The following is a 139,112-nucleotide window of genomic DNA, read 5'->3' as shown; positions in this document are numbered from 1 at the left end:
GACAGAGCTTTTAATGCCTGTATCTACATAACATATAATATAGATCTAAGCGTTACTGGAGATTATATGATATTCCATGTACAATTAAAAATTATAATCCTTTATAATTTATGACATTTTCTTTTCACAGATTCAGATAAAAAAGGAGGTAATTTTTTCTTTAATAAGTAAAGGTTGTTTGCCAGATTGATACATATGTTATCAAAATTACTGTCAGTTTGACATTAACTTGTATTATAATTTTATTTCAGAAAAAGGGCAAAAGAAAGATAAAGATGACAAATCAGGTACACTTTAATATCTGCCACATTTATATATATATATATATATATATATATATATATATTTATTTACTAGCAAGAGTAAACTACAAGTGTCCATGTATACAGAAAGCCCCTCACAAGAGATATGGGGGTAAATATATCAAGCTGAGAGTTTTTCAACGGGTTTGAAGAACCAATCAGATGCTAGCTATATTTATTTAGTGCATTCTACAAAATGATAGCTAGAATCTCATTAGTTGCTATAGGCAACATCTCCACTTTTCAAACCCGACAGAAAACTCTCAGTTTGATACAATTACCCCAAGATGTAGAATGGCTATTATATTTTTTTAAGGTTAAGCATTTTGGTCTCTATGAGGTGCCATCTAATATATAAAAGCCTAGCGGCGTTTGTTAGTGTGTGTGTGTGGAAAAAACTACCGGGTGACAGAGTGCTCAAGCTGCAGCGCCACCTGCTGGGCGGAGTTATATACTACACTGAAATACTAAATTCTTAGCATTATCTAATATATAAAAGCCTAGCGGCGTGTTTGTGTGGCGATGAAGATGACAAGAACCTTTTTAACACCTTAAGTAGCTTGAGTTGACTAGAATGCATGAGTATCATGCACGGGTTAACTTGTATATAATATTTACCTACTACATACAATGCAGCTCTGCTGTAAAACAGACTTTGGTGTATGGAGGTGAAGAGAGAGTGACACACAATTCACATGGTTATGACTAGTCGAAAAACTGTCTGTGTGTGTCCAGGCTGCATTCATTTCCTGATGTGGCATTCTGACAGATGGCAGCACAAAGCAAAACAAGGAAAATATGAAGAGAGGAGAGGAAATGCTCAGTTTTCTCTTCCATATGTGCCTCTGCTCATATATTTGCTTTTGTGTTTATTCAAAAGAAATGTACTTGTGGGACTATCACATTTATTGTAAGTGCAGATTTAGTACAACAAGTGCCTCTCCTACTCCCCAACATAATTTTTGTTTTGAAATAAGGACCTTTGCTAATATTAAAATTTAAAAAAAGTTTCAATCAAAACCAGTTGAAAAATTGCTTCAGAATAAAATTATTGCTATAACATTGTATAACTTCAAATAAATGCATTTCTGGTAGTAAAAAAAACAACTATGTATTGTTTGGTGGAAATGAGAGTCACTTAGAATATGAAATGACCAGAGATTCTTGTATTAAAAGATATGACGCTGCCCAACTGCACTAGAGACTGCCAAGAACAGAAACAGGAGGGGCGTCAGTTTTCTTAAAAGTCTCCAGTGACATTCTACTGAGTTATAGCTCACACAGAAACAGGAGAGGTCCCAGTATGGTTGCAGGTTTACAGTCTATGTGCCATTGCTCCATTGATAATTGCCATTGCTGAAATAGAAATAATAGGGCTGTCAGTGTACTTCAAAATCTGCAGTCACATTGTACTGTGTTATTATAGCTCACACAGAAACAGGAGAGGTCCCAGTGTTGCTGTCAGTCGACTGTCTACGTGCCTTTGCTCCATTGCTAATTGCCATTGCTGAAATAGAAATAATAGGGCTGTCAGTGTTCTTCAAAATCTGCAGTCGCATTGTACTGTGTTATTATAGGTCACACAGAAATAGGAGAGGTGCCAGTGTTCTTGCCAGTCTACAGTCTATGTGCCACTGCTAATTGTCATTGCTGAATTAGAAATAATAGGATTGGCAGTGTTTTTAAAATCCCCCAGTCACATTCTACTGTGCCACAGCTCACCAAGAAATAGGAGAGGTGTCAGTGTTTAGTGCTGAAACAGAAATTGCAATAATAGGACTGGCAGTGTTCTTAAATGTCTCCAGTGACATTCTACTGTGCCATAGCTCATACAGAAACAGGAGGAATGGCAGTGTCATTGTCACTCTCCAGTCTCAGTCATGGTGATCCATCCCTCTACATCATGTGCTAAAACCTATGTTTAAGTGCATAGTGGTTTTAAGTCAGGGAAACAAAAATGTAAAACAAAAGCTTGCACCTTTTTAAAGAAAAAAACACCTCTCTAATAAAGGTGAAAGTTTACTGTACAAAAACATAAAATTGCCAAAATGCCATTCTACTCAAAACATTAACAAGCATACCAGCATCAGCTAGCTCCCTTCTCTCAGTTAAATCCCAGCACTTGAAATCTACACTGTCATCATCCTCACCCTCATCAGTCTGACCATCAACCTTACATAATAGTAATTCATCCCGCTATAATCCACCATTACAGAGGTCTCTGTACTTTGATGTAATTGCCAGTAATGGCCTTCCCCATGGAATTTCTAGTTCATTTTACAACAGAGCTGTCACAATTTTTGGGCAATTCTTTTACACCAGACCAAATGTTAAAATGTTGTGCTGACTCATCTGCATCACCACTGGGTGGCGTGGGAAAGCTAAGTTTTTCCAAGCAGCAGTTGCCAAAGAAACTGAGAGAGGATGAGTCGTCATGTCATGTACCACATGAGCTGTCAGCTTGCTAACCAAGAGCACATTGCAGCTCTTGAAATCTGGGTCAGCCGGAAAGAAAGAGAAGACATAGCTCTTAAACCTAGGATCATGTACAGTTCCCAAAATGTAGTGATCTGATTTCAAGATGTTGATAACTCTCGTATCCTGGCAAAGCGAATAAAGTACTTGATCTACAAGTCCTGCATAGTTAGCGTAATTGCTTAGTTTCATCTCCTCCTTTAATTTCTCTAGCTGCTATTCCAAATGTCTAATTAGAGGAATCACTTGACTCAAGCTAACAGTGTCTGAACTCACTTCACAGGTGACTACTTACAGTAGTTTCAGCACCTTGCACAACACGGAAAGTATTCTCCACTGTGCTGGACTAAAGTACATTCCCGCTCAAAATCGATTCTTCTTGCAGCAGCTGCAATCTCATGCTACATGCTGTTGCAGAATACCGAAAATGACCCAAATTATTTCTGGACACAGACAGCATTTCCTGCATGTCAATGTAATTTTTTAAAAAAGCTCAGTACCAGCAAGTTGATTGTGTGAACAAAACAGGGAATGTGATGGAATTCTCCTTGCTGTAATGCTCTCACAATATTGGTGGCATTATCACAAATGACATATCCTCAGGAGAGTCCAAGCAGGATAAAGTCATATTGCAATGACATCCCTTAGTTTTTCTAAACAGGTTGTCAGCGGTATGCCTTTTAGTGTAGTCGGTGATACACAAATGTAGGATACCACTTTGTATTTGCAACAGGATGAGGGGGATATTTGTGTAGCTGACGACAAAGGAGTTTGGTTTAATTGAAAGTGGGTCGAGTTTTGTCCAAATATGGACATTTGGTGGCGGAGTTTGGGCGGAACCGGTGAGACTTTTCTTTCCCGCTTTTGGGATTCTAAATGTTGGGAGCTATGCACATGATGCATGTTAATGACTAGTCTTACATCCATGAGTGTGACCACAGCACATTCCTGATTCCCCTTCTCCATCAAAAACTGCTTCAGACAAATTAGAAAAATGTAAATGTACCTGTAACTTTAAATAACTACTCTTCTGATCATCAAAGGCTAACTGGATATTACTGTGGGAAATGAGAGCTAGTTAGAATGTTGTGTGATCAAAGATTGTTTAATTGAAATCTAACAAAGCAAATACAAGTTTATTGTATATATTTCTTAGGAGAATGTATTACCTCTAGTCACATCAGTCTTTTTTATCATATAAAATAGGCATATTTTATGCTATATTGAAAAAAGAGAAATTACAAACTAATTTAACGCATAATAAGGATCGTAGCATTACTGTAAATGAAATAAAATTCCCATTTAAGTTTGAAAAGGATAATCTTTTTTTGTGACATCTTCTTTTCACAGATTCTAAGGAATCAAAAGGTACTTTTTCTTTAATTATTTTTACTGTCTTCATATGTGCTATCTAGGCAGCCAATTTACTTTCCATGGCATATTTTTAATTTTATGAATGAAGGTTGTTATGTTAGAGTGATGCATGTTTTAGAAGAATTGCAGACATTACGACACAAAGTTATAGTAGTACTTTATTTTAGAGAAGCGCAACATTGTAAATCAGATAGGTTTTCATGTGTTTAGAAGACTTGAATGAAAATGAAAAAAGATTATTATTGTTTCATAAAGTAAAACATGTTGGGCTCTATGATCTGCCAAGTATAATATTTAATTACTACATACAATGCAGCTGTGTTGAAAAACAGATGTTGGTTTGCAGAGGATAAGAGAGTGGTGTACACACGTCACATAGTAATGAGTAGTCTTATAACCATATGTGTGCCCAAGTTCCCTTCTGTTTCCTCCCCCTACCATCCTCACAAAGTGAACGAGAGACGGTAATTGTGGAGAAACAATATGAAAAGCACCATTTTTTCTTCCATTTTTACCTTACTACATTGACTGCTTTTCTATTTAGTCAACAGATATATATTTGCAGGACCAGCACATTTATAGCAAGTGCAGTTTTAGTACAACAGGTGCCTTCTGTACTAACCAACGCAATAGCTCTTTTGTGCTAATGACCTTTCCTCAACATTGCAATGTGTTCTAGATATGAAAAACACATTATTCTCTGTAATATCATTATAACACATTTCTAGGGGTATATTTACTAAACTGCGTGTTTGAAAAAGTGGAGATGTTGCCTATAGCAACCAATCAGATGCTAGCTAGCACTTATTTAGTACATTCTACAGAATGACAGCTAGAATTTGATTGGTTGCTATAGGCAACATCTCCACTTTTTCAAACCCGCAGATTAGTAAATATAACCCCCAGTATTCTAAATAAAGGTAGTTTGCTAGAGTTGTACATATTTCAGCGAAATTGCTGCCAGTATAACATTAGGTTGTATTATCATTTTGTTTCAGAAAAGGGGAACAAGAAGGATAAAGGCGACAAATCAGGTACACGTTAATATCTTCCTTAATTCTATTTCTTTACATTTTTTTTTAAGTTAAACATTTTAGATTTTATAAAGTGAAATAGATAATAAGTAATTGCTACATACAATGCAGCTATGCTGAAAATATGAACATTAGTAGATGCAGGAGAGGACAGCACGGCACACATGCACACCTTCTAACTGTCCTTATTCACAGCCCCCAAAGGGATTGGCTTAAGTAAAAGTGGGTGGAGTTTGCACTTTTCTAATTCCTCTCCTCCATCAAAAACTGCTTCAGACAAATTAGTCTAAATGAAAATGTACCTTTAACTTCAAAGACCTACTCTAATATCAATGGCTATCTGAATTTTTTTGCGGGAAAGGAGCGGTATATAGTTTTGTTTGATCAGAGGATCCTTTATTAAAATCTAGCACAGAATACATGAGTTTATTGTGTATATTTCATTGGACAATTTCTAAATGGATCAACGATCATGAGTGTAATAAACATAGAGCAAGTGACGTTTATGCTTAACATTCCTTTTTGAAAAATACTAGTGACTAATAAAAATACCTATTTTATTCACCACACTGTTGTTTAATTCACCACACTAAGCTCAGTGTTAAATACATTTGACAGAGCTTTTAATGCCTGTATCTACATAACATATAATATAGATCTAAGCGTTACTGGAGATTATATGATATTCCATGTACAATTAAAAATTATAATCCTTTATAATTTATGACATTTTCTTTTCACAGATTCAGATAAAAAAGGAGGTAATTTTTTCTTTAATAAGTAAAGGTTGTTTGCCAGATTGATACATATGTTATCAAAATTACTGTCAGTTTGACATTAACTTGTATTATAATTTTATTTCAGAAAAAGGGCAAAAGAAAGATAAAGATGACAAATCAGGTACACTTTAATATCTGCCACATTTATATATATATATATATATATATATATATATATATATATTTATTTACTAGCAAGAGTAAACTACAAGTGTCCATGTATACAGAAAGCCCCTCACAAGAGATATGGGGGTAAATATATCAAGCTGAGAGTTTTTCAACGGGTTTGAAGAACCAATCAGATGCTAGCTATATTTATTTAGTGCATTCTACAAAATGATAGCTAGAATCTCATTAGTTGCTATAGGCAACATCTCCACTTTTCAAACCCGACAGAAAACTCTCAGTTTGATACAATTACCCCAAGATGTAGAATGGCTATTATATTTTTTTAAGGTTAAGCATTTTGGTCTCTATGAGGTGCCATCTAATATATAAAAGCCTAGCGGCGTTTGTTAGTGTGTGTGTGTGGAAAAAACTACCGGGTGACAGAGTGCTCAAGCTGCAGCGCCACCTGCTGGGCGGAGTTATATACTACACTGAAATACTAAATTCTTAGCATTATCTAATATATAAAAGCCTAGCGGCGTGTTTGTGTGGCGATGAAGATGACAAGAACCTTTTTAACACCTTAAGTAGCTTGAGTTGACTAGAATGCATGAGTATCATGCACGGGTTAACTTGTATATAATATTTACCTACTACATACAATGCAGCTCTGCTGTAAAACAGACTTTGGTGTATGGAGGTGAAGAGAGAGTGACACACAATTCACATGGTTATGACTAGTCGAAAAACTGTCTGTGTGTGTCCAGGCTGCATTCATTTCCTGATGTGGCATTCTGACAGATGGCAGCACAAAGCAAAACAAGGAAAATATGAAGAGAGGAGAGGAAATGCTCAGTTTTCTCTTCCATATGTGCCTCTGCTCATATATTTGCTTTTGTGTTTATTCAAAAGAAATGTACTTGTGGGACTATCACATTTATTGTAAGTGCAGATTTAGTACAACAAGTGCCTCTCCTACTCCCCAACATAATTTTTGTTTTGAAATAAGGACCTTTGCTAATATTAAAATTTAAAAAAAGTTTCAATCAAAACCAGTTGAAAAATTGCTTCAGAATAAAATTATTGCTATAACATTGTATAACTTCAATTAAATGCATTTCTGGTAGTAAAAAAAACAACTATGTATTGTTTGGTGGAAATGAGAGTCACTTAGAATATGAAATGACCAGAGATTCTTGTATTAAAAGATATGACGCTGCCCAACTGCACTAGAGACTGCCAAGAACAGAAACAGGAGGGGCGTCAGTTTTCTTAAAAGTCTCCAGTGACATTCTACTGAGTTATAGCTCACACAGAAACAGGAGAGGTCCCAGTATGGTTGCAGGTTTACAGTCTATGTGCCATTGCTCCATTGATAATTGCCATTGCTGAAATAGAAATAATAGGGCTGTCAGTGTACTTCAAAATCTGCAGTCACATTGTACTGTGTTATTATAGCTCACACAGAAACAGGAGAGGTCCCAGTGTTGCTGTCAGTCGACTGTCTACGTGCCTTTGCTCCATTGCTAATTGCCATTGCTGAAATAGAAATAATAGGGCTGTCAGTGTTCTTCAAAATCTGCAGTCGCATTGTACTGTGTTATTATAGGTCACACAGAAATAGGAGAGGTGCCAGTGTTCTTGCCAGTCTACAGTCTATGTGCCACTGCTAATTGTCATTGCTGAATTAGAAATAATAGGATTGGCAGTGTTTTTAAAATCCCCCAGTCACATTCTACTGTGCCACAGCTCACCAAGAAATAGGAGAGGTGTCAGTGTTTAGTGCTGAAACAGAAATTGCAATAATAGGACTGGCAGTGTTCTTAAATGTCTCCAGTGACATTCTACTGTGCCATAGCTCATACAGAAACAGGAGGAATGGCAGTGTCATTGTCACTCTCCAGTCTCAGTCATGGTGATCCATCCCTCTACATCATGTGCTAAAACCTATGTTTAAGTGCATAGTGGTTTTAAGTCAGGGAAACAAAAATGTAAAACAAAAGCTTGCACCTTTTTAAAGAAAAAAACACCTCTCTAATAAAGGTGAAAGTTTACTGTACAAAAACATAAAATTGCCAAAATGCCATTCTACTCAAAACATTAACAAGCATACCAGCATCAGCTAGCTCCCTTCTCTCAGTTAAATCCCAGCACTTGAAATCTACACTGTCATCATCCTCACCCTCATCAGTCTGACCATCAACCTTACATAATAGTAATTCATCCCGCTATAATCCACCATTACAGAGGTCTCTGTACTTTGATGTAATTGCCAGTAATGGCCTTCCCCATGGAATTTCTAGTTCATTTTACAACAGAGCTGTCACAATTTTTGGGCAATTCTTTTACACCAGACCAAATGTTAAAATGTTGTGCTGACTCATCTGCATCACCACTGGGTGGCGTGGGAAAGCTAAGTTTTTCCAAGCAGCAGTTGCCAAAGAAACTGAGAGAGGATGAGTCGTCATGTCATGTACCACATGAGCTGTCAGCTTGCTAACCAAGAGCACATTGCAGCTCTTGAAATCTGGGTCAGCCGGAAAGAAAGAGAAGACATAGCTCTTAAACCTAGGATCATGTACAGTTCCCAAAATGTAGTGATCTGATTTCAAGATGTTGATAACTCTCGTATCCTGGCAAAGCGAATAAAGTACTTGATCTACAAGTCCTGCATAGTTAGCGTAATTGCTTAGTTTCATCTCCTCCTTTAATTTCTCTAGCTGCTATTCCAAATGTCTAATTAGAGGAATCACTTGACTCAAGCTAACAGTGTCTGAACTCACTTCACAGATGACTACTTACAGTGGTTTCAGCACCTTGCACAACACGGAAAGTATTCTCCACTGTGCTGGACTAAAGTACATTCCCGGTCAAAATCGATTCTTCTTGCAGCAGCTGCAATCTCATGCTACTATCACGGTACTCACAGCCGCCGCGGCTCGGTTCTTCCTGTGCCCTGTGGCGCCCCGGCCGTCACCTTGACGACCGGGACGTCATTTCCAGTTCCTGCCCGGCCGTTGCCAAGGCAACGGCCGGACGCTTCTCCTCTGGCGCTGCGTCCCGGCGGTACTAGTAGTCGGGTGCATGCGCGCAAATTAACACAGCCTGTGGGCTGATTAATTTAATTAGTAATAGAGGCTGTGTGAGACTCAGAGCTAGGCTCTGATTGGTGGCCTTTGGTATTTAGGGCAGTGAGGTCTGCAGCCTCACTGCCGGTTATAGCGTTCTGCCCTTAGTTCTGCTGCCTGCTTGTTCTCTCTGTTGGTTATTATTACTTTGGATTGACCTTTGCTTGTTCCTGGACCATTGAACCTTCGCTTCTGACCCTGACCTTTTTGCCTGGATTCCGGATTTTGCTTCTTTTGCCTGTGTGTCTCACCTTCCGCTTGTCCCCGGATTTTGTACCTGTGCTAGTGACCTTTGACCTTGGATCCCCTCTTCACTACAGCCCCAATCACTCCACTCCTGGGTGCTCCTTTTAGTCAGTATACGTTATTTGACCCTCGGTCGGCCCGCAGCCAAGTCTCTCCCTACCACTAGGGGCTCCAGCGAACACCGGGCCTTTAGAGTAGTCCCTGAGTTTCACTGTACTGGCTTGGGAGTTCCTAACAGCTACATGCTGTTGCAGAATACCGAAAATGACCCAAATTATTTCTGGACACAGACAGCATCTCCTGCATGTCACTGTAATTTTTTAAAAAAGCTCAGTACCAGCAAGTTGATTGTGTGAACAAAACAGGGAATGTGATGGATTTCTCCTTGCTGTAATGATCTCACAATATTGGTGGCATTATCATAAATGACAAATCCTCAGGAAAGTCCAAGCTGGATAAAGTCATATTGCAATGACATCCCTTAGTTTTTCCAAACAGGTTGTCAGCGGTATGCCTTTTAGTGTAGTCGGTGAAACACAAATGTAGGATACCACTTTGTATTTGCAACAGGATGAGGGGGATATTTGTGTAGGTGATGACAAAGGAGTTTGGTTTAATTGAAAGTGGGTCGAGTTTTGTCCAAATATGGACATTTGGTGGCGGAGTTTGGGCGGAACGGGTGAGACTTTTCTTTCCCGCTTTTGGGATTCTAAATGTTGGGAGCTATGCACATGATGCATGTTAATGACTAGTCTTACATCCATGAGTGTGACCACAGCACATTCCTGATTCCCCTCCTCCATCAAAAACTGCTTCAGACAAATTAGAAAAATGTAAATGTACCTGTAACTTTAAAGAACTACTCTTCTGATAATCAAAGGCTAACTGGATATTACTGTGGGAAATGAGAGCTAGTTAGAATGTTGTTTGATCAAAGATTGTTTAATTCAAATCTAACAAAGCAAATACAAGTTTATTGTATATATTTCTTAGGAGAATGTATTACCCCTAGTCACATCAGTCTTTTTTATCATATAAAATAGGCATATTTTATGCTATATTGAAAAAAAAGAATTACAAAAAAAATTAACGCATAATAAGGATCGTAGCATTACTGGAAATGAAATAAAATTCCCATTTAAGTTTGAAAATGATAATCTTTTTTTGTGGCATCTTCTTTTCACAGATTCTAAGGAATCAAAAGGTACTTTTTCTTTAATTATTTTTACTATCCTCATATGTGCTATCTAGGCAGCCAATTTACTTTCCATGGCATATTTTTAATTTTATGAATGAAGGTTGTTATGTTAGAGTGATGCATGTTTTAGAAGAATTGTAGACATTACGACACAAAGTTGTAGTAGTACTTTATTTTAGAGAAGCGCAACATTGTAAATCAGATAGGTGTTCATGTGTTTAGAAGGCTTGAATGAAAATGAAAAAAGATTATCATCATCATCATTTATTTATAAAGCGCCACTAATTCTGCAGCGCTGTATAGAGAACTCAATCACATAAGTCCCTGCCCCATTGGGGCTTACAGTCAAAATTCCGTAACACACACACACAGACAGAGACAGACAAACTAGGGTCAATTTGTTAGCAGTCAATTAACCTACAAGTATGTTTTTTGGAGTGTGGGAGGAAACCGGAGCACCCGGAGGAAACCCACGCAAACACCGGGAGAACATACAAACTCCTTACAGATAAGGCCATTGTCGGGAATTGAACTGATGACCCCAGTGCTGTAAGGCAGAAATGCTAACCACTACGCCACCGTGCTGCCCAGATTATTATTAAGATTATTATTGTTTCATAAAGTAAAACATGTTGGGCTCTATCATCTTCCAAGTATAATATTTAATTACTACATACAATGCAGCTGTGTTGAAAAACAGATGTTGGTTTGCGGAGGATAAGAGAGTGGTGCACACACGTCACATAGTAATGAGTAGTCTTATAACCATATGTGTGCCCAAGTTCCCTTCTGTTTCCTCCCCCTACCATCCTCACAAAGTGAACGAGAGACGATATTTGTGGAGAAACGAGATTAAAAGCACCACTTTCTCTTCCATTTTTACCTTAGTACATTGACTGCTTTTGTATTTAGATAAAAGATATATATTTGCAGGACCAGCACATTTATAGCAAGTGCAGTTTTAGTACAACAGGTTTATTCTGTACTAACTAGAGATGGGCGGGTCCAGTTCCCCGAAAACCGAACCCACCCGAAATTTGGCAATTCCGAGTAACGAGCTGAGTAGCTCGGTACTCTTCCGCCCGTTCCGAATCCAAATCGAGGCCGAACATCATCGTGACGTCGTCGGATCTCGGGGCACGGTTCTCGTGATACTTCAAGATTATAAATACACGCCTCCACAGAAATCCATCGCCATTTGACAGAGGGAGAGAGCAGGGTGTAGTCACCGGCTGATTAGAGCAGGGACAAAGAATCCAATATTCTTCTTGCAATTGCTCTAACAAAAATCGCTAGAGAAGAGAGGAGGATAGAGGTTTATTATTTTTTGTTAATATTTGGCACTCCTCAGTGCTTTTGGGGTGTCCCCCATAATTGTGCATAAATATTTCTGGCTATCAAAAGTCATATCTGTCACCAGTATCTACCAACTAATTTTTAGCACTCCCCAGTGCTTTTGGGGTGTCCTCTCTAATTGTGCATAAATATTTCTGGCTGTCAAAAGTCATATCTGTCAGCAGTATCTACCAACTAATTTTTAGTACTACAAGTGCTTTGCGCTCAGAATGGATTCAAAGCAGTCCACATATGATCAGAATGAGCAACCAGGTTCTGTCACCAGTCCTGATGTTAGTGTTCCCAGTACATCATCTGACCAAGGCGATGTCAAACAACACAGTGTTTCCAAATTAGTGCAAAAAACAAAAACCCCCCAAAAAATTACTGTATTGAAGCGAAAAAGAAGTGTTACTGAGCAAAAGTTAAGTGCCGATAAAAAAAAAATTGCTAACATGCCATTCTACACACGCAGTGGCAAAGAGAGAATGAGGCCTTCACCTTTGGCTATTAGTGGCAGATCCCAAAAAGTTACCCAGCCTACAATTGGTGCACAACTTCTGTTACGCGTCAAAGCCGAGCTGCAAGATAACAGTAAGGCATTAGAGGAGACTGTTTGCTCTGATTCACAAATGACAACAATCCCTGTGGAGAGTCCATCCCACAGTGGGATGTCTAATCGTGAGCATTCTGCTGATGTGTGCCTTAATAGCCCAAGTGTAGCCGGTGATACCCAAATTGAGGATGCCACTTTGGAATTAGAAGAGGATGAGGGGGAGATTTGTGTAGGCGACGAGGACGCTAATGAGGATGTTGATGAGGATGAGGTTGTTTGTGTAAGTCCTGCACCAGTGGCAGCAGTTCTGGCACGTGACAAGATAAAGGCCATTGTCATGCCTGGGCATAAAACAAAAAAATCCACTTCTTATGTGTGGAATTATTTCTACCCAAATCCAGACAACAATTGTATAGCCATTTGTAGTGTATGTCAAGCCACAGTCAGTCGAGGGAGGGACCTAAACCATCTTGGAACCTCATCTATGTTACGCCATTTCCCTGTTTTGCTCACACCATCAGCTTGCTGGTGCAGAGCTTCCCATTTAAGAGTTCATGGCAAAGTGTTGGGAAAAGCTGAAAGTTCTTCCCAAAAAAAATACAAGCACTCCATCATCAGCTAACACCCTCCGCTCACCGACATCCCGATGGCTACAAAATACACCCACCACACCATCCTCATCAATATCCTCAGTAGCGCTCAGAGTTAGTACGGCATCCCACTTAAGGCTGGATGACTCCTGCACTATTGTTGATTCCTCTGAAGAAAGCGTTAGTCCCACTGCTGCTACTGTTGCTGCTGCTGGGGGTGAATCGTCATCCCAGAGGCAGGTCAAGAAAATGAGCAGTCCTACATTTCAACAATTAACTGTGAAACAATCATTTGCGAGGGGAAGCAAATATGACAGCAGTCACCCAGTCGCCAAGCGAATCACAGACGCCATGGCTGCAATGTTAGTGTTAGATCTGCGTCCAATCTCCACAATAAACGCAGCTGGTTTTTCACAGTTAATTGAAGTTTTGTGTCCGCGTTACAGAATTCCATCGCGACACCATTTCTACCGTAAAGCAATTCCACAACTATACCAAAAAGTGTGTAAAAATGTAGAGATTGCGCTGAAAAATGCCATTCTGCCCACTGTCCACTTCACCACAGATATGTGGACAAGTGGAAGTGGTCAAACCAAAGACTATATGACTGTGACAGTCCACTGGGTTGGTCATTCACCTTCACCAGCAGGAACAGCAGCAGCATGTACACCACTACGTAACATTTGTAACAGGCAGGCCACTTTTTGTATCACCGGCTCCACTAACAGGCATACGGCTGACAATTTGTTACACAAACTGAGAGATGTGATTGATGCATGGCTTATACCACTCGGACTCTCCCCAGGGTATGTCATTTCTGAGAACGCCAACAATATAGTGCGAGCATTACAGCTGGGGGATTTCCAGCATATTCCCTGTTTTGCTCACACCATCAACTTGCTGGTGCAGAGCTTCCTACGAAATAACCGTGAGGTGCAGGAGATGCTTTCGGTGGCCCGTAAAATTTCAGGCCATTTCAGGCATTCAGCCACAGCATGTAGGAGGTTACAGCAGCTCCAAGAGCAGTTTAACTTGCCCTGTCACCAACTTAAGCAAGAGGTGGTAACTAGGTGGAATTCCACCCTGTACATGCTTCAGAGGATGGAGGAACAGTGCAAAGCCATCCAAGCATATTGCACAAGCCATGACATTGGGAAAGGAGGGGGGATGTATTTCACTCGTGCACAGTGGGGAATCCTTTCAGTGCTGTGCAAGGTGCTGAAACCATTTGAAGTTGTGACGTGTGAGGTAAGTGCAGACTCTGCTAGTTTGAGCCAAGTCATTCCTTTAATTAGACTATTGGAAAAGCAGCTTGAGAAAATGAAGGAGGAGCTAAAAGCAAGTAATTCAGCAAAGTATGTTGGCCTTGTCGATCAAGTACTTAATTCGCTTCACAATGATCCTCGAGTTATTAAGATCTTGAACTCGGATCAGTACGTTTTGGCCACTGTGCTTGATCCAAGGTTTAAAACCTACATTGAGTCTTTACTTGTAAATGAGCGAGATGTGAACTTTTGCAAGGAGCTATTGCTCAGCAAGTTATCCGCTGAACTGGGCCTCGGCTTGACAACATGTCCTCCTTCACTTTCTCAAGCTGCTGCTGCTCGTAAAAAAATAAATTTCCAAAAAAGAAGCAGGGAAGACGCAGGGGGCAGACCAGAAAAATTTAACATCTGGGCTGGTTTGAAGAATTTTTCAAAAAAATGTGTCACTTTGCCCATAACTCCATCCAATACGAGTATAAACATGCAAAGGATGGTGGAGGATTACTTTCAAGAGGTAGTTGATATGGAAATGTCAGACAGTCCCTTTCCTTACTGGGAAGAAAAGCAGGCCATTTGGAAACCCATGTACAAACTTGCTTTGCAATACCTAAGCTGCCCACCCTGCAGTGTGTACTCTGAACGAGTGTTCAGCAAAGCAGGGAACTTAGTGATCGCCGTAGAAGGTTACTTCCCAAAAATGTGGAGAAAATGATGTTTATAAAAATGAACTACATCTTCCACGAGGAAGGCCTTCACCATCCAAAGACATCCAAGCACTGACTGTTCTCTAATGGCGGATTCAAGCGGCGATGAATTGATAGTCTGTGATGATGACGTACACACTGATGAGGGTGAGGATGAAGCTGAAGATGACGATAACATATTTTTAAAACATTCTAGGTAAGTGTAGGGTGCAATCTACCCCCAAAGAGGAAAGAGACTTGTGGCATTTCCATATCACATACCCTCTTGAAAGGCTGCTGTTTGGGCAATTTATCCTTAAGGGTAGGGTGTCATAGACAGAGTGACCCCAAACTGCCTTTGTCCATTTCTCTTAATATTGTACAGTCTATAACGGCTGAATTTTTTGGTATTTTATACAAGTGGAGGGGAGCCTAGAGAGACAGAAACCAAACTGGCTTTCTCCATGTCAATTAATATTGTACAGTCTATAACGGCTGAATTTTTTTGTATTTTATACAAGTGGAGGGGAGTCTAGCTAGCATTTATTTAGTACATTCTACAGAATAATAGCTAGAATTTGATTGGTTGCTATAGGCAACATCTCCACTTTTTCAAACCCGCAGATTAGTAAATATAACCCCCAGTATTCTAAATAAAGGTAGTTTGCTAGAGTTGTACATATTTCAGTGAAATTGCTGCCAGTATAACATTAAGTTGTATTATCATTTTGTTTCAGAAAAGGGGAACAAGAAGGATAAAGGCGACAAATCAGGTACACGTTAATATCTTCCTTAATTCTATTTCTTCACACTGAGTGAGAATAAATCACAATTATCCATGTGTACAGAAAGACACTCACAAGACAGACAATGTCTATTATTAATGACTATCATTTTTTTTTAAGTTAAACATTTTGGATTTTATAAAGTGAAATAGATAATAAGTAATGGCTACATTCAATGCAGCTATGCTGAAAATATGGACATTAGTAGATGCAGGAGAGGACAGCACGACACACATGCACACCTTCTAACTGTCCTGATTCACAGCCCACAAAGGGATTGGCTTAATTAAAAGTGGGTGGAGTTTGCACGTTTCTAATTCCCCTCCTCCATCAAAAACTGCTTCAGACAAATTATTCTAAATCAGGCTTGTTCAACCTGCGGCCCTCCAGATGTTGTGAAACTACAAGTCCCAGCATGCCCTTCCAGCTATCAACAGGTTGTCTACTGGCAAAGCATGCTGGGGCTTGTAGTTTCCCAACACCTGGAGGGCCGCAGGTTGTACAGGCCTGGTCTAAATAAAAATGTACCTTTAACTTCAAAGACCGACTAATATCAACTATCTGAATTTTTTTGCGGGAAAGGAGCGCTATACAGTTTTGTTTGATCAGAGGATCCTTTATTAAAATCTAGCACAGAATACATGAGTTTATTGTGTATATTTTTTTTGGACAATTTCTAAACTGATCCACAATCATGAGTGTAATAAACATAGATCAAGTGACGTTTATGCTTAACATTCCTTTTTGAAAAATACTAGTGACTAATGAAAATACCTATTTTTATTCACCACACTGTTGTTTAAATCACCACACTAAACTCAGTGTTAAATACATTGGACAGAGCTTTTAATGCCTGTATCTACATAACATAGAATATAGATCTAAGCGTTACTGGAGATTATATGATATTTCAAATACAATTAGAAATTATAATCCTTTATAATTTATGACATTTTCTTTCCACGGATTCAGATGAAAAAGGAGGTAATTTGTTCTTTAATAAGTAAAGGTTGCTTGCCAGATTGATACATACGTTATCAAAATTACTGTCAGATTGACATTAACTTGCATTACAATTTTATTTCAGAAAAAGGGCAAAAGAAAGATAAAGATGACAAATCAGGTACACTTTAATATCTGCCACATTTATATATATATATATATATATATATATATATATATATATATATATATATATAGATATGTATATATATATATATATATATATATATATATATATATATATACATATACTAGTTAACCCGTGATGATACTCATGCATTATAGTCAAATCAAGCTTCTTAAGGTGTTAAAAGGGTTCTTGTCATCTTCATCGCCACAAACACACACCGCTAGGCTTTTATATATTAGATAATGCTAAGAATTTGGTAGGTCAGTGTAGTATATAACTCTGCCCAGCAGGTGGCGCTGCAGCTTGAGCACTCTGTCACCCGGTTGTTTTTTCCACACAGACACACACACAAACACGCTGCTAGGCTTTTATATATTAGATATATATATATATATATATATATTTACTAGCAAGAGTAAACCACAAATGTCCATGTATACAGAAAGCCCCTCGCAAGAGATAAGATGTAGAATGGCTATTATATTTTTTTAGGGTTAAGCATTTTGGTCTCTATGAGGTGCCATATATAATATTTACCTACTACATACAATGCAGCTCTGCTGAAAAACAGACTTTGGTGCATAGAGGTGAAGAGAGATTGTCACACAATTCACTTGGTTATGACTAGTCTAAAAACCCTCTGTGTGTGTCCATGCTGCATTCATTTCCTGATTTGGCATTCTGACAGATGGCAGCACAAAGCAATATAAGGAAAATATGAATTTTCCTTGTTTTGCACATCATTGCTTTGCACAAAAAGGAATTCACAGGCCAGGATATTGCTGCTCTTAAGATTGCACCTAAATCAACCATTTATCGGATTATCAAGAACTTCAAGGAGAGAGGTTCAATATTTGTGAAGAAGGCTTCAGAGCGCCCAAGATCATCCAGCAAGCACCAGAACCGTCTCCTAATGTTGATTCAGCTGCGGGATTGGGGCACCACCAGTGCAGAGCTTGCTCAGGAATGGCAGCAGGCAGGTGTGAGTGCATCTGCACACACAGTTAGGCGAAAAGTTTTGGAGGATGGCCTGGTGTCAATAACACCAACAAAGAATCCACTTCTCTCCAGGAAAAACATCAGCGACAGACTGACATTTTTCAAAAGGTACAGGGATTGGACTGCTGAGGACTGAGGTAAAGTCATTTTCTCTGATGAATCCCCTTTCAGATTGTTTGGGGCATCTGTAAAAAACGCTTTTCCGGAGAAGAAAATCTGAGTGGTACCATCAGTCCTGTGTCATGCCAACAGTAATGCATCCTGAGACCATTCATGTGTGGGGTTACCCCGCAGCCAAGGGAGTGGGCTCATTCCCAATTTTGTCTAATAACACAGCCATGAATAAAGAATGGTACCAAAACATCCTCCAAGAGCAACTTCTCCCAATCATCCAAGAACAGTTTGGTGACGAACAATGCCTTTTCCAGCATGATGGAGCACCTTGCTATAAGGCAAAAGTGATGACTAAGTGACTCAGGGATTAAAACATCAAAATTTTGGGTCCATGGCCAGGAAACTCCCCAGACCTTAATCCCATTGAGAACTTGTGGTCAATCCTCAAGACATAAGTGGATACACAAAAACCCACAAATTCTGAAAAACTACAAGCATTGATTAGGCAAGAATGAACGGCCATCAATCAGTATGTGGCCGAGAAGTTGATTGACAGCATGCCAGGGCGAATTGCAGAGGTCTTTAAAAAGAAGGGTCAACACTGCAAATATTGACTCTTTGCATAAACTTAATGTAATTGTCAATAAAAGTCTTTGACACTTATGAAATGCTTGTAGTTTTACTACAGTATACCATAGCAACATCTGACAAACAGGTCTAAAGATACTGAAACAGCAAATTTTGTGAAAACTAATATTTGTGTTATTCTCAAATCTTTTGGCCATGACCCTATTGCTTCAGAGAGAAATCTTAAATGGAGGAGAGGAAAATCTTTGATTTTTCCTCCAAATTCCTCCATTAATTTTTTCCATATTTACATTGTAGCATATTTTAAATTAAAACATTTTCTTTCAAGTTTAATTCAATGTAAAATCAATTGTTAATTATAATGTTTACAATTTGTCTCACATAATAAGGCTATGATTATTGATGGAGCTGGGTTAGGGTGCCATAGGTATCTTCTCTGGCTTGATTTACAGGAATCCCTTATGTGATCAGGACCCATGGGATAAGTATACTAATTAGAAGACAGGTTTCCTCTACATTGTTATGAAAGTATATAGAACACTGTTGGTTCTATAAAACTGGTCATAATTTTGTATTCCTGCTGCTTAGCCCCTAGAGTCTATTGAAAAGATTATTGTCCAGTTTGTCCAAACACATGGGTGACTGTGTTAGACCAGGCAGGTTGCTTCTAGCATTACTGGAGCTATTAATGTAGCCAGAAGGGTCCTGATTCATTAAGGATCTTAAGTTTAGAAACAGTCAGTATTTAAGTTATGTGCAAAACAGAATACTAATTTGCACCCCTTGCATTGTAACATGGTTTTGTCCAGGAGACTGAAATAAGAAGTTTCTTAAGTTTAGATTCTTAATGAATCAGGCCCAATATTATTATTTTAATTGTCATTGATTGTGAGACATCCAACAAATGAAAAACAACAAAGGTAATCCCATGCACATGTAAGAAATCTGGGGGGAGGAGGTAACATACATTTGAGCAGTATACTTTTCTGGGTGGTAAAAGCAGTTTCAAGAGATGTATACATTATTTCATTATTTAATTATACAAAATCTATTAAACTGACCATGAATTTGATTTACTAATTTTAAAGGAAATATTGTCAACAGATTAAATTGGTTGTGTGCTATATTTAAATCAGTTATCATCAGCCTTTAATACTAATACAATTATGCAAATATCCATATTTTTACTGATATGTAATAAGTTAGACATCAATAAAAACTAGATAACAGATAACATCTGCATAACATCTGCATAAAGTGCATAAAGTACTTTCATTTACATAGTGACAACTACCAGTAAACGGCAGGTGAAATCAGCATGTACCATGGCTGGAACTCAGAATGCCTGTGTTTTTATTTCTTTAGTCACACATAGTCTCTGATTTCCCCATGCAATAAACATATTTTATATTTTGTACATAAGTAAAATCATATATGTCGGCGGTTCCCAAAGTGTGCGCCGCGGCTCCCAGGGGTGCCACGGCGCTGTCACAGGGGTGCCGCGGCGCTGTCACAGGGGTGCCGTGGGCCAGCCATAGAAAAAAACAAACAACACAAAAATTTACCAATCCGTGCGGTGCCGGGACCCAGCATCCTCCTCTCTCACGCAGCTGTCACTGCGTGAGAGAGGAGGATGCTGGGTCCCGGTGCCGCGCGGATTGGTAAGATTTTGTGTTGTTTGTTTTTTCTATGGCTGGCGCGCGGCAGAAGGGGACAGCGTGACAGAGAAGGAGGACAGCGTGAGAGGGACAGAGAAGGAGGACAGCGTGAGAGGGACAGTGGAGGGGGACAAACGTGGAGGGGCAGTGGAGGAGGACACAGCATGAGTGGGGCAGTGGAGGGGGACACAGCGTGAGAGGGGCAGCGGAGGGGGACACAGCATGAGAGGGACAGTGGAGGGGGACACAGCGTGAGTCGGGCAGTGGAGGGGGACACAGCGTGAGAGGGACAGTGGAGGGGGACACAGCGTGAGAGGTGCAGTTGACACAGCATGAGAGAGGGGGGTACAGCATGAGAGAGGAGGGGGGGCAGTGGGGCAGAGGAGGGGGGACAGCGGGGCAGAGGAGGGGGACAGCGTGACAGAGGGCAGAGGAGGGGGGACAGCATGGCAGAGGAGGGGGACAGCGTGACAGAGGGCAGAGGAGAAGAGACAGTGTGGCAGAGGAAGGGGAACAGCTTGGCACAGGGCAGAGGAGGGGGGACAGCATGGCAGAGGAGGGGGGACAGCATGAGAGAGGGCAGAGGGCACAGCGTGAAGGAGGGCAGAGGAGGAAGTGACAGCATGGCAGAGGAAGGGGACAGCGTGAGAGAGGGCAGAGGGGGCAGCGTGACAGAGGGCAGATAGGGCAGAGTGTCTGGGGAAGAGTGTCTGGGGGCAGTGAGGGTAGGGTGTCTGGGGGCAGAGGGGGAATAGTGTCTGGGGCAGAGTGTCTGGATGCAGAGGGAGCATTTTTGTATACAACTAAATAAGTATTTCTGTCCTGACCTAAATACTTATTACAATTTTTTGACCCAACTAAAACAAGACTGCACAGTAATTATTTTGAAGGGGTGTCTTAAAAAAAATATGGAGACTCTAAGGGGGGTATTCAGTTGACGGCGGGATCGCCGAAAATCCCGCACTTTAAAAATATTACCGTTAATACAGTAATATCTCGCTGGATTTCAGCTCGCAGCTCCCTGACCACTGACTTAGAGTGAGGGATTAGATATAACGAAAGCACAAAGAGCTGATATTCCATTCATCTCTTACTTTTTAACTGATTAATGATGTTTTCAAAGTATTTTAGGTACATCTTAAGGACAGACATAGAATGCTAGTTGACAGTAGCCATGGTAAAACAGAACAGCACAAAACACACTAGGCACAAAGGTACAGGCAAACATAAGAAACAATAACCTTGCACCACAAGGTGGTACCAAACAGAAGGTTAATATCTGGGGGGATTCGTTCAGCACCCCACTTGCTCAAGATAATTGAATTATACCCATAATGACAGGTGGGCAGAGTCTACGTTTCAAGTAATGCCACTTTTATTAACAGAGACCTAGTTCTATTCAGAAGGAAATAGCGAGCCCAGCTATCTTTACTGTTATCTATAAAATTTGTAAATATTGAGATACTAACAGAATATTTGAATGAATCTCTCCTGCTTAGCACCCTCCAACATCAGTCACTAACAGTTATATATATTGAAAAGCACATCAGAGCTGTAGTACCATAAGTTAAAGCATTGACAAATATTCTACACAATGTAAAAGAAGCTTGTGTTGTCAGAAGAGTGCCAAATTAGGGACACAGAAGCTTGGTGGGAGATATTTCAATGAAAAAATATAAGCTTTATTGTCCGTAATAAATAACCACTTAACCACTGCTTGGTAGTAGAAGAGACTTTTTTGGAGGGAGGAAGCTAACAAATTCTGTGATTCCTTTGATAAAATGTTAGAAAATGCTACAAAAGTAAACTATGTATGTTTACTTAGAGTGAGGGATTAAATATAAAGAAAGCACAAAGCGTTGATATTGTATTCATCTCCTCCTTTTTAACTGATTAATAATGTTTTCAATGTATTTTATGTACATCTTAACAGAGCAATTTATTTAATTTCAGGAGAAACAACACCAGCAGGATCCCCCGACTATATTGGTACAATTAATTTACATAAAGAACAACCATATTACAGCAGCATTTATTTTTAAAACAGTTAAGCTATTTGGTTTTAGCATCCAACAGTAGACACTTTAGTTAGAGCCAAAGTTAAGTATACTTTCAAAGAGGGATGTTAATGCTCCAATACCACCTAAAGTATTATTCCATAGAGACTGATACCGATGTTACTATATTTGTCCTCACTATAATTGACCGAGACTTCTTTTTGTATTCTGTCCAAGGTGGGCACTTTCTTGCAATAAAAGTGGAGGAATAACCAGCATGGTCTGTGTCAAACAATTTAGCCCACAAATACAATATTTATAAGAAGGGTGGGTGGGTTTTTAGTAGCGGTGTGCACCGGCCACTTTTAGTGTTTTGTGTTTTGGGTTTTATGTTCTGGTTAGCTTGAAGTTTTGGGTTCTGATTTGTTTTGCCAAAACACCTGACGAAAGGTTTTGGTTCTAATTTATTTTTAAAAAAGCATAAAAAGTGCTAAAATCCAGTTTTTTTGTTTTTTTTCACTCCTACACTATTATTATCCTCAATAACATTCAATAACAATCATTTGCACTAATTTTCAGTCTATTCAGAACACCTCACACCTCACAATATTGTTTTTAGTCCAAAACGTTGCACCGAGGTAGCTGGATGTCTAAGCTAAGCGACACAAGTGGGCGGCACTAACACGTGGCTGTGTAGGCTTGAATGGCCTTTTTCTGCTCCTCCATCCTCTGCAGCATATAGAGGGTGGAGTTCTAGCGCGTCACTACCTCTTGTTTTCGTTGATGACAGGTCATTTTCATTCTTTTTTTATTTGGCAGGAACAGTGAACATAGTTTAATATCTGATACGAATCTTTCTGGACTGCGTAGTGGAGTGGTCCCGGTACCTAATTTGGTACCGGGGCCACAATACATCCTTCAAATTGTCTGAATTCCACTGCACAGATGGCGGACACCGGATGCACGTCTAACACCAACATAGCTGTTAAGGCTGCAGTTATCTGCTTTGCCATAGGATGACTACTGTCGTACTTCGTGCCCATGGCAAACGATTGTTGGACGTCACATAATGCCAAAAAAAGAGTTGCAAGATGGAATTGTCCTTGAGTCCTCCCACCGACCCTTATGTTGTTGAAATAGGACATGCACACTTTAACAAACCAATCATTTCAGCGACAGGACCTACCAAACAACTGTGGCTGAAATGATTGGTTTGTTTGGGCCCCCACACCAAAAAAGCTATTCATCTCTCCCTTTACAAACTAAACAGGCTCTACTGAGGCAAGATGTCATCCTCATCCTCATCCTCTGATTCCTCTCCCCCGTCAGTGTATACTTCCTCATCCTCACACATTATCAATTCGTCCCCGCTGGACTCCACAACCACAGGTCCCTCTGTAGTATCTGGAGGCCAGTGCTGTACTTGATTGAGGAATTGATAATTCATTTTTATGAACATCATTTTTTCAACGTTCTGCGGAAGCAACCTCCTTCGCCGCTCACTGAGCAGGTTCCCCGCTGCATTAAAAACTCTTTCGGAGTACACACTGGAGGGGGGACAACTCAGGTAAAATAGAGCCAGTTTGTACAGGGGCTTCCAAACTGCCTTTTTTTCCTGCTAGTAACAATATGGACTGTCTGACATGTCTATTTGGATGGTGTCAGCAAAATAATCCTCCACCATTTTTTCAATTGTGACAGCATCCAATGCAGCAACAGTAGACATGTCTGCAATGGTTGGCAGGTCATTCAGTCTGGACCAGATGTTCTCAGCATCCCCGCCAGCGGGTCTTTTAGGAAAACTGAGCTTTTTCCTCGCAGCCACAGGTGTTGAAGATTGGGCATCGCCCTTGGCAGACGACATTGATGGCATTTCATCTTCTATGTCATGATTAGTGGCAGCAGCTTCAGCATTAGGAGGAAGTGGGTCTTGATCTTTCTCTACTTTATCCTCCAAATTTTTGTACTCCATTATATGCAGCACAAGAGAGCGTACCCCTAAACCACACACACTTTGGGACTGCAGAAACAGTGAACGTAGTAATATGGATTGCAGTTTCTATTTTTTGGGACTGCAGAAACAGTGAACGTAGTAATATAGATTGCAGTTCCTATTTTTTGGGACTGCAATAATATATTGCTCTATAATATTTTTTATAATTTTTTTTAAAAAAAATTAGATTTTTTTTAAATTATTTATTTATTTTTTGTTTAATTTTTTTTAAGATTTTGGGATAATTATCAAATTACTATGGACTTAGCAGAAAAAAATACAGGACAAAAGCACCACTGGAATCAGCAGGACAGAGCACTGGCCAAAGTACTACTGGACTCAGCAGGACAGAGCACCACTTGACTAAACTAATCAGCAGGACAGAGCACAGTATCACTATTTCTCAACAACCTCCCTCTACACTACCCACAGGGAGAATGAAGATGGCGGCTGCGAGCAGGGCATTTATGACATGCGAGATCCGACGCGAGACTTGGATGTCATAGCCTCGTTTTGGATTCCTTAGGCGGCCGGAAGTATCCGAACAGTGCTCGGATCCGGTCGGATCCGCACTGTTCGGGTGGGTTCAGATTAGCGAAATCCGAGCCCGCTCATCCTTAGTTTTTAGGTGCCACTTGATACATATTTTCTGCCCACTTGTAATGCCTGACCGGTGGGTGTTTCAGATGCATGCATTAAGGACAGATATAGAATGCTAGTTGACAGTAGCCATGGTAAAACAGAACAGCACAAAACACACCAGGCTCAAAGGTACAGGTAAACATAAGAAACAATAACCTTGCACCACAAGTTGGCACCCAACAGAAGGTTAATATCTGGGGGGATTCGTTCAGATCCACACTTGCTCAAGATAATTGAATTATACCCGTAATGCCAGGTGGGCAGAGTCTACGTTTCAACTAATGCAACTTTTATTAACAGAGACCTAGTTCTATTCAGAAGGAAATAGCGAGCCCAGCTATCTTTACTGTTATCTCTAAAATTTGTAAATATTGAGATACTAATAGAATATTTGAATGAATCTCTCCTGCTTAGCACCCTCCAACATCAGTCACTAACAGTTATATATATTGAAAAGCACACCAGAGCTGTAGTACCATAAGATAAAGCATTGACAAATATTTTACACAATGTAAATCAAGCTTGTCTTGTCAGAACAGTGTCAAATTAGGGACACGCAAGCTTGGTGGGAGATATTTCAATGAAAAAATATAAGCTTTATTGTCCTTAAGAAATAACCACTGCTTGGTAGTAGAAGGGGCTTTTTTGGAGGGAGGAAGCTAACAAATTCTGTGATTCCTTTGATAAAATCTAAGAAAATGCTACAAAAGTAATCTATGTATGTTTACTTAGAGTGAGGTATTAGATATACAGAAAGCACAAAGATATGATATTGTATTTATCTCTTACTTTTTAACTGATTAATAATGTTTTCAATGTATTTTATGTACATCTTAACAGAGCAATTTATTTAATTTCAGGAGAAACAACACCAGCAGGATCCCCAGACTATATTGGTACAATTAATTTACATAAATAACAACCATATTACAGCAACATTTGTTTTTAAAACAGTTAAGCTATTTGGTTTTAGCATCCAGAAGTAGACACTTTAGTTAGAGCCAAAGTTAGGTATATTTTCAAAGAGGGATATTAATGCTGCAATACCACCTAAATTATTATTCCATAGACACTGCTACCGATGTTACTATATTTGTCCTCACTATGATTGGCCGAGACTTCTTTTTGTTATCTGTCAAAAGTGGGCACTTTCTTGCAATAAAAGTGGAGGAATAACCAGCATGGTCTGTGTCAAACAATTTAGCACACAAATACAATATTTATAAGAAGGGTGGGTGGGTATTTAGGTGCCACTTGAAACATATTTTTTGCCCACTTGTAATGCCTGACCGGCGGGTGTTTCAGATGCATGCATTAAGGACAGACATAGAATGCTGGTTGACAGTAGCCATGGTAAAACAGAACAGCACAAAACACACCAGGCACAAAGGTACAGGCAAACAAACATAAGAAACAATAAGCTTGCACCACAAGGTGGTACCAAACAGAAGGTTAATATCTGGGGGGATTCGTTCAGCACCCCACTTGCTCAAGATAATTGAATTATACCTGGAATGACAGGTGGGCAGAGTCTACATTTCAAGTAATGCCACTTTTATTAACAGAGACCTAGTTCTATTCAGAAGGAAATAGCGAGCCCAGCTATCTTTACTGTAATCTCTAAAATTTGTAAATATTGAGATACTAACAGAATATTTGAATGAATCTCTCCTCCTGAGCACCCTCCAACATCAGAGACTTTTTTTTTTCACAATGAATTACCTGTATGTTATATGTAATTAATGAAAATGTCTTTTTGATTTGTGCTATAACTATTACTTATTGTATATTTCTTATCATTCCCCATATATTAGCAACCCAAGTTCCTACTGCACATGGTAAGTACAGGTAGTATGTTTTCCATCAGTAAGGTATGTGTGTGTAAACAAAACATTTTAATATTTTATCTATTCCAATCTGCAAATTAAAAGCCCTCACGTCCTTTTGCCCCATGTACCGACCAAAACGGGCAATGTAAATATTTTTGCTGAGAGTATTATTGGGCTGGTCTGGGCTGCCGTGATCTGCCTATTGTTAAAATGATCTACTGATCCTCAGCCAGCTTCCCTTGGTTGGTAATAATAAAACACTGATAAGTTGTGGTCACTGTAATGGGGAGGTGGGGAGGCAAATGGACACAACTGAGAAATGCTAACAGAGTAAATGTGACATTTTAAATTTATTTATTTATTTTTTTTATACTTTTTATTTGCATTTTCAAACATAAAATATTAAACATTCAGCAAACAGTTCTCAGGTAAGGGATTACAGGCTGAAGGAAAAGTGTTACTGACAAAAGGGGAAAAAAAATATCTCATCAAATAATTATATGGAAATCACTTTTTATGATTTGAGAACAAACAATATTATAGATAATATCACTATTTGTTGAACACTTACATTTGTGTCAAATAAGAAAAGAAAAAAAAGAAGATTAATCAAAACCAAACAGAACCAATACATTGTAAAACAATCAGGAAGTAAAATAGTGTGCGCAACACCTCAAGCAGAAAATACTAGTGGCTCAACTATTGGTAAGTAAGGATTAAATCAAATTCACAGTTCACTTTAAAAATGAGCCATCATCAGCTTGCATCTTTCCGCACAGATGGAGTAGAAGAAAGGTAAAGTAAAGTAGCATAAGCTACACTAGACATAGGAGCCATTAGTCCTCTGTTTCCCACCACCTGTATAAGAACCAGGTGTTGAACTCAAACACCTTAAGAATGGTATCTTGTTGGGCCTCAGGAAGCGATTCTATGTAAGGTCCCCATTTAGAATAAAACTTAAGAACCCTTTTTTCAACATCTGGGATGGCCGTCTGCCAAAGAAGACAATTTCTATTAATTCTATTTTCCTACGCATTTTATGTGTCGCGGAACAGAATATTGCTGGCCATTGGGGAGGGGAGGAGATGTGGAGGCATATGAAGCAAGGCAGCTGGGGAGTAGAGTGCAAAAAGCTCTCCTTCCAATTCCAGATTGACATAGAAATCCTGACATATTAACCAACCTGAGGCATAGCGGAATAGGGCAGATCGAGCAAAGGCCCCAATGTCTGGGATGCCGATGCCTCCCTGTTTCTGTCTAGGTGTCATTTAGATTTAGCGATTCTGGGCCTACTATTTTTCCATAGACAGTTAGAAAACATTTTGGTGCATTGAGCAGCATCTGCTGTAGATAGACTGACAGGAATCATCTGCAATAGGTAGGTCAGCTTTGGGAACAATATGGTTTTAATAATAGCATTTCTGCTAAGCAGGGAGAGGTTAAGGTCCTTCCAGTTACCCAGTTTAGATGATATAGCATCAATTATGTGCGGATAGTTCAATTTATATAAATCTTTGCAGATTGGCAGGGATATACAGTGTATACTTAGATATTTAAGTTTTCCTTTCACTACTTTAAATTGGGACAAGGTATCATGAACATCGGGAGAGGAGTTGTGACCAGTAAGGAGTAGGGCCTCTGATTTATCTGCATTAATTCTATAGCTGGCAAAAAAGCCAAACATTTCAATGGTTCCCAATATGGATGGTATAGAGCGTATGGGGTCAAAGATTAATAGCAACATATCGTTGGTGTATAGAGCTACTTTACTGTCTATACTTCCAGTTGTAATGCCCTGATATGCTGTGTTTGATGTTAAAGCAATAGGCCAAGGTTTTAGTGCTAGGGCGAACAGTAGTGGTGAAAAGGGGCATCCCTAATGTGTTCTCTGTTGGATGCAGAACGCATCAGTTACATAACCATTAGTCAAGATCTGGATCAGTGGCTGTGTGTAAAGTGTTTGTAGAGTAGCCACAAACTCATCAGAGAGGAGTGTAAGTGCTGTATCACAGCCAAGACTTTCCGCACGTTTGTCACGGAATGCCTGCCACAGATGAATCCTGTGTGATCGGGATGGAGAATATGAGGGACTATCAGTTTTAGACATGCCACCAATTATTTTATCAAGATTTTATAGCCTACATTAAACAATGATATAGGACGATATTGCAAGTACCACCCTGGTTTGGGTAATAATTTTTTCAGAGCCGAATTGAAATTAGTGGGAAGGAGGTTCTTTATTAATATATCATTGGAAAAGTCCTGTAAATATTCAGAAATAAAATTCACTGGACACTCCGTCCGGGCCAGAGGCCTTTATTGTTTTTAAACATGTAAAAGCTCGTTGTACTTCAGCTAATGTAAAGGTGACCGTGAGTGATGCCACCTGTTGGTCTGAAATTTGTGGTAATGTGAAATTATCCCAAAACGTTTGTTTGTTAGAAAGGTGCAGGGTGTCTTGGGCGTAGAGATCAGAGTAGAATGACCGCAATAAGTCTGTGATTCCCTTCCCATCTCATCACTTAAGGCATGGATAACATTTGGGACTCTTTTCTATTTGTAGCAAATTAGTGAGAAGATGGAGAGACTTGCTTCCAAATTTGCAAAATTTATACATGCATGTATGAAAATTGCTAATTCGTGTCAAAATATTATCAAAATTTTCTCCTATAAAGTTATCTAGTGGTAGAAGAGGGGGTGAGTTTTCAGGACCTGATAAGCAGAAGTCAGTTGAGTCTGTGCTACCAAATATAGTTAAGATCCTTATTATTTTGTCTGACATATGATATAATGTGTCCCCGAAGCACTGACTTAGCAGTCTGCCAGAATAGTTGAGGGTCGTCCCTATGTTGCTGATTGTCAGGCCGCAATCAGCATGTTAGTAAACATCAAGGAATTAGCAAGTTTGGCAAGTAATTATCATTGTATATGGGAGTCTTTTATAGTCTTGGTCCTAAGCTTGAACCAGATCAGTGAGTGATCTGCCAAACCCATGGGTATAATACCTACAGGCTCACATTTGGGGAGTAAGGAGGAAGAGATAAGAAAATAATTAATTCTGGAAAGTGTATCATGTGCCGCAGAGAGACATGTGTAATCATGCATTGTAGGGTTCAGAGTCCTCCAAATTCGATCAAAAAAGTTGGTCAGCTATTTATTGGATGCCCTGTTCAGGATAGTCACCCATTTGTGCAGATGCACCACCCCCCCCCCAGTCTAGAACATGTGAGCCAACAATATTAAAGTTTCCGAACATTTTTTTTACTTTTCTTACCATTAATTGTCTCTTTGTCCCGGGACTCCCATATTATTATTTGTGAGTCCCAGGACACAGAGACAATAAATGATAAAAAATAAAATCAGAGTGCTATAGTACAATAGAGAACATCACATTGGAGTCAAAACCAGAGTTTTCGGATTCGGAGAGGATTATTCCCCAACCGACAAGTTCACTGTTGCGCTACACAAGAAGAAGCTAACCAATGCATTCCGCAAACCTGTAATAAGCAAAAAGAAAGAAAGGGGGAAGAAGGTTGGGGAGAAAGGGGGGAGAAAGGTTAGGGCGAGCAAAGATGGGAGAGGAGACAAAGAAATGTGGGAAGGGGAGGTAGAAAGCGACTAGCAAGAAATATTGGGGGTAATGGTAGAGCAGAAGCAATGGCCAGTCATCTGTTCCCGCACTCAACAGCCATTAAAAGCATACTGGCACTCCCCGTTTCCTGTTCCAAAAGAATAGTAGTCCATAAGTCACTCAGAGGCCCTATCTGACCTGTCCATCTCCTCCTCCTTCAGAGAGTTGAGTGCGTCATCAGCAGAAAGGAAGTCTTTAAAATCAGAGCCATAAAGGACCAGCAGGGGAGCTGGTAAAGTAATGCAAATTTCCATTTTGCTTTGATGAGTTTGGTACAGAATGGAGAGAGGTCACGGTGTGCCTATGTCACTACAGCTGAGTAATCCTGAAATAGGTGCAGACAATGCGTATCCCATACAAGAGTGTCAACATTTTTAGAAGCTGTCCAGATGTCCACTTTTTGGGTGTAGTTAAGGCAGCAAAATATTATAGTTTGGGATCTTCCTGAGTCAGGATCCCTGGATGGGCCTAGACCAGTGGTTCCCAAACTTTTGCAGTTCGCGGCACCCTTAGAGTCTCCAAATTTTTTCAAGGCACCCCTCCAAAATAATTACTGAACAGTCCTGTTTTAGAGGTAGTTGGGTCAAAAAGTTGTAATAAGTATTTAGGTCACGACAGAAATACTTATTTAGTTGTATGCAAAAATGCCCCTCTGCATCCAGGCACACTGCCCCCTCTGCATCTAGGCACACTACCCCCTCTGCAACCAGGCACACTGCCCTCTCTCACATTGCCCCCTCTGTCATGCTGGCCCCCTCCTCTGCCCTCTGTCACGCTGGCCCCCTCCTCTGCCCTCTGTCACGCTGTCTCCCTCCTCTGCCCTCTCTCCCCCTCCTCTGCCCTCCTCCTCTGCCATCTGTCCTTCTCCTCTGCCATATGTTCCCCTCCTCTGCCCTCTGTCCCCCTCCTCTGCCCTCCTCCTCTGCCCTCTGTCCCCCTCCTCTGTCCTCCTGGTCTGCCCTCTGTTCCCCTCCTCTGCCCTCCTCCTCTGCTCTCTGTCCTCCTGGTCTGCCATCTGTCCTCCTCCTCTGCTCTCTGTCCTCCTCCTCCTCTGCTCTCTGCTCCCCTCCTCTGCCCTCCTCCTCTGCCATCTGTCCTCCTGGTCTGCCCTCTGTCCCCCTCCTCCTCTGCCCTCTGTCCCCCTCCTCCTCTGCCCTCTGTCCCCCTCCTCCTCTGCCCTCTGTCCTCCTCCTCTGCTCTCTGTCCCCCTCCCCTGCCCTCTGTCCTCCTGGTCTGCCATCTGTCCTCCTCCTCTGCTCTCTGTCCTCCTGGTCTGCCATCTGTCCTCCTCCTCTGCTCTCTGTCCTCCTGGTCTGCCATCTGTCCTCCTCTGCCATCTGTCCCCTCCTCCTCTGCCATCTGTCCCCCTCCTCCTCTGCCCTCTGTCCCTCTCCTCCTCTGCCCTCCTCCTCCTCTGCCCTTGGTCTGCTCTCTGTTCCCCTCCTCCTCTGCCATCTGTCCTCCTGGTCTGCCCTCTGTCCCCCTCCTCCTCTGCCCTCTGTCCCCCTCCTCCTCTGCCCTCTGTCCCCCTCCTCCTCTGCCCTCTGTCCTCCTTCCCCTCTGCACTCGGTCTGCCCTCTGTCCCCCTCCCTCTGCCCCGCGCCAGGCAAAAAAAAAAGAAAGAAAACAGAAACTTACCAATCCGCGCGGTGCCGGGACCCAGCAGCCTCCTCTCTCCCGCAGCTGTCACTGAATGACGTCAGTGACAGCTGCGGGAGAGAGGAGGCTGCTGGGTCCCGGTGCCGCGCAGATTGGTAAGTTTCTGTTTTCTTTCTTTTTTTTTTTGGCGGGCCCACGGCACCCCAGTGACAGCGCCGCGGCACCCCTGGGAGCCGCGGCGCACACTTTGGAAACCACCGGCCTAGAATGTGTGGCTGTTCTATAACAATTGAGGAATGGGCACATGGAAATTGGAGCAGAGTTGGCAGGGTGGTAGATAAGAAATGGGTTATCCTTTTACCAATTCTGGCAAACTGATAAGATTATTTCGGAGTGACCAAGGTCATCAATTCTAATCCATAATTGTTTTTGCATTTTACAAACCGCTACCAACTTTAGCTTTACTTGTGCAACATTGTGGAAATGTTCGCTGATTTGCTGTTTGTTCATTTGAACATGTTGGGAAGCTTGCAAAAGCTGGGCTTTCAAATGTTGTATTGCTGTGGTAAACTTAGAGGCCTGTTCCTGAAACATTGGTTCCATCATTTCCTTTATGGCTTTGAAAACATCCAAATATAAATCAGGAGTCGTAGGAATATCAGACATTTGAGTATTATCTGCTTGTTCGTCCGAACAAGATTTCCCTGTGGTAGCAACAGGTGGATCCTTTTTTAACCACTCACCTTTTACACGTTGCTGTTTACCAGATAGCTGTGAATTTATGTTTCTCCATTGTAACCAACATTTATAACAGTCATAGATGAAATTAAAATTTATTATTATAATTAATTTATAAGGCGCCACAAAGGGTCCGCAGCACCATAAATGACATACAAAAAACAGTGAGCAATGACACAACATAATACAGAAAGAACAAAAAATTAACAAAAATATATACACAGACACAGGTAACATGCTAATGCAAATCAAATTATTACTGGGACTATGAGTGAAAGTGATGGTAGAAATCAGCGAGAAGTAGGCCGAAGCTTAAGAAAATAGGGCTAGGGAAGCAGGCCAAGTGGTACAGAGGGTGATGGAATAGTAGAGGGAGCACACAAGGAAAGAGGGCCCTGCTCCTGAGAGCTTACATCCTAAAGATTGGCAAAGACACCAGATAAAGCTGGGTCCAGTAGGGTTCCTGGGTGTATTAGTTACCCATATTGATGAATATGTGCAAGCAAGTCAAGCAAACCCTTGTAAATGTCCATACTATCAATCTGGGTACTGGGGGACACCGACTATAAACATAGCAGGGGGGTGACCTGGGAGAGCGGACAGGAGTAGAGAATAAGATAAATCATAGAAACAGCTGTTGCATCAGCCCATTATCTCCAGGTGGCAGCAAAGTCTCTGTTACCTTGCTTGACAGGTGTGATATGCAGACAAGGCTAAATGCGGCAACAAAGCACAGGTTGCAATTATAGGATCAGCCACTAGATGGTGTCAGCAGGTATTTGGTAAAACATGAAGTTAAAACATGGCCACAAGATGGCAGCGGAGGACACCAGATAGTCAGGCTACATTAAGAAGAAACTGTGAAAGGTGCAAACTGGAAAGCCACTTTAGAGAAGTTGATGCCAGGTTAATGGAAAATCTGTCTAGCATTTTTACAAGCAATCACAAAAGGTAAAAATTACAGGATAAGCCTCTCATAAAAATCAAATGATTACTCGCCAATGTAAGGAAAGGATCCTTGAGCACCAACACTAAACTCTAGGGATCCAACCATTGATTTTAATAAGGACATAGGGGATTACTAGTGACTCAGGAAGCTGCGTTTGCCCAGTCATCATATGTGGGTATACGGCAACCTTACCAGACAAGCCAGTTCAGCAGGGGGGATGTGTGAATTCACTGCCAGGACATTAGTGATTGGAGGGGGGAGGGCCGCACTCAGGCACCCCCTGAAGGAGAGGAGTCCGTTTCTGTCCCATGTGTAGTGTGAGCACTTAGCAACGCTGTATAAAAAAATCTTGCGGCAGCCTCCAGGAGGGTGCAGCAGACGCCGCACCAGCCAGACATAGGGTAGGTCCCTGGGGTGGGAATGCTGTGCTTGTCGGAAATGCCAGGGGAGCTTCTGCAGAGAGCTATGCTTCAGCCACAAAGGGCCTAGATACTCAATATAAACTCGCATCGCTCTGGTGGACTTCTCTTCCAGCTGATGCTCTTACAGGCTGGGAACCGTGCACCCCACTCAGGCATAGCAGAAGCAATCTGGCCTGCCCTGATCAGGCGTTCTCTGTCTACAACAAATCCCTCACTACTGCCTTAGACGCTGTCGCCCCGGTCTCTTCTATCCGCCGCCGACGCCTTATTCCCCAACCCTGGCACTCCAAACTTACCCGTTTCCTTCAAAAATGCTCTCGCACAGCTGAACGCCTCTGGAGGAAATTTCATTCCATGGCTGACTTCCTCCACTTTAAATTTATGCTCTCCTCTTTCTGCTCTGCCCTGTCCCTTGCTAAACAATCCTTCTTCAAGTCCCTCATTTCTTCTCAGTCCTCCAATCCCCGTCGCCTCTTTGCCACCTTCAAATCCATCCTCTCTCCCCCCCTCCCCCTCTCCCACCTTCCCTCTCCGGCTCTGACTTCTCCACCTTTTTCTCTTCCAAAATTGAAGCCATCAGACTGAACATTTCCTCCTCCAATCCCTCTCCCGCCACCACCATCGCTTCACCGCCCTCTATTAATCAGCTCTGGTGCTCCTTCACCCCTACATCTGGTGATGAAGTTCACTCCCTTATTCTTTCCTCTCCACCCTCTACCTGTCCTCTTGATCCAATCCCCTCTCACCTCCTTCGCTCTCTTACTCTTACTGTTTGCTCTCACCTGGCTCACTTTTTCAACTTATCACTCTCCTCTGGCATAGTCTCTCCTATCCTCAAGAAAGCCAATCTTGACCCCACCTCCCTTGCGAATTATCGCCTTATCTATCTTCTCCCATACGCATCCAAATTACTCGAGCGGATTGTCTGCAGCCGCCTCACCACACACCTCTTGGTCAACTCCCTCCTTGACCCCCTCCAATCTGGCTATCGCCCCCTCCACTGAAACTGCCTTGGCCAAAGTTACCAATGATCTCCTATCAGCCAAAGCCAAGGGTCACTTCTCCCTACTCATCCTCTTCGATCTCTCTGCGGCCTTTGACACTATAGACCACCCCCTCCTGCTGCAAACTCTTCTCTCTCTTGGCCTTTCCAGTTCTGTCCATGCCTGGTTCACCTCATACCTTGCTAACCGCTCTTTCTCTGTATCCATGTCTGGTTCTTCCTCCACCCCCTCCTCTCTCCCTATTGGAGTCCCTCAAGGCTCTGTTCTGGGCCCTCTACTCTTTTCGCTCTACACTTCCTCCCTTGGCGCTCTCATCTCCTCTTTCGGTCTTCAGTATCACCTCTATGCTGATGACATTCAACTCTACATATCTTCTCCTGATCTTTCCTCCTCCCTCCTCTCTCGTGTATCTCACTGCCTCTCAGCCATCACCTCCTGGATGTCCTCGTGCTTTGTCAAAATTAACATCTCTAAAACTGAACTCATTGTATTTCCCCCGCCTCGACTCCCTTCCCACCATGACCTCTCTATCGTTGTTAACAACTCCACCATCTCCTCTGTCAGCCAACTCCGCTGCCTTGGGGTCACTCTTGACTCCTCTCTCTCTTTTGCCCCCCACATTCAATCCCTCGCCCAAGCATGTCGCTTCCAACTCCGCAACATTGCCCACATCCGTCCCTTCCTCTCTCAGGAAGCCACCAAAACTAGCATACACGCACTCATCATCTTCCGCCTTGATTACTGCAACCTCCTCCTTACTGGCCTCCCCCACTCCCACCTCGCACCCCTCCGCTATATACTCAATGCGGCTGCAAGACTCATCTTCCTTTCACACCGCTCCTCCTCTGCCTCACCTCATCTCCATTCACACTCCTGCCCGCTCCCTACGCTCAGCTAATGACCGCCGCCTCTCCTCCACTCTTATCACCACTTCCCACTCCAGAATCCAAGACTTCTCCCGTGCCACCCCCCTCCACTGGAACGACCTCCCTTGCTCCATCCGTCTCTCTCCTAATCTGTGCTCCTTCAAACGAGCACTCAAAACTCACCTGTTCCTCAAAGCCTACCAACCTTCTACCTAACCCCGCATCTCCTCCAAACGTTCTACCCTCTCTCCTCCCGGTCCCTCTCCCCACACTTCAACTTCCTCCAATTGTGTCTGTTTCGTTCACCCACCCTTAGGATGTAAGCTCGAATGAGCAGGGCCTTCTTCCCTCTTGTCTCCACACCTGTTCTTCTACTCCGCCTCTACTGCATTAACCTGCCTGGAGTTTCTGAAGCATTGGTATTTTGTTTATTGGTCTGTACTGTCTCACCCTGTATAGTCTACTGTTTGCTTTGTGTACGGCACTGCGGAAATCTTGTGGCGCCTAACAAATAAATGATAATAATAATAATAATAATAATAATACCGGTGATGACACCCACAGGGACAGATGTTAAGGCCTTGGGTTAGCAGAAATTGTAGTACAGGTCTGCAGTGCCTGGGGCAGTGCGTTTCACACCGATACCAGGTCATCTGCTGTGGGGAGCCTCCAGATCTGAAAATATAGGCAGAAACGGCATCAATTGAAAGCCAAGGTGGTCAACCGTCTGTGGGGGCTAGTTCACGTGTGACAGTAGGGTAACAATGAGACAGAGCTAATAAAGTCTCCATGGTGTTCAGAGCCCACAAGAACCCCCGTCCAACCATTTTGGCTACCAGGCCATGCCCTTCATTATTAGGATTTACATTTTTATTTTAGCTTAGGACATATATGAATGTGGTCGGATAGGCTCTTTATTTATACCTAGCCCTGCCTTTATATATACTTTGTCCTTCCTAAAAACAACAGTAAAACACATTTAAAAAATTCCACGTGCCATAAGTTCTTAGTTTCATAATTATTTTCATTATTTAACACATGCAAATGCCCATCTGGGTTATTTATCATATTATTTACTTTAATGAGCCTATTTGAGATTTTTAATATTTTAGCAACGATGGCGGATCACTTTTTGGGGGCAATTTACTATAAAAGTCATGTTGGGACAGCGCATCCGATAGACGGCTGTCCTGGTGATGATTCTTTTCTAATGATGACTCCGGGTTTTGACCTGGAGTCTTTACTGCGCATGCGCGACCTAGAGTTGTACAATTGAAATTTTAATTAGACAGTGCACAGGAGAAAAGCAAGGATACCGAGAGGGATCCAATGATCCATTTCCTGCGATGCTCCCCCCATAGGATTGAATGGTTAATGCTATCTTCAGATGGTGTCAGCCATCTGGTCAAGCTCCATAAAAATAGTCCCCGTTGAGTATTATGGAGATAGCTGGATTCTGCAGTGCTTTGCCTAAGGCAGGCGATATCTCCGATATCCCCTGCATTAGGCTTTTTCTTAAATAACCACTTTATTTTAAAATGCCTAAACCATGTAGAAAAAGCCATTTCAGCATGATTTAGGGCTTCATAAATAGGCCCCTAAGTACGTTACTTATGTTAAAGTGAAATGAAACAGAAAAAAATAAAGAAACCAATGTAATAGGCACATAGTTGTTAATTAAAAGTGATAAATGGGTAATATATAAAAGCATTTTTTAATATATATAATTAATTTCCTTATTATAGAGATATGTTCTGACATCCAAGTATCAGTAAAAAATGCATTTCACTCTCTACCACCTAAAAATATACCCATTCCATTGGACAGTGTGAATCATAATCCATATTTCACCAACATGTCAAGTTAAAATAGACAGAGGTTTTAAAGAGATAGAAAAACCTTTTTTTAAAAAATCATATCCTCAAATCATAATACGATAAAATGCAACTTATTATCTTTTCTGCAGTCTTTTGGTAGTATAATAATGATATACATAATTTGTCTCTAACCTACATATTAGTGTCCTGTAGACTTCAGCTGATTCACAAATTCTGATTGAAAATTATTCGCCGGAACTTTTTCACTTTGCCTCTCTTTCCTATATTATATTCTGTTGATGTTGCAGCAATATTGCTGCTCCCTGTAAAACAGCTAGCCCTTAGCACTGCAGAGAAGCTGATGAGCTTAGAGAATCATTAAACCTCATAATTTAATTTCATACATGAAATATGAAGGTGAAATAAATTTATTGTTACCCTGATATTTTAATGCAACTTTAAAATGTAAAGTATTATATCAACACTCCCTCGCAGAAACATCTAATAGATCAAATACAGGTATAAACCATTAGTAAAAAAGGACAGATTGCGCCTACATTGTTTGCCTGTCACGCAATGATTTGGTGACCTGTCCTACGTCAGCTGGACCGATGTGTTATCTACAGCGACTTTACATTCGACCGAAGGTCCGATCGCTCGGACGATTAATGCGTACACACTAGTCCCGTTTTAGGCGAATAACGAAAGACCGACCATCCAAGTAGCAACTTTTCACAGCCATAGATTCTGTTGGACCAAAGAGTGGTTCAAAAGGAGAGACTCATTCTCTCATATGCCTCTGCTAGAGGAGATATGGAACAACAACCCCGATGACTTCAGGAATTTCCTGAGAATGAATGAATCCACATTCCAGGAACTGTTCCAACTAGTCACCCCCATCATTCACAAGGAGGACAGCCGTTTAGGGAGACACATATCTGCAGAGCAGAGACTTGTTGCTACCCTAAGATCTTTGGCAACAGGGGAACACTGGACACATATAAACGAGTAATATACAAAAATGTATATAATTATGCAGGCAGACAAATGTAAGAGACATATTTTGCATTATTATTCAGTATTCAGTGTACAATAATGTGACAAATAGGCATAATTATGAAGGCAGACATAAGCAATACACATACTGTATAAATAAAACATTGTTTTTTTTATAACACTGCAGTGACAAAGGTTTATAATTAAACTAGCAGACATATGTTGTGCGCATAAATGCAATAGACACCTGCTGTTGCTTTACCGCTAGAAGCACCTAATTACCAAATGAGCAACGTGCGGACACCGCACCACAGGGGAATGGTACAGGCATCAGAAATTTACATACACACGCCCCCAAATGAGGAACTATCTGCAGTTGCTCGTGGATGGATCGGAATCCTATACACACTACATGATCATTATTTGACTGGTCGGAATATATTAAACAGTATGACCAACTAAATGAGCCACCAATCAACACTTTAAAATAACTTTTGACATTGTGTCACTATTCAGTACTACTACTAAGCCGACTTCCGACCGATCGGTCGTATCACGGCTGATTTGCTCGATTATTGGTCGAAAATGCTCCAGTGTATACCTAGCCTAAGATAAATATAAACTAAATCATTGCCTACTTCTGCACAACTAATCAAGATAACCCTGTCACCTGCTAAAGTTGTTCCTTGAATACAGTAATTCTGTGAATGATATTGTTATAAATGAACGTTACAGATATAATTATAGCGATCACCATTTTGACTTATACTTGGCCATTCCGAGAATATACAGCTCAGACATAATCAAGCACAATTGTTTCATTTCATGTTCTGTTAAAAGACATATAATTGATAACCACAATCTACAGATTGGTGAATTTTACCATTGATTATGTTTTCTTATACAGAGCATGGTAACATCAAGAAGATTATTCTAGTATGGTACATTGGGAGTGTAAAAGTGAAGGAAAACCTATAATTACTGACATTCAGCGACATTCATATTTGTTGTATTTTGCAGATTCAAAAAATTCTGTTCTGACTTGTGCTGTAACTATTACTTATTGTATATTTCTTATTATTCCCCATATATTAGCAACCCATGCTCCTACTGCACACGGTAAGTACAGGTAGTATGGTTTACATCAGAAAGATGTGTGTGTAAACAAAACAGATACATTTATACTTTATATCTTCCAATGTGCCAAACCAGACAGGCCATGTGACAACTGTTGCTGAAAGTACTATTGGACTGGTCTGATGAGTTTAGAGGTTCATTAAATCTCATAATTTAATTTCATATATGAAATATGAAGTTAAAATACATTTATTGTTTCCCTGATATTTCAATGCAACTCTACTAAAAGTAAAGTATTATGTCAACACCCCCTTACCTTACAGAATGTATAAAAAAACAACCTGTAAGTTTGACATTTCTCACCTTTCTTGCTTAGTTATGTATAGTAAAAATAATACACACAGTAAGTGATTCATGTTTTTATCAAAATTAGGGATGTGCACCGGCCACTTTTGGTGTCTCGTGTTTTGTGTTTTGTGTTTCGGATTTGCTTGAGGTTTTGGGCTCGGATTTGTTTCGCAAAACACCTGACGAAAGGTTTTGGTTCGGATTTAAGGTTTTGGATTTATTTTGAAAAATAAAGCACAGCACAGCAGAGATATAGCAGGACAGAGGACCACCTAACCCAACCTCCCTCTACCCTGATCAATGCCCGAGTGAAGATGGCGGTGGCTAGCGGGGGATTTATAGAATACGAGTATCGTGAGATCCGACAGCGGGATTATGACTCAGAGCCTCGGTTTCAGTTTTGCAATTGGTGGGAATACCCGGATCTGTCTCGGATCCGGCTCGGATCGGCAACGTTCGGGTGGGCTCGGATTTCAGATATCCGAGCCCGCTCATCTCTAATCAAAATGTGTCTAAAATAGAACTTTTGGTTAATCATCACTTTGGTGTGGTTGGTATTGCAGGGATAATGGAGAAATAAATGTAAAACAAGGTTCTATTATGCTGTGCCTTTATACTTTTATTTTGATTTGGCTCAGATGTGTTAATTGCAGCTAAGGCCATTATGACAGAATTAAAAATAATTGGGACAATTCAAAGGTATTCATTATTGCAATTGTTTGTCACCCAATGGTTTGGAGACCTGTCCTACATTAGTAGATTCTCTGTATTTTGAATCTTAAGATAGGTGTAACTAAACCAATGGCAAGTTATGCACAACTAATAAAGATAACCCTGTCACATGGTAAAGTTAGTCATTTTTTACAGTAAGGCTCGGTACACACTATAGTGTTTTCAGCCAACTATTGGGCCAATCACCCGATAAACGACCATCCAGCCCGATATTGCATTAGCGTGTACACTTAGACGATGAACGATAGTCGTTCTAAAGCACCGACCATTGTTTGATTTGATTGTTTAGCAGTGCTGTAAATCTCGTTCAGCTATGGTCAGGATCTCCATAGAGTTTTTTGAGTCATGATCTTTTCACACAATGGTTATAACAGATGAAGAACACAGATCTGTGGGCAAATCTTTTAAAACATGCAAAGTGTGTACGCATAAATCGACATGCTGATCGGAAGTATTTTTTTTCAGTCATTAGTAAATTCGTTAGATAACAGATTGTTCAGAAAATTCTGTTGTGTGTACATAGCCTAATTCTGTGAATGATATTGTTATAAATGAAAGTTACTGATATAATTATAATGGTCACCATACTGACTTGGCCATTCCCAGAATATACAGCTTAGACTGAGTCAAGCACACTTGTTTAAATTGATGTTCTGTTAAAACTCATGTAATTGATAACCTCTATATACAGGATGATGGGTTGTTTTTTTTACCATTGAGAATGTTTTTCTATACAGAGCATAGAACCATTAAGAAAAATATTCTAGTATGGTTCACTTGGAGTTTAAAAGTGAAGAATAGACTGACTATAATATTATATGTAGACTTGCAAGCTCAGAGACATGTATTTTATGAAGACTTACCTATAGGTATTAGGTAATTCATGAGAAGGGCATAATACAAATATGATTACTGACATTTAGTGACATTCGTATATGTTGTATTTTATAGACTCAAAAAATTCTGTCTTGTTTTGTAACTATTACTAATTCTATATTTCTTATTATTCCCCATATATTAGCCACCCACGATCATACTGGATACAGTAAGTACAGTAGTATGTTTCCATCAGAAAGATATTTGTGTGTAAGCAAAACAGTTTCATTTTATACTTTATCTCTTCCAATGTGCTGACCCAGATGGGCAATGTGGCAACTGTTGCTGAAATTATTATTGGGCTGTTCTGGACTATCAAACGTTTGATAAAATAGTCTTCTGATCAACAGTCAGCTTCGCCTGGTTTTAATAAAACACTTATAAGCTGTGGCCACTGTACTGTGGATGTGGGGAGGCAAATGGACACAATTGAGAAATGCTAACAAAGTAATAGAGGACTGGCATCACTTGGCTTTATATTTTTAATTCAACTTTGGACATATATATAGATGTGGTCTGATAGACTCTCTTTTATACCTAGCACTGCTTTTAAATGTATTTTGTCCTTACGACAAACAACAGTAAAACACATTTAAAAAATGTCACTGGCTATGAGTTCTTAGGGGCATATTCAATTGTAATGTGCTTAAAGCAATAAATAGTATGAAAAGTAACCCAGACGGACAATTGCATCTGTTAAATAATAAAAATTATTAGGACACTAAGGGGCATATTCAATTGTCCACGGGATTGCTGAAAATCCCGCGGACCGCGCAGGATTACCGTTATTACGGTAATCCTGCGCGGAAAAATTCCCTGAGCTGCGAGCTGAAATCCAGTGAGTAAATTACTGTATTAACGTTTTTTCCATGCAGGATTACCGTAATAACGGTAATCCTGCGCGGTCCATGGGATTTTAGGCAATCCCGTGGACAATTGAATATGCCCCTTAGTGTCCTAATAATTTTTATTATTTAACAGATGCAATTGTCCATCTGGGTTACTTTTAATACTATTTATTGCTTTAAGCACATTACTTATGTTAAAGTGAAATGAAGCAGAAACAAAAACAAATCTAATGTAATAGGCACTTAGTCATCTATTTAAAGGGATACATGGGTAATATATACAAGCTTTAAAATGCTGAAGTTGAAATGCATCAAAGTTTTAAGATGATTAAGATGATATGCAATTTATTAGCATTGCAGCATTTTGGTTGTAAAATAATCATATATGTAATTTGTCTCTAACCTGTTTGTGTCCTGGAGATTTCAGCTAATTTACCAATTCTGATTAAAAAAAAATCACCCACCAGAGCTTTCACTTGGCCTCTCTTTCCTATAATATATTCTTATATTGTTGCAGCAGTATTGCTGCCCTCTGCAAAGCAGATTACCCTTAGCACTGCAGAACAGCTGATAAGTTGTTTAGAGGATCACTAAACCTCATAATTTAATTTCAAATATGAAAGTAAAACACATTCATCATTACTCTTTTATTTCACTGTAAATCTATTAAAAAGTAGAGTATCTTGTCAACACTCCCTCACAGAAACCTTTAATAGATTAGATGCAGGTATAAACCATAAGTAAACAAAACAAAAACAGTTGTTGTCAGCACTTATCTGTAACACTGCATATCTGTGTGTATCTAGCAAAATGAAAACATGAGGTATTAGTTCATAGTTTGATCAAAATATTTAAGCCTGCATCTCAGCCAGCCATAGTTAGATTCAATTTCCTGTACCTGGGAGGTGAGTGCATCTGATTTTAACTGCATTTTAATAGTGGCTAAAGCTTATAGGTCAGTGTAGGACTTGCATACAATGAGGTACTCTTGACTGTGGGATGCAGGCTTAAATGTTTTGATCAAAATATGAACTAATGCCTCATGTTTTCATTTTGCTAGATACACATATATGTGTAGCATTAAGGATAAGCGCTGACAACAACCGTCTTTTTGTTTTACAAACATATATGGGCATTTATATTACCATGCAGCTGGTACCATATATAATATGGGATATACTGAGCGTGTGCGTATTTCTTCTCTGGTTTTGTTTTCAACCATAAATAAGTAAGGGCAGATTGCGTTTACATTTCTTGGTAATGAGCATGAAAGAAGCTAGTACGGTGTAACAGCTTGCTTTGTTGTAGGATGGTAGCTATCATCCATAATTCAGTCCAGTAACTACAAATTCACAGTATACCGATATGTCATGCTTAGCATTATTGAGCAATGTGGTTGATTTCAGGCTCTTCTGCCTATACATGAAATAACAAGTAAAATGTCCACTGTTTTGCAAATTCATTTTAAAATTTAAAGCCCAGAAATATATAAAAAATATCTATAGGATTGTAATTGATTGTAATTAATGACAAGGGCGAAATACAAATATGATTACTGACATTCAGATTCGTTGTATTTTAACAGTTCACAAAATTTCTTTATGACCTGTGCTATAACTTTTACTTGTCCTATGTTTCTTATTATTCCCAATATATTAGCAACCCAAGCTCCTACTTCACCTGGTAAGTACTGATAGTATATTTTCCATCAGAAATATGGTTGTGTGTGTAAACAAGACAATTATAGTTTATACTTTATCTCTTCCAATTCACAAATTAAAAGTGCTCCTATCCTCTTGCCCCCATGTACCGACCAAGATAATGCAATTGTTGCTGAGAATATTATTGGGCTGGTCTGGGCTTCCAAACTTTTGTTAAAGTGGTCTTCTGATCCTCAGTCAGCTTCGCTTGCCCGGTATTAATAGAACATTGATAAGCTGTGGCCACTGTACTGGGGAGGTGGGGATGCAAATGGACACAATTGAGTAATGGAGGACTGGCATACTTAGGCTTTACTTTTTTACTTTGGACATATATGAATGTGGTCTGATAGGCTCTTTTTTTATACATAGTCCTGCCTTTATAAGTATTTGTTGTTAATAAAAACAACAGTAAAACAAAATTTTAAAAATCCAAGTGGCCATGAGCTCTTAGGGCTAGATTTACTAAGCTACGGGTTTGAAAAGGTGGGGATGTTGCCTACGGCAACCAATCATATTCTAGCTTTCATTTATTTAGTACCTTCTACAAAATGACATCCCCACTTTTTCAAACCCGCAGCTTAGTAAATCTAGCCCTTAGTGTCATATTTTTTTCATTAACAAATGCAAATATTAATTTAGGCTAATGTATGTTTGTCACTTAAACAGATCTTTCAACAGCAGCTCAAGTTAAGATTTTTTTCAAATTTGTAGGTGGTTATATATTGGTAAAGATGTTAAGGATATGAAAACTTATTTACTTAATTACATTATATTAACATGTTTAAACGTATATATCATGTTAATCACATATGTAGTTAGAAGAAATTTCACTATTGCAACCAATAACATTTTTGTTGTTTTTTTGTATTTCACAACAGCGAGTGAATCAGATACTGAAGGTAATAATTTTTACTATTCAACAACTACTAATAACACTTAAGTATTACATATTCCTTAAAATATATATAGCATAACAAATACATTACATAACTAACATAATATACCATTAATTGAAAAAAAGATTTATCTCAGAAATAGCCATATGAACTGCAGTAAGTTCAGAAAATATTGTGAAATAAGGTCCTATAGTTGCTGTATCGTTGGCATTATAGTTCCTAGTAGACAAGATTGCGTTAGAATTTCAAGCAAATTGAGTTTTGTGGCAGAGTTTTGTGAGGCCATTTCTCAGAGGTTCAGAGTACAGCAATGCAAGCTTTGTGTTCCTAATTGGCTTGGCCGTTCTGCAGAATGACATCATGTTTACGGTATTGGATAGGTGGGGATGCAAATGACACAACTAAGAGATACTAATGGAGTAATAGAGGACTTTGAAATAATTATGCTTAATGATTTTATTTTAAATTTGGACATACTGCATATTTAAGAATATGGTTAGATAGGCCCTCTTTTATAGACTTTGCTTCCCTATATATAAATATATATATATATATTTATCCTTAAAAAGTACAGTAAAACACATTTAAAACATGCTAGTGGCTATGAGTTCTTCGTGTCATAATAATTTTCATTACTTTACAGATGCAGATGTTAATTTATGCTATTGTATGTTTTTCATTCCAATCACTGCTTACAGCTCCAACTTAGGTTAATAAATAAGATAGATATATACCATATTTTTGAAAATAAGTAAATGTAAATGAGCTTGGAAATCTATTCCATTATTTACATTATATTTAAATGTTTAAAAAAAAATAATATATATATATATATATATATATATGTATATATGTACTGAATATATATACATGTACCGTATATATATATATATATATATATATATATATATATAAATATATCTATATATATATGCTGTATGTATATATATATACATATATATATATATATGTACATCTACGATTATATATATATATATATATATATATATATATATATATATATATACATATATGCGTGTACTATATATATATATATATATATATATATATATATGCTGTATACATATATGCTGTATGTATATATGTATATATATATATATATATATATATATATGTGTGTGTGTGTGTGTGAAATACAGTATTATAGTTGCTGTGTAGGTGCATTATAGTCCACAGTAGCGATAAACAAGATTGTGGTGGAATTTCGAGCAAATTGAGTTATGTGGTGGAATAAGCCATTTTCGGGGGTGTAGAGTCCCAGTGACACAATATTCTGCTTTTGCGTTGCCATTCTGCGAAATGACATTCCACACTGTATTTAAAAATTCACATTCTATGGAATTTATAGTCCATTAAAAGAACTGGGACGATGATGATAAATTCATTGGTGGTGTGATTGGGGTCGGACTGCCAACACATAAGGCTAAATTCCACCAGAGAAGGGTGTAACATTTTGTGGTCAAATGCAAAAAAAGCTGAATATTTAATGGAACAGTTTTGAAGATATTGCTCCTCTCTAGTCCCCAGCCACACATGTAGATTTTAATTGTTCAATGTTTACAGCTGTGATCAATTTCACCACATGAATGGCGAACAAATCTATCAGCTGCAAATTATCGAAATCAATGACCTTCAATATTGACTGTCATAACTGTCCCTCCTCCCATAGTGAGGCTATCTGTAATAATACAGCCCCTCTGGACAGAGCTTTCTTGTAATTGAAGAAATCTGCTCCCCTCAAACTACTTTAGCACAATGGCTGATATCCAGGGAACAGAAGTACAAGGACTATTGTAATAGAACAAAGCACACTAAAAATGAATAAGCAGATATAGGATGGAGACACTTTGTGGCCTACAGTCAGGGGGCTCTTTCTAGACCTCTGATGGTAGTAAATGAACTTGTATACACACATTTTCTGACAAGCGCTGAGTTTGCTTTCCATTAATTTCCTGTTGCTTGAAGCATTCACAAGTGTTAATGCTCGGTACAAAATAATGGAGCTCTAGGGGGAGCTAATGCAATGCATTGTACAGTATCCTGTGGGAAGGCATTGGGAGCCACTTTCAACCCTCTGTTAATAGTAAAGACAAAATATAAGTTTGTCTATGCTTTTAACAGGCATTATTGTCCAATATCTGGTGTACCAAGCCATTAGGTCCCTCAGAGTGGTCAAACTTCTAAACTAGCAATATATGTATGAGGAAAAATATATTCAGAGCACAAGATAAAAAAGAATTAAACTGGACAAGTCCAAGCACTAACCAGTGCAAAATGAATACAATTAACCAACAATCAACAAGATACTTGGAAATCCTCAAACATTAAGAAAGATGAGAACTTGGGAACTGGTGTGAACAGTTTTAAACCTAATACTTTGCCTCAGATTTGTTTCAAGTTTTCAGCCAATCACAGTGCGGAGAGAATATATATGAGACATAACTTTGCACTCATTGACCCTTGGACTTTGACCATATTGATTTTCTTACATTTTTTCCCAGGGTATTATGTGGACTAAAGGGGAGATGTACACATCCTCATAATAGTTTTACACTTGCATTTTTAAACATTTTTCTCTGTGGGAGATGAGCAACATGACCAGTAAAATAAATGTATTTACTTACTTGAGAGCTTTTGTGTATTGACCTTTCTACAACACTTTTTTTGACCACACCAACAGACTCACCCAGGAGAGCCAGGAAGTATTGTACAGTATAAGTACTGTTTTCATGTTAATAAATAAAAATGTATAGTTCCAATATAATATTGTGTGATTAATTACTGACTGCATATTATGATTTGTACAGTACACTGTGGCACGTGGGGTTCAGGAGCTTACAAAACCCAAGGTGGTGATATCTATTATGCCAAATGTGAGAGCACAGTCGCTCTATTTTATCACTGCTCCCAGGAAGCATTGGAACTTGCTGTCCAAGTAAAGCGTAATATTGATGGATCATTTCAAACTATTTACATGAAAGTGGACAGCAGTGAAGTTGAAATCAGAACCACAGGCATCAGCGTTAACAGCCAAGTGTAAGTAGAAATAATTTTATATATTGCACAATGTTTTTGAAACAAAAAAAGTACAAGACTAAAGTAAATCGGTTATCCCCACATAAAGCTACGCCAAATAAAGATTGATCTAGTGAAATTCTTGGTATAGAGAGAAGGAAATATTTGTAAGCACCTTTTTTATCCTCTTCTTGGAAAGTGGTAAAAGGGCCCATATCTGCATCTACACTATTAGAATGTGGCAGAAAGTGATATATTTTGTTTGCATACTGTAGACACTGGCATTATGAAATCCAGTTCATCAGAAAAGGAAAGAGTTTTAAAAAAGTAATAGTATAATACAGATGCAGTTTTTATTATTTAATTTAATGAATTGTAAATTGTTCATTTTCTAAGTTAGCGAATAAGCTGCTGACATCTAGTGGATAATGTAGATGAACAGGAAACAAAATTTTGTTTTATAAAGTACTTTCTAATAGAATTGCTGGTTGTTCTAGCAAACTATAATGATCACTTATAAAGTAGCAAAAATACAGGTCCTCTGATCAAATGCTGTTTATATACTTCTATTTTGCACAAATTTGCTCTTTTGCATGGCAAACAAATTAACCAATGCATGAAATGTCAGGATCTGCAGAGGTTCAAAAGTTTACATCTTTGAAGGAATGAGCTGGTTATATTAGGATCTGCCTGAATGTGGACAAAATGCACTTATGTGCACTGTATTTTGCCCACATACAATGAGATTTATGTTGCGGTAGAAGCTATTTAACTGAAAATCATGTTATACCTTCGATGAGGTGCCTGTGTTTTAAAAGTTTGATAGCACAATGTTATGTGTACAAATCACAGTGTAATAAAATAAAGTAAGCAAATATGACAACTGAAGCAAAGGCAATCATAATGCCCCCTTTCTGTCATGACTTATTTAATTACATAAATGAAGCTCCAACTATAAGTATTTTAGAAACAAAAGTAAAAGTTTATATTAATGAAGGAGGTAGTCCTAAATAGTAGTAGTCAGGACTTTGCAGATGCATTTTCATTCTTTCCACCATGCACAGAGTGGTTTTATGGGAACAATTTCAAAAAGCGGAACGTCTGTACAATCCCATTTAGTGGATAATTAAGCACATTTGTGCATAATGAAATGCACTGTTGGTTCACATATTCTGTGCCTTTAATGAGCAATTCTGTAACTTTTTTGCTACACTAACTTAGTAACGCATTCTCCATATAATGCTCATAGAACGCACTCTGTGGGTCATTTATGAAAGATAGGTAAAGCTGTTGTAAGCCATAGCAATCAATCAGATATTTGATGGTGAGCTACCATCATAAGAACCTCTGTATCAGGATTTAAACTCAGCCAGCTGGCACTCATCCACTCTTGGAGCTCAGCTAGATTGCCATTGAGGATTGATACTCGGTTCTTCATACCCAGAGTAGAGAACAGATACATTTGAGTATCATCAGCATAGCAGTGGTAATGCAGGACAACTGATTAGTGCAGCCAGTGACATGTATACTGCAAAAAGCATGGGAGATAGGATAAAGCCCTTTTTGGGGCACTGGTGTTGATAAGTGGACTTATGAAGAAACGCTCTGTGAACTCCAATAAGAAACAATTTGAACCAACTAAGGACTGTGCCATCCAATGCAAAGAGATTCTTCAGACACTCTAATAGAATCCCATGTTTCATGGTATAAAATGAGGCAGAGAGGTCAAGGAGGATTAAGATTGAAAAATCACCTGTGACTCTTACCATCAGAAGATTATTAAGCACACACAAGAACTCTTTCTGCATTATGTTGTCACCTGAATTCTGATTGGAATGGCTCATAAATATCATGGGTTGACAAATGGGATTCCATTTGTAGTTACTTAATAATCTTCCCTAGAAATGGAAGGTTTAATACTTTTCTACAGTTAGTTATACAGTCTAGGTCTAAAGAAAGTTGTTTTTTTAAGAGGTCTGTTAACTGCTTGCATTAGTTGTTCAAGGAAAACGACTGTCCGCAAAGAGTGTTGGACTATTTTAGCAAATATTGGACCAATTACATCAGCACACCCTATTAGGAGGTTGTTGGGGCTGGGTTCAGTTCACAAGTGGTGGGACACAAAACATTGGTAATTTAAACAATGTCTTAAGTTTTCATCCATCTGGGCTTGATTTAATTTATCAGCAAAAATGTAAGTGCACTTTGATCAGGACAGGGTTGCATCAGGCTACAGATATGCTGGTCTGTTTAGACTCTCCATTGTACAGCAAAGCTGGGCTAGTCTGTTGTTTGCTGCCATAATGTCACTTAACGTGAACTCTCACTTCTTACGGATGATTGTTGACTGGTAGTCTTCAGTATGCTTGATTAATTTTAGCTTATCATCTACCATGCATGTCTTTTACCCTCATCTTTCAAGTCAGTGATGCCTCTTCTTCAGCTCCCCATTACTGTTGTGTGTCAAATCAAGGTGCATGGCTAATGTGGTATGTGTGGTTATATAAAAACAGGAACAATATTATCCATTACTGCCATTACATCCCTCTTATAGTAATGGACAAGAAAACAAGGATCCTCACATGCACCCATTACATCAAAGAGATCCAGATTTGCTGTTAGAGCTTGGGAAGCTTCATTTGATTATACCTGGTCATCTCTGTGGACGAAGATCTATTTTGAGGGGTTACAACTGATAACCAAATGGGGTGGTGATCTGACCAAGTAACTGGATTTATAATTAGGCCAGGGATTTTTAATTCAATTTGGAAAACAAGATCAAGTGTGTGACCACTTGTATGCAAAGCAGATTGAATAACTTGTGTGAGGTCTAGAGCATCCGTTGTGCAAATGAGGTCTGGGCCAAGGTGTGAGAGTTTATCATCCACCCACATGTTGAAATGCTCCAGGATTAGTCATTTGTGATGTCCCAGGTCTAGGCTACTAATGTCTGAAATTTCTACATAAATATATTCTTATCTCTAGGGGGGCTGTAGATGAGTAGGACTCTGAATCCCAAACCTGTAGAACTCCGGGAGCCGATACACAAAAAATAAGCAAGTTATTCCCACTGAATGGAACCTAAGCTTAAATGTTTTTTTAAAGCAGATTGACACTCCATGTTCCTGTGATCCTATTTTGAGCAGTGAATCGCAGAGTACTTGGGTGGAATTGCATCTGCCAAAATAGAGGCTGCATTTTTGTCTAGCCTGGTCCATTCAATACATGCTAGATCTGATAATTCAATACTGTAATCAATTGAAGCAGTCTTGTTTTTTATAGATCTGGCGTTAGAGAGGACTGTCCTGATAGAGGGCACACCAGAGGGTCTGAGGTAGTTTTCTGCTTATCCAGTAAGAGATCTCTGTGGTGGTGGTCATGCAAAGAGAACTCACATTTCAGTTGGTCCAAATACTAGGCCATCTGTTATATACCACTTCTATCTGTCTCTTCTTTAGAAATGGTGGTGAGGGAGAGGACAAGGAACTTAGAGGGTTACAAGAGACCCTAGTGACACTAGAAGAGTCAGATAACAAGAAGCTTCACATGAATGACTTAAAACTGAGCATAGGTGTGATTCTGTGCATCTGAGGTTTTCATTTACAGATTACTTTTTTCTTTTTCTACATATTCTTACAAAGTATTCAAGTTCCTGTAGCAGAAGATATATATTTTTTTTGCCACAAATAGTTAAATTACCACTTTATTATTTGATCCCTTGTTAGTCGGTGACCTCACCAAACACAGATAGTATACATTTCAACAAGCTTGATCATTTTATTTGCAAGTTAATATTGCTATCTCCATAAAACTTAAAGAAAAAAAGATTATCTTTTTATATTTAGTTAAAACATTTTTTTAATCATAAATGTTGCAGATATACCTGGGATAACCTAAAAATTATGACTTAATTTTGTAAACCACAAATTAACTTTCCATAATGCAATATCACCTAGCTTTAGTGTGTAGTAAAATAGATGACATCTGTCTCAGAAATGAATACAAAAGCATAACAATTTATAGGGAGATCTAAAAAAGGTTTTTTTTTTTTATCACATCTATGTTTCGTGATTTACATGGTGATTTGCGTTTCACATTATCTACTAATCTCTGTGTAAAGCTCTACTTTCTTAAACTTAAAAAAATAAAAAATGACCATACATCTCACAATCACAGAAATCAACGATTTCTGTATTGTGAATATAGAGGAGAGGTAATCTAGTAAAGGGTGATTGAAAAAATAACCATGAACATCTCCAAAACATAATCTCACTTGTTTTAGGCACTTGAAAACTAATGAGATTAGTGAGATGTCCCATTAATTTCAGTAGACAATGCATTTCAATTTGTACAGAAAGACCATAGCTGATTGAAATGAATTAAAAAAGGCTTGAATAAATCATACTTGCCAACTCTCCCGGAATATCCGGGAGACTCCCGAAATTCGGGTAGGTCTCCCGGGCTCCCGGGAGAGCAGGCAAATATCCCACATATGTCATCTTGCTCCTAAAAATGAAGCGATTTGCGGTGAATTGCGTCATTTTGGCCCTGTCCCCGCCACAAAAACACAATTTTTGTCGTAGGGGCCAATATGATGTGAATTACCGTGCACCGCCCCTCCCACCCTCCAATCACGCCCCCCTGCCTGGGATCTCCCGGAATTAACTTACCAAAGGTTGGTAAGTATGCAATAAATAACTACTTTTTTGTAAAAATCTTTTTTTTTTTTAAAGAAAAACAAACTGTTATTGTGGAACAACAAGTCCCATCAAGCCCAGGCAACCAGTGGCATGTTGGAACAGTTCCACAATAGTATTTAATTGCCTTGATACTAATGCCATTGTTTTCAATGGAGCTAGAGGTCAGTACCTGTTCAGACAAACATGTAATCATTGCTTGTTACTTGAAATGTTGCTATTCATTTCTATGGGCAATCCATGTAAGAGACTGTTGACTATATTTGGGCCTGTTCAACAGTGTTTGAGCTATACACGCTCAAACACATTATTTTATTGTGAATAGTGACCCTCGGAAGCGATTGGTGGACCTCGAACTGCTAAGTAATGTTGCAGGTCAATTAAAACAATGTCAAATGCTTTTTTGTTTAACATTTTGGGTAACATTTTAAAATAAATGAATGAATGGAAATAGGCAGTTTTAGAAATTGGAGAGGCCAGCATGTTTCTTTTGTATTTGATTTTGATATGAATGGAGGGCTGGATCCCAAGAGAACAGTCTGACTTAAAGGGGTAAATGTATCAAGCTGAGTTTCCGGTGGGTTTGAAAAGTGGAGATGTTGCCTATAGCACACAAGTACTTGATAGCTTATTTGTACACTGATATTTGTGTGCTACATGAAAAAACAGTCAGTATTTAACTTATGTGCAAAACAGAATACTAATTTGCACCCCTTGCATTGTAACATGGTTTTGTCCAGGAGACCTAAATAAGAAGTTTCTTAAGTTAAGATCCTTAATGAATCAGGCCCCTAGTTATCATTTATTTAGTGCATTCTACAAAACGATTTCTAGAATTTGGTTGCTATAGGCAACATCTCCACTTTCAAACTCACAGCTTATTACATTTATCCCCAGGGGTTTTTAAACATCATGTTGTGTAATTCTTACTCAGTTTAGCTCAATGGAAATCCGAGTTGGATTTCACCTTAGTAACATTCTTAAAAGCAGTATTTTATTTTATGACAAAAGAAGTATAGCACTTTTATGTCTCTGTTACAAGTTAATGTTTCAGTTTCATTTATACTGAGGTTTGACTGTACAATCATAAAATATTGACATATATATTATAACAGACATGGAGATATAATTATAAAAGAGTTAAAATGTTTAATTTGTAGGTTATGAAACTGGTACAAGCATGCAGAACAAGTGTGGGGAATGCCTTGTTTTTTGTATAATTACAGTATAAAATATTACAAAATTATTTATAAATATCATTGAATTTTATAAACACCAACATTTATAAATAGATGTAGAACATTAATCAATATGATTTAATTAGATTTTAATATCCTTTTTTTTAATACAGGGTTCCAGTGCCTTATATGAGCAAGAGTTTCCGTATTTACAAATGTGGCATGTTTACAAAACTCACTAGCTTTCTGAGTGCATTTTCCATGATTTTTGATATACATCTATCAGTTATTGTAAGTATTTGCAATTTTCATTTAATTTTTTGTCAGACGCTTAGAGCTTGATGTAGAGTTGGATTCGAAGCCTATTTCCTCTAAGTAAAAATGCATTTTGACATACTGCAAAAAAAATGCCTCCATGTGGTCCCAGCTATTGTGATGCAACATGACCCTGAAACCCCTTTTTCACCAGTTTAATAAACCGCAAAACCTTATTTCCTGAAATTGTCTAAAGGAAATCATCATCCATGATGTACCATGCAGCTGCAGATAGCGAATTTCAGAAATTTCGAGTCAATTTGCCCATCTCTATGCATATATATATATATATGGTCTACAAACTTTCAAGCGCTCTCTGAAAACCCACCTCTTCAGACAAACTTATAATATTCCTCAACCACCCTCTTAACCTCATTACCCTATTACCACCCGTTACACAATTTCACACAAGACAACTACCCCCTGACCAACATTGTTGTGTGACAGGATCATTTAGCTTATGAGTCACTTTTACCTTTGCAGTGCAAAATTTAGACTTAGCGTTAGCCTAATGTGTCAAACTCCCATTGTCCCATAAATTGTAAGCTTGCGAGCAGGGCCTTCTCACCTCTTTGTCTGTTTTACCCAATTTGTTTATTAGTTTACTATGTTTGTCCCCAATTGTAAAGCGCTACGGAATATGTTGGCGCTATATAAATAAATGATGATGATGATGATGATGATATGTAGATTCATGTAGCAGTGAATTTAGCTCTTGCCATTGTTGCAAGTCAAGAAAAACTGGTGACAATACAGCAACTATAGTTAATTATTTGCTCAAGTTCCCATGATAACTGCAGATGTTCAGAAAATGAGGAATATAATCTAATAGTATAGCTGGAAAAAAAGGCTCTATTCTGCTGGTTTAATGGAGGATGAATGTTATCTTGGTAGGGGTTTTTGTCATGTCAGGGATGATGTCTTGTAGATGGGTTAGTAGCAAACACATCGCTTTAAGGGTACGTGTTGGGTTATTGAAATGTTGGACACCTTGCTAGTTGATCCTAGATACAATTAATTCTTATTGTTTTATTGCATTCTTGCATTTGTCATGAATTGAGTAGTGCAATGCAGCTTGGCTTAGAGTAACTTTGTTTTTTGCATCTACAGTTACAAATGAAGAAGGTCTCAGAAATTTGTGGAATTTGTGGAGATTCTGAAATTATTACAGGTAAAATATATATTACATTACCTCAATATATAATATTATTACATGGAACCAATACTTTTTTATTAATCAGAATAAAGTTAGAATATTTAATATTGTGCTTTAAAAATAATTTTTGGTACATTGGTGGTCATTTATGGGAAACAACAACTGTATGGTATTATAGAACGAAAATGTCTTTGCTTGTGCACCATATAATAAATGTGAAAATCTAGCAAAAACAGAGTAATCAAGAATGTCCAAGCAGAAATACAAATGTACCAATTCTAAATATATAATAACCTCAAAACATATATGAAAGCTGAGACAAACAATGAAAGTACCGGTATGTTGTAAGTGTAATATGTGTAAATCTGCAATGTGCAATATTTTGTATCTGCTTGAGAGTCATGTCTAAATACTTCCTTCTTGCGTTCCTGTTGCTAAGCCCCTTTATTAAAAAAAACTTTCCTAAACTACTTTACCTATATGTAAGTGCTAGCTAGAATCTTGTCTAATGATTTAAGTCCTCATGGTTTTTAGGTCAGAACGGGGCTGAAAGGGTCAGAAAGGGGCTTTCTGGTAACATTGATAAGCATATATTATTAGGATACATTGTTGTGCTTTTCTAATGTGAAACTAAGGATTACACTTAAGAGAATGCCATTTTGTTTATCAAACACATTAAATATATTTTATATAATTCCATATTTTATATTTGCACCTATTTATTTATTGTGTTATTGTTATTTAGAGGAAAACTGGAAAGACTACTTTACGAAAAACATTATTGGGGAATATGGTAAAATTGAGTTTCAAACCAGTGACCCCGATGATGAAGGAACAGCTGTAAGTATGGCTCTCCAATCTCATGACCAAATAAAGATTAATCCCTTCCCCACTGAGGCTTTTTTCTTGCCCCTATGCTGAGCCTATTTTGGCACTTTGGGCTCTTTGCAGTCCGACATCGATATCAGAAATCTGATTATGCAGTACCCACACAAATTATACCTTGGATTTTTTTCAGAATCTTTGAATTTTCAGAAATTACCATTAGTTTGCTTATACCTCCAGGCACGGGACTGAAGAGGTTAAATCAAAGTATCGTATATGACGACATAATATAATAAAGTTTAGTGAAAGATCATTAGGACATCTCCCTGATAATTGTGTGCCGCTCATTTGGTTTAATTACTATGTAAAAGAAAATAACGTTGAAATTAGAAAAGTGACACCACATGACACAACACTGACTACAGGATAAATTAATTTATAGTTAACAAATGTAATATTACTATATACAAATGGTTGCATTATAATATGCAAAAAGTGATTATTGCAAAAGAGAAACGCAAAAAAAGAGCAGCATATGCAAAGTGTATAACATGTTGAATGCCAACTTGCTAACAAAATAACGTTAAACTAAAACATCATATATCAGCATAAAATTAATGTACCTAGTAAAATGTAATTAAAGTGTACTTATTTGCCTTTATTGAACACGTTGACCCAACATTCACTGTCCTGTTTTTGGAGAAAGAAGTTTAACCCTTATGAGTGAGTTTGATGATCCAAAGTGTATTTAACATGATAAACATTTTTACTAAGATATTTTTTCAAAATAATCAGCTAATTGTTTTATAAGCTTACAAGTTCAATTGATTGCTTTTCACTTTCTTCTTAGTCTAAGTCACAAGCATTTATTTGACTATACATAATTTATATTAGATAATAACATGAGAAAGTATGTGCGTATTAAGTTAAACAAAAAAAACTTAAATTAGATAATTTTGCAAGTAAGCATCTCATGTTTCTTAGTACAACAACAAACCATGAAATAAAGGAAAAAGTATTGTCCTACGTTTAAAGAAACAAGAAATGTTGCTCAACACTTTTCACTGTTTATATAGATTTTGTTTAAGTGATTTCGTGTGTATTATTGTAACTTGTGTATTATATTTCAGTATTGCAGCAAAGTTATTAAACGCAACTTTTTATCACTGGAAAATGAGGATCAGGATAAATACATTAAAATATGCGCATGTGAATACAATGGCTGTACAGAAGATGACAAGAGAACATGCGCATGTTCAACATTTACTGAATTGGCTCGGGTTTGTGGGAGCACCGGTTGTTCAGACGAGTTGAGCGCCTGGAGAAAAGATGATAGTGTTCCGTGTGGTATGTATGTTTTTGAGAAATAATACATAGTTATACAAACAGAAGTATTAGAAATATGTGTGTGTGTCTGTATATATATATATATATATATATATATATATATGTGTATATCTATATATATCTATATATATATATATATATATATATATATATACACACAACAGATATCCAAAACAAGGGGGCGCGTAACCCACTTCTATGTATAAAGTCAATATATAATAGTATTGCTTGGAAACAATACTGGTGTAAACACAAAGTCCAATTTGCAGGAGGCAGCCGGTCCCAAAAACAGATGGTGGATCTGGAATATCTAAAAAAGGAAAAAAGGAACAGGGCGCCACATGGTGTATTACCACAATAAAAACAGCAGAATTGTAAGAGTGAATGAAATGGGGTAAATAGAAAACACACAGGTAGATTGTGATTCTCACAATGCAAATAGAACCAAAAAAGTGATCAGATAAAAAACTTGTGCCAGTATACTAAAATCCCGGGTGTGATCACCAGTAATACTGATTATGCGTACCGGATAAAAAACCTTTTAGGCATATCTGTGAAGTTGCTGAAGTGTCCAACATATAGAAGTCTCCCAATCCTGCAAATCTCGTCAGTCAGTCAGGGGGGTCACTGGCAACCACTTGAACCTCAGTAGCATAATATAATAAAATAAAATAAATAGTATAATACTGTATATACCAGAATTTATTAAAAAGTAAGTAACAGACTCACATAGAATCATTCATAAAATTGCATGTAAAGGTATCTTTGATGGTACTCATCTGGACAAACATGTGTCCTCCACAAAGCAGATAATTGTCAGTCTCAATGTATCCACAACTGATAGATACCACGATATCCTCAATGAATCTCAATCCACGATCCTCAACGCGTTTCGTCCATAAAGTAAAAGGACTTCATCAGGAGGAAAATATTCAGGAATAAAGATAAAGTCGCGGGACCCGACTTTATACAGTGCAGCGCCATATTGGGACTCTCGATCTGAGGCACGCAGCGTCTACCCACGCAGACGTGATGACGTATATGGGAACACTGCATAACAGCGCCTGTGTGTTCACTCAGCGGCATTACATTAATATAAAATACAGTGACATATATATATATATATAAAGTCTTTCTACAAAAGTTATAACAATAAGAAGAGACAAGTATACCCAAAACAGTAGAAGAAAATAGTGACAATAAAGCCACTAAAAACTCATGTAATGAGTCTAAGATATATAGACATAGTACAAAAAATAGCATCTAGATTCATACTACATAACGGTAAGTATCCCAAGTGCTAGATACAAAAAAGAGAGAGAACTATACAATCATTATAGCATAATTTGAGGTATGTTTAAGATAATCACAACATGGTGAATAACCCCAACCACATATAAGATATATACATGGTACAAGTGAATGCATATTATTAAAATATGCTAAAATGAACTGATAGTGATACACCATAAATTAACCAATACTGCATATGCATTAATGGCCCTAGTAATATATATTTTAGGACTAATATTCAGTCATGTGAGAATGCACCTAAACTAATGAATAAATAATAAAGAACCCATCTCGCAAAAGTATTATGCAAGATAAGGTAGTGAATAACCTAGACCTATTAACATAAGAAACCCAAAATAGATAATGGCAACTAACAAAGTATACCAGCTAAAAGATAGAGTAACCCTACCATTATAAACAGATCTCTAACTAGCCTACTATAGAAAAGGAGCCACTTTGTAGCTATCATTAAGGCCAAATGGGATGAGAGTTTTTAATGTAAATATCCAATACATCTCTCTTTGAGACAATTTTTTATGTAAATCACCTCCTCTAGGGCCAAGTTCAACTTTTTCTATGGCCATAAATTTAAGGCATTGAGGATCTGCTTGGTGTTTTTCTACAAAGTGTCTGGAAACAGAATGACTCAATACTTTGTTCTTTATATTCCTGACATGTTCTTGTATGCGAAGTTTCAAGGCCCTTTTAGTCTTACCTATATATTTAAGGCCACACTCGCATTCAAGAAGATAAATAACTGAAGAAGATAAACAGTTCAGAAGTTCTTTGATCTGGAACTTCTGATTTCTACTAGAATTAGAAAAAGTTTTATTAATGGGAGACGAGAATTTACAAATGTTGCAATGATTGCAGCGAACACTACCTTTAGTGTTCAAAAATGAGGATGAGGAGGAAATATTAGTAGGACGCTCTCTTAGTCTACTGGGCGCTAGAATGTCTTTAAGATTACGACTTTTTTTAAAAATGATATTTGGTTTTACGGGGAGTATATCATGTAAAACCGGATCTTTCATAAGAACTTTCCAATGTTTGTTCAAGACAGCCCTAATAACCCCCTCTTTGCTGTTATAAGTGGTAATAAATGGGACAGAGAACTCCTTTTTATCAATTTGAGTATGGTGAAGAAGATTGGAGCGTTCTAAGTTTTTGGTTTTCTCTACGGCTTGCGTTAAGAGAGTTTCCGGATATCCCCTTTGTTTAAACCTCTCTGAATACAAATCCAATTGTGCATTACAGAATGTCTCTTCACTACAGTTACGTTTAATCCGATGAAACTGAGAATACGGTATATTCATTTTACATTTCTTGACGTGGGAACTATTAAAATGAAGATAGCTGTTAGTGTCTACCGACTTCATATAATTGCGAGTGGTGATACATTCTCCTTGTCCTAATAAAATCAAATCTAAATATTCAATTTGAGTTTTATCGTATTTCATAGTGAATTTGAGGTTAAAATTGTTATTGCTGATATAGATAAAAAAAAATTGGAGACAGGCCACATCTCCCTTCCAGATTAAGATAATATCGTCAATGTACCTTTTATAAAATATAATATTGTCAGAAAAGGTACTAGAAGTATAAATGAATTGCTCCTCCCACTCACCCATAAAAATGTTCGCATAATTGGGCGCAAATACAATGCCCATTGCGGTACCACATGTCTGTATGTAAAATTTATTAGAGAATTGAAAATAATTATGTGTTAATATAAAACGAATAAGAACACATATAAATTCCTGGTGTATAGAGGAGAGACTATTGTCATTTTCTAGAATATGTTTAACTGCCAAGATTCCTTTATCGTGTTCAATAGAAGTGTAAAGAGCTTGAACATCGATAGTGACCAAATAGAAGTCATCATCCCATTTAAGATTTTGAAGAGTCTGCAAAATATGTGTAGTGTCCTTAATATAGGATCTCAGAGACTGCACATGCTTGCGAAGAAAAACATCCACATACTTTGAAACATTGGAGGTCAATGAGTCGATGCCAGCGACTATTGGCCTCCCTGGTGGATCTACCAACATTTTATGGATTTTCGGCAAGTGATAAAAAATAGGCAGGACAGGGTAGTTGTTCATCATAAATTGAAACTCATCCTTGATAATGATGTCTCTATGCAGTGCATTTGTTAATATTTCTCTAAGTTCCTCAACAAAGTTACTAGTAGGATCTCTCTCCAGTGGGGAGTAAGAGGACGTATCTCCAAGTAATCTCATAGCTTCCCGTATATAATCTGATCTATTTTGTACCACAATACCTCCTCCCTTATCTGCTTGTCTAATAATAATGTCAAAGTTATTTTGTAGATTCAAAACTGCTTCATTTTCTTTGACACTAAGATTGAAAGGGACCCGTACTTTATTGGTTTGTTCACAGAGATCCCCCGTGACTAAATCCTGAAAGATCTCAATGTGTTTGCTTTTAGATTCAAGAGGGAAGTATTTCGAAGGAGGTTTTAGCCCAGACTTAGAGTTTATTTCAAAATTATTGACAAGGTTTAGGTCTTTCTTGGCAAAATGCCTTTTCAAGGTTATTTTTCTGATAAACTTGTTAATGTCTATATATAACTGAAATTTGTCAGGACCTTTAGCCGCTGCAAAAGAAAGTCCTTTTTTAAGGACAGAAACTTCAGATTTAATGAGAACATGCGATGAGAGATTGAATATCCCCTCCTTTCTTAAACTCATATTATCAATTAAACATGCCTCCTTTTTTGGTTTCTTGCATCCTCCTCATTTGCCTCTTGTTCTGAGTGCCTGCGTTTTAGAGGAGATGCCCTTATAGCTTTTTCTTTGAAGGTTTGTTTCCATTTCTCCCTTGCTGTTGGATATGGGGAAAAACAATTCTCACTATCACTATCAGCACTTTCTAGTGGTGTAAATCTATTTCTAGAAGTATGGGATTTCCACCACGGTGGTCTATTATCCTCAGATTGTATAGCCTTCGACCATCTGTTAGTTTTATTGGGAACTTTATTCCGAAATGGTATTGGTTCACTCAGTTGGTCAGATTTATTATAAGTCTTGGATGTACCAAAAGATGTTTTTTTCCAAGTTTTGATATTATTTCTTTCATAATCATGTTTGTCTCGGAAAAATTTCCTTTCCTTAACTCTAATAACTTCTGATTCAACTCTATCTAATTTTTTGTTAAGAACTACCTCATTCTCCATGAAGAGGGGATTATCTTTATGTGTTTTTAAAACAGTCTCCTTCTCGTTAATTTCACTTTCTATAATGTGAAACATTTTCTTTTTTTCTTGTATAATGATTTGAATTAAATTGCACGAACATTCATGTAAAATATTATCCCAAGCTTTGAGAAAATCAGAGTTATCAGTCCCAAAAGTTGGGGACTTATTAATTCTTAAACCTCTGGGTATACGGTTAACCTTGCTGTAATTTTCCATGCTCTTAATGTCCCACCATGTTTTAGTCTCTTTGATGAGAATTTTTTCTAGATCCCAGAACAAGCTATCTAAATCATTATCAGGTTCTACTGGAACAGTTCTATCCTCAAAGATTTTATGGCAAAGATCACATCTTTGATTCATTCTATTGCCGGATTTCCACATGTTAGATTAACACAGATAGAGTATGCAGCCAAATATCTGTAACACCTTTGGTATAAATATACACACAACAGATACCCAAAACAAGGGGGCGCGTAACCCACTTCTATGTATAAAGTCAATATATAATAGTATTGCTTATATGTGTATATATACTTTCTACCTTTCTAGGTATACCTAGATGTCCAAAAACCCAAATTTTTGACGAATGTGCTCCAATCTCTCAGCCCACATGCTCAAATCCAGCACCTATTCAAGATAAAGGAGTTATCTCTGGTTGCACCTGTCCTAAAGGTAACATAAATGTATTATCTATTGTACAATGTTTACATTCCCTTAGATTACTTACACATGTGACATGAAAGCATTTTGGTCCACTACTGTGTACCAATGTATCCCATAGAGTTATGAAGTGGAGTGCTGAAAAGCAAAGAGTGAATGATTTCAGTTATGGTTGTCTAGTGCACCTACAGAAATTTGATTTAAATCAAATGCTAACAACAGTGCCCACTGTCTCTTGTGCATTTACAAAACAATAGGCTGGGCAGAAATAATGCAGACAAAATTGCTCCAAAAGTGACCCGTGTTTATGCATAAAATTATAAAAATATTGCTGTACTTTTTTTTCTTTACTTTTCATTTGTAACACCAGGCCAAAATAATACAGGTCATACAATCCATTAAGTATACATAAAAAAAATAAAAATGTAAAGAAAAGGACTAAGCATCAAAAATTTACAACGCTAAAAGTAAAGTGAAAGCATTGGAAGCCCAGAGTGTTATAAAATGCCTGTGTTCCAGCCTTTTTACAAAAGGATAGACTATAGAAATGTGAAATAATAAGACCGTGTAGTGCTAGGAACAAATGAAAATTAAAAAAGGCTGCCAAGTTTTTTATTGGGGTAGAAGGGGAGGTATGGGACAAAGAATAAATAAGTTTCAATGAATGTGTGTTTTAACCCTAAGTGACACATTTTATATATAGTCTGCACAGTATGTTTGAGTGTAATTCTGGGTGAATGATATTCCCCCTTGGTCAGTGTCTGCTACATGCATTTATCATTCTAACACATATGAATGAATGTAATGCTGGTTATGCAGATTAGGTCTGTTTTTATTAAATTGTAAATATAATGAAATTGGCAAACCATTGTAAAACATATGTGATATCATCATATCCCATCAAAATAGTAGAGCATTTGTTCACTGATCTGGCTCTTAAACTGTCATACCAAGTTCCAACTGCCTTTCCGTCATACAATAGATATATAGCAGGTCACATTCTCATTTCTGTTAGAGCATCCATAGCACAACATTGGAAAGACCCACTCACTCCTCACCTAGCCAAAATAATAGCAAAGACATGCAGAAGAAATTTGAAATGAAAGCCATAGGGCTCAAATACTCTTCAGATCATCACCCCACGTGGCACAAGTGGCATGTTTATAGAAAAGTTGGGCGATAAAAGACAAAAACGTCTATAAACTGCTGTATAAACCAGCCTACATACATTGTTTGAGTTAAAAAGATACTCCTTAATACAACATATTGCTGTCTCTATTTATTGTTGTAATAACTTATGTTGAAACCTTGTATACACCCATCCCCAATCACTTTCTACCTCCTTTAATTTTCCATTTTTATTTTCTGTACCCCTAATATTCTTTAAATAAACAATAATAATCTAATAAGTAAAAAAATTGCCATGCTAGACAATCAGATCACAAAACATGTGTATGCTTTCTATTGGTATTAGGTCTTGTGATTGATGACATTGGAGGAACCAATGCTTGTATTGATATCATTGATTGTCCCTGTTCATTTGGTGGAAAAATCTATCAATCTGGAGATAAGCGGCAAAGCACTTGCAATTCAGAGTGGTAAATGTTGACAATATACTTGTGTTTTGTAGAAATGTAACAATACTAATTCCTTCCAGAATACTATCGCCTGCAGCCAATTAAATGTGAATGTACCTCCATGCACAGTACTTGTCTGGTCTAAGGGCTAGATTTACTAAGCTGCGAGTTTGAAAAATTGGGGATGTTGCCTATAGTAATCAATCAGATTCTAGCTTTCATTTATTTTGTACTCTCTACAAAATGACAGCTAGAATCTGATTGGTTGCTATAGGCAACATCCCCACTTTTTCAAACCCGCAGCTTAGTAAATCTAGCCCTAAGACTCCAAGAGCAAACACACACATTTCTTCGGGCATTCTTCCATCGCCTTTCATTACACACTACTACCATATATTATTATTATTATTATTATCATTTATTTGTTGGGTGCCACAAGGTTTCCGCAGCGCCGTACACAGTACAAACAGTAGTACAAAACAGGGTGACAAAGTACAGAACAATAAACACAAAGTACCAATGCTTCAGGAACTCCAGGAAGTCATATGGAGTAAAGACAGAGCATAAGAATCGGTATGGAGAACGGAGGGGAGGGGGCCCTGCTCATAAGAGCTTACATCCTAAGGGAGGGTGAAACAAAAACAGGCACAAAAGGGAGCCAGTGAAGCAGGGGGGAGAGAAGAGATGGGCCAGGGGAGAGAGGGAGAGTGAGAAGAGTGGATGAGGCGTTAGGTGGATGGTTGGTATGCTTTGAGGAACAGTTGGGTTTTAAATGCCCGTTTGAAGGAGCACAGGTTGGGAGAGAGACGGATGGAGCGAGGGAGGTCATTCCAGTGCAGGGGGGCAGCATGGGAGAAGTCCTGGATTCTAGAGTGGGAAGAGGTGATCAGAGTGGTGGAGAGGCGACGGTCATTGGCCGAGCGCAGGGAGCGGGCCGGGCTGTGAATGGTGAGGAGGTTAGAGATATAGGGGGCAGTAGACTGGGAGAGTGCTTTGTAAGTGGTGGTGAGGAGTTTGAAAAGAATCCTGTAGGGGAAGGGGAGCCAGTGTAGGGCATGGTAGAGAGGGGAGGTTGAGGAGGACCGGCGTGAGAGAAAGATGAGCCGAGGAGCCACATTGAGAACGGAGAGGAGGGGGGCAAGATGGGAGAGGGGGAGGCCAGTAAGGAGAAGGTTATAGTAGTCGAGGCGGGAGATGATGAGAGAGTGGATGATTGTTTTGGTGGCATCTTGAGAGAGGAAGGGCCGGATGCGGGCGATGTTGCGCAGTTGGTAGCGACAGGCTTGGGCAAGGGATTGGATATGGGGGGCAAAGGAGAGAGAGGAGTCAAGGGTGACACCCAGGCATCGGAGTTGGGTGACAGAGGAGATGGTGGTGTTATTGACCACAATAGAGAGGTTGTGGTGGGAAGGGAGTCTGGCGGGAGGGAAGACAATAAGTTCAGTTTTAGATATATTGATTTTGAGAAAGCGCGAGGACATCCAGGTGTTGTTTTTCAAAGTCTGTCTGTCTCTATGAGCCGTGACTCATGTGATAAATGAATAAAAGCTTGAACAGAGAATAGATAAATAGTGAAAGTAATGCCAATAATTATGTATTGATACAGGGACAAACACAGGATTTTAAGAGGGGGCGTTCCAAATATTTGTATTGGAAAGCCTATTTAGCAAGTATCGTGTTGGTAATTGTACTGCAACAATTCCTGTTTTTTTATCACCATCTCAGGATGGAGACGACAGATTAATATAATTTGAAAACAATTTATTGTTTTAATAAAGCATATTTAATTAATGAAGTTTTAATATATATATTTTTACATAAATGTTATCTATTTTGCAACTCTAATTTATTTTTCAAACATTATTGTAACTTAAAGCCCTATATAGTTAGTATAGTTTACAGCTATAAAACTCCTACTTATTGCAGGAGTAGGGACCCTATTGATAAATAGGTCCCAGTGTCTGTAATATAGTTTAAAACATACTAACAGCCACTCACCTCTCAGGAGAAATGCTGTTGTCTGTGTTGTGGGAAATGAAAAGTCCCGTCTCTGCTGTGTTACCCTCAGGCTGCGGCACGTGATGGGAATTAAATCCATAATTGCCAACCTTTAAAAAGTTAATTCCTTGAGATCTCAGGCACGGGGTGTGGTTGGAGGGCGGGAGGGGGCGGGGCACGGTCAATTGCATCATTTTGGCCCCACCCCTGCGACAAAAACGTAATTTTGTTGCGGGGGTTGCGTCATTTTGATGAGTAATTTCCAGTATGCGGGATACTTGCCTGCTCTCCTGGGAGTCCGGGAGACCTACCCGAATTTCAGGAGTCTCCCAGACATTCCGGGAGGGTTGCAAGTATGATTATATCATGCATTCACCCCTTTCTTGCCACTGAACTATCTGCAATCGCAGACAGTAATGTAATCAGAGGGATAAAGTCTTACATACAGAGGGGAGATAAATAAAAGCTCAGACACCCACAGTGTAGATATAAAGACACACCATCACAAGGGGAAGTGGGAGAGCAGAGAAACACACATGGGGAGACAAGGGGAGACACAGGCACACAAATGGAAAGAAAGAAATGGCCATAAACATACAAAGGGGGCGAACTATACACACATAAACAAAGGGGGCACACATGGGGATACAGAGGAAGAGGGAGAGAGAGAGAGAGAGAGAGAGAGAGAGAGAGGGAGGTATACAGTAGGGTCTGTGCACTGCAGTTATAGGTTGCAGTGCCCCTACATTCCCACAATGGGTCTGAGTCATTAAGGGGAGCAAAGTAAAAAAAAGGAGAACATTTTCTCCTGAACAAACCATGTTACAATGCAAGGGGTGCAAATTAGTTTATTATCTCGCACGTAAGGAAATACTGGCTGCTTTTTCATGTATCACACAAATATTTGCTAGCTTTATTTTTACACTGAAATTCAAAGTTGATCTGGGACATAACCTACCCCAACTATAAATCTGTCCCCATATTTTAAATTTATCTCCCCTCCAATGCAACATGGTTTTGCCAAGTTTTCTTTTTTTATGCTTTGCTCTCCTTAATGACTCAGGCCCAGTAAGATGAGAGGGAGGGATTCCTGGGTCAGCCCACTTTTTTAAAGTAACAAAAAAATGCTGCTTTCCGGCAGCTCCATGAAGTCAATGGGACTCAAAGACTAAGCTAAAATCTCTGATTGCAATTGGATTTGCTAGTAAAAGTGGTCTACAAGTATGAATGCACAGTGTACTATAGGAAGGGTATAGTATATAGAGATGGCATATAAAGATATATATGCGAGTCAAGACTTGTTTATTAACAATCATGTGTAGACTTTTAAAATGACACAGTAAAGTATGCAGTTCTGGCCAGAACAGTTTCACAGTACAGCAATGGTATGACACAGATATTAAAGAGATACACTATATAGTCTATGCTGCAGGTGACAACTAACCTAGAGTTGTCATATAGGTCTGCATGCTCAGCACTCGATCTACTGGCTATAGTGTTTGTCTTATGAAACTACAATATCTAAGCACATGTTGTGCTCACATGTACCTCACCTGCAGCATAGACTATATGGTGTATCTCAAATCAAATGGTGTAAATATAAATAAAAATTTATATTTTCTATACAATATTACTAAACAATATTTTTTCAAAAATGTTCAATTATTAGCTCCTGTTCAGGTGGTGAGTGGCATTGTTCAGAAGGAAAATGTCGTGGAACCTGCAAGATTGAAAATGGAATACATGTCACGACCTACGATACTAAGAAATACAATCTGCATGGCAACTGCAATTATGTCATATCACGTGTAGGTACAATTTTGATATCATTCAGCAATAAGTGAAATTTCATTAAGGAATAAACTAGAGATGAGCGGGCTCGGATTGCGCTAATCCGAGCCCACCCGAACAGTGCGGATCCGACGGGATCCGAGCACTGTTCGGGTATTTCCGGCGGCCAAAAGAAATGAAAACGAGGCTATGACGTCCAAGTCTCGCGTCGGATCTCGCGAGACTCGGATTGCATAAATTCCCCGCTTGCGGCCACCATCTTCAGTCGGGTTCAGATCATTGAAGAGGGAGGTTGTAGTTTGGTGCTCCTGTGTCCTGTGTCCTGTCACTCTGTCCTGCTTAATCCAGTGGTTAATTAGTCCTGTGCTCTGTCCTGCTGATCAGTGCAGTGGTGCTTTGTCCAGTGCTCTGTCCTGCTGAGTCCAGTGCTCTGTCCTGCTGAGTCCAGTGGTGCTGTGTCCTGTGCTCTGTCCTGCTGAGTCCAGTGGTGCTGTGTGTGTCCTGTGCTCTGTTCTGCTAAGGCCATTGTTATTTAAAAATTATTAAAAAATAAAAATTTTTTTTAAATAAATTATACTAAAATAATTAAAAAAAAATATAAAAAAAGTATATAAAAATTTCTACTGCAATATATAAATAAGTTCACTGTTCCTGCAGTCAAGAAATATTAGTACTGCAATATATAAATACGTTCACTGTTCCTGCAGTCAAGAAATATTACTACTGCAATATATAAATACGTTCACTGTTCCTGCAGTCGAGAAATATTAGTACTGCAATATATAAATACGTTCACTGTTCCTGCAGTCAAGAAATATTAGTACTGCAATATATAAATACGTTCACTGTTCCTGCAGTCAAGAAATATTAGTACTGCAATATATAAATATGTTCACTGTTCCTGCAGTCAAGAAATATTAGTACTGCAATATATAAATACGTTCACTGTTCCTGCAGTCAAGAAATATTAGTACTGCAATATATAAATACGTTCACTGTTCCTGCAGTCCAGAAATATTAGTACCGGAGATTAAACTACAATGGAGTACAAAAATTTGGAGGATAAAGTAGGGAAAGATCAAGAACCAATTCCTCCTAATGCTGAAGCTGCTGCCACTAGTCATGACATAGACAATGAAATGCCATCAACGTCGTCTGCCAAAGGTGATGCCCAATCTCCTATTAGAGGGCATGTAAAATCCAAAAAGCCAAAGTTCACTAAAATTAGCAAAAAAAGAAAATTGAAATCATCTGAGGAGAAACGTAAACTTGCCAATATGCCATTTACGACACGGAGTGGCAAGGAACGGCTTAGGCCCTGGCCCGTGTTCATGACTAGTGGTTCAGCTTCACCCAAGGATCTAAGCCCTCCTCCTCCCCCCTCTAAAAAATTTAAGAGTGTTAAGCTGTCATCAACAACACAGCAAACAACTCTGCCTTCTAAAGAAATGGCATCACAAATCCCCAAGGCGAGTCCAAGGGTGTTGGTGGTTGCGAAGCCTGACCTTCCCATCACTTTACGGGAAGAGGTGGTTCCTTCCACCATTTGCAGCACGCCCTCTGCATATGCTGGAAGGATCACCCACAGTCCAGTTACAGATTTGGATAATGAAGGTGTGAATGTTGTACACCAGGAGGAGGATATTGATGTAGCTGGCGCTGAGGAGGAACTTGACGAGGAGGATGCTGATGTGGTTATCTTAAATGAGGCACCAGGGGGGGAAACAGTTGTTGTCCATGGGAAGAAAAAGCCCATCGTCATGCCTGGCCAGAAGACCAAGAAATCCACCTCTTCGGTCCGGAATTATTTCTATCCCAATCCGGACAACAAATGTATGGCCATATGTACCTTATGTAAAGCTCAAATAAGCAGGGGTAAGGATCTTGGCCACCTAGGGACATCCTCCCTTATACGTCACCTGTAAAACCTTCATAATTCAGTGTTTAGTTCAGGACCTGTGGCTAGGACCGTCAGCAGTCCAGGGACACCTAAATCCCTTGGTCCTGTTGTATCCACACCAGCAACACCCTCCTCGTCAATTTCTTCCACGATCTCGATCAGAGATAGTCCTGCAGTCCAGAAATATTAGTACCAGAGATTAAACTACGTTCACTGTTCCTGCAGTCCAGAAATATTAGTACCAGATATTAAACTACGTTCACTGTTCCTGCAGTCCAGAAATATTAGTACCAGAGATTAAACTACGTTCACTGTTCCTGCAGTCCAGACATATTAGTATCAGAGATTAAACTACGTTCACTGTTCCTGATTGGTTTGTTAAAGTGTGCATGTCCTATTTTAACAACATCAGGGTGAGTGGGAGGGCCCAAGGACAATTCCATCTTGCACCTCTAGCAAACTCTTGCAAATTGTCATCCTGTCTGCCACTGCAGTGCCACTCCTAGATGGGCCACGTGTTTGTGCCGCCCAATTGTGTCGCTTAGCTTAGACATCCAGCTACCTCGGTGCAACCTTTTGGACTAAAAACAATATTGTGAGGTGTGAGGTGTTCAGAATAGACTGGAAATTAGTGGAAATGAATGTTATTGAGGTTAATAATAGTGTAGGAGTGAAAAATAAATAAATATGGATTTTAGCACTTTTTATGCTTTTTTTAAAAAAAAAATCAGAACCCAAAACCCAAAATCAGAACCAAAACCTTTTGTGGGGTGTTTTGGCAAAACAAATCAGAACCCAAAACCTCAAGCTAATCAGAACCCAAAACCCCAAAAGTGGCCGGTGCACACCGCTAGAATAAACTGAACATGACAGTACAAACTATATTTTAAGCTTTGGAAAATAATGTGCGTTATAAAGGGGGCATGAATGCGCTTAGTGGTCCATTTCTATGAGAAGAAGTGCTGGTGTTTGCAGTCCTATTATGCTTGCAAAATGTGTGAAACTTCTGTCCTGGTTAATCTACCCCATTTTCTAACGAAGTGTTACAGGACTACACGCGTTTGTGCTACTTTAATACATTTGAATAGATAATTAAGTAATTTATTATTGGTAAAACCTACAGAAATCAGTATATAATGATCAATTATAAATATTGCTTAATTTCATGTGAAATCGTTTGTTTAGTAGATGAACACTGGATGTAATCTGGGGGTAAATGTATGAATCTCCGGATTCTTCATCTCCGGCGTGTTCAGCCTCTTCCCTTTACAATGCAGCGCCGCTTTAAATTTAAGCGCTGAAGAGGCTGAACACGCCGGAGATGAAGAATCCGGAGATTCATACATTTACCCCCTGATGACTATGCATATTTTAGAGCCAATAAAATAGTAAAGGATTAAGTGTAATCTGTAATTTTCTAATTTACTTCATTTTTTAAGTAAAATATTTAAAAAGAAAATATATACATAAGTCAATAGATTTATTTTGATTTTACCATCATGTGTGTTATATGCAATGTATGTTTTCTATTAAGGAAAGACTTTATTTTTGTCCAATATCGTTCTAAATGTGGCTGTGTTTTCTGATTCTTAAATCCTTTTTAGGCCTCATGAAAATATACTCCCTGCTACAAATACAACAGCTATTTTGTGCTCTGTAATTAGATAGTACAATTGTCTAAAAATGCGTACAACAGAAAATGGGAGCCTTGGGCAAACAAAAGAATATCTATATTGCAATGGATTTCCTGTGTATAGCCCAGTTAAAGTAAAATAAATTGCATGTAATGAAAGCATGATAAGCAGGCATCACTATGGTGTGGTGTAATCTGTTCAACACATGCAGTACAAACATAATATATTAGTCACTGTGGGGATTTTAGAGTGAGTAGATTTACCAACAAAAATGCTAACCAGGTTGCATAAGGAATAAAATGCCATTTTTTTCTTTGCAACAGGGAGAAGACTGGCTTATTTCTGCTGAGATAACCCAGGCTATGAATGGTCAGTCAACAAGTTCCTTAGCCAGTGTCGCTCTCTTCCTTAATATGGTAAGTGGGACATAACTCACCTGTGTTGATTTGCCTAGCACTTGCTTAGTCATAATATTTTAAATAAATAATATATTTGGCTGACATACCAAGTTGAATACAAAATTCACCACTTTATTTATAACTCTGTGCAATCAAGAAGAGGTAAGGAGGACATAGTTACTAGATGTAGATAGGGAAATAGTGCGTCACAATTGCATGCACGTCAATTCAAAGGTAGGGGCATCTTTGGGCAGCTTCCAGGTAGATGTGTTTCCATTCATCGATATTAGATATGATTAGGTGTGTATACCCAATTCATTAGTCATATCTGCCAATGAAAATAAACAAATCTATATATAAGTTAAAGTTTTATGATGGTGGATTTCCCTTGTGAAGATTTGTAAATATTTTGGCTACACATTGCTAAACTTACAATCTATATATATATATATATATATATATATATATATATATGTATATATATATATATATATATATATATATATATATATATATATATATTGTGCTAGATGTCCTGCAGCTCTTATCCTTTCAGATCATGTTACAGAATACAGAAGATTTGTTTTTTATTCTGCACACAACCATAAGTATAATGCAAAAAGAAGGCTGTCATCTATCATAACTTTCCCTCTGTTTGTCTGGGGATTGTTTTTATTGTAAATATTAACAGAAGAAATGTTAGCCTTGAAACTCTTTGCTTGATAGGAAAACAACCATAGCTGACTATTTTAGGACTTTCTAAGATGAAACTCTGTCTCTGTTCAGCAGAGACTTAAAGGATAATCTGATTCCAAAATTTGAATTTGTATACATCATTTATGAAGATAAAATGCACTTACAACAATTCAGAGATTGAAAGCACCATTTACATCTATTTTGCCTATATGTTCACCTCCTGTTCCTGGGGTTTCCTACGTAATCAGGCTTATGCAAAGAATTTGGCTGTATTAAGCTGAAGGAATCCATAGAAATACAATGTAACATATCACAATCTGCCCACACATGTTACAATCTAGTTGGCCATATTGTATCCTTTAATGAAACACAGCACAGTCCTGACATCATGTGAACAATTAAAAAGTGTTGTAGGGAAGTATACCCAGTAGGGCTTTACCGATCACTCAGGTTATAAAGTACTACAGTTCTTTTTTTTTATTTTATTATTATTATTATTATTATTATGATTATTATTATTATTATTATTATTATTATACAATACACTAGAATAAAAATACATAAAAATACATATGAAAGTCACTCTCTAGCCCAAAAGACTGCAGTCACCTTTTCTCCTGGTTCCTTGAGTCCCAACCACTTGGCACAATTTTCTTCCACCATACACCAGTGTGGTAGAAAATCTGATACAAAGTCCCCAAGCTCTTGAGGGCACGCTTGAAGCCTTTGAGAACAGAGGCTAACCTGAAAGGGAGTGGGAGATCGTTCCACAGCTGGGGAGCAGCCCAGGCAATGTCCTGGAGGTAGGGGTGGGAAGAGGTGATCAATGAGGTAGTGAGGCGGTGATCATTGGCAGAGCAGAGGGGACTCGAAGGAGTATAGGCAGAGATGAGACTGGAGATGTAGGGTGGGGGGATTGATTGAGAGTTTTGAAGGTGAGGAGTTTAAATTTAATTATGTTGGCCACGGGGAGCCAATGCAGCGACTGGCACAGAGGGACAGCAGAGATAGTGTGGCGGGAGAGAAAAATTAAGTGGGCAGCAGCATTCAGGATAGAAAAAAGTGGGGCAAAGTGAGTGTCAGGTAGGCCACAGAGAAGGAGGTTACAGTAATCAAGGCGAGATTGGAAGTGAGTGAATAAGAGTTTTGGAGGCTTCCATGGGGAGAAAAGGCTGTATCTTGGAAAGATTCCGGAATTGAAAGTAACAGGATTTTGACAGGTACAGAATATGAGGTTTGAAGAAGAGGGAGGAGTCAAGGATGACCCCAAGGCATTGTACTTGAGGGACAGAAAGGAGGGTAGTATTAGTAACAGAAAGAGAGAGGGGGGAGGTGAGAGAGCACTGGCAGGGAGGGAGGAGACTATTAGTTCAGTCTTGGAAATATTGAGTTTAAGAAAGCATTGGGGGCATCCAAGATGAGATGGCTGAGAGACAGAGGGTGACACAAGAAATAAGGGAAGGGGAGAGGTCAGGAGATGAAAGATAGATATAGGTATCTTTTGGGTATAAATTTGGAGGCCAAAGCAGCGGATGAGATCACCAAGGGAGGAGATATAAAGAGAGAAGAGAAGGGGGCCAAGCACAGATTCTTGGGGGACTCTGAAAAGTAAAGGAAGGGAAGGGGGACTTGGAGTGTATAGAGACTGAAAAGGAGCGGTTGGTGAGGTAAGAGGAAAACCAGGAAAGGACAGTGTTTCAGAGGCCTATAGATTTGAGAGTTTGCAAAAGGAGCGGAGTGGTCAACAATATCGAAGGCAGCAGGAAGGTCGAAGAAGGAAGAAGAGTCCTATAGATTTAGTGAGGAGAAGGTTATTAGTGACCTTCTTTTCGCTAAATAAGGGGCTGATACAGGGCTATACCATCTCATACCAATACACCTCCTGGCCCCCTGCTAGCTTGACTCCAAGCTGTCTAGCTGACCACAACCTGAGACAAAGGGGACATACTCAGGTTAAATAAGGAGTGAGGCCAGGATGATTAACTGACACTTCCAGTATTAACCCCTTACACACTTTTTCAGCCAGAATTAGCTTCCAGCTGATCAGGGCTACCTGTAGACGGGGAAGGAATACAGCTAAAGTTCTGGAGCCAGGCCACCGTCTGACCATTTTTAAGAGAACATATATACATTAAATACAATCCTGACATAAACATTCAAAAACATTATCGAAAACATTTCCCAGCACAAATATATAAAAGTTTCCCACTATTTGTGCACAGAAGTGCATGTTTAGGTTAGAATTAACATATATATATATATATATATATATATATATATATATATATATATATATATATATATAGATCAACATTGTAGCAATGTTATGGCACTAACTTAAATAGTTACCGAGTGCATCACACTTGCATAGGAAGACATTATAACCACTGAGTAAAGTTACTCTCAAGTAAAGGAACACTGCACTTGCGCTCTGGGGATCTGGGGAACAATAAAAGGACTAGAACAGTACATGTTATAGTCCACATTTTGTGAGAAACAAGGTGCAGGCTGGTTAAGTTGAAATCAACCCCTCATATCATCACACTGAACAACTCGAGAGTATCCTGAATATAGATTGTCAGCAGATGCTCAGATATAAACTAAGCAGGTACACAAGTAGTTAGTCAGATTGTAGCAGGGTTGGTACACAAGTGGGTAGCCAGTAGTAAACTGAATAGTACACCAGCAGGTAGTCAGGCATATGGAGGGTTGACATAATGTCTGATCTCCCTTCACTATATAGACAGTTAGGTCTGGAAATATTTGGACACAATTTTCATAATTTTTTTGCTCTGTCCACCACCACAATAAATTTGAAATTAAACAATGGAGATACAATTAAAGTGCAGTCTTTCAGCTTTTGCTCAAGGTGTTGAACAAAATTATCACATGAAACCATTTTTATGCCTAGTCCCCTATTTTCAGGGGCTCAAATGCAATTGGACATTTTAACATAATCATAAATAAAATGTTTATTTATAATACTTTGTTTCAAATCCTTTGCAGGCAATGTCTGCCTGAAGTCTGGAACCCATGGACATCACCATATGCTGGGTTTCCTCCTTTGTCATGCTTTGCCAGGCATCTACTACAGCTGTCTTCAGTTGTTTGTTAATGCAAATTTCAGTAATTTAAGCCACACAAATGGGTGTACATCCAACTCAGACCCATAGCGTAAATCTTATCTTGAGTGATGAGAAGAAGAGAAGTTATTTAGCTGCTGCCAATAGGTCACAAGTATGTCACTTTCCCATCCTCCACACATGCTTACTGTTCGCAATTAGCTGTAAGGGTCAGAGCCATAACTTAGAAGTCAAGCGTCTGGGGCGAGAAAGAAAAATGCTGCCCCCTAGCCCTCAATTTAACATAAAATATTCCAAAATTGCACCCCCCTTCAGTGTTGCACCCTGGGTGGTCACCCCTGTCGCACAGCCCTAGTTACGGCCCTGGTAAGGGTTTTCTATGTGTAGGCTTGCATATTAGATGCCTAGTAAGGTCAGTGATAGTGGTGTGACTTTTAGAATAATGACCTGGAATGATCTAGAAATGGGTGGAGAACCAGGCATACAGTATACATTTATAGCTAAAGACACCTAACTGCTTTTGTAATGAAAGTCAGTTGCACAGTTCTGTTAAATAGGACACTAAATATATTTTTATTGTGATGTGATACAATATCTATAATTATTATGTCAAAGTAAAATAAGTAAGAAAACTGGTGTTTATCGCTGAGGAAGTTAAAGTATCGTATGAACTCTATGGGGCAAATTCAATTGACCGCATTACTGCCGAAAGTAATGTGACCTGCGCACTATTGCCGTTAATATGGTCATTTTAACCCGGATTTCTTCTTGCGGCTTTCCCGAGCCGAAAGCAAAATCAGAATTGAAATTACCAAATGTACAGTTATAATGCGCACTATTACCGTAGTAATGCTAATAGTGTGCAGGCCGAGTTACTTTCACGAGTAATGCAACCAATTGAATTCCCCCATAGAGATGAGAAAAATATTTTTGTAAATTTTGAGGTTCTACAAATATCAATGTACTGCTGAATCTATTCTCAAAAGCCACCATGAAAATTCCTTTAAAAAGTTGTTTTAATGTTTTTGTTTAATGAATGAGCTAATGTCATAGAAACAATTAAAAAAAAACAACATATTTTTCTATGTTTGAACCGTTAAATAAAGATTGTTGTTATACAATACTAGTTTTCAATTTTCAAATAGCATATTTAATTTTAACACCAATCAAATACATTTGTTATTTTTATCTTAAGGATAATGAGGAAACCAAATTTGTCATTAGAAAAGATGGAGTCATTTCAAATGGTGGCATTACATTCCAAAAGTACTACGAATCAGGTAATAAACATAATAATAATGAAGACAATGCAAAACATTAATTTTTATCAAATATTATATCAAATAAACATTGCTGTAAATATTTTCCTTTCAGATGCAGTACAGATTAAATGCATAAACAACATTATTCATATGACGGTAAAGAATGGTTTAGAAATGTTGTTATCAATGCAGCCAACAATGCAAATGTATATCTCCGTTCCAGACACTGGATTTAAAAACACAAGAGGTAAGAATATATTATTATATGCAATGGTATAATGGGCTACAACCATTGCAGAAGACATTACCACAAATCTGCTATTGTATTCTACTGGCATGAGGCTCATAACTTTCCATACATGATGACGAGCTCATTGATAGTTTATCTATTTGTTCTGCAATAGAGGTATAACATTCATAAGAATATACAAGTGTGTTAGTGAATATTAATATCACAATCTTGCTACTTATAGTTTATACACCAGGCAACCTAGGTTGCTTACATAACAGAGCAGCACTGTTTAATAGGCTGCATACACATGTTTTTTTTTATTATTTTCATTCATGTTTCTCCTTTTACTTTTGTCTACTGGAGATTTAGCAAACATACATTGTGTGGTGTGGGATAGAGCACCCTGTTTATGTGGTTTATGTGTTTATGTGACCAACAATGCCTACGGTAGCAATAATAATAAGGCCTTGTATAACAATTCATGGAAATTTTACATAATGATGTTAACTGGTCACAAGCCAGTGAGTGAGACACTTAAGAAAGTGGTCTCTCTAAATATATATTATTAATATTATTTTAATAAATAAAATAAAGTAAAAAAACATACATTTGATTGTTGCCCAATGAAGTAACATAGATCATTTTTAACCTTGCCCTGGTTTCTGGCTATCCAATTTACTTCCCTCTGAGGTTCTGTCTATAATACATAACAGTAGACTGCATGTCTTGAATGCATGTAGATGAGCAGCAATTTAGGCTACCATTGAGTAATACTTAATAATGCTGTAACCCCCTGGGGAAGTGTGTTCCCGGGGTGTAACTAGTTGATTGAGTTTTAAATTACTGTTGGTATTTTCAGTACCTCCATTGAAGAGCTCACAGTAGGTCGTTAGCTTCACCAATTCAAATTGGTTAATTTAGCACAACTCCTGCCTATTGTGATCAGTACAGATAAACAATGCAAGTATGAAATAGTATAAGACAAATTGGCATGTTTACTTTAGTACAATTAAAAAAGAGTTATAGGTCTTTATAAAAGTCACTGTAATAGAATAAAGGTATAGATGCATGAGGTAGTATAGATAATAAAGACCATAACAATATCACCATGTAAATCACAGATTAGTAATGCAGAATAACATTAAAGGTTAATCTAATCAGCTCTTTAGTATAATACAGTGGTTCCCAAACTGTGCGCCTGGGCTCCCTTGGAGATCTCACAGGGGTGCTCGGCCAGGACCAGTGGTAAGCAAGGCGGGGGACTAATTAGTAATTATTTTGGCTTAGGGGTGCCTTGAAAAAGTTTGGAATCCACTGGTATAATAAAAAGAATGTTAACATCTCTATTAGAAAGGATCATTGTAATGACCTAAGTCTTGGGAGATTAGAGAAATGCACAGCTATACCAGTGGAAATTACTGTACAGCAGTGGTCAGGGAACAGGGGTAAATTACCCCACATGGGGTAAAAATGAAATTCCTGGGGGTAATGCTGCTGTTTCACATGCTGTAAGTTGGATTGTAGACCCCTTTATATGTTAAATTGCTGTTGTACCAGAAGAGCATTAAGGGTTGGCAGAGGCACTTCTTGAGCTTTGATGCAATAATGAAGCACGTATTGGATTTGAAAACAAAGCAGATCTGTCATATTTTTGGATGTCAATGGTAAGTATAAGGGGAAGTGGATGCGGTCGCACCAATTATGTGGAGTGAGAAATACCCTCTAAAATCATTCAATTTATATTAATCTCAGATGTCTGGTTCGTAATTAGACAAGGGGTGCATCATAGCCCATAGTCAGTAATTAAAGATAACAAAGAGACAGAAAAAGAAGGGTTTTGATATGATGCACTGTTCACATCCACATTGTGGGGTAAGGATTATGTGAAAGTATAAAATTGTTAAAACATAACTTTTATTAATTTTTATATAAGATTGCAGCGAAATATAAATGAAAAATATGATGAATAAAAACCAAATGATTAAAATAAAATGATTGTCCCTTGAATCGTCTCAAAAATGCATCATATCTGCGGGTAAAGAAATTATTCCCTGCAAGTATATATAGAGTAGCTTTATCCTTAGGTCAGATTCCGTTTGAGTCTCTAGGTTTCAGAGCCTCATATTCTACAGGAAAAGAGTTATCCCTGCTTGTATAGTATGAGTTGCTAAACACCTCTTTAGAGTCTGAAATATTAGTTCGGGGTATTCTAAATCCCGCCTCAAAGGATATTATAGTCAAAACAGCCTTTATTGTATGAATAAAGCTGCAATCTGTATTATGATAAATAAATATTACAATAATCATGAAGCCAGAGGAGACTGCCAAATCAGTCCACTATCCTCCGCAATTAGACTAATATGATTATTCCTCAAATCATCCCCATAAATCACATTAAATGTTTAATGCACTATACTCGAAAAGCGGACGAATACAAAGAGATCTTATTTGCAACAATCACACCAATTACCTAATGCACTATATTCAAAGAACAGGCGAGTATAAAGAAATAATGTTGTAATATCAGTGTATTGTCCCTGTATTAAGTATTGATCAAGATCTTATTCAGTATTACCCCGTAAATTAACTGTTAGGCTTTTTATCCCGTAAATCATGTCACTAAGGGGTCTATTTATGACCCTTCGTTTTTTTCAGTTGAAACTTTTCAATCCTTATCTCCTAGATAAGGATTGAAAAGTAACGGCTATGTATTAAAAAAAATCTCAGGGACAGCAGTGCCGATAACCTGCTGTCCCTGAGAAGTGACTCACCAGTGTATCGCAGTCTTATCTCCTTCCTGAGAGCTGCGGTGATCTTCTCTTCTGCGTGTTTTGTTTACTGCCCATGCGCAGACTTAATTGATAAAACAATCACTACACATTTCAGTGGTTAACGGCAAAGTGCACTCAAAAACAAATGAGACAGGACTCACATTATTTAATTGATAAAAAACAATATTTATGGTTAATTAAATGTAATGTTAAAGGTAAGAAAACTTTCACTTATGAAAATGTACGCCAACTTCAGATAGCGCCAGCTTCAGATAGCGCCAACTTCAGATGCCGTACATTTTCATAAATGAAATGAAAAAGATTTCAATTGGCAGACTTTGATACATAGCGGTACTGAGCGCTCCCTATACATTGTTATGGGGAGCACTCAGATAAACGCTAATAGGTGCAAAGCAGCAGATATCTCCGATATCTGCTGCGATGATAGCTTCATACATAATGATTTTACCGGTAAAGCCCCGAAAACGTTGTTTTCGGGACTTTACAAGGGGGGAATAGTTTGATAAATAGGCCCCATAGTGATTATAATATTATGTCTGTGTAACAAAATATGCTATCAATGCGGTCTGTCTCATTCAATTTTCTGGGGCAGACCGTTAGTACATATTGTAATTTTATAGTGATTATGATGTTAATGTTATGCCTATATAGCAAAATATGCTATCAGTACGGTCTGTCTCATTCAGTTTTCTGAGACAGATCGTGAGCGCATATTGTAATTTAGTACTTGTATAACGGAGCAGATCAAACAGATCAGTGCAGTCTGCCTCATTCAGTTCCCTATGACAGATCCTAGGCACAAATTATAATTTTATACTCGTTTAGTGGGACACACTATCAATGCGATCTATCTCATTCAATTACATGACACAGATCGTGAGCATGAATAAACTGTCCCAGTCTTTAGAAGTACCATAGATTCTATTGAAAATCTGATCCCTAGTATCAGTGAATAGATAGTTAGAAATATGATGCATTGCGGATATTAGACATGATGCCACTCTGATCGGTGGTAGAGACTAGTAATTCTGACTAAAAAGGATTAGAGCTACTACCTAATATAATTTGGACATTTTGAGAGACAATCAGTGAAACCGACGCGCGTTTCGCTGATATAGCTTTTTTCACGGCTCATATACTTGCAGGGAATAATTTCTTTACCCGCAGATATGATGCATTTTTGAGACGATTCAAGGGACAATCATTTTATTTTAATCATTTGGTTTTTATTCATCATATTTTTCATTTATATTTCGCTGCAATCTTATATAAAAAATTAATAAAGGTTATGTTTTAACATTTTGATACTTTCACATAATCCTTACTCCACAATGTGGATGTGAACAGTGCATCATATTTAAACCCTTCTTTTTCTGTCTCTTTGTTATCTTTAATATTTTTGGATGTGAACAGCTGCAAAGGCATTCAAAATAACACATGGGGAGGCAGTCAAAATGTTGCTTCCTTTTGCAACAAGCTACCTTTGCGAACAAGGATTTTCCACTCTAACGAACATGAAAACAAAGCAGAGAAATCGATTGGACGCTGAAGACTGTATCCAAATTGCTCTGACATCAAAATGCCCCAATATTGATCCTCTCGTATCAAAAATGAAGCAACATTATTTCTCCAAATCCTGAAGTTTTGAAGTTGAAGCATTTAAAGAAATTTTTACTAGATTCAATAAAATTTTGAATTCCAATAATTAATAATATAGGATTTCCTTTTTTCAGTTCAAGAGGGTAACGTCGGCGTATCTAAATATATTTTGGGGTAAAAGGCAAAAAAGTTCCCTGACCCCTGCTGTACAGGTATTGAAAAAAACTAACACTTTTTTTCTATTCTATTTCTCTTCCAAGGACTTTGTGGTTCTTTCAATTATATAGCAGAGGACGACTTTATGTCCAATCAAAATATACCGGAGTCTTCACCAGAAGCGTTTTCTCGGTCCTGGGCAATGTCAGCTTGCCCTCATCTAGATCCACCAACTTGTATGAACCTGGATTATGGTAATCATGAACTAAATATGATAATCACCTTATGCTGCTAGATCTCGTTAATTTAGTTTTTTTAGTTAATGTTTTCATTAAGTCAGAACATGCATTATTATATAATGTAGGTCACCTGATAATTATGCAGCCACTACAGGATGACACAATGGTTCCCATATATTCCTAATTGGTAGTAACAGCCAAATCCCTGTTTTAAAAATTGGTTCTTGAAAATTAATCTCACTATAAATGCCCCTATTTTTAAAGATTGATCAATTTCCCAGTACAGTTTCTATTATTTTATATACTGGATGCAAATTCACTAACTATTCTCATTCTCTGTACTTACATGTTAAGATGTATTTGAAAGGAGTATGTAAAATACAAAAAGATATTTTAGACCTATACTGAAAGCATGCGATGATGGGATTTAAAAAACACCAAAGTTAATCAAGGCAGCGCCTTTTGTTAATTTTCTGTCTGCAACCTGACCAGCACCTTAGTATGCCTGGAAATTATATAAAAATGTTGACAATGGATAGGGTACAGTTTTGCGCATCAGCCTTGAATACCAAAAATATATGTTTTCCACAACTGATTGTAATTAGCTTAACTTTCCTGAAAGAAGACTAAAGAAAGGCATAGATTAACATAGCATGGTACAATATCACTGCAATAGGGAAGTGCCTGAACCCCCCCACCACAATAAATATTTTAAACGTGTAAGTTTAAGTAGCAATAAAATTTGAAATTATAATGAGAAAATAGGCATAATTAAAAAAAATTAAATCAAAACTATTCAAAGTGAAATTAAACAGAATTTGATATGTGTACACTAGCTTTGCTCTCTATCAAATAACAATTTTGCATACAGAGCAGCATGTAATGAAAGAAAAGCTATTAATATGCTAAGAGCAGGAGTACACTTTATATTGCTCTTATAGGGAATCGACTATTTTTTAATACTGCCTCAATCAATTAATACTTTAATGTGAGCCCTCCCTAAACCATAGTCATTATCAGTAGCCACTGGCACAAGAGGAGGAGCTCAGGCGCTTCACCCTCAGCATTTTGTGTTTTTTGATGTGCAACCAATGTTTCATGGTTGAGCTGCAGTGGCATATTCTCTGTGACACTCTGTAGCTCAGTCTTTCTCATCCCGGCTCTGCACATGCAGGTGTGATACATTATGAAACAAGTGTAGAACAGATGAGGTGGGTGAAGTAGTGCACAACTGATGAAAAGAATGGGCATCAAGTCCTCTTTCCAAATAATTGTGCATTTATTTACAAAATCACTTTACATAGTATCTAGAAGGACACGATATCTCTCCACTGTTTTTTATTTCACTTGACTTTACACGTCCAATATGTAGAGTGTCTGAACTTTACATCTATCAATGAGTCACATTCACTTCTAATGAACAATTTTTATTTATCATCCTACTGTTTCTCAGGCTTAATGGGTGATACTATGTTCACTTGTCACAAAAGCTGATACTGGCCTGCTGTTTAATGTGTACACTCCACTTATCTTATTCTGCTTGGTGGGGTGCTGGCCGTTGGGTAACAGCCAGCAGCCCATTGACTAGAATCTCACATTTATTTCTCTTAGCCAGATCTTCTAACGTCAAATGTGGCCTCTCCTAGCATGCCTCCACGTTCTCGATATCTGACTCTCTTACATGAATCTTTCCTAGCATGCACCCACACTTTTGGCATCCGATTCTCACTTAGATTTGCTCAGCTGTGCTCCTTTCTGTCCTGTCGTAGCAGGCATACTCTCTGCCATTTCTCTGCATCTCTATATTAGTCTATGAAATCTTATATGTTCATCACTCTATCTGTTGCACTTCTCTCTCAAACTCTTTTTCTCAGAGCATTAAGATCTCTTGGTCCCACATCCCTCATTCCTCGCTCTGTTGTGCCACTCTTTTAACTCCGACCTCGAACTGCTCCGCCCACATGGGCATTAAACACATGCCCATTCCATCTGGGTCAATACAAACAGAAATTGAGCACCTAATGTGGAGCCTGCTTGGAAAAGCTCCAATCAGGTGCCACATTAGGAGACACAGGTGAGAACCTAACTGTAAATGAGGTCCTATACTGGGGCGGGCTGGTAACATGCAGCCCAAGGGGTGCACCGCCTGTCAAGTGATGCGGCCGCCTGGTTATATATGGGTAATATTGCAGCCAGGGGGAGGGGGGGGGGGGCGGCTGGCCCTAACAGGGGTTAGACTGAGTGGCCCGGGATGCCGATGGCCCCCTGCCTTCCGGCCCAGCCCGCCCCCGGTCCTTTATGTAAAAAAGAAGTATATATAACCCTGACTATGAATTTGGAGATATGCAAGTAATTAAACATGTCTTTACAAGCCTTTAATGCCTATAAGAATGTTTATGTTATTTTAATTTCAGCTTCAGCCATATATATAATTAAAATTTTTCAATGTTTCAGCATATTATAATTGTTTAGCAAATACATTTTATATTTTCATCTGAGAATTTGAACATGAAATACCAATGATATTATATCCTTGTAGAAAGGTTTGCTGAACAGCATTGTTCACAGCTTAAAGATCCCATTGGACCCTTTGCGACGTGTCATTTTGATGTGGATTACAGAACATACTATGAGGTACAGTATTTTAATAACATGTAGAAAACTTTAGGATTTTCATGGTTTTTTTATCAGGGCAAATTTGATTTCTTTATTTCCATTCACTATTCTGCTCAGTAATTAGTTCTGTTATTCAGTGGATATTCATGTCTTTAAAATATTAAATACAAATGTGTCTAATAATCAAAAAGTACTTGTTAATAATGGAACTATTTGACTTACCTTTTCTATTCTGTCTCCAAATCCCAGTAAACTACTAGAATTCATATTTACTTTTAGTAGTCAAAAACTACAAGTAGCAAAGGGAGGAGAAATATTACAAATAATATTAACAATATACAAATGTAAAATTAAGCATGGCTTAAATTACTGTCATGATATGTAGGAAGTAAATTGTAGGTTTGAGCTCTTTTATGAGTGTAACTATACAAAATATATAAAATGATAAGAAAGAAAATAAGTACATTGAGTACTTTGTAGCAAAGTAATATAATGTGGCATTATAGGGGTTTAACCACTTGCAAAAGCAACTTCTAGATATAGATGCAATTTATTTTTTTGTCTCATTCAAACTCATTATCCAGAAAATAGAAATAAAAGGAAATAATTGCTGCTGTTTGAGCATATCATACATGCAGAAAAGAGCACCAAGCACTTCCTGAACTACAGTCATTGTGATATGCTTTGTAAAGATGTTTATGAGTCAGACAATGCTATCTCGGGTGATATGTCCATTTCAGTTCTATCTTCTGTGTGTTAGTAACCTATCAATAAAATGTTAGTGTTGTTGAATTTTTATTGTCCTTTTGTCTTATACTGCAGAGATGCGTAAGTGCAACTTGTAAGAGTAAAGACATTTATGCCGGCTTGTGCACTGCATTAGAGAATTATGCAATGGCTTGTGCAGAAAATGGAATATTGCTGAACAACTGGAGAGATGACATATGCAGTAAGTTCTGTCTTTTGCAACTTATTGTAATGTAACTAAAAACCAAATTAGCATAAAAGTGCTTGGGCCCAAAATGATTGCCCAGTCCAATCAAAATATCAACTGCTCAGAAGGATCTTTGTTCAGACCAAGTGGTAAATCCTGGCCAATTTGATAATCAATTCACCTAAATAGTAAATATTGTGCAATTTCTGTGCCAGTTTTGCCCACTCAATAAATTATCAGAGCTATCCAGTATAACCATGCAAATTGACCCCCAATCCTTTAATTCTGTGACTAGTATTTTAACAAATGGGCCATCCATGCAGCTTAGGATTCATCACGTGAACATGCAGAGACATTTGAAGCTGGCCATTTTGACATATGGTAATTGCTTTTTCCACTGTTTAACCCAAGTTGGTTGATATGTTTACTGAACTCTTCTGTATTTCCCATCCCAGAAAGAGAAAGGTGACAAAGAAAAGATAACATTCCATAGTGCTTGTGTCAATGACATCTCATAATAATAATTCATTTCATATAGCTTCTTCAGTCATTGTTGCCAAGTCTCAGGTGGGGGGTGGCACCCAGTAGGACAGCTCTAGCTTCATATGTTGGCACTGCATAATCCCAGGAGAGGTATTGAGGCTGCATTCAGGAAAATTAAAATACATTTAATTAATTAAAAATAAAAATACTGCTGTTCTATCATGTGCATTACAGAACAGGATGGGCACAAGATATGCTGTAATAATAGTCAATAGGAAGACAGCAAGATATGCACACAAATAACATTAAATAAAAGATAAATAGCAGAAGAAATCATATGAATGAATGACAGTACCATAATAGCACAGCAAAATGGTTCTATCAATGGACACTGGGCTTAAAACAACCCATGGCATGGTTGTGGTCACTCTTGAAACAGAAATATCTATATACAAAGAAAAAACATTCATAAAATAGATAATATTGTAGATTTTACATACATTTCTATTGTGATATTTCTATACACTAGATTTGGTTTTACGTATAGAACCTGATACTATATTGACATGTGTAAGCATTGTTCCCTCAAGCTTGAGAACTACTTGCTACACACTCTAGTATGAGGCCCTTTGCACCCCACTCCCAACATTGTTTCCAAGAGGAAGACTGGCTTTGTTGGACCTGTCTATATAGGATAGACTGGAGACGCTCCCACCCTTCCTAATTGCTGATCTTGTTGATGACATCACCACATATACCACATATTGCATCTTAAAAAAATATTTAATTTTCTCAGTATAGTCAGTTATTTAAATAAATAAATGTAATTGTGCACCTGATAGCTGGAGAGGAGAAAAAAAATTACACCCTAATGTACTAAAAAATAGTGAAACATGAGACAATGTTAAGTGTAAATATAACTTATTCCCCCCGCCTACAAGACTTCTCTCATGCTGCTACCAACTTATGGAATTCCCTACCACGTCTGATCAGACTCTCCCACAGATTTCAAATCTATAAATGATCTCTGAAAACCTATCTTTATTAGAGCTTACCCTTCATCCATCTATACTACCCACACTAAAGCACCTTCACAACGATCCAAATCACCACTCTGAAGTACACTCATTCCTCCTTTTTCAGCTGTGCCCTCTTCCCATTAGATTGTAAGTTTTCTCATGAGCAAAGCCCTTATTAGGCTTTGTTTTCATGTCTATTTTATGTACGTCCTGTTTTCTCCACTGTCTGGCATTGAGGAAGAATGTGGTGTCTTATAAATGAATAATAATAATAATAATAATAATAATATTAAAAATAATAGCTTTAGCCAAAAATAAATTAGATTTCTGTTCACTATTTAGTCTATATTTTCAAGAAGCTACCGCTTTCACATAATTTTGGGAGTTTGGTAAATATTTTTTGTTAACTGTCATGGTTGGTAAATGTAAGTTACATAAAAGCCAATCATTAACTGATTGATATAAATCTGAATCATTTGTTGCTAACAAGTTGGTTATTTTGTTAAGTCATTGCCATAATGCAACCAGCATTTATAACTTTAAATTAAATTCAGGTACATTTTTGCACCATAAATACATCTTGTTAGTAACATACCAGGCAAAGCAGTGGAGAAAAGAAGTACAATTACAGAACAGAAACATATTTATATATTAAACTCTTGGACTTGCACTTGAATTACTTTATAAGCGCAGCTACCTATATTGTTTCATTTCGAAACAACCAACGCAAACAGTGTAATGCTATATCAACATTATATCAACATTATAGCATTTTATTCCATGTTGTAGACATGCACCTAAGCATTTGTAGTGTGTTTTACCAATGGTCCATAATTGTTAATTTTTAACAGAATATTTATATCCACATTCATTTTTGTTTTAATAGAGTTGTTATAGCAATGATAATGTCATGAGTGATTTCCTGCTATATGACATATATTTAGATAAGAAGTAATGATCATCTTGAAAGAATGGTGTGAACATTCCTTACATCAGTATTTATAATGTATGTTTATTTGTGATTTCACAGAAAAAGAATGCAAGAAGAATCAGATCCTCCAACACAACTATGTGTCTTGCTTCCATACTTGCTATCCACGTTCTCTGCCTGAACAAACTTGTGTGAAGGAAGTTTTTATGGTTGAAGAGTGTGGCTGCCCAGAAGGACAATATCTGAATAATGAAGACATTTGTGTCTTCCAGGCAGACTGTGATTGCTACCTTGGTACTGATGTAGTACCAGCTCATACGAAATTTGAAGTAGATGGTAATATGTGGTAAGAAGATTCCTTAAAAAAAGTTTATTAGCTTGTTTTTGTTTTTTTTAACTTTTTTAACTTTGTTAGGGGACACTCAGTATCAATGAAACCATTTATACAATTATGTTTGATTAATAGAGACCTACGTGAGACTTAAATAACTACTTGCATCAACTTTAATTTCAGTGAATGCTTTGAAGGAAGTATCTTCTGCATGCCTGGTGGGAATGAAGAAACACGTAAGTACTTTGTTTCTATACAATATATGAAATATTTCTTTAATAGGTAGCATAAACACATACCTTAAACAAAACAGTAAAGAGACAACATGTTACTTAATTTATCTAAACAATTAGATTATTAAATAGCTGGAACAAATTAAACCATCGTGCGCCATCTCAGAAGGGCATTTGCATGATACAGCTCATCTACATGCGCACCATTGAGCTTATTTTTAAAGATCTGCACAAACTGCTCACCTGTGCATGGCTATGTCTTAATTGAGCAAGTTTATGATCTGTGAATATGATCATTACAGTTGATGGTGGCACTGAAAAGCATATGTGAAATGACACATGTACATGGAAAAATTAATGATTCCTTTCTTTGTCCCCTTATACCGCTCATATGAACTTTATTTACATATTATATAACTTCAGAAGGGTCAGATGCAATTGTTCCTTCTTTGTTGAAATGAAAAATATCAGAGAGTCAGAGCTCTCAGATCCATGAGGGAACACAGGTTTGAGGACTGGAAGTATATATGTAGATATATATTAGTGTTAATATAGGTACTTGTTAATCATACAAGTGACACTATATAAATTCAAAACACACTCTACTTCCAAATGTTCTAAATCTCCCACTTAACGTGAACCGCGTTTCAGACCCATTAAACCATACACTATATTAATATCCCCACCAATCCCACATTACAATAATAGCCCCCACACTTAATAAAGATCTACAACATAACAATAATACCTCCCAATCAGCTACCACATAACATTGATTTCCACCCCACATCATTTTTACATCACCCCCTCACATAATATGAATCTCTGCAAGACAATTATCTATGCTCCAATTCTGATGGAGGTATACACATGTACAGAGCTGAGGGGTGGAGAACACAGGACAGTGTAAGGGAAGTTGGATGGTAGGGTGGAGAGGAGAGAACATGACAGAGAGACAGGAGGGGAAGGTCAGCTTACCGGTGGCTGGTTGTGGGGGAGGCTTTTTCTGGCCTAAATGTTAATACTGAGCTACCAGGGCTTTGGGTGTCCCATTCAGTCTGGGACCCCATTTAGATTTAGTGAGGGCTTCAGTGTGATATTTTATAAATTACAGGACGTGGAAGGTGAACAGCAGATTGGTCCCATCAGGCCTAGATGGGAACCTAAATCAACTAACATGCAATTCAGCCCTGCTTTCAGCCCTCATTGATCAATTTTCTATATATTGGGGCTCATTTATCAACATTGCGCTAAACCATAACAACCAAACTTGCTTTCATTATCAAACTTGTACTAACCTCTACTAAACAGATAAAAATGCAATTGTTTTGGTTCAATGGAATTTTGCATCTAGATAGAATGTTAGTAAATGAGCTCTACTGTCTCACACAGAAAAACATGTATATTTGGAAATAAGGCATGTAGGCCATTATTTAGTTGCATCTATTTTGAAGTGTTGAGAATTCATCCTCATTCTTCCAGGTTTGCCTTATCACATATTTCTCTGTCAACTAAGAACACAATTTTTGCCATGCCAATGCATATGCAATGCCACAAAAATAGACAAACGGTCCACAAATACAGTTTCTGAATGCTGCAGCTACATTTGCATGGCTTTGTGCTTTGCCAATAGTTCTTAATATACTCCCGATGACTACAATATTAATGAAGATAATTAAGGATTTTTGATTTCACAATATTTTTATATAGTTACATTACAGAATACTTTTTGAGAATATAACTTTTTATTTAATATCATACACTAAAAAGAAAATTGTCTCTCTAAAATGTGTCTTCATATAAAAAAAAATAATTAAATACTGAAAGAAGTTGTCCATATTTACCTCAATTTAATGGTTTATATTTGTTTTCAGAACTGTGCCCAGGTGGTGCAGAATTTGTAAACTGCAACTATCCGAACACCCAAAGACGAGTTGACTTAGATTGTAGTACTAAATACTTGCCAATCATGCAGGTAAGATCAATACTTGTATGCTGCTAGGAAAATATGAGTCTGTGCTTTATCCTTTGTTGTTTTTTTAAACCAACACTAAAGCAAGATATTTTATTTCAGATAATCATTTTAATTTATTTTTATATTAGTAAATATCATGAATATAACATGCATATAATAATAGTTTTTTTTATATTATTAGGTTAATTATTGTAGGTCAAATTATTTTTAAGATATAAGCAAAATCTCCTTTTAAGCAAAACCCTTTTTTTTTCTCCAATATCTCATGGTTAAGATTGAAAACAATTCTTCCAGCCGACCTCCCTCCCACCCAATACTAGATGCCAAGCTGCTGGGGCACCCTGTTAAAATAAAAGGATAAGCAGTGATTGTCTCCTGTTAGAAAGCTTCAGCTCACCCAAAGCATTCAACAGGCTAGATTGGGAGGTGCATTTTGAATTTAATTGAATAGCAATATGGCTCCTGTCTGGTGCCATATACAGTACACACTTCTTGTCTATAGAATCGCACCTGTCACACACCAGGCTCTCAGGATCTGTCACTTGCCTCTTTCCTGCTTTTCCAAGTTGTCTCTGCGGTCCACAGGCTCTGCTGGTTTCAGGCCTCTCTCTGTAAGATGCTGTCCAATCTGTCTCCACTCTAGAGATACCTCCAGAATCGTTTACATTCAGGTGATAACAGCCTCCATTTCATATTCCCTTCAAACCCAGTCCATGGGAGCTGTCATTGGATATAGTCACCTGATCCATCTCAGCAACTCAGAGTGCTGCTTCTGCCCAGCTGATTGCAGTCTCAAGTCAGGAATCAACAACCATTATAAAAGGACTCCTGGAGCCCTTACCTTACCTGTTGCCAGTGCAACAGTGTATTTCAGATGCCAACCAGGTTCCCAGCAGTTTGCAGTCTTGCTATCTATCTCGCTACAATCTTGCTATTTATCCAGCTCTGACAGTGCAGTCTGCATTCTGGCTCCAGTCTGATTCCAGCAATCTGGTTCCATCTACTCTGGTATTCCAGTCACAGCACTCCGGTTCCATTCCGGATACAGCAATCCTCTTACAGCATTCTGGTCACAGCATTCCGGTTCCATTCCGGTTACAGCAATCCTCTTCCAGAATTCTGGTTACAGCATTCCTGTTTCAGTCTGGTTACAGCAATCCTCTTTCAGTATTCCGGTTACAGCATTCCGATCACAGTATTCCCGGTTCCATTCCGGTTACAGCAATCCTCTTCCAGGATTCCGGTTACAGCATTCCGTTTACAGTCCGGTCCAGTATTCCAGTTCCAGTCCGGACCAGGAATCCAGTTACTGTTTGCCCTCCCCTTCTAGTATAATCACCATCTGCACCAGTCCATTCACTACATGCAGAGGAACATTATCAGGCCACCCAGCTTTGTCCACGTAGTCATCAATACAGCTTCGGAGACACAGCCTAGCCTGGGTACAGACAGATCGTCAGCCATGACAGTTTGCACTGGCCTAATGAATCCTGCTGGTGATCTGCTCCAAAAAGCGGGCTCAATGCAAAACCTGGTGAATCGGCGTGAGCTAGGAAAACAGTGCAGTGCTTCAAGAATTGTCCTCCCGCCTGGATAGCATTCAAATTTCTCTCAGTTCAGATGACTCTTATGACGCGGCCACATCAAGTGTCATGTGATGCGGCCGCCTGTGTCCCCCCCGGGCTGATACCTCTAAGCCCGCGCCTGCACAGCAGGCTTCCATCAGATGTTTGACAAGCCTGGCAGAACCACATCAGCATCCTTAGAAATTCTTCACTTTCAACAAGGCCCTCGTCCTGTGGGCCAATACCTGGTTCAGTTACAAATATTAGCTTTTCAGTTGAAGTGGAATAATGAGGCCCTGATTGCAGCCTTCTGGAGTGGCTTGTCCGATAAAATTAAGGATGAGCTATCTACTCATGATCTGCCTGCTACACTTGATGAACTAAGTTCGCTGTGTACTAAGCCGCATTACCAACATTGGTCCCGGCAGTCCTCACCACCAAATGATGAGCCCATGCAGATGAACCGCTGTTGTTAAACCAAAGAGAAGTGTCAGTGACGCCAACTGGCGAACTTATGCCTTTACTGTGCAGCTCCAGGACACTTACTTGATTCCTGCCCCAAGCGTCTAGGAAACTCCAGCTCCTAAACGGTGATGGAGAAGCTAGGTTTGGAGTAGCCAATTCTTCTCCACAAAAATCTGATTGTGTACTAACAATCACTCTTGAACACGCTCAATGAACCTAGAACCTCTCAGCTCTTCTTTATTCTGGTGCTGCTGGAAACTTCATTACTGCCACAGTGGTTCAAGAGTTGCGGTTACCTCAACCTTTGTACTTCATGACAGTGGATAGAAGTCGCATCTCAAATATTATTATCACCCACCAGACTCATCCTCTGAGGATTGGAGTGAAGGTTCTGCACACAAAGCTTCACATTCCTTAAGTCCTAGGTTTACCTTGGCTCCGCTTACATAACCCCCAGATTGATTGAATTACGTCTCAGATTACATCCTGGGGTATATCTTGTAAGGACTCCTGCCCCCAGCGTGCCATACCTCTTCGGACCACAGTCTCCTCTGGTCAAGACCTTCCACCATTACCTTACACAAACATCTCCGATGTCTTCAGTAAAGCTGGTGCTGACTCCTCACCACCACATAAAGAGTGTGATTGTCCAATCAATTTGATGCCAGGGAAGACACCACCTAGGGGGTGTACCTACCCGTGCTCTGTCCCTGAGACTAAATCAATGTCTGAATACATCCAGAAAAACCTTAAGAAGGGGTATATCCATCCATAATTCTCACCTGCTTGACCAGGTTTCTTTTTCGTGAAGAAAAAAGATGGTGGTCTCAGCCCCTAATTTGACTATAGAGGTTTGAACGATATTACCATCAAAAATAATTTTCCTTTGCCCCTAATAACAGAATTGTTTAATGGTATCAGAGGAGCCACCATCTTCACCAAATCAGATTTAAGAGGGGCTTACAATTTAATTCGAATTTGTGCAGGGGACGAATGGACGACCGCTTTTAACACTCGTGATGGGCACTTTGAGTATTTAGTCATGCCATTCGGATTGAGTAATACCCCAACGGTATTTCAGCATTATGTCAATTAAATTTTTCATGACCTCCTCTACAAAACAGTTGTTGTCTACCTGGACGACATCCTTATTTTCTCCAATAATCTGGAATCACATCGTGCCCATGTCAAGGAGGTTCTTTCACGACTCCATACCAATCAGCTCTTTTGTAAATTGGAGATATGCACCTTTGAAGTTCCATCCATCTCCTTCGTAGGTTATATTATTTATGGTACTGACTTACAGATGGACCCAGAGAAGCTCAAAGCAATTCTCAAATGGCCTCTTCCAACCACTCAAGATGGTCTAAATGCTTTCTGGGTTTCACAAACTATTACAGAAAATTCATTAAAAATTTCTCCACTCATGTGGCTCCTATCACACTCCTTCCCAAAAAGGGGACTGATTCCTCCAGTTGGTCTGAAGAAGCTAAAACACCATTCCATTGCATTAAACAACTTTGTTTCCACTGCAGTTCTTCACCAGCCTGATTTATCCTGACCTTTTAATCCTGGAAGTGCATGCCTGTGCAGTGGGTATAGGTGCTGTTTTATCTCAACGTTTTGAAGATGGATATCTTCATCCCTGTAGCTATTTTTCTCGCAAATTTCTGCCGGCAGAGAAAAACTACTCTATAGGAGATCAAGAATTCTTAGCCATTAAGTTGGCTTTGGAAGAATAGAGACATTTGTTAAAAGGTGCCAAATATCCCATCTCTGTCATCACAGATCATAAAAACCTTATGTACCTAAAGTCAGCTTAGTGTCTCAATCAAAGACAAGCTACATAGACCTTGTTCTTCTCCAGGTTTGACTTCAAAGTAATCTACCAGCCAGGATCCCAGAATTGTAAAGCGATGCTCTTTCTCGTTCCATGGTTTAAGATGAGGATCTTTGCCTCACCCAAAAAAGTCCCATCATTGATCCTGTGTCCTTTTCTACCACCAATATTGTTCCTATCCCGCTTCTGGGAAAAATTTTCATAGCTCCAGCACTTCGCAAGAAATTGGTTCAATGGGCTCATGCTTCCAGATTTTCCAGACATTCTGGAATTCAGAAGACTTTCAAATTTCTCCAAAGATCCTATTGGTGGCCTACTCTCAAGCGGGACATCCAAGAATTCATTGCTTCCTGTTCTAGGTGTGCCCAACATAAAATATCTTGCCAGACACCTGCCGGCCAACTTCAACCATTGTCAATTCCTCACCAACCCTGGACTCATCTGTCTATAGCAATCATTACTGATCTACCAGTTACCCAGTCTCAAAGCAGGGGATAGAGCCTAGCTCTCCACTCGCAACTTGAGGCTTAAGGTACCTTCCATGAAATTTGCCCCTCGCTACATTCCCCATAGAGCGAGTCATCAAGCCAGTAGCTTACAAACTCAAACTTCCTCCATACCTACTAATCCCAAATTCCATCCACATATCCTTGTTGAAACATTTGGTCCTGAATAGGTTTCATTCTGCACTCCCTAGACTCCTAAAATCCAAACTCAACGAGGAGTCAAATATGAAGTGGAAAGGATACTCGATTCATGGATTCGTCATCTTCAGTACTTTATTCATTGGAGGGGTTATGGCCCAGAAGAATGAGCTTGGATTAAAGCCACTGATGTATATGCTCCACACTTGGTCTGTGTCTTCCATGCAAAATTCCCTTTAAAGCCCAAGAGGTGTCCAGGGTCCACTGTCACACACCTGGCTCGAAGGTTCTGTCACTTATCTCTTCCCTGCCTTTCCAAGTTGTCCCTGCGGTCCTCAGGCTCTGTTGGTTTCACATCTCTCTGTAAGATGCTGTCCAGTCTGTCTTCTCTCCAGAGATCCCTCCAGAATCAGTTACATGATTCTTCTCAGCCAATTAGGTGATAACAGCCTCCATTTCATATTCCCTCCAAAACCAGTCCATGGGAGCTGCCATCTTGGATATAGTCACCTGATCCATCTCAGCAACTCAGAATGCTGCTTCTGCCCAGCTGATTGCAGTCTCCAATCATGAATCAACAACAAATATAAAAGCAGTTTGCAGTCTTGCTATCTATCTGCCTACAGTCTTGCTCTGACAGTGCAGTCTGTATTCTGGATCCAGTCCGATTCCAGCAATCTGGTTCCATCCACTTTGGTTCCATTCCGGTCACAGCATTCCGGTTCCATTCCGGTTACAGCAATCCTCTTCCAGCATTCCGGTTGCAGCATTCCGGTTACAGTCTGGTTATAGCAAGCCTTTTTCAGAATTCCGGTTACCGCATTCCGGTCACAGCATTCCGGTTCCATTCCGGTTACAGCATTCCTCTTCCAGCATTCTGGTTACAGCATTCCGGTTACAGCATTCCATTTACAGTCCGGTCCAGCATTCCTCTTTCAGTCTGGTCCAGCAATCCAGTTCCTGTTTGCTCTCCTCTTCTAGTGTAATCACCATCTACACCAATCCATTCACTACATGCAGAGGAACATTATCAGGCCACCCAGCTTTGTTCACATAGGGCCTGATTCGTTAAGGATCTTAAATGAAAAAACAGACAGTATTTAACTTATGTGCAAAACAGAACACTCATTTGCACCCCTTGCAATGTAACATGGTTTTGTCCAGGAGACAGAAATAAGAATCCTCTTCATTTAAGATCCTTAATGAATCAGGCCCATAGTCACCAGTCCAGCTCCGGAGACACAAACCAGTCTGGGTACAGACAGATCCTCAGGCGTGACAGCACCCAGCACAGTTTCTAAAAGTGAGAGGTCTATGTTTGTCCTCCCTGTCTAAGACCACAGTGAAACAGATGAAATCAAGTAACATTGGGATTCCCCATCAATGGAATTTGCTAGGTCATGAAGGGATAGATAATAAACATAGGGTGTTGGCCCAATGTGAAATCCTCTTTAATTACGTCTATTTTTTCTTTAAGGTAAACATGTATTTTATGATTAGTGATTATTTTTGTAAGTTAAATTTTCTTAATCAAATAAACATAATAATGCAATGGTTCCTCCAGTCGTCAAAACACTACTAATGCAATGTGGATAATTGTTTAAATAAGCATTTATTAAAATCAATCAGTAAAAATTAAAAAAATAACATTAATATATATATATATATATATATATATATATATATATATATATATATATATATATATATAACACATAACAGGAAAGGCACTCATGTTTGTAGATATTTCTCCAGCCTGGGTGCAAAAACTCCAATAACATGAATGTAAAAAATAGAATAATTAGGAGGCACTCACAGGACTTTTCAGAATGTTAAAGTATTTATTCCATTAAAAATTGGTCAACGTTTTGGGCTCCACACAGCTCTTTATCAAGACTATCACTTATTTAAACAATTATCCACAGTGCATTAGTAGTGTTTTGATGACCGGAGGAACCATTGGATTATATTGTTTATTTGCTCTTGAATTTTCGGGGATGCAGACCTCGTGCAGTGGTCCTCACGCTCATTGTAATATTTAGCACCAAGGGATTTCTTTTTTACATTTTCTTGATATTTCCTTTTTAATTCACAGTAAATATGGTAAATGTCTTATGGCGTGTACAATCTTAATTAGTACGGTTTGTGTTTGTGTATTGTTGACAGCAAGATGAAGATTGTAAGCCTGGATGTTATTGCCCTATTGATATGGTCAGAGATTCTAAAGGGGATTGTATACCTTCCACTGAGTGTCCATGTCTCTATGGAGGGACTGAATATAAAAGTGGAAGTACAGTGGCTATTTCATGCAACAAATGGTAATACCTTTACTATATGTTATTTCAATGTTTTATTCTCCTATTTATATGTGACCGTTTAATTTCATTTAATAGAAAAAAAAATATTCTGAATCAGGAACAAGTAGCAAAATAGTGTAACTAAATTAAGGGCTAGATTTACTAAGCTATGGGTTTGAAAAAGTGGGGATGTTGCCTATAGCATCCAATCAGATTCTAGCTGTCATTTTGTAGAATGTACTAAATAAATGAAAGCTAGAATCTGATTGGTTGCTATAGACAACATCCCCACTTTTTCAAACCCGCAGCTTAGTAAATCTAGCCCTAAATCTCTTTATTGGCAAACTGAAAAGATTTTAGCTGCAAGCTTTTAAGACTACTTAGGTCTTTTCATCAGGCATGTTATTTATACCTGACAAAGAGACCTAAGTACCTTGAAATGATCAGTAACTAAAAAAACATGAACAACTTTAATTCTTTATTTATCCTGCTTTAACCAAGGTTAATAAAATAAAACTCTTAAAAGGAATGGAAAAGACAAACAGCTGAAGATAAACTAAGTTGTATATGTTTAATTCCAAACAGAACACTGTAATACTCTAGGCAAATAGTGCCAAAAAGCTTATATATGTTAGTATATATTCAAAATTAAATAAATGAATGAATGAGTGAATGAATAAATACATTTTAGGCAATAAGTAGTTTGATACTGTGCCTAACACCTCTATATGGCTTTTCTTATTCTGACAATATGGAGCCGCTAAAAAGTGTGGTGGTGTCCAGCCTCTGTTCTGGAGCAATCTAATACTAGCATTCACAACAATGCTCCACCTACCATGCATTCCTCACTTATACTGTGAGCTCTAACTTTGAAGATAGTATAACATATCCTGTTGTGATAGTAAATATATTTTATTCTATAGTGGCTCTCTGATTTTGTGGTAACACTGTGAAAAATCAAACCTTCTAAACACACAAATTACAGTTCAATCCCTGATCCAAGATTAGTTAATTACTGTAGTACTCATAAAATGGTATAGGATTGCAATGCTAGTAATTTATGAAGCCCAGAATGGCGTTAGCATACCTGTTCCTATGAGATACAGTTAAGTTGGAAAGGCTTCGTATGATCACCCTCTGGGTCAGATCACTATGTGTATGCATGGATTTCCCTGCCTCTCTTCACTGGCAGCGTTGGGCAACAGGTCTACAGTAAAAACAAATAGTGCAGGAGGGATATCTTCGTCGGGCTACCCGACATAGTAAATAGCAGCATTATGTATCGCAGCGATTAACTAGTAAATAGACCCCTATATAATTTTACTAGCAGTACATCATGTCCACTAATCTTAAACCTCTGACAAAGGTCCAAGTCTGGTTCAAATATATTCTATCTCCAAGGGATGTATTTGTGTGTCCACCAATAATGTCAGTCATGAAACAGATATTCCCCCAAACAGTCATATGTGTTCATCATAAAACTATATCAAACAATACTGTTTTCTGTGTTTTATTATGCAAGTATCAGTTAGTTACATCTGGCTAAGATCTTTCTTGGAGATGTGCCTTTCCAAATTCTGTGGCACTCCCCATGTGTGTATTCCTTGAGTCGCCCTTCCTGGTGAGCAATCTAATTTATTAGGTTTGGACTTGTTGACAAGATATCTTCTTACATATAGTCATATAAAAATTCTCCACTTTTGTGTATTGGTGATGCCTAGGCATAATCTTTCCGCGCACTATGTTCATTGTTATGAAGTTCCTGGCATGCGTTTTGCTGTGGAAAATTTTCTAGCACTAATTATGTTGGTCAGAAAAACAACCTATCCATCCATACTAGTCTTTCAATTGTATTATTGTCAGAATTTAAATGAATGCATAATTATGCATAAAGTAATATATATTCTATTCTATAGTGTCTGCAATAAAGGGATGTGGGAATGTACAACAAAAGAATGCCAATCTACCTGTCATATTTATGGTGATGGTCATGTTACAACCTTTGATGGCTTGTGGTATGCTTTTGATGGACTCTGCCAATATACAATTGTACAAGTGAGTAATAATAACAAAATGTTATCTTCACTTTTTCGTATGTGTACAAATTATCAAATTTTTCAATTATAATATAAAGAAGTTTATTTAATAATATGGTGAAAACAGTACAAATGTGTTGTAAACATTACCACCAAATCAAATATTAGTTTTTAAAAGGTGTAATGCAAGTTACACGTTGTACTAATTGTAACAATAATGGCCAGACTAAGGTGGTGATTCATGGAGCCTTGTGCAGTTTGTGACTGTGCCTATTTCCAGCTATTAGGGTACCTGAAACATCAGCAATGTTTTAGGTCTGAACATCCTGCGCAGTCTCATCATGCAAGGCTATGATGGAAGTTAGTCTGGAATTGAATGACTCCCTTAGTGTTTTTGCCAATGTGTTTTTCAACCAATAGAGGATGTACACCATAATTTATGGTTTACACATTTAGTTTTGTGCTAAGATCATACATTATCTTTTCATAATTGTTATTTGCCAAGCATTTTATACTGTGTATTGGTGTGCTGAAATTGGTGGCACATACTGTATCACCTTTTAAATTGATTACAGTAGGCCATGCTGGAAATGTAACAGTAAGGACCAATAAGTGATTTCTAGGCTGGGCACAAAACTCATTCTCAAAAGACCATTCAAAATAAAATGTTATACGTATAAAAAGTGACCTGATCACATCAAGTCCAACCATCTATCATTTTAGTATCATCTCTTTCAATAACAACATTTTATATTTATCCCCTCGAATATTGTTAATTTTTGCATTATTTATAGATTATATTAATCATGAGGCTGAGGGAGATTGGGACTTTAGTACATGTGGAAATTGTGTGTGTGTTGAACTTAGTCTATAAGTACGTATTTAAACCAATGTCTAAAAATGGCGACACAAAATAGATCCCTATAAAAAAAACGGGATAAGATCCAAAGATTGCCAACACTGAGCATGTCCATCACTATTCTACCTTCTACTATCCTTTGACTACAGCTTATACCTCATGACCAGTACTCTCAGGAGTGGTCATGAGGTATCTGGCCACTGAGTGGCATAGCTGGGCATGGTGTATCTAAGAAAGCTACCCCAGAGAAATGATTCTTTCCTGGGAGCTGCCAACCAAGTGAAAGGTGCAATGGTAAAAATGCACCTTGTCCACCCATTTATCATACAATAATCTTTTTCAGCAAAACTAAATCACATTGCTGTACTGCTCCACTACGTTAGTCACATCAGTATACCTACTCCATAATGTAGACATTCCTTAACTACTGCCCTCCGTATATGCAAACAGCTGCCCCTTTGCAAAAACAGCCATCTTGCTCCATAAACCTATGTACCCTGATGGAACTGAAGCTACATTTGTGTAAATCAAGGCATACGGCTGTCACCGTAATAGACACCGTAGAGGGCACGCAGCTGAACAGGGAGGCGTGGAGTCTAACGCACCCCCGATCTTCAAGGAGGTACGGTCTTGGCTGCATGGGACGTGCAGGTCGTGGTTCTCCAAGTCAGTTACCAGCACAGTGAATGTAGACAGGAATGGTCAGACAGTCCAGGTCAAGCCACACAGTAGGGCAGTACCTGTGGAGAACCAAAAGAGGCATCAGGAACAAGCAGAAGATAAAAGTCAAATGGTTTGTGCAGTACCAAATCAGAGTCCAGGAGAAGAAGCTAAGGAACAAGCCAGGATTCAGCAAGCCACTATGGAGAATACAACTGGAAGTGCTGGAGCTGGTGTGAACCAATTCTCTTTCACCCTAATTGTGGTGGAGTGTTGTTTAAATAGGCAGCAGGAAGGGTTGATTCGCTGATCAGAATCAGCTGACCGCTGACAGGACGCCAGAGCAGTGCGTCCCCTTGCCTAGCAATGGGATGTTATCGCTAGGCAATGGGACGTATCGGGAATAGAGGACAGGCTGCCGTCTCCTGCACCTGAGAGGAGTTCGGGGATGGTGACTGACAAAGGCCAAAGGCGGTTACAACGCTATTTTTACATTGTAGAGCAGCAGTTTTGCACTTTGTAAATTACCTCCACTGTCTATCTTAAAAAATGTTTTATCCAAAGAAAGGTCTTTATCCAAAGATGAGAATTTTTTTTTAGAAAAAGAGACACTATTTTCATATTCACTTTTCTGCACACAACACAAATAAAGAAAAATAAAATGAGGTCACAGTGCCATAACTTAACTTGGACATACTCGGTTTCCAGATCTCTTAACAGATCTTTGTTAAGTAGGACAATAAGTGTCACAAAATTATTTTTTATAGATAGAACACTTTAATTATTCTGCCCAATTAAGATAAGTATTTAATTAACATTATTTTGTAAATGTCAGTGCCTTATATGATAAATATGTTTCTTATGCCAGGATTATTGCAAGAAGAATTCAGGGACATTCCGTATTTCAGTACAAAGTATTCCTTGCTGTGAAGATGGCCTAACCTGTTCCCGAAAAGTTACCATATTCATTCAAGTAAGTTTTTTGTATAGAACTTTCAATCGTAGAAAATGTATTGTGCGCCAAATCCTGTTTCTAACTGTAAAACGAATTTCAAGAAGCGATTTGCTGAATTAGATATTTCCTTCAAAGCCCAAAGATCACAATAAAAATATATGAATATCAGATACATACCTAATATCCAGAAATTACAAGACCCTATTGGGTATCAGTATTTACTTGACATCCGCCATCACAGTGTTTCTTTTAGTTGTAATCTCTAAGTGGAGCTCCAGAGAACTACTGTCAACCATTGCCTTCTTTCTCATCAGCAATGGCACCTATGATTTCTATGGATATGGCCATCAATTACCTGCATCTTGTGAATTTCAGATCCCTTAGCGTCAAGGTCATGTGAAAACGTAGATTATTCTAAATCATAGTTAACTTGCTGTCTGGTTGTGTTCTCCTCTCCATCCTCTTCCTGTTAGATTTCTCATTGCATTTATCTGTTTGCTGAATCTAATTATTATTATTTGTTGTACTAAATATGTTAAAAGCTTTGTCATGGCATTGTTCCCCTCTGTATTATATTGTAACTCAAACATTTAATTAAAAAAAAAATTACTTTTATTTCTAGGGGACTATAATTACTCTTGAAGATGGAAAAACGAGAACTGAGTTTTCTGGAGATTCAGACTGTTCTTCCAACACCCATTCTGAAATGACAGTCGGCATGTACAATATTGTCGCTTTAAAAAATGGAATTACTGTAGTCTGGGACAGACAAACAGCAGTGTCAGTGGTGCTTGACCCTGTATGGAAAGTAAGTGGTCAAAACACTTGGTTCTTAAACATTTTTGTGTACTTTTTCAAAACCTTTTTAAGCAGAACATATTATTTCTCTACAAGTTTATTTCTTATTTTAAACCACAGCCGAGTCATTATTTGATAATATAAATAATTTTATTTACATATAATTCAGTTGAATAAACCTCAGCCAGGAGTTGACATGACTTCAGATAGTATAATCACCATTTATGGAACACATATACAATACAATTATACAATAACTTTATCCAACAGGGGTTAAGATAAGATCTGAAGAAAAGGAGGCCAGCAGGAGCTAGGCCTACAGCTAACCCCAGGGACTAAGTGCAACTTCTATACTTCTAAGATTTACATGACAAAGGCTTGTTTTTCATAGGGATACGCTATTTAATCTAGCTCTTTACAGTTCATCAACATGTGAAATTGAGCACATAGACATTGCAATGTTTACGGGTGGAGGCTGGGTTTATGGAACCAGGTTTCTTACCAAATCAAGCAATATTGTCCAAAGGATACTCAAAAAATAAAGGTTACAAAATTAAGCTGCATCCCATTCAAACCTTACATATACTGTATATTGTACTGTGTAGTTTGTAGACTAGACTAGGGCAGGATTGATATATGCTATACACTTACTATGTGCAATATTTATGTACTTGTGAGCTTATTATATGTACAGACATGTGGATTCATTTCCAGTTCATATGTGCTAGACATGTTTGCATGAGCTTGTGAATGCATCCAATGGAGCTTTTCCCATTCATTTTAATGAGGGTATTCATTGTGTGTAGAAACCCAATTGTCAACTAGGCAGTCTTGAATGATTATCATTAAAACAGGTGGACAATGCGCATGCTTGATGGCAAATCAGCCTTAAACAGAGCTGGATCTGGTTTAATAACAGGGAATCCCACAGTGTGTGTTCCCCCTATCATAATAGAAACCTGTCCCAGGCTGGTTAGAACTGAGTTGTAGCCTAAATAGAGTAGTGCAAAAAGCAACTTGCCTACCCCCCGGCACTACCAACCCCGTGTTGAAAAGCACTAGGACTCTTTTCTGCTCCCTTGGGCTCTGGCTTAATGAATAACAATGACAGTAAGGGTCCCTATGATGCTGTTCCACTATACTAAAATAGTAAAAGTAAGTAACTAAAGCAACCATATAATTGTTAAATACATTTTTATTTAAATTTTAATTACCTTTGATTAAAGCTCATTCACCAATTTATTAATAAAAATATCTTTATTTGTAATCCAATAGGATCTCCTTCAAATGTAGGGGAAAATCCTCTTATAATGCATTGGGATAAAGCTTAAGAAACACAATAGAATACACAAACTAATCCACTAGGCATCCTGCTGCACAATGAGTGTGATCTGAATTGACCAGGACCATAGCCGCTTAGCCAGTCACAAATAGTTTCCCATACTTGCAATGTGATTGACTGGCAGTAAGGAGAGCAATAGGATCTAAGTGTTTTGATCACACATAAATACAGATTATTTGAATCTCTATTTATTTGAAAAACATAAATAAACAATCCTCCTGTACCCTGGTTATGTCAATGGCCCATTTACTTCAATGGTCTATTCAGTTCAATGGAGTTTATACATGTAGCTATATACATATATCTGTATATATATATATACATATATATATATATATATATATATATATATATATATATAGCAGAATCGGTTGTTAATTTATTTGAATCCTACCACTGATCTTACAGGTGCAGGTGCAAATATTAATCAGTCAGCCCTACAGACTCGAAGATCAGAGACTCAGACTGAGTTTAATAAATGGAGCCTGCCCTCTCTCTCCATTTCTACTCGAGGAAGTCCATTCTCCAGCTCTTGCTCTTGCATGAGCCACAAAGCTGTTTGGAAAGCTGTCTTTCCAAACACACAAACTCTTTCTCTTGGGCTTAAAATGCATAAGACAAAAACCCGGGGCATATACATCTTCCTTCGATCACTTTTCCAGCATTTCCTTCACAATATTATATATATATATATATATATATATATATATATATATATATATATATATATTCATTCATGAAATGTGAGTCTATCGGCGAGATCACATGGAAATACAACCATATGTGCAAATGTTTACCAAAATTTTTATTATGGAATCTGTTTCGAGCCTTATCATGACCTTTGCATACTCATGTCTCCAAGATTCCTCTTAAGCAGTCCCACTACTCTATAACTTATGACTTCATCCTGTGTGTCTGTATTATGGTTTCTCTTATTGTAATGTTTGGCACAGATCACACAGCCTCTTAATAACAGTACACAGTTTTTTTTCGTTGTCAGATCATCAAAACATCACAGGAAAGTTGTCAAAAATATACCTGAAACCCGAACATGAGCTAAAAGATTTCATAGATTTACATAGTCTGAATAATTCCTTAGTATCTTTTGTATTCACCTACAATGTATTCATGTGGTAATTTAGAGAATTCTAAGAAACCGATGCTGTAGATTTTACTATCCTACATTTCTTTCTTTTTACATAATTGCATGATAAAGTTGCCATAGTTAAGAGTGGGCTTGGCAGAATATAAATACTGTTTTAATTTTTTATACTACAGGACAAAGTTTGTGGTATGTGTGGAAATAACAATGGTGACATGAAGGATGATTTCACGGAAAGAAATGGTATGAGGGGGACTAGAGAACTAGAACTGGGAAATAGTTGGAAGGATGATCCATTTTGTCCAGATGCAGAGGCTCAAGTTTTCCCATGTGACGCCAATCCTTATTGTAAATCCTGGGCACAAAGAAAATGTCAAATAATAAGGGAAGCTATATTCAAAGACTGCCACTTAAAAGTAAGTTGTTTTTGTTCTTCTTGTTTTTTTTAGAAAGACTTACCATATAAGATATACTGTGCAGAATAGAATTTTTGCTATTTCTTTTTTCACAATTTTTTTTTTTGCAATGTACAGCAAATGATAGTAAATACTAGGTAACAATTGTGCAGCATATTTTTAGAATAGGCATACTCTAATGTGATAAGTCCACATATTATCAGAAAAATATGAAGAACACCCAAATCCCATGTGCCGCTACTAAGGCCATAAATCTCAAGCACCCACCATGGCATCAGATGGATAAATAAAACTTGGTTCAACGAGCCCTCATAATTCCTTATATGGATAGTAGAATGGGGCTGTGGATAGGAAGTAGTTACTATATATCTCACACTGCATTGTTTCACTATTTCATAGTTAATTGACAGGTTACATTCTCATAATATTGCTTCTGACCAATTGACATTTATTAGGTTGCATTGATGACAGCTTTATTTTGTTTATTTTTATACTGGCTATTTGCAGAGAAATGGTATGAATTTACACTACCACTGGGACAGCACAGTGGCACAGCGGTTAGCACTGCCTCACAGAGTTGGGGTCATGAGTTCAGCTCTGATCAGACCAGGGCCCTGTCTCTGAGGAGTGTGTATGTCCTCCCCGTATTTGCATAGGTTTCCTCCGGGTGCTCTGGTCTCCTCTCACAGTCCAAAAACATACTGGTAGGATAATTGTCTTTTGACAAAATGGGCCCTAGTCTGTGTGTGTGATAGGTAATTTAGATTGTAAGCTATAGTGGGAAAGGGACTGATTTGCATAACAACATAACCTTCATACAGCACTGTGTAATATGATTTGTTCTATATAAATAGACAATAATATGAAATATAATAACTTGGAATGTAAGTGAAACTTGCCCTTGTTGATGACCGTAAAGCAAGCTAAACTTCAAAAAGAGGTAGAAAACAATCATATAATTACAAGTCCCTTTCACTTAGGTTGATCCAACACCTTATTATGACGCCTGTATCAGAGAAGCATGTGTGTGTGATATGGAAGGGATATATCTGGGGTTTTGCACCTCTGTTTCAAAGTATGCTCAGGCTTGCATTGCGGTTGGAGTATGTGCTGATTGGCGTACCCAAGATCTTTGCCGTAAGTACCAAATTAATTTTGTTATATTGTAGAAATCTTTATTTCATTTAACCTACTTAATATTCTTACAAAGTTATATTGTGCTACCTTGTTATACTTTAGGATAAATCCAGTTTGCATTAATGCACAATCACAGTAATTAAATCAGAAATTAAACATAAATGTAGCTTGCACTTGTGGAGCTCTTCATCTGGAGAGGTGGATTAGGGGTGTTCAACAAGCAAGGGATAAAAGCAGCAACTAGTATCAGGCTATGGAAGGCTTGGCTGGTCACACTATAAAAATGTGACCTACAGCATGAGGTCCCATGTTATAATATGAAAGCAGCCCCAGCCCAGTCAGCTTGAAGCTAAATTCCATAGGAATATGGGGCCTACAGAATACAAATAGCATCGGGCTCTTCCTATCAATCCTTTGTCATGGAGTGCTAGGGTGAAGGCATAATCTTAAAAAATGAATAAGTACTTTTGTGGATCTACAAGTCCCAACAAGCACCGACAGCCATTGACTGCTTAGAAGAAACATGACCGTAGAATTGCAAGTGCCATCATTCCTCTAGATACACGTGTCTAGTCTGTTCCCACGTGGGATAAATTGCCCAGGCAAAGGAGTAGGAAGAAATGTAAAAGTTTATTTGCATAAATACACATGGAACAGCATCAAAATAAAAGAACCATAATAATAATAGCAAATTTCAGCCATATGATTACCGGCTAACTAAGCCATGGTTGGTAGTTACCCTGTGTGCGGACCTAGTCCCAATTCATTATGGAAAGGAAAGCAATAAAAATGAGTAACTTTGAACCTTGGCAAAACAGTGTTGCACTGGAGGGGGAGGTAAATTTAAAATGTGAGGACATATTTATAATTGGGGTAGAGCATGTCCTAGATCAACTTTTAATGTCAGTGTAAAAATAAAACTGTCAAGTACTTGCATTCTACATGAAAAACAGCAAGTATCTTTCTTATGTGTAAAATAATAAACTCATTTGTACCCCTTGCATTGCAAAATGGTTTTGCCAAGGTTCAAATTTACTATTTTTTTTGCTTTCCTTTCCTTAATGAATCAGGCCTCTAGTCTCCAGCCTGAGACTCTCTGCTGTTGGGGTCCATGCTGATATTGAGTTTCAAATCTATGTGGTCCTATTGTGAGATAACACTGGCAGTAGTCCTGTGTCTCCCGGCCTGGCATACCAGCTCACACTGCACCAAGGACTCTCCTCAATGACTGACCCTGCAGTGTTCTCCAGATGTCCCACTCTTTCTCAGCCATCCTCCCTCATACTTTTTTTTTACCCTAGTCACACTGTTGACCCCATAGAAGTTATCAGAAAGTCTGATAAGAGGTGGAGTAAAGATGTCTAGTTTCCTTCATACAGTTAAGTGTGTGATACATTTGTCCCTTTTTAATGGGGCATTAATTGCAACATATAGTTCTACTATAATAAAGTCTATCATGAGGGGACAAGAAGTATAGTAACTCAACCTCTATTAGTGTGAAAAACAAGGTACAGTTTGTTCGGGTGATCCTGTTTTGTAATTATACCCATGATTGCCAGAGCTTGCAGAACTACAAGCGTCAGCACATGCACTGTCAGTAAGGGCCTGCTAAAAAGTATATAAAAAATTAAAAAAACAAGCAATATGAAACCAGGGGGTAGATTTACAAAAACATCTAAAAGGGAAAAGTTAGGGTGTTTCCCTTAGCAACCAATCAGATTCTAGATATAATTTATCTAGTACAATATATAATATAATAGATAGAATCTGATTGATTACTGTGGGCAACACCTCCACTTTTCCTTTTTAGAAGTTTTAGTAAATTTACCCCTTTTATTATTTCAATTAAAATAAATGTTCCCCCAAATCCCTATATTACCTCTTTATTAACATCCTAAATCCATAGGGATCGTATTTCTTTGATGCAGAAATAGTAAAATTAGAATAATAGATAAAAAAATCTTAAGAGAAAGAAAATGACATGCTCCTTGCAGAGTCAGCATGTGAATGAATTAACTTAATTGTGCTTGTTTCTGAGGAATGAAAGACCTACTGCATTGTTTTAGAACAGATGCACAGTACGCTATTTGGTAGAGATATGTGGAAGATACATTCCACTTGCTCCTTAATACATGCTGGTTAATGGGGTTTGTAAGTTGGTTACAGATAGTCTAGTTCAAATGTAACTCATAATGTAAACTCAGCTTCTGTGCTATCTGCAATAATGGCTTTCAACTAAAGTATAAGCACTTAGGTAAGGATGGTATTGTATTGTTTTTACAGCTATGTTGTGCACACGTGGTGGGTGGTACTAAAGATTGAAGTCAGAACATTAATAAAAAAATATGTGTTGTATTTATGTTTTGTCTTCTGTTTTCTATCACTTTTTCATGATGTTCATGTCCAAATATACCTGCTTTGGTTATCATATAGACAAATGTCCCTATGTCAGATATCAGTTTGCAAGTGACACACCAAAGTGAATGATAAACTAGAAAGCTTACAGTTCAAGTGATTATTGCAAAGAAAACAGTAGTTGTGAAGTGCAAACATGTACCTGTCACTTCATACACACATTCCATATGCCTCTGATAACATGGCTTATTAATTACCTCAGATTGAAATGGTATATTGGTAAATAAAAGGTATAGTGTCCTGAGTTTCAATAATACAATTGTGTCTAAAACTCTTAAAATATTCCTTAGCTATTATTTTTATATTTTTTTGTTATTATTACTTTTCCCTATTATTATTATTATTATTATTATTATTATTATTATTATTATTTTTACACCTTTCCTTATTTTTGTATACCCACAGTGAGCAAACTTTGAATTAATAGTAGCATTCAGGTTAACTGAAATCACCACTCATACTTCTGGTACTCATTTAGCTAGGGATAAGCAGAAAGCTAAAAGTAAATGCTGAAGCATAAATTCGTAATTATTTTTTTCTATGAGAATTCTGGTGCATTTCTTACACTGTTCAGTTTTTAACAACTTTTATTTAATTAAATTTTCTTACAGCTGTGTGTTGCGATCATTACAATGTGAAAGGAGAAAACATCTGGCACTATGAGCCCTGTGGATCAACTTATGTGAAAACATGTAACAATCAAAATATTGCTGATAAGTTTGCACCATTATTAGAAGGTACGACAAAGCAATTGATGTTAGAATAAAAAGTCACTATAAAGGTACCCATGCTCACAGCTATATAGACATTCACAAATATTGGGATTGATCAGATGTTAATAAGAACAAGTGTAAAATATACTTAGAAGATAACCTCTATCTGACAGTGTGTGCAGTCTATGGCCAACAATATTAACATGCCTCATATGCTCCAAACATTTGGCCTGAGTGCCAAACAAGTGGTCTGTCCAATTTGGCAGCGTATGTAGACAAATTGAGCACTGAATTGTTTGTTTGGCTTTCTATTCAAGCAGCCAGATTGGCCCATGTATAAGCAGCTTAATGTCTAAAAACAATCAAATAAATGTTAACCTCTCAATGATTAGAAGTATTTTTTTGTTTAATGATGAAACCTATTTCAGTAGGTTGAGTACTCTGATAATTACCTTTTTCATTTTCTAAGGTATTTGAGTGACTTTTTTTTATGTGACAATAAACATCCATTTTGCAATTATTTCTATACAGGTAATTAGATATAAATAATAAATAAAGTTTAACTTCCATTGTTATCTAGGAGTATTGCTTACAGGTATTTTTGTAAAACTGTTCTGATATTTTCCAAGTCTATATATAGTATGTAATTAGACATAACACATTTAATAAACAATGCCACAATATTATTCTGTTTACTTTTTATACTGTAGGCTGTTATCCAAGATGTCCCAGTAAGGCTCCTTATCTGGATGAAAACACCATGAAATGCGTTCAACTTTCTGACTGCAGCTGTTCTTACAATGGCAAAATGATTGCAGCAAATTCAATGATTAAAGATCAGTGTGGCAGAAGATGGTATTACATTTAATGACATTTACTCACAAAGTGCTAACATATTTTGTATGACTCATCATGATAAACAATGACTTATATGAAACACTTGCATAAATAACTTATAGATACAGGGGTGGCTGAAGGTTAAGGCAATAAGGCTATGGAAGGCCCCAATTATTGAAATAAAAATATATTTAAAAAACTTGATGTTTCGAACACACAAAAAGCTGAATTGTACAGCTAAATGGAGGCAAAACAAGTTCCTGCCAAATTATGTTTATATTAACACAACAAAAAATAATAGCTGTTTTGTCACCTATGTTTTGTGATGCCAGATGTTAAAATTTCAGCACTAAACCAATAGATCCAAGCAAGTCATGGTCTTTCCCTTTAACAACCTTTTTCACATAAAGCAGAAGATCCTCACAAGTACTTTGTTGCCCCTAGGTCTTAGGCACTAAGTAGTAGGGGCTTATTTTGGAAACCCTAGTCCAATGTTTCTAGGAAACATTGGCACAATACAGTACTGTAAATTATAATGCAGATACTCACACACGTTTGGTGTAAAGTCTGCCTGGCGGTCTGGCAGTCTCCAAGTAATAGTCAAAAACCAATCCAGTGGTCCATGCTGGAAGTGATACAGAGAATAGTCACAATCCAGAGCAGAGGTCAGGCCAGATGGCAATCCAAAGAGTAGTCATAGCCCACAGCAGAGGTCAGGGTGTGCAGTCATCTAGAGAGTAATCAGGTTCCAAAGCAGGGTAAGACCTGGAATCAGGACTAAAGCTTATGTAAAGGGATGGATGGTTGGCGCCGCAGAAGTAGTGTAAGATAGGGTTCCACAGGCCCGATGGTATGGTAGAGAGGCAAAGGTCCCCCCCATTAGTGGATATTTACTTTGAGAAACAACAAGATGCTAATGGGTTAACTACACAATTACACTAAATGCTGTTGCAGCAGATTGTCCAGACAAATCAATCACAATAGACTTTTAATGCAATTATACAACACTTATCACACAAAATCAGTAAAGATGCAACAATAATTAATCCAGCTTGTTCAGGTTAAATGCTTTAGCAGAAATGACTGTAGATTAGAGTTACTTTAGAGAGAACCCAAGGGGGTAAATTGTAATCCATAAGTTAAAGTGTTAAATATTGCATTTCTGAATAGCTTGTAAACACTTTTAATAATGCTTTGTATTTTTATTATGCAATTAAAGTGCACAACCAAATTTTAAATAATTACATTCAAGAATAGTTATGCAGGCAGTGATAGCATTTTTCTTTAAATAGGGTTTGAAAACCTGTAAGTTAATAAAAAGTAATGTCACTGTTTGCAATGAAATGTCCTATTTAATGTTGTGGTGGGGAAAACACAAAAGGTTGTGATGGGGGAAACATTATAAAAAGTCCAAAAGTCAAGTAAAAATGTAAAGCACATAACTTCTCTTCAGACCTGATGTGTCTAAAATGCAAAGAAAATGTATCTGTAAATCATGATAGGTTTAGCTATTTTTAAAATAAATTGTGGCTACCGTAGCATATTTGACCATTATCATATACACTGATACATACCTTTTGCTTTCCAAGAGCACTTGAAAAGTTTCACACTTATTAATATATCTCTCCTTCATTTTAGTTACTGTCTAAATGGAAATGTCACCTGCAAAGGTGAGCATTACTTTGGTCAAGCATAACCTATTCTGAAGAAAAAGATAAACAAAATCTAGCCATTTTGATCAACAAGTATTTTTCAGTTACATGCCAATATATGGACTATAAATATATATGTATATATTTTTTTACTCTTTGTGAGTTGTTTATTCTATATGTTGTGCCTATCTGTTTCTCTTTAGATTTTGCTATTCGCCATGTAAAGTAGCCAGATGCATGATTTCTTTAAATTGGTTTAAAATTCAATTGATTTTGGCTGGTAGCACGATGGCTCAGTGGTTAGAACTTCTGCCTTACAGCACTGGGGTCACAAGTTCAATTCCCGACCATGGCCTTATCTGTGTGGAATTTGTATGTTTTCCCCGTGTTTGCGTGGGTTTCCTCCGGGTGCCCCGGTTTCCTCTCACACCCCAAAAACATACTGGTAGGTTAATTGGCTGCTATAAAATTTGACCCTAGTCTCTCTCTCTCTCTCTCTCTGTGTATGTATGTTAGGAAATTTAGACTGTAAGCTCCAATGGGGCAGGGACTGATGTGAATGAGTTCTCTGTACAACGCTGCGGAATTAGTGGCGCTATATAAATAAATGATGATGATGATGATGGTTCAAGGGCTTTGAACTTGCCTGCGGTAAAATCATTATATTCAGGCCTAGTTGACTGGAGTTTGATGGCTGTGGCTGCCCTTGAATGGTAAACCTCAAAAACAGATTTTTCAGTTTGATTTCAAAACTCGCATCTTGCCAGTAAAATATGTTATAAAAAACAATAAAATGTTACCTGTTCAAGTATAAAATCAGTCTAGTCTAGTCTAGTCTTTTCATTTATTTTTCTAAATTAGAACAGCAAATATTACTCTTTTTTTTTTTTTTTACTCAACATGCTGCCAAAACTCTTATCTGTTCTCTCATCATCTCCCGTCTTGACTATTGTAACCTCTTGCTATCTGGCATTCCTGAAACCCAGATATCCACACATCAATCCATTCTAAATGCTGCTGCAAGACTGATCTTCTCTTCTCACTGCTCCACATCTGCTGCACCACTTTGCAAATCCCTACACTGGCTCCGTGTCCTCCAGATTAAAATTCAAATTACTCACCCTTACCTACAAAGCCTTCAACAACACCACTCCTGCATATATCTGAAATCTCATATCAAAATACTCTCCCTTTGCCTTCTTAGATCTACCTCTGACCAGCGCCTTTTTTCATCTCTGGTAACTACCTCTCACTCCCACCTACAAGACTTCTCCTGTGCTTCTCCCCCCTTATGGAATTCCCTATTATGCTGAATCAGACTTTACCATGGTTTGCAAATCTTTAGACGCTCTTTGGAAACCTATCTCCTTTTTAGAGGTGACTTTATCCCTGATAACACTATTCACACTAATGCACCCTCACAACTGCCTCAATCTCCACTCTGAACCACATATGAGCCTCTCGTTTCAGCTGTGCCCCTTTCCACTTACAATATGAGCTCTCTAATGAGCAGCATCCTTCATAACTTTTGTTTTTATGTATGCGTTTATTTTGTCTACCTTGTATGTCCCTGTTTTATGTATGTACTGTTTTCCCTACTGTACAGTGCTGCAGAGCACTTTGGCACCTTAGAAATCTACGATAATAATAATAATATTAATAATAATAATATAACTGTGTTTGAATTTGAAGTTCAAGTTTGCTGTTTGCATGAAGAACTTGAAAATACTATACAATGAAGCTATTTAAATTCAAACATATTTTAACAGCTTGAACATGGTTGGAGCAGTCACATTGTTTAAATTTAGCTTTATGTAAATTTAAATAATTTACAGTAGATTCGACAAGACAGTTTGAGTGTCATTTTGAAACATATTCGACCATGTCTTTGATGTGATCACATTTATGAAAAGACAGATGGTCACTAATTGCATTTTTGCAATTCTTCTTCTTTACTGGTTACCTGTTTTCTTGGCATTCCCAGTAGATCTCTTTTACCATATATCTCTGTCAAGTCTTCGTATGTGGCTGGGGGTGAGAGGGGTAGAAATAAATTAAGCAGGTTGGGCTGGTATTTTATGCATCTTGAAAACCTCTTGGTTTTGAAGTAGTTAAAATGTTAGCAATGTATTTTACTGTACATATTAACAAAGTAATTAATTTAATTTCAGAAGAAACACCGCCACCAACAACCTCAGGATATATAGGTACAATTAATTTACATAGTGTGACTGGATCACTTATAAATAACTTATGGTATAAATTTATTCAAAGGAAATAGCGCAGGGCGCTTATTTATCATTGCAATGTACTGATTTTACTGTATCGTGTGGCAATTTGTAGAGGAATTGCATTAATTTCTGATGCAATAAGCATTTGTTGAGGAAGTCTTTTGTGTACTTTGGTATGGGAGATGTCTTGTTTGAGGTTGTAACTTTGCTAGAAGAAATCTCCAATTAGGCATATGTGAGGAGGGAGACTGTTTTGGGGATAGCAGGAAATGTTAAATGAGTCTATTCAATGTGTGTGACCAACACTTGAATGCACGGCAGGGAGCTGTTGCCTGAATCCTGGTTAAAGCGAAAGGAAATCTCTGTTCAATTGGATTCTGAATATCACAGAAAAGTGTAAATATTGTTAAGTATAAATTGCAGTTAAATTCATGTTTGGGTAAACACATTGCATCCTGTTACTAAAAATAACTCTGACTTCAGGGGGCTGGCTTTTCCTGTGAGGCTGTGCCTAAAACTGTATAAAAACAGCACTAGTTTGTACTGAATTTATCATTTTTGTACCATCTATACTTCTGGAAAGATCGCTAGTATCACAGACTGGCGTGTGAACTGTCCGTCTTAGGACTACTTGAGCAAATAAACATCTTTTGCTTCAAAGACCTGCTTGAAAACTTCTCCATGCTGAAATTCCTGTGACCTACAGATTAGACCCAACTCTAATCCATTTCCAGCTGTTCTGAGGTTCGGACCCAGCTCTCCGATACCACCACTCTGCCTGCTACCCAGCAGCTCTGGCCAGTGTGATAGGTCAGGGGGATCCATCCAAAGCAACCATGATCTATAGTAAGAGGTCAGGGGTATCATCCCAGGTAAACCAGCAACGGGGTACACTAGCAGCGACAGTTGCCCAGAAGGAACCCGGTTCTGGATGCCGGTAAGGAGTCCAGTGGTGGCAGCATTTGTAAGCCCCTCGTACTGCGGTTTGAGGGCGCATTTGGGATAAAAATAGGGAACGGCAGCAAAGTAAGCCCAGCTGGTTCCCAGCAGCAACAGACAGGGTGACATTAAAAAAGACCATTTTGCATTATTATGTCATTTTTAAATCATTAATTTACTTGGTTTTGGCATTCAGCAGAAGACATGTTAATGAGGATAGGTTTTTCAGCCAATATATTCAAAAAAATATCGTTAAACTGCATTGACACATAAAGTGGTGAACATTATTTTTCACCACTTTCAAATGGCTTCAGGTGGCATTGTGAAGAGTAATCAGAAGATGCAATGTCCGTTATTGCAGTTTGTTATTGGTCCTCCTGTCCAAAACTCCCTCCAAAGTATCATGTAGCTTTGGTAAAAATAATTTCACAAATGCCAAAGCAGGTCAGTTAACTGCAAACACAGGAACTGCAGGTTAACAAAAATACTATGTAAAGGCAGCTTATGTGAAGAATTTATTGCAATTTTTCAAAATTTAGAGCAGATTCGACGTTGTCGGCTCTTCTGCTTCAGCTGCACCTAACCCTACTGGAGGGATTCGCATCCCACCTCCTAATAAATTTGGTGGTGATCCTAGAAAATGCAGAGGGTTTCTCAACCAATGTGCTACCAGTTCGAGGTATCACCAGGAAATTTTTCTTCAGAACGAACCAAGTGGCATATATTATTTTCTTACTTACGGATCAAGCTCTCTGTTACAGAATTCATCTTCCTTCATACAGACCTTCAGAAAAGTGTTTGATGAGCTCGGTCGGGTTGCTTCGGCAGCCTCCAGCATTCTGAAGCTACATCAGGGAAGCCTTCCCATGGGCCAGTACGCTGTTCAGTTCAGAACTCTCGCCTTAGAACTAAACTGGAATAACGAGGCCCTTGAAGCAACCTTCTGGCAGGGGCTCACAGATCGGATCAAGGACGAGTTGGTCTCCAGGGATTTGCCGGCTACCCTAGATGATCTGATCTCCTTATGCATCAAGGTCGATATCTGGTATTTGGAGTGTAATCAGGAACGGGAACAGTCTTGGCTCCCACTTTTCAGAACCCACCAATTCTGCCTGAGAAGCCCATGCAGATAGGGCACTCTCGTCTAACTGTGAAGGAGCGAGAATGAAGGGTTAGAAACCATCTATGCCTCTACTGCGCTGACCCTACTCACATTCTATCACAGTGTCCCAAGAGACCGGGAAACGCCAGGTCCTAGTCGGTGCTGGGAAGGCCAGTCTAGGGCGGAGAACACCTTCCCCTGATTCCCAAGATGTTCGATGCCTATTATCATCCATGCTTCCAAGGGTCCGGTCTCTCTTCAGGCCTTCATGGATTCAGGGGCAGCTGGAAACTTTATCTCTGCATCCTTAGCAGCTAACCTTCATCTACCCCTGGAATCATTATTGCAACCCCTGTCTCTGACAGCAGTTGATGGTAACAGAGTGGCTAATGGATCTATCTCTCAGGCCACCCGGCCGATCCGACTGCAAGTTGGTCTCCTACATTTTGAATGGATCTCGTTTCTAGTCCTTCCACAGACTGTTAACCCTGCAATATTAGGACTACCCTGGTTAAGGGACCATTCACCCCAATTTGATTGGCAACACGCTCAGGTTACTTCCTGGGGTCCGCTCTGCGCAGATCGATGCCCTATACCCTACCTATTAGATGTCACGCTCTAAGATCCAGTCCTTGGTTGCCCACAGAATACGCCACCTTCGGAGATGTTTTCAGTAAGACTGCCGCTGAGACTCTTCAACCCCACCACCCTTGGGATTGTTCCATTAAACTTATTCCTGTAGAGAAGATTCCTTGTGGTAGATTGTATTCTCTTTCCCTTCCTGAAACTCGAGCCATGACCGATTATGTATCTGAAAACCTTGAACGATGATTTATTTGAAAATCTTCCTCACCTGCCGGTGCATGATATTTTTATGTAAAGAAGAAGGATGGTTCTCTAAGACCATGCATCGACTACAGGCTACTCAATTACCGTGAAGAACAGGTACCCCATACTCCTTGTTTCCGAGTTATTCGACCAGATCAAAGGTGCCACGATATTCACTAAACTAGACCTCAGGGGCGCCTATAATTTGATTAGGATTCGTGAGGGCGATGAATGGAAGACCGCTTTCAACACTCGGGATGTCCACTATGAATATCTGGTGATGCCTTTCGGGTTGTGCAATGTCCCAGCAGTCTTCCAGGAGTTCATTAACAAGATTTTTCGAGACCTACTTTATCTCTCAGTCGTTGTCTATCTTGATGACATCCTTATATTCTCCAAGGATCTAGAATCCCACAGAGGTCACATCAAGGAGGTTCTCTCTCAACTACGTTTCAAGCACCTTTATTGCAAACTGGAGAAGTGTGTCTTTGAAGTCTCTCAGGTCCACTTCTTTGGATATATTGTGTCCGGTACTGGTCTATCCATGGATCCTGGGTAAGTGGCTGCCATTCTCAATTGGCCACAACCGTTGGGTCTCAAGGCTATTCAACGTTTTATTGGCTTCGCCAATTATTATCGGCACTTTATCAAAGACTTTTTGACTCTCATTTCTCCCATTACTGCCCTAAACCGCAAGGGAGCAGAAAAATCATGGTCTGCCGAAGCCCACAGTGCCTTCCAGTCATTAAAAAGGGCGTTCTTCTCCGCCCCTATTTTGCTACAACCTGACTTGTCTCGGCCTTTCTTTGTTGAAGTCGATGCATGCTCCATTGGCACAGAGAAATCCCAATGGAAAGTATCATCCCTGTGGTTTCTGTTCCAGAAGATTTTCCCCCAGCGAAATAAACTACGGCATCGGGGATAAAGAATTATTGGCCATCAAAACAGCCCTAGAGGTGTGGAGACATTTGCTAGAGGGGGCTGAGCATCCTGTTTCTGTCTACACGGACCATAAGAACTTAACGTACCTGCAAACAGCTCAGTGTCTGAACCCACGTCAGGCTCACTGGTCCCTGTTTTTTGCCCGTTTTAATCTCATTTTGACCTTTCGACCTGGGGTTAAGAACATTAGGGCGGACTCTCTCTACCGGTCATTTGATGATAAAGATCTCAAACCCGCTCCCACCCCCAGAACCATCTTGGATCCTACTACCATTGTGGCCCTCACTAGAACCTCAGCCAAGGTTCCTCCTCCTGGTCGCTCCTATCTCGCTTCCAGGCTTCAGGTCAAGGCTCTCAAGTGGGGCCATGATTTTTTGATTGCCGGGCATGTGGGTGTCAAGAAGACCCTTTCGTTGATTTCTAGGCCTTATTGGTGGCCCTCTATCCAGGCGGACATTAAGGCCTATGTTGCCACTTGTGGAATCTGGGCCAGACACAAGACACCTAGGCAGTCTCCAGCAGGACCCTTGGTACCACTTACCATTCCAGAGAGACCATGGACTAGTATCTCGTCACTGATTTACCAGCTAGCCATGGATTCAATACTATCTGCGTGGTTGTAGATAGATTTTTCAAATTGGCCCATTTCATACGTCTCAAGGGACTCCCTTCGGCTTCCGTCCTTGCTAACCTCTTCATCAAGGAGATATTCCGTCTTCACGGCTGTCCCCAGGATATTATCTCTGATATAAGAGTACAGTTTGTGATCAAGTTCTGGAGATCATTCTGCAAAGAGTTGGGTGTCAATCTAAAGTTTTCCTCAGGTTACCACCCTCTAACCAACGGCCAAACTGAGAGGGAGAATTTGCTCATAATAACCAAGTGCATGTATCCACTAGTTTGTCTCCATTTTTCCTTACCTATGGGTTTCACCCTCTTTTTCCCGAACTTTCCCAACCGGGCTCAGTGCTTCCGGCCGTGCAGTATCTCATTCAGGACTTTTCTCAAGTATGGTCTCAAGCGAAGTCCAAATTATTGTAATCCTCCCAACCCTACAAAGCTAGCGCAGATCGTTGCCGTAGACCAGTCCCCAGACTTCGAGTTGGGGACAAAGTGTGGTTATCCACTAGGAATTTAAGACTTTGAGTTCCCACCATGAAGCTCACACCCCGTTACATCGGACCTTTTTCAAATCACCCAAGTCATGAATCCTGTAACATTCAAACTCCTCCTTCCTCCATCACTCAAGATTCATAATGTTTTCCATATTTCTCTGCTAAAACCGCTTGATCTAAACAGATTTGTCAAGAGAACTTTCCCCCCTGGTCCCAGTGAAGACAGATCATGGAGAAGAGTATGAGATCAATCAGATTCTGGATTTCCGGATCTCCAGGGCTCACCACCAATATCTCGTTGAATGGAAGGATTATGGCCCCGAGGAGAGATCTTGGGTCGATGTGCAAGAGATACATGCCCCTCGTTTATTGGCCAAATTCAAGAAGGAGAGAAAGGCGACCTTGTAAGTCCTGAAAAAGAAGAAAGGGGAGAGTACTGTCAGGCGCCGTCCTGTTTCTACCTCTAGATGGACACCTGTCTCCTTATTGAATCGGCGTCCCGCTACTGAGAGATGCTTGCCGTTCTATTCGCATGCATACGCCGAGCTTGGCAACCGTCACTTAGCAACATGATGCTGTTTACCTTTGCCATAGGTACGCATGCGCAAGATTCCACGATCCGTCGCCCTGCGACTAGCCAGCTATTGGTTGCGGTTTTTCCGCCGATTTCATGCACCTATCAGGGATCCCTCTCCTCTATTTAAGGAACTCACTATGGCCATTTGCTTGCCAGAGTATTTGGTCTTCAGCCTTGCTCCAGCGTTTGTTACTGTGGTACTGTTCATTGGATTCTGACCCCGGCTTGTTCCTGACTTCTCTTTTGGCTCCTGATTCTGGTTTAGATTGATATTTGGTACTGACCAGGCTTCCTGACCATTCTCCTGCTTCTGACTTGGCCATATCCGTTTCTCTGGTTCTGACCCGGCTTGCTGACTACTCTTCCATCCTGCATCCTGGTGGGCCGTCACCGCTGCTTCAATTGTTACCTCCCCAACTGACTGATATTGAGGGCCGCGACCTGCACGTCCCTTGTAGGAAAGTCCATACTTCCTTGCGGGGGTTCCTGGTGAAATTCAGGGGCGTGTTAGACTCTGCGCCTAGTACTCAGAAGCGCCAACTGCTGGCAGGTATCACCAACTCCACCTAGTGATTCTGACATCTAGCTTTGATATGTGGCTTGGAGAAAGGAGTTAGACATAAAGACAGTATGTAGAGTTGATATTTTATGGATTGCTGTTGATTTTTAAGTGATTGATTATATTTGCAACTTTTTTTCATGTATATATTGACAGACTAATTGATTTAATTTCAGAAGAAACTACACCACCAACAACCACAGTATATACAGGTATACTTAACTTACATTAAAAAATACAATTTTGCACTGTCAAGTAATCAAAAAACAAATAAGCTGTTTGGCTTTAGAATCAAATAGAAGAATTGTTAATATGAGGAAAGTTTAGTTTTTATTTACAACCAATATATTCAAAGAAAGAATTTAAAGCTGAATTATCACCAAAAGTGGTGAACTTTATGTTTTATACCTTTGAAATGTCTGCATGTGGTTTGTCATTGGATTCTCATGAAAAATAATTGCACGGAGGCCATTGCAGGTTAATTATCTGCAAATACAAGAATTGCAGGTTAATATAGTACTATGTAGAGGCAGCATATGTATCCAAAATATGCAACTAAATTGCTTGAATTGGATGTACTAAATTTAATTTGCTTTGCTCAGTTACAGGCTGTTTTCTCAGTAAAAATTATAAATATTCATGCATATTAATATATTACCCCATTGAAACCCTCAGTTAACTAAAGTTTGGCAATTGGGTTGAAAACAATGCAAAATAACTGCAAAAAGGAACATAAAGCAGCAATGAATACAACCAATATTTGCATTCATGTACAGAAGTCATATTTGTAAACACAGAAAGATTAAGAGCAAGAGCTCATATTTAGAAATACTTTAACTAAATGTAAGTTTTTTTGTTTTTTTTTATGACTTAGATGTCTATGCTATTTACTCTACTTTTTGTCTCTTATTTTTTTCTTTTCTCCATGTAAAGTAGCCAGATGTTTTATTCCTTTAAACCGGTTTGAAATTTAATTTAATTTTGCTGCTTCAAGAGCATTGAAAGTGTTCATGGCACAATCAGATTTTTTTCTGCTAGCTGATTTGAGTTTGACAGCTGCAGCTGTCTTTGAATGGTGATCCTTAAAATTGAATTTACAGTTTGTGTTCAAAGTTTGCAAATATAAAAAGTTAAAATAAACTGCTCGTTTAAAATATTACTTTTTATAGTATCTTTTTAAAATTACAACAGAGAACAGTACTGTGTTTGAGTTCAAAATTAGAGTGCATTGTTGGCATGAAATACAGATAAAATTAATATACAATGTAAATATTTGAGCGAGAAGTAGCTCAAACAAGCTTGCATATGGTTGAAACAGTTCACATTGATTGAACTTAGCTTTAATGTATTTCTTTGATCTAATTTACAAGAACTTATTGCAAATTTTCGAATTTTAGTGCCGATTCTAAAACTCAATTTGAGATCCACACTGAAGCAAATTCCAGCATCTCTAGATATAATCACAATTAAAAAAGACAAATTGTCACCAACTGCATTATCTGCAACTGTTCTACTTTTCTGCTTGCCTATATACCTGGCCTCCCCAATTTAACTCTTCCATCTTATTTTTATAAAAAAATGTAATCTTTATTGTCCGTACGAAATAACCACTGCTTGGTAGTAGAAGAGGCTTTTTTGGAGGGAGAAAGCTAACAAATTCTGTGATTCCTTTGATAAAATGTTAGAAAATGCCACAAAAGTAAACTATGTATGTTTACTTAAAGTGAGGGATTAGATATAAAGAAAGCACAAAGATATGAAATTGTATTTATCTCTTACTTTTTAACTGAATAATAATGTTTTCAATGTATTTTATGTACATCTTAACATAGCAATTTATTTAATTTCAGGAGAAACAACACCAGCAGCACCATCAAGCTATATTGGTACAATTATTTACATAAATAACAACCATATTACAGCAGCATTTATTTTTAAGACAGTTAAGATATTCTACTCACTTAGCTATGTTTAGCTATGCTTTGCTATGCTCAACACAGGAATTGAGAAAGCTGATACTCAGGTCATGATTCAGAGTGAGACATACTCCTATTTGTGTATCGTATCTTTGAATTTTTTAACACTGTGCATGCTCAGAAAGTAATAATATGCAATTGCGGCTATTCAGACCTGCAACTTTTTGGTACTTATCACTCCTTACACCTGAAAAAGAATAACGGGAGAGGGAAGGCGCGTTCTAATATAGGAAATGCACAGTAAGGTTGTGTTCGAACAATTATTTTCAGATTCAGACTGGGATATAGTCACAGTTACGAGTGAAAGGAGGTTTTCTTTGCGGATGGTCAGGGGCAGGTGTAAGTAGCAGATAATAATGACAAACCCCTGAATTAGAGAATTACTTACTTAAATAGAGGTTTTCTAATGATTTGCGGAAGCTTATTGAGACTTTAGTAGTCGTTGGGCTATAGATTACTTTTTTCTTTAATCTTTCATTTGTAGGAAAGAAAAATTATTGTTTTTGTACACATGTTCCTGCTGCATTAGCTATGTTATTCAAGTTTAAATGATGCTTCATAGGAATTACGTTTAAAACATATAAAATAAATGATTTTTGTACATGTTCGCAAGCTAGATGTAAATGTCTGAGGGGTGTGTCTTGTCAAGTATTAGCATCTACTTTCCATAAATGTTTTCAAATGCAAGTCACGCTTAATCTTGCATTCCACTCTGAATCAGGCCCTCAGTGATCATATCTGTGTGTATTAACATTATTACAAAGCAGCAACAATTATTTATTCATTTTTATTATTCTAGTATTCTGAAATTTCTAGATACTGGTGTTGATAAATACCTGTTTTTTGTTCACGGAAAAAAATGAACATTAACCGAACATTTGTATATTTACAGGGCAAGAAATGCAACCAACACACACAGTATATGAAGGTGAATTATAAAAAGCATATTGTTTTATCATTTACATATTTTACCTGCACCAGCTTTAATTTTTTTCTAACATGATAACATTAGTGCAATTTACTTCTTCCAATGTTGCACAAGTGGGTTTAATCTAAATGAGATAATGTGAAATATGCATGTATTTGTGTATGTGAAAAGCTATTAATTCAATATCAAACTGCATTCTAATAATTGCAGCCAGCACTGGAAATAACTTGGAACTGGAATTTAAAGACACAATGGCCTATTTTTTTATTTTACTTTAATTGTATTTAGGACAAGTCATTATGTGTGAGACTCTTGTTTGTTGCTTTCTGTGTCTAACCAAACATCTTTATATGGGGAAACAGACTTTGTCTTCCAAAAGAGGTCCAAGATTCAGGGCATTTCCTCCCTTCCTTACTTCCTTTCACTGCAGCTTTTTGTTCAATAATTCATTCATGGCGATGAAATTAAGTTTTGCATTAAATATATCTGTTTGGATATGTATTTTATGTATTTTATGTACATCTTAACAGAGCAATTTATTTAATTTCAGGAGAAACATCACCACAAGGACCCTCAGACTTTATCGGTACAATTAATATACATAAATAATAATACAACCATATTACAGCAGCATTTGTTTTTAAAAGAGTTAAGCTATTTGGTTTTAGCATCCAGCAGTAGACACTTTAGTTAGAGCCAAAGTTAAGTATATTTTCAAAGAGGGATGTTAATGCTGCAATACCACCTAAAGTATTATTCCATAAAGACTGCTACCAATGTTACTATATTTGTCCTCACTATGATTGGCCGAGACTTCTTTTTGTTATCTGTCCAAGATGGGCACATTCTTGCAATAAAAGTGGAGGAATAACCAGCATGGTCTGTGTCAAACAATTTAGCCAACAAATACAATATTTATAAGAAGGGTGGGTGGGTATTTAGGTGCCATGTGAAACATATATTCTGCCCACTTGTAATGCCTGAGCGGGGGGTGTTTCAGATGAATGCATTAAGGACAGACATAGAATGCTAGTTGACAGTAGCCATGGTAAAACAGAACAGAACAAAACACATTAGGCACAAAGGTACAGGCAAACATAAGAAACAATAACCTTGCACCACAAGGTGGTACCAAACAGAAGGTTAATATCTGGGAGTATTCGTTCAGCTTCCCACTTGCTCAAGATAATTGAATTCTGCCTGGAATGACAGGTGGGCAGAGTCTACGTTTCAAGTAATGCCACTTTTATTAACAGAGACCTAGTTCTATTCCGAAGGAAATAGCGAGCCCAGCTATCTTTACTGTTATCTCTAAAATTTGTAAATATTGAGACACTAACAGTATATTTGAATTATTCTCTCCTGCTTAGCACCCTCCAACATCAGTCATTACCAGTAATATATATTGAAAAGCACACCAGAGCTGTAGTACCATAAGTTAAAGCATTGAAAAATATTTTACACAATGTAAATCAAGCTTGTCTTTTCAGAACAGTGTTAAATTAGGGACACACAAGCTTGGTGGGAGATATTTCAAAGAAAAAATGTAAGCTTTAGTGTCCCTAAGAAATAACCACTGCTTGGTAATAGAAGAGGCTTTTTTTTAGGGAGGAAGCTAACAAATTCTGTGATTCCTTTGATAAAATGTTAGAAAATGCTACAGAAGTGAACTATGTATGTTTACTTAGAGTGAGGTATTAGATATACAGAAAGCACAAAAATATGATATTGTTTTCGTCTCTTACTTTTTAACTGATTAATAATGTTTTCAATGTATTTTATATACATCTTAACAGAGCAATTTATTTAATTTCAGGAGAAACAACACCAGCAGGATCCCCAGACTATATTGGTACAATTAATTTACATAAATAGCAACCATATTACAGCAGCATTTGTTTTTAAAACAGTTAAGCTATTTGGTTTTAGCATCTAGCAGTAGACACTTTAGTTAGAGCCAAAGTTAGGTATATTTTCAAAGAGGGATGTTAATGCTGCAATACCACCTAAATTATTATTCCATAGACACTGCTACCGATGTTACTATATTTGTCCTCACTATGATTGGCCGAGACTTCTTTTTGTTATCTGTCCAAGGTGGGCACATCCTTGCAATAAAAGTGGAGGAATAACCAGCATGGTTTGTGTGAAATGATTTAGCCCACAAATACAATATTTATAAGAAGGGTGGGTGGGTATATAGGTGCCACTTGAAACATATTTCCTGACCATTTGTAATGCCTGAGCGGAGGGTGTTTCAGATGCATGCATTAAGGACAGACATAGAATACTAGTTGACAGTAGCCATGGTAAAACAGAACAGCACAAAACACATCCGTCACAAAGGTACAGGCAAACATAAGAAACAATAACCTTGCACCACAAGGTGGTACCAAACAGAAGGTTAATATCTCCGGGGATTCGTTCAGCTCCCCACTTGCTCAAGATAATTAAATTATCCTGGAATGACAGGTGGCCAGAGTCTACGTTTCAATTAATGCCACTTTTATTAACAGAGCCCTAGTTCTATTCAGAAGGAAATAGAGAGCCCAGCTATCTTTACTGTTATCTCTAAAATTTGTAAATATTGAGATACTAACAGAATATTTGAATGAATCTCTCCTGCTTAGCACCCTCCAACATCAGTCATTACCAGTTATATATATTGAAAAGCACACCAGAGCTGTAGTACCATAAGATAAAGCATTGACAAATATTTTACACAATGTAAATCAAGCTTGTCTTGTCAGAACAGTGTCAAATTAGGGACACGCAAGCTTGGTGGGAGATATTTCAAAGAAAAAAATGTAAGCTTTATTGTCCCTAAGAAATAACCACTGCTTGATAATAGAAGAGGCTTTTTTTTAGGGAGGAAGCTAACAAATTCTGTGATTCCTTTGATAAAATGTTAGAAAATGCTATAAAAGTAAACTATGTATGTTTACTTACAGTGCGGTATTAGATATACAAAAAGCACAAAGATATGCTATTGTATTTATCTCTTACTTTTTAACTGATTAATAATGTTTTCAATGTATTTTATGTACATCTTAACATAGCAATTTATTTAATTTCAGGAGAAAAAACACCAGCAGGATCCCCAGACTATATTGGTACAATTAATTTACATAAATAGCAATCATATTACAGCAGCATTTGTTTTTAAAACAGTTAAGCTATTTGGTTTTAGCATCCAGCAGTAGACACTTTAGTTAGAGCCAAAGTTAGGTATATTTTCAAAGAGCGATGTTAATGCTGCAATACCACCTAAATTATTATTCCATAGACACTGCTACCGATGTTACTATATTTGTCCTTACTATAATTGGCCGAGACTTCTTTTTGTTATCTGTCCAAGGTGGGCACATTCTTGCAATAAAAGTGGAGGAATAACCAGCATGGTCTGTGTTAAACAATTTAGCCCACAAATACAATATTTTTAAGAAGGGTGGGTGGGTATTTAGGTGCCACTTGAAACATATTTTCTGACCATTTGTAATGCCTGAGCGGAGGGTGTTTCAGAAGCATGCATTAAGGACAGACATAGAATGCTAGTTGACAGTAGCCATGGTAAAACAGAACAGCACAAAACACATCCGGCACAAAGGTGCAGGCAAACATAAGAAACAATAACCTTGCACCACAAGGTGGTACCAAACAGAAGGTTAATATCTGGGGGTATTCGTTTAGCACCCCACTTGCTCAAGATAATTGAATTATACCTGGAAAAAAGGTGGGCAGAATCTACGTTTCAAGTAATGCAACTTTTATTAACAGAGACCTAGTTCTATTCAGAAGGAAATAGTGAGCCCAGCTATCTTTACTGTTATCTCTAAAATTTGTAAATATTGAGACACTAACAGAATATTTGAATGAATCTCTCCTGTTTAGCACCCTCCAACATCAGTCATTACCAGTTATATATATTGAAAAGCACACCAGAGCTGTAGTACCATAAGATAAAGCATTGACAAATATTTTATACAATGTAAATCAAGCTTTTGTTGTCAGAACAGTGCCAAATTGGGGACACACAAGCTTGGTGGGAGATATTTCAATGAAAAAATGCAAGCTTTATTGTCCTTAAGAAATAATCACTGCTTGGTAGTAGAAGAGGCTTTTTTGGTGGGAGGAAGCTAACAAATTCTGTGATTCCTTTGATAAAATGTTAGAAAATGCTACAAAAGTAAACTATGTATGTTTACCTAGAGTGAGGGATTAGATATAAAGAAAGCAGAAATAGTTGATATTCTATTCATCTCTTACTTTTTTAATGTATTTTATGTACATCTTAACAGAGCAATTTATTTCATTTCAGGAGAAACAACACCAGCAGGATCCCCAGGCTATGTTGGTACGATTAATTTACATAAATAACAACCATATTACAGCAGCATTTATTTTTAAAACAGTTAAGCTATTTGGTTTTAGCATCCAGCAGTAGACACTTTAGTTAGAGCCAAAGTTAGGTATAGGAAGCTAACAAATTCTGTAATTCCTTTGATAAAATGTTAGAAAATGCTACAAAAGTAAACTATGTATGTCTACTTAGAGTGAGGTATTAGATATACAGAAAGCACAAAGATATGATATTGTAATAATCTCTTACTTTTTAACTGATTAATAATATTTTCAATGTATTTTATGTACATTTTAACATAGCAATTTATTTAATTTCAGGAGAAACAACACCAGCAGGATCCCCAGACTATATTGGTAAAATTAATTTACATACATAACAACCATATTACAACAGCATTTTTTTTTAAAACAGTTAAGCTATTTGGTTTTAGCATCCAGCAGTAGACACTTTAGTTAGAGCCAAAGTTAGGTATATTTTCAAGGAGGGATGTTAATGCTGCAATACCACCTAAGGTATTATTCCATAGACACTGCTACCGATGTTACTATATTTGTCCTCACTACGATTGGCCGAGACTTCTTTTTGTTATCTGTCCAAGGTGGGCACATTCTTGCAATAAAAGTGGAGGAATAACCAGCATGGTCTGTGTCAAATGACTTAGCCCACAAATACAATATTTATAAGAAGGGTGGGTGGGTATTTAGGTGCCACTTGAAACTTATTTCCTGACCATTTGTAATGCCTGAGCGGAGGGTGTTTCAGATGCATGCATTAAGGACAGACATAGAATGCTAGTTGACAGTAGCCATGGTAAAACAGAACAGCACAAAACACATCCGTCACAAAGGTACAGGCAAACATAAGAAACAATAACCTTGCACCACAAGGTGGTACCAAACAGAAGGTTAATATCTGGGGGGATTCGTTCAGCACCCCACTTGCTCAAGATAATTGAATTATCCTGGAATGACAGGTGGGCAGAGTCTACGTTTCAATTAATGCCACTTTAATTAACAGAGACCTAGTTCTATTCAGAAGGAAATAGCAAGCCCAGCTATCTTTACTGTAATCTCTAAAATTTGTAAATATTGAGACACTAACAGAATATTTGAATGAATCTCTCCTACTTAGCACCCTCCAACATCAGTCATTACCAGTTATATATATTGAAAAGCACACCAGAGCTGTAGTACCATAAGATAAAGCATTGACAAATATTTTACACAATGTAAAACAAGCTTGTCTTGTCAGAACACTGCCAAATTAGGGACACACAAGCTTGGTGGGAGATATTTTAAAGAAAAAATGTAAGCTTTATTGTCCCTAAGAAAGAACCACTGCTTGGAAGTAGAAGAGGCATTTTTTTAGGGGGAAAGCTAACAAATTCTGCGATTCCTTTGATAAAATGTTAGAAAATGCTACAAAAGTAAACTATGTATGTTTACTTAGAGTGAGGTATTAAATATACAGAAAGCACAAAGAGTTGATATTCTATTCATCTCTTACTTTTTAACTGATTAATAATGTTTTCAAAGTATTTTATGTACATCTTAACAAAGCAATTTATTTAATTTCAGGAGAAACAACACCAGCAGGATCCCCAGAATATATTGGTACAATTAATTTACATAAATAACAACCATATTACAGCAGCATTTATTTTTAAAACAGTTAAGCTATTTGGTTTTAGCATCCAGCAGTAGACACTTTAGTTAGAGCCAAAGTTAAGTATATTTTCAAAGAGGGATGTTAATGCTGCAATACCACCTAAATTATTATTCCATAGAGACTGCTACCGATGTTACTATATTTGTCCTCACTAAGATTGGCCGAGATTTCTTTTTGTTATCTGTCCAAGGTGGGCACATTCTTGCAATAAAAGTGGAGGAATAACCAGCATGGTCTGTGTCAAACAATTTAGCCCACAAATACAATATTTTTATGAAGGGTGGGTGGATATTTAGGTGCCACTTGAAACATACATTCTGCTCACTTGTAATGCCTGAGCGGGCGGTATTTCAGATGCATGCATTAAGGACAGACATATGATGCTAGATGACAGTAGCCATGGTAAAACAGAACAGTACAAAACACATTAGGCACAAAGGTACAGGCAAACATAAGAAACAATAACCTTGCACCACAAGGTGGTACCAAACAGAAGGTTAATATCTGGGGGGATTCGTTTAGCACCCCACTTGCTCAAGATTATTGAATTATACCTGTAATGACAGGTGGGCAGAGTCTACGTTTCAAGTAATGCCACTTTTATTAACAGAGACCTAGTTCTAATCAGATGGAAATAGCGAGCCCAGCTATCTTTACTGTTATCTCTAAAATTTGTAAATATTGAGACACTAACAGAATATTTGAATGAATCTCTCCTGCTTAGCTTCCTCCAACATCAGTCACTAACAGTTATATATATTGAAAAGCACACCAGAGCTGTAGTACCATAAGATAAAGCATTGACATATATTCTACACAAAGTAAATCAAGCTTTTGTTGTCAGAACAGTGCCAAATTGGGGACACACAAGCTTGGTGGGAGATATTTCAATGAAAAAATGCAAGCTTTATTGTCCTTAAGAAATAATCACTGCTTGGTAGTAGAAGAGGCTTTTTTGGTGGGAGGAACAGCGCCGGTGCTAGGGTCCTTGGCGCCCTAGGCACAGTGTGAAAATCGGCGCCCCCCCCCCTTTAAAAATCGGCGTCCCCCTGTCAAAATTCGCGCTGCGCTTCCCTCCCCTCAGCTCCCCATGTCTTTCTTTAACTTACCTGCATGAAGCTGCTCCTCTCTGCTCTGTCTTCTCCCCTCCACTCACAGACACTGTCGGGCCGTGATGATGACATCATCACGGCCTGTCACTGTCAGTGAGCGGAGGGGAGGAGACAGAGCAGAGAGGAGCAGCTTCATGCAGGTAAGATTCATAGCCCCTTCCCTCCTCTTCTCCCCGTGGATTTCCGTTTTAAATGACCATAGTCATTTTTTTTAATTTTGAGGCGCCCTGCAGAGCCCGGCGCCCTAGGCAATTGCCTAACCTTGCCTAATGGGAGCGCCGGGCCTGGGGAGGAAGCTAACAAATTCTGTGATTCCTTTGATAAAATGTTAGAAAATGCTACAAAAGTAAACTATGTATGTTTACCTAGAGTGAGGGATTAGATATAAAGAAAGCAGAAATAGTTGATATTCTATTCATCTCTTACTTTTTTAATGTATTTTATGTACATCTTAACAGAGCAATTTATTTCATTTCAGGAGAAACAACACCAGCAGGATCCCCAGGCTATGTTGGTACGATTAAATTACATAAATAACAACCATATTACAGCAGCATTTATTTTTAAAACAGTTAAGCTATTTGGTTTTAGCATCCAGCAGTAGACACTTTAGTTAGAGCCAAAGTTAGGTATAGGAAGCTAACAAATTCTGTGATTCCTTTGATAAAATGTTTACAAAAGTAAACTAAAGAATCTAATTTACATTTTACTTGAACATCACTGTTCGGAATACTGCACAAACTGTTATCTCCTTATTGACATTGTGAATTGGGAATGTTTCATTGAACTGCCGATATTTCTTCTCGAGATTCATTTGTTAAAAGATAGCAGCATTATGTTTATTTCACATGTTAATGCTCATTTCTTAACTTTTTAGTCAATGTTGCACCACCTCCTACTGAATCAGCAGCAGGTAATTTAACGTAGCTGTTGTAGCCATTTGTATGCGATACCTAATTTTCCTGGAACTTTATGTTCTCCTAAGTCAAATTGTCTCAAAGCTATGTTAAGCATTTTGTTTAGAAGGCACAGTAATTTCTTAGCATTTGCTGCTGTACCAGCGTTTCAAAGTGAGCATTTACCTAAAATAATGAAGAATCTATTATTTTTTAATTTATTAAAGGTTCTTCATAACACAAGTTAGACATATCACAACTTCAGAATCAGTTCATATGATATCAAAAATTACTAACTAATAATGATATGCATATTTTTACTATACCATTGCTGATTATTAACAAAATATTAAACTTATTGAACTGAAAATTGCAGATTCCCCACATTTCAAATAGCAAAAGATGGAAATATATTGTTAGATTAGTGTAAAATATATTTTACTGATTATATACAGTATATGCACATAAGCACACACATATCAACAGAAACAGAATAATAAAAATAAAAAGACAAAAAACATGAGGTCTATGCATTAAGGGAATACAGAATAAAGAGATGAATCCCTAGTAATATTTAAAAATATCATGTACAGGTATATGTTCTATTATCTCTAATGTTTGGAACTTTAGGTTTTCTGATAAAAGGCTTTTCCCTATTTTTTGAGCAATATGACTAAAATATATACATTAGAAAATGACCCTGACCTTTCTACTCACTTAGTTATATTTAGCTATGCTTTGCTATGCTCAACACAGGAATTGAGAATCTGATACTCAGGTCATGATTCAGAGTGAGACATACTCCTATTTGTGTATCGTATCTTTGAATTTTTTCACACTGTGCATGCTCAGAAAGTAATAATATGCTATTGCGGCTATTCAGACCTGCAACTTTTTGGCACTTATCTCTCCTTACACCTGAAAAAGAATAACGGGAGAGGGAAGGTGCGTTCTAATATAGGAAATGTACAGTAAGGTTGTGTTCGAACAATTATTTTCAGATTCAGACTGGGATATAGTCACAGTTACGAGTGAAAGGAGGTTTTCTTGCGGGTGGTCAGGGGCAGGTGTAAGTAGCAGATAATAATGTCAAACCCCTGAGTTAGAGAATTACTTACTTAAATAGAGGTTTTCTAATGATTTGCAGAAGCTTATTGAGACTTTAGTAGTCGTTGGGCTATAGATTACTTTTTTCTTTAATCTTTCATTTGTGGGAAAGAAAAATTATTGTTTTTGTACAGATGTTCCTGCTGCATTAGCTATGTTATTCAAGTTTAAATGATGCTTCATAGGAATTACGTTTAAAACATATAAAATAAATGGTTTTTGTACATGTTCGCAAGCTAGATGTAAATGTCTGAGGGGTGTGTCTTGTCAAGTATAAGCATCTACTTTCCATAAATGTTTTCAAATGCAAGTCACGCTTAATCTTGCATTCCACTCTGTATCAGGCCCTCAGTGATCATATCTGTGTGTATTAACATTATTACAAAGCAGCAACAATTATTTATTCATTTTTATTATTCTAGTATTCTGTTGATAAATACCTGTCTTTTGTTCATGGAAAAAAAATGAACATTAACAGAACATTTGTATATTTACAGGGCAAGAAATGCAACCAACACACACAGTATATGAAGGTGAATTATAAAAACCATATTGTTTTATCATTTGCATATTTCACCTGAACCAGCTTTAATTTTCTAACATGATAACATTAGTGCAATTTACTTCTTCCAATGTTGCACAAGTGGGTTTAATCTAAATGAGATAATGTGAAATATGCATGTATTTGTGTATGTGAAAAGCTATTAATTCAATATCAAACTGCATTCTAATAATTGCAGCCAGCACTGGAAATAACTTGGAACTGGAATTTAAGACACAATGGCCTATTTTTGCATTTTAACTTTAATTGTATTTAGGACCAGTCATTATGTGTGAAACTCTTGTTTGTTGCTTTCTGTGTCTAACCAAACATCTTTATATGGGGAAACAGACTTTGCCTTCCAAAAGAGGTTCAAGATTCAGGGCGTTTCTTTCCTTCCTTACTTCCTTTCACTGCAGCTTTTTGTTCGATTAATCATTCATGGCGATGAAATCAAGTTTTGCATTAAATATATCTGTTTGCAGTTGTTTCCTAAGATATTGCAAAGTGCTCTACCTGTATATATTGTATGAAAAGGAGAAGAATGAATGGTGAACAAAAGGAATTCATTTTGATATCCCACAGAAAGAGAAACTTATTATTAGAAATAAGTAAACCATTCTGTTTTTTGATTTTGTATCCCAACCCAAAGTTTTCAAGTTGGTTTTGCTTTTGTCAAAGCTAAGCTGCTGTTTTTTTTTTTTTTTTATTAAATTGTGTTTTATTGTAGGTATACACAATATTTGGGGAAGGGTGGGGGTACAGAAAGACAGAAAGGAATTGTGGGAAGAAGGGAGCTGTACAACAATCAGTACCATTGATATTCATTTTTAGAATACATTGTCAAAAGATTGAAGTTAGGTGCCAAAGTTAATTTAAAACTGTTGATAAAGTAGGAATATAGAAAAGACGGAGTTCAGTTCTCTACACAGTTCTACAATAATAAATTTATGTGCTGGGGGTGAGAGGGGTAGACATAAATTAAGCAGGTTGGGCTGGTATTTTATGCATCTTGAAAACCTCTTGGTTTTGAAGTAGTTAAAATGTTAGCAATGTATTTTTATGTACGTATTAACAAAGTAATTAATTTAATTTCAGAAGAAACACCACCAACAACAACCTCAGGATATATAGGTACAATTAATTTACATAGTGTAACTGGATCACTTATAAATAACTTATGGTATACATTTATTAAAAGGAAATACCGCAGGGCGCTTATTTATCATTGCAATGTACTGATTTTACTGTATCTTGGGGCACTTTGTAGAGAAATTGCATTCATTTCTGATGAAATAAGCATTTGTTGAGGAAGGCTTTTGTGTATGGGAGATGACTTGTTTGTGGTTGTAGCTTTGCTAGAGGAAATCTCCAATTAGGCATATGTGAGGAGGGAGACTGTTTTGGGGATTGCAGGAAATGTTAAATGAGTCTGTTCAATGTGTGTGACCAACACTTGAATGCACGGCAGGGAGCTGTTGCCTGAATCCTGGTTAAAGCGAAAGGAAATCTCTGATCAATGGGATTCAGGATATCGCAGAAAAGTGTAAATATTTTTAAGTATAAATTGCATTTCAATCCATGTTTGGGTAAACATATTGCATCCTGTTACTAAAAATAACTCAGACTTTAGGGGGCTGGCTTACCCTGTGAGGCTGTGCCTAAAACTGTATAAAAACAGCACTAGTTTTATTGAATGTATCATTCTTGTACTATCTATACTTCTGGAAACCACAGACTAGTACCACAGATTGGCGTGTGAACTATCCATCTTAGGACTACTTGAGCAAATAAACATCTTTTGCTTTAAAGACCTGCTTGAAAACTTCTCCATGCTGAAATTCCTGTGACCTACAGATTAGACCCAACTCTAATCCGTTCCCGGCTGTTCTGAGGTTCAGACCCAGCTCTCCGGTACCACCACTCTAGCTGCTACCCAGCAGCTCTGGCCAGTGTGATAGGCCAGGGGGATCCATCCACAGCAACCCTGATCCATAGTAAGAGGTCAGTGGTATCAGTCCAGGTACACCAGCAACGGGGTACACTAGCAATGAAAGTTACCCACAAGGAACCCAGTTCTGGATGCCAGTAAGGAGTCCAGTGGTGGCAGCATTTGTAAGCCCCTCCTACTCGGTTAGAGGGTGCATTTGGAATAAAAAAAGGGAACGGTGGCAAAGTAAGCCCAGCTGGTTTCCAGCAGCAACAGACAGGGTGGCATAGGTGGTCCATCCTGTCACACATTAAAAAAGACCATATTGCATTATGGTGTCATTTTTAAATCATTAATTTACTTGGTTTTGGCATTCAGCAGAAGACATGTTAATGAGACTAAGTTTTACAGCCAATATATTCAAAAAAATATCTTTAAACTGCATTGACACATAAATTAGTGAACATTATTTTTCACCACTCTCAAATGGCTTCAGGTGGCGGTGTGAAGAGCAATCAGAAGATGCAATGTCCATTATTGCAGTTTGTTATTGGTCCTCCTGTTCACAACTCCTTCCAAAGTATCATGGAGCCTTGGTAAAAATAATTTCACAGATGCCAGTGCAGGTCAATTACCTGCAAACACAGGAACTGTAGGTAAATCAAATACTATGTAAAGGCAGCTTATGTGTCCAAGATATTGCTTGAATATAGCATGATTATTTTAGCCTATTTATATTTTAAGAATTTATTGCAAATTTTCAAAATTTATAGCAGATTGGACGAACCAGTGTCAGAACCACCTTTACATTTAAGAAAAGACAGATGGTCACCAATTGCATTTGTGCAGCACTTAAGTACTATATACCTGTTTACTTGGTCTCACCAATAAAGCTTTTCCACCCTATATCTTATTCTAGCTTTCATATGTGGCTTGGAGAAAGGGGTTTGACATAAAGAAAGTATGTAGAGTTGAGATTTTATGGATTGCTATTGATTTTTATGCGATTGATTATATGTGCAACTTACTTTCATGTATATATTAACAGACTAATTAATTTAATTTCAGAAGAAACTTCACCACCACCAACAACCACAGTATATACAGGTATACTTAACTTACATTAAAAAATACAATTTTGCACTGTCAATTAATTTAAAAACAAATAAGCTGTTTGGCTTTAGAATCCAACAGAAGAATTATTAATACGAGGAAAGTTTAGGGTTTTTTTTACAACCAATATATTCAAAGAAAGATCTTAAAACTGAATTATCCCCAAAAGTGGTGAACTTTATTTTTCATACCTTTGAAATGTCTGCAGAAGCGGGTATGAGAGTGAGGATCAGAACGTGAAATGTCTGTTATTGTGGTTTGTCATTGGATCCTCATGAAAAATAATTGCATGGAGGCCATTGCAGATCAATTAAGTGCAAATACAACTATTGCAAGTTAATACAATATTATGTAGAGGCAGTATATGTATCCAAAATATGCAACAAAATTGCTTGAATTTGATGTACTAAATTTATTTTGCTTTGCTCAGTTACAGGCTGTTTTCTCAGTAAAAATTATAAATATTTATGCATATTAATATATTACCCCATTGAAATCCTCAGTTAATTAAAGTTTGGTAATTGGGTTGAAAACAATGCAAAATAACTGCAAAAAGGCACAAAAAGCAGCAATGAATACGACCAATATTTGCGTTCATGTACAGAAGTCATATCTGTAAACACAGAAGGATTAAGAGAAAGAGTTACTATTTAGAAATACTTTAACTAAATGTAAGGTTTTCTTTTTTATCTTTATGACTTAGATGTCTATGCTATATACTCTACCTTTTGTTTTTATGTTTTTCTTTACTCCATGTAAAGAAGCCAGATGTTTGATTCCTTTAAACAGGTTTGAAAATTAAGTTAAATTTTGCTGGTTCAAGGGCATTGAAAGTGTTTGTGACACAACATTTATTCTGCTAGTTGATTTGAGTTTGACAGCTGCAGCTGCCCTCGAATGGGTATCCTTAGAATTGAGTTTACAGTTTGTGTTCAAAGTTTGGAAATATAAAAAGTAAAAAAAAAAGCTGGATTAAAATAGCAATTTTTGTAGTATTTTTTTTAAAATTACAACAGAGAACAGTACTGTGTTTGAGTTAAAACTTATAATGCATTGTTGGCGTGAAAAACTGTTAAAAATAATATACAATGTAACTATTTGAGTGAGAAGTAGCTCAAAAAATATTCATACAAATTTACATATGGTTGAAACAGTTCACATTGATTGAACTTAGCTTTAATGAATTTATTTTATCTAATTTACAAGAAATTATTGCAAATTTTCGAAATTTAGTGCCGATCCTAACATTCAGTCAGGATCCACACTGGAGTAAATTCCAGCATCTCTAGATATAATCACAATTTAAAAAAGCAAATGGTCACCAACTGCATTATCTGCAACTATTCTACTTTACTGCTTGCCTATATACTTGTCCTCCCCAATTTAACTCTTCCATCCTATTTCTCTATCGAACTTTTATATGTTAATTAGAGTGAGGAATTAGATATACAGAAAGCACAAAGATATGATATTGCATTCATCTCTTACTTTTTAACTGATTAATAATGTTTTCAATGTATTTTATGTACATCTTAACAGAGCAATTTATTTAATTTCAGGAGAAACAACACCAGCAGGATCCCCAGACTATATTAGTACAATTAATTTACATAAATAGCAACCATATTACAGCAGCATTTGTTTTTAAAACAGTTAAGCTATTTGGTTTTAGCATCCAGCAGTAGATACTTTAGTTAGAGCCAAAGTTAGGTATATTTTCAAAGAGGGATGTTAATGCTGCAATACAACCTAAATTATTATTCCATAGACACTGCTACCGATGTTACTATATTTGTCCTCACTAAGATTGGCCGAGATTTCTTTTTGTTATCTGTCCAAGGTGGGCACATTCTTGCAATAAAAGTGGAGGAATAACCAGAATGGTCTGTGTCAACCAATTTAGCCCACAAATACAATATTTATAAGAAGGGTGGGTGGGTATTTAGGTGCCACTTGAAACATGTTTCCTGACCATTTGTAATGCCTGAGCGGAGGGTGTTTCAGATGCATGCATTAAGGACAGACATAGAATGCTAGTTGATTGTAGCCATGGTAAAACAGAACAGCACAAAACCCATCCGACACAAAGGTACAGGCAAACATAAGAAACAATAACCTTGCACCACAAGGTGTTACCAAACAGTAGGTTAATATCTGGGGGGATTCGTTCAGCACCCAACTTGCTCAAGATAATTGAATTATACCTGTAATGACAGGTGGGCAGAGCCTACGTTTCAAGTAATGCCACTTTTATTAAGAGAGACATAGTTCTATTCAGAATGAAATAGAGAGCCCAGCTATCTTTACTGTTATCTCTAAAATTTGTAAATATTGAGACACTAACAGAATGTTTGAATGAATCTCTCCTGCTTAGCACCCTCCAACATCAGTCATTACCAGTAATATATATTAAAAAGCACACCAGAGCTGTAGTACCATAAGATAAAGCATTAAAAAATATTTTACGCAATGTAAATCAAGCTTGTCTTGTCAGAACAGTGTCAAATTAGGGACACACAAGCTTGGTGGGAGAT

At 38.0% G+C, this 139,112-nt stretch overlaps 1 protein-coding gene and 1 long non-coding RNA gene across 2 annotated transcripts; both read left to right on the top strand.

Annotated features, from left to right (window-relative positions):
- The first annotated feature begins 19,595 nt into the window (after window positions 1-19,595).
- Window positions 19,596-125,163, top strand: LOC142149569 (mucin-19-like). The gene is made up of 38 exons (XM_075204895.1): window positions 19,596-19,611; window positions 22,303-22,338; window positions 26,796-26,819; window positions 39,928-39,951; window positions 42,011-42,034; window positions 44,373-44,396; window positions 45,295-45,315; window positions 48,141-48,369; window positions 54,397-54,514; window positions 55,649-55,709; window positions 56,440-56,534; window positions 57,650-57,866; window positions 62,929-63,051; window positions 64,514-64,637; window positions 68,284-68,422; window positions 72,263-72,355; window positions 77,312-77,396; window positions 77,491-77,625; window positions 82,262-82,411; window positions 84,936-85,030; window positions 85,835-85,961; window positions 88,479-88,725; window positions 88,894-88,946; window positions 90,818-90,918; window positions 97,599-97,750; window positions 99,646-99,784; window positions 102,153-102,257; window positions 102,862-103,047; window positions 105,658-105,897; window positions 106,878-107,034; window positions 110,061-110,186; window positions 110,873-111,017; window positions 112,638-112,669; window positions 114,823-114,858; window positions 121,121-121,156; window positions 122,795-122,830; window positions 123,813-123,848; window positions 124,399-125,163. Exons 1-38 carry the CDS (start codon window positions 19,596-19,598, stop codon window positions 124,455-124,457), a joined length of 3,846 nt encoding a protein of 1,281 aa, XP_075060996.1. The 3' UTR covers window positions 124,458-125,163.
- Window positions 125,164-129,787: 4,624 nt separating this feature from the next.
- Window positions 129,788-136,574, top strand: LOC142152316 (uncharacterized). The gene is made up of 6 exons (XR_012691319.1): window positions 129,788-129,824; window positions 131,470-131,505; window positions 131,869-131,904; window positions 133,492-133,527; window positions 134,634-134,669; window positions 136,534-136,574. It is a non-coding gene; the product is annotated as an uncharacterized LOC142152316 (long non-coding RNA).
- Window positions 136,575-139,112: the final 2,538 nt, after the last annotated feature.

This window comes from Mixophyes fleayi, chromosome 4 (assembly GCF_038048845.1).
Source record: "Mixophyes fleayi isolate aMixFle1 chromosome 4, aMixFle1.hap1, whole genome shotgun sequence".
Taxonomy (NCBI): Eukaryota; Metazoa; Chordata; class Amphibia; order Anura; family Limnodynastidae; genus Mixophyes; species Mixophyes fleayi.
The sequence above is the reverse complement of the archived record's forward strand: the minus strand, read 5'-3'. Positions and strand labels throughout refer to the sequence as shown.

Excerpts from the sequence above, each read along its gene's own strand:
- LOC142149569 (XM_075204895.1), top strand. Across the intron at positions 110,187-110,872 it reads GTTTGCACCATTATTAGAAG|GCTGTTATCCAAGATGTCCC; the intron begins GTACGACAAAGC and ends TTTATACTGTAG. Across the intron at positions 112,670-114,822 it reads TGGAAATGTCACCTGCAAAG|AAGAAACACCGCCACCAACA; the intron begins GTGAGCATTACT and ends ATTTAATTTCAG.